This window comes from Haliotis rubra, unplaced genomic scaffold (genome assembly GCF_003918875.1).
Source record: "Haliotis rubra isolate DU_JTF1 unplaced genomic scaffold, ASM391887v1 Scf187, whole genome shotgun sequence".
NCBI classification, from domain to species: Eukaryota; Metazoa; Mollusca; class Gastropoda; order Lepetellida; family Haliotidae; genus Haliotis; species Haliotis rubra.
The window spans coordinates 922769-1033331 of record NW_025765858.1 but is presented as its reverse complement, the minus strand read 5'-3'; the positions used below and the strand labels follow the sequence as shown (position 1 = coordinate 1033331).

At 39.0% G+C, this 110563-nt stretch overlaps 1 protein-coding gene across 1 annotated transcript; it reads left to right on the top strand.

The window, feature by feature from the left end:
• Positions 1–14534: 14534 nt before the first annotated feature.
• On the top strand, positions 14535–78773 carry LOC124274005. Its single transcript, XM_046709337.1, has 5 exons — positions 14535–14833; positions 16863–17180; positions 18813–19148; positions 77892–78221; positions 78700–78773. Exons 1-5 carry the CDS (start codon positions 14788–14790, stop codon positions 78771–78773), a joined length of 1104 nt encoding a protein of 367 aa, XP_046565293.1. The 5' UTR covers positions 14535–14787.
• Positions 78774–110563: the final 31790 nt, after the last annotated feature.

Genomic DNA, 110563 nt, shown 5'->3' with positions numbered 1-110563 from the left:
TGGTGTTATTTAAACAGCAAGCATGCTTATTTCACTGATAATAGAAGAAGGGTTGTGATTGGAGCGAATAAGTGGATAATAGAATGGCTAAACCCTAAGCTCACAATGTGGTCTCCTTCAGTATCACAAAAAAGGGTTCCATACCCTTATCACCCCGGCAACTATTGATTATAAGTACTATAACGTTCTACTGACAACGTGACAATACGGTCTCACGGTCACTTCAGCTGGTATAAATGTTTTTGCTCATGTAAGTGAGTGAGTTAAGATTTACAGTCACATAGGTAATATTTCAGCCATATCGTGACTAAAACATGTTTCAAACTGACCATAAATACACGTAAATTGTCAAGAAGGACAGTAAAACCAGAAAAAAACAAGAATATCACAGTATCAAGAATTAAAACTAGCATCTCTCTCTAAAATTGGATTTCAAATCAGCACAAGGGAGAATAAACATGGGCTATAGATCGCCAACAACTGAAGGTAAATCACCATACCAGGGACGATGAGAAGAGCATCTCCCTCAGACTACTCTGTGTAAAGATTTTGACATGCATATAACTGAAAATGTATGTATGTAAATATTAGGGAGCGGGTATTTTAAGTTGGATAACTTGTTCCCAATCCCTTTCACATTTGTGAATAAAATATGTTTAAACCAAATCAATCAAGAATTTGACTAAAGACATATATAAATGACTCAAGGTTTCAGTATCTAACAGCATATTTAATCTGTGATGATAAACCATGTCTCTACAGCGAATCTGGAAGTTATTCACCTCATGTATAAAGTATTTGTTTCGATATTTCACATGGAGTGACGGTCACAGAAGGAAGCAAATTGTGGCCAAACTGCTTTGTTTCCTATTGATGTAGTTTTGTCCACCTAATGTAGAAACTAATGATCATCGCTTGTTGCGACAGGCTGCTTAGGAAGTTATCTTGGGCTGAACTTATTATTTCCACAAGATGTCCTCCAATGAATGAATAGTGAAGGGAATAAATGTGGAAACTGATACAAGATGTTGTGTCACTGTATTCCGCAACCTGTGAGATGACAAGACATAACGAGCCATTGCATATGTTTATGTTTCAGAATACGCTCACGTTTCTGGTATCATCGTTAACATCGATTTCATGTAAATTGGCACGAGTGGTTTATGGCTGTGGAAATGCCTGGCACCCGAAGTAAACAGAATTTTGCGTTCCGTCAGTGATACAAATAGGAAACACTAAATGTACGTGAATCAATTCTCCAAGGCCAAAATGATCAAACATGAATTGGAAACGGTTTATAAAAAATCTAATTCATATAAAATTGATTCAAAATGTTTATCTGATTTTTCTTGTCAATATCAATAATGAAAATAGATCAGATATTGTAGTTTCCTGTGAAGCCTAATCGTCAAAGGTGCGGCATTTAGCTGCCACAACCTCCGTTTCAGACGCTGGCCAGAATTCGTTCGTTGCGGGTCCGAGTCCCGGATTTGCCCTGATTATGGTCATAGTTTGTGAGACCTAGGCCCAGGCTTTATTTCCAGTAACGAAGGTCCACTATAAAAGTACTATCGGAAATAGGCTGTTACTCTTTATCCTTAAAATTTACGCAATTGGATAACCCACATCGGCCTAACTGGGCGCTCAGTGGGATGTGTAATAGGAAATCCAGAAAAAGCATGTTTACTCGTAAAATCGGGCAAAACTTAGAAAAAGTACGAATAGCTGCTGAAAACAATAGATCAGACTATAGATGGCAATTAGGTCGCTCAGCCAGGTATGACGACGGACCGTCAACTCACTTGGCATGGAATGCACGTGCTACCCACAGACACAAGGGGTCATCTCAAATATATTTTATGCGTTTTCATGTGTATTGAATATGTCTCGACTGATTTTCTAATCTTAGCTAATATCTCTATCCCCAAAGCCCGACCCCAACTACCGTCAACAACACACATCTTAGTCTTGCTGTTGAGACGACCCCTCCTACCTGTTTCTTTTTATAGTGATAGTGAGACTCAATGATATCTATATCCTTAATAGTTTCAGTATTAAAGTTGTTATTTTTTACGTCTGCTGTCGTTTATTATGAAGCTAAGTCTAATTTCAAAATGGACATTCAAAAAGTGTCATTTGTTATACAATATCATCGCACACTAATTTGCATAAAGCCATGGTCTACTTCAAATACGTCTCTTCGGACTCTTTCTGCACTAATATTTCCCTTGTAAAATCCTTTTTTAACGTTTCCTATCTTCCTACCACTGAGACTGCAACTAGGCCAAACTTAGTTCAACAGATATTTCACACTTTCAGATACTAACTACTTAGCTTGTAGATATAAATGTGAAAAAACAGTTTTTTTCCTATTTCCGACAGTACTTTAGTTTCATACACCGGTAATTGCTGTCAGGCTGTGACCTTAAAAATATTTCCCTTTACATTTCTACAAACTTGCGAGTGCTAGATACTGTTGCGTTATCTTTCATTTAAAACTGTCAAATATTTCCTGTTTATAATTTCCCAAGTGCAAATATGTTTTAAATTAGCTCACAGCCATCTTTGTACAATGCTAAATGAACTGTTTTTTTCATAATGTGACTTCATTAATTTTCCGCTGACGTTTATATTGTCAGAATATGTATTCAATACAATATGTTGCTTCATTGTATCGATGTGTTGGTCTAGACGTCACAAAAACAAAGCGACTGTCACAAGTCTACATACTTCAGATGTTCTGGTTCTCCGCCACACTTTTCTAAGCATGTTCATGACAAATATGACGATGTATTTCATTATTCTAATTTCTCATAATTCAGATATGTCCTGGTAATTTGTTTCACTCATAGATAGCAGCGAATTCCATTTACATTCACGATGACATGTGTCAACCAAGTCAACCCTGCCTACGCGATCTTGTTCGTCTCTTCTTACAAGCATGGGTTACTGAAGACCAATTCTAATCTAGAGGCACCCGTGAAGAGCCACCTCCTGGTGGTGGGTGCTGGGCAACGCTAAGCGCTCTTCAACCCCCGTTGTGGACCCGGGGGCATATTTGGTCCACCAACCTGTTTACCGTGGGTTGCGCCCCTGTGTTGTTGGAGGACGGGCGTCTGGTGGTTGAGGGCACTGGTTCCAGGAACAGTGTTCCTTTGCCAAACACACCACGTCGCCCCTTACTTCACCTAGACCGGTTGTTGAATGGGCCTCACTTCGACCAATCGGCTGATCATGCCAAGCCCTGTGCATGAATTGTATGCATATACATTTTTTGAATCAGTAATATGTTTTGATTGGTCTTGGCCAACATATTTACGTTGTCAAAATGAAATCTGCCTAGAGTCTCATGCCAGAAGGCGGTGGTTCATGGGCCAATTCGGTGATGTTGTCCTTCGAAATCTGCATGTTTTCAATTTTTTGTTTTGGGCAAACCAACCAACTATTTACTTTGGTAAACTAACGCAGCTTTTCGCGTCATACTTGCTGAAGTATACCATCCCTGTATCCCCGGTGTTTGCATGTTGGAGATCAGATGCTATTAAACACCACTCATTTTGGCACTCCAAGGCTGGTGGGGAGCAGGGAATGCTGAATCACATTATTTCCACTATATCTCAACAAAACACTAGTTCAAACAGATCTAAACGTAGACATGTAGAAACTGATGACACTGGTCACAATGTAAATGTCTGTCCTGTACCTGATTCATGGGCTCGATTTGTTGTTATCGAGGCAGCAGATAAACGACCAATTAAACTTAATCCATTCGCCATTTCAAAAGCTGTTTCAGGAATTTGTGGCTAAGTGAAGAACGTAACACGTCTTCGAAGTGGATCACTGCTTATGGAGTGTTCAAGGAGACAACAATCTGTGAACTTGTTATCACTGAAAACATTTGCGAACATTGAAGTTGTTGTGTCTACGCACAAAACCTTGAATTCTTGCCGTGGCATTGTTCGTGACAGAGCACGTTACCTGTCCGACATGTCTGAAGAGGAAATCGCAACTGAACTGAAAAACCAAGGTGTGACCACAGTCAAACGTTTCACAATGAAAACACGAGACGGCGACATCGTTCCGTCTAGTATGTTTTTATTCACCTTTTCAGCGTCGGTCCTGCCGAAATCAATAAAAGCTGGTTATGTCAACATCGGAGTGGTAGTGTATGTCCCCAATCCGCTCCGATGTTTTAAGTGTCAGATATTTGGACATGGCTCCAAATCTTGCAATAGATCTGCTGTCTGTCACCGCTGTGGAGATGGACAAGAGAACACTGACTGCTCAGCTGAAATACAGTGTGCACTCTGGAAAGGTCAACATGTAGCTTCCTCAAGGTTATGTCCTGTGTCGCAAAACCAGTCAAAAATGCTAAAGTCTTCAACTCAAATTGTGAATCATTCTCAAAGTGCTGACGATGTACCTGATGCCCCTTGTATATCAGTCACAGCAGAACCAGTTGTACAACCTTTGACCAGAAATGAACGAAAAAAATTAAATAGAAAACAGGCAACCAAAAAACCTTCATCTTCAGAGATAGTCATCCATAACTCCTTTGCAGCTCTTGATATGGACATAGGGGCGGTGGGGTAGCCTAGTGGTTAAAGCGTTGGCTCGTCACGCCGAAGACCCGGCTTCGAATCCCCACATGGGTACATTGTGTGAAGCCTATTTCTGGTGTTCCCCGCCGTGATGTTGCTGGAATATTGCTAAAAGCGGCGTAAAACTAAACTCAGTCAGTCAGTGATATGGACATAACCCCTCCGTCACAGAGCGGTAGGAGTCCCCCTCAGGACGAAAACGTTCACCCATTGAGCCACCATGACTCAATCGTCCAACATAATCCAATTGAATTGTAGAGGATTTAGGAATAACTTAAACGATTTACAGATTTTAATACAGGATTTTACACCATCAGCAATGTGTCTACAAGAAACATATCTTCGAGACACAGATTAATACCGGACAATTTTTAAAATGTACCAGATCCTATAGAGTTGTTTTCATCTCTGTTGTATGACATTGCTGACCAGTCAATTCCTAAGTCCTCTGCAACTCCTCATATTCGTAAGCCATGGTTTAATAATGAACAAGCAAGAAAGTGTAGGAAGAAAGCAGGAAAGTACTTCCGCAGAAATCTTACAGTTCATAACTGAAATAATGTTAAAATTACAAATGCCAAGGCACGACGTGCTTATCACAAAACAACCGCCCGTCATGGAGGAAATATGTCACCAACTTTTATTCGCGCACATCCATGTCTAAGGTGTGGAATATGATTCAGAGAATAAAAGGAAAAGGTTGTAAATCTTCTGTTCATCATCTTAAAGATGGTGACAAATTGATAACTGGTAAGTGTGATAATGCCAATAAACTTGGTGAGACTCTTTCCAGAAATTCTTCATTATCAAATTATCTCCCTGAATTTCAGAACTATAAAAATCGACAAGAAAAGCAAAAAAAAAATGTTTTATTCTAATAACGGTGAAGATTATCATGACGTTTTTTTCATTACATGAGCTACATACCGTTCTCGAGCAAGCTCATGATACTGCAGTTGGTGATGATAACATTCATTACCAGTTAATGAAGCATTTGCCTGAATTATGTCTTTTGACACTTTTAGAAATATTTGACCCTATTTAGATTTCAAGGACTTTTCCTCCTTCATGGCACAATGCAATGGTGAGTGAGTGACTGAGTGAGTTTAGTTTTACGCCGCACTCAGCAATATTCCAGCTATATGGCGGCGGTCTGTAAATAATCGAGTCTGGACCAGACAATCCAGTGATCAACAGCATAAGCATCGATCTGCGCAATTGGGAACCGATGACATGTGTCAACCAAGTCAGCGAAACTGACCACCCGATCTCGTTAGTCGCCTCTTACGACAAGATAGTCGCCTTTTTATGGCAAGCACATGGGTTGCTGAAGACCTATTTTACCCCGGATCTTCACGGGTCCAATGCAATGGTAATCCCCATACCAAAGCCTGGCCGGGATCATACAGACCCCTCAAATTATCTGCCCTATATCGTTAACCAGTTGCGTTTGTAAAACCATGGAACGCATAGTTAACAATAAATTAGTTTGGTATTTGGAAACCGACAATCTTATTAAAGATAATGTGGTTTACGGAAAAACCTAAGTACTATTGATCATTTAGTACGATTAGAATCCTATGTTAAGAATGCTATTGTAAATGAACAACACGTAGTATCAATTTTCTTCGATCTGGAAAAAGCATATGATACTACTTGGAAGTACGGCATTTTAAAGGATTTACATGATTTCGGTTTGAGAGGTCGTTTACCTCATTTTATCTCACAATTTTTAACAAACAGACAATTTCAAGTCTGAGCGGGTTCAACCCTGTCTGACCATTACAATCAGGACCAGGGTGTCCCACAAGGGAGTATTTTGTCTGTAACATTATTTAGCATTAAAATAAACAGTCTGCCAAGGGTTCAAAATGATTCAGTTGATGGATCACTTTTGGTAGATGATTTTAATTTTCTTGTCGTGGTAAAAATATGCATACAATAGAGAGGCAACTACAACTATGTCTCAATAAAATTCATAAATGGTCAGTTGAAAACGGTTCTAAATTTTCTAAATCCAAAACAAATTGTTTTAAACCGCATAAAGACCTAAAACTATTTTTCAACGGCACACCAATCAAGGTTGTCAAAGAGGCGAAGTGCTTGGGACTTTTTACTCTCATCAGACTTTCTTACCACATATTAAATATTTAAAAACTAAATGCCCGAAGGCACTCGACTTGTTGAAAGTTGTGTCAAATTCAAAGTGGGGAGGGGATCAAGCTTCCCTCTTACATCTATATTGATCACTGGTCCGTTCCAAACTTGATTATGGCTCCATCGTGTATGGTGGAGCCTGTAAAAGCAACCTTCTTGATTCTGTCCACCGCCAAAGTCTAAGACTTTGTCTTGGATCCTTTAGACCTTCTCCCATTGCCAGTCTCTACGTTGAGGCAGATGAGCCATCTCTTGCGCAACGCCGTATAATACTATCTTTACAATATATTTCAAAACTGTACTCTAACAAATCTAACCCTGCTTATAATTGTGCCTTCACTCCCCTCTATGAGGATTTATACAACAAGAATTCTTCTCTTGTTCCACCTTTTGGGCTCAGAATTAAACTATTCATTTCTGCTGCGGGCATTGTTATTGAAAATATATCTTCTTTCCGTTTTCTTTCTTCTCCTCCTTGGCAACTGGTGAGGCCTGAAGTTGACCTCACTCTGACAAAGTTTAAAAAATCTGAAACAAATGAATTACAATATAAACAAGAATTAACCAACTATTTAAATTAATATAATACATACAAGTCCTTATTTACAGATGGGTCCAAAGATGGTGGCGCGGGGGGCATGTGCCTCTGTCTTTGGATCCAGAACAATATCTTCTCGACTACCAAATAATAGCTCTATTTTCACAGCAGAAGCTAACGCTAAATTAACAGCTCTTTAATATATTAATAAACACCGTAAATATAAACAAAACATCATCTTTTCCGATTCTCTTTCGTGCCTTCAGGCTGTTACAAATCTTTCTTGTAAACATCCAATTTTATTAGAAACTGTTGAATTGTATATGTTTGCTACTGGCCAATGCAACATCGTCTTTTGTTGGTTACCCAGCCACGTTGGCATTTCTGGGAATACAATGGCTGATCTTGCAGCCAAGGCCGCACTTAACAAGTCTGTGACACCACTTCTCATTCCATACTCAGATTACAAAGTTGGCATTAGAACTTACATCCGTTATCTAATGCAAAAAGAAGTGGGACACTAAAATAGGTATCAACAAACTACACGCAATAAAACCCTATATTGGCTATACCTACTTGGGTTGTCAGTCCAGGTTTGCTGAAGGGATGGTGTAAATCCAACTGGGGTCCATGTAGGTAGCAAAGGTACTGTAAGTCCCCATGGTCCCTAGTATGGTGATCTACCTTCTGTTGTTGGCGATCTATAGCCTGTTTTATATTATACTGTCCAAATAGTGCTATTAGTTTAACTTTCAGAGCTAGTTTTAATTTTAACTGTGATATTATAGTTGTTTTACTGTCCTTCGTCGACAGATCTTTCTAATATACATGTATTCCATTTCAGTGTCAAATATGTTCTCGTCACGATATTGCTGCAATATTGCCGATGTGACGTTAAATAATAACTCACTCACTCTAATCTAGCTCTTAACAAATACTAACACATCCGCAGTATATTGTGTTTAGTTTTAGTATGTATACAGGAATAAAACGAATCTAGTATATTCTTATACCTGTTTCATGTCTTTTAAAGTTGAACATCTAGCACAAATACTAATGCAAATCTGAGTTAAGTGTCCCTGTTAAAGAGAGAGTGACACCATTTTATTGAAAGCCCCCTACTTTTCATGATATGTTGTCAACTTTGAAGGACATGGAAAACAATTATATATTATATGCGTGTACCTACATATAGCTGTAGAACCGAATTCAACGTTTGTGTAAAGTATTGAGTCACATACAAATTCAGTGTGCGTTGAGTGCCACAGCAGACTTTGACATCATCATTAAAGGGCTGTGTGTGTACATCTATAGTTTGATACATTCACGTTTTATATCCTAGACCCTTGCATTCACCCGAATACATGGTATCTAATATGTACAACCACGTGATTATCACACTCAAAGCGACACAAGAACACCCCACGTCTACTGTGAAACATGTCGGTATTTTGGTCAACAAGAAAAAATAACTATGCTTCAGACGGGGGGAGATATAAATATCTCTCCTACAAAAGTTAAAATGTTACAAGGCACGATATAAAAGAACTGAAACTACTTCCGAATTTATAGACGGGAAGTGTTTCAATGATCTCACTTTATTATTCTGTTATTTTATAACATTGTTCGCCCGTGTCATTTCACAGAGACGACGAGATGGGGCACTGCAGGTGGTGTATTTGGATTGGGTACATATATATGCTGATTCTAGCTGGAGACACGCAGGGTAAGTTTCTATAAGATGAACATTGACATTCACTATATGTAAGTTGAATGAGAATACTAACGCAAAAGTTGGTTTTTGTAACACAGAGATGACGGCATTCTAAAGGTCACCTTCCGTGATTATAGCATCACTATTTCCAAAGGCTAAAACTAAAGAAATATGCTTTGTCCTGACTAGTATTTTATAATTAACCAGTTTTCGGGACATAATTGTCTGCTTCGCTTATATTATCTCTGCTCGATCGTATGGCTGGGATATTGTATGGAGACATGATAATTTGTTGATGAAAACTGGGACTCTTTTTTATGTCGGCAAAATACTATTCCTTGTAACATTGTAACATTTGTAGGAGGTATATTTATATCTTCCCCCGTCTGAAGCATAGTTATTTTAAAAACATTTTCACGGACAATCGATTTGTTTTGTTTCTTTTCTTTTCTTTTCAAAAACCAAATATATAGATAAATCCCAGACTCTTGTAGTCTCCCATTTCACACAAAAAGAACTACAATCACACATTTCAAAAACATATTTTCTTGGGGATTGGTAATCAATTATAGGTGTAAGTGGGCTGGTTCGAACTGTATCACATTTTGCTCACAAGTAGCATTCCTGGTAAATTATATCGTCATTTGGAAACATATTTTGAGATCAAGTAGTCCCTCCTTCCCGCATGATTCTTCATCATTTTCACCGGAAACCTGCCTTCCGAGATGTAAAATCGGCTTTCCTTGATACGGTCTGACATCCATGTCAAAAAATACATCAGAAACATCATTTGCTGCTTCAGAATCCAAGGTCTCTGTCAAGTTGAGAAGTAAAATCAAAGTCGAAGACATCAGAAATGGACACACATGGCGTCATGTCACGCGATATCCGCTTCAGCTAAACCGTCGGGTGTTTCCGTAATAAGCAGAAATACGAGTACTTTTTTTGTGTGTTTATTGCGATTTAGAAACTGTTTTTCAATAATAATCATGGAATGGGACTTTTAGATTAACCTTCCCCTTTTGATAAAACCCCTTTGATGAGCGTAGTATAACCTTCATCCATTTTGTTACTATATACATAGGAAATTATTTCACAAGTGTATATGCTCCCTTGTTATCACTTTTTACCTTCACTGAAGGTTTATCTGCTGTAGGGGCCTCCACTGTATATGCTCCTCTCGGAGACACCGCCACGTTGTCATGGGTCCTGCCCAGTACTGGGGTTGAGACGTTCAGAGTCTCAGTCACAGAATATTATTGGTATAGGTTTATATTGCTTGTCACCAACTATAACAGTGTTACAGTTATGAACAATGAACCAATATCGAAAATGGAATTTGTGGGCAACATAACGCCTTCGGGAACAGGAGAGTTCAGTTCGATGTGACCTTGAGAGATGGCGGACAATACCGATTTTACAACATATCACGTAACTCTGAAATTGCTGAAATTCATGGATGTGGTCAGACGCTTGTCGTATTTGGTGTGTTGAGGTAATCAGAAAATTATTTGTAGTAATGGTAATAAATAGAAAGATTATCTTGTGAACATTTATTGTGCAATAGTCAATGAAGTAGCATATGCATTCAGGGGCGTATCTACCTAATAGAAAATAAGCCCGGGCTTACTCATGACTGTTGCTAAAAATGTCGGGCAAGCCCGCAGTACTATCTAAACATACAGCCTTACAACCTATCAGGCTTACACGAAAATAATAGCTTGCTACGCGCCTGGTATTCAATCATTTAATACCGATATCACTGCCGGACCCTAGTGTATGTCTGACTCACAGACACTGGCCAAGACAACTCAGTAAACATTATATTTAGAACCTTTGGTGTTTTCTACACAAATAGCCAAGAAGGAAATGCAAAGATAGCACCACAACTCATCAAAATATCGTTAGACTATTTTCACGATTGCCATTGGTTATATGAACTTCTTTTTGAGCCTTCAAAGTGCAACATTGGGTGAGACGAATATTGTCACAAATATATGTCAGCACACACAGGCATATATACATTGTTGAAAAACTCAATTCCGGTTGACTAATATATTTGTAATATCTAGCAAAGGACGTAATGTATTACATTGCTTCTTTGTAGTAAAACATATCTAGAGAGAGACATGGGCATCAGCTAATCTGCAAAATGGACAGGCGACACATAGTAAAGTTCATGTTCTATTTCTTGCTTGCATAACTGACAAACTCGTCTCGATTATCTCATGATGGTCATTGATATATCAGCCCATATCTACACTCGTAGGTTTCACATACTCTGAGCATCACAAGCACTAATCTGCCATGCTGTTACAGATCAGAAACACTTATTGAAACACCAAATATATGGAATATACACCAGTGGTTAATTTTTACTGACCACGTGATCGGAATTAGGAAGGCTAGAGCAAGGTTGGACAGTCCTGTTAACGACATCATTACGATTTCTAAATTGTGTTTCGTTGTGAGAATGTTTAAGGGAAATAAGTCAATTCATGATATAGCTGAGTAAACACTTTGTCACATATTTGGGAAAAGTATTTTGGTGCTCAGCATGGACTTTGTGTACCCTCTGACGAGTGTACATTTTGAATCTCAGTACACAATATCATTTAGAAAGTGGTCCCTAAATTCGAATCATGGATGGGGCTCAGCCTAACAAAAAAGTACAAGAATTCTGCACTTCCCTGAGGAAGTGTAATCCCAAACATAACATGGCTTTTGAACGTTTTCGTAACCTGGGCGGAGCATGAATAATCAAAAGCCTGAAACTGCTTTTAAATGATTCTTAGACGGAAATGTCTCTGAAAAACTTCTTTGCTATTTTAATTAGGCTTTCAAAAGGATCATTGGAGCACGTCTTTTCACAGAGACGACGGGATGGGGCACGACAGGTGGTGTGCTTGGATTGGGTACATACATTTGCTGATTCTAGTTGCAGACACGCAAGGTAAGTTTCAATAAGATGATTTGTTTGTTTTTTTGTTTAACGCCGCACTCAGCAATATTCCAGCTATATGGAGGTAACCTCCTCGTGGTGGGTGCTGGATAACGCCTGGCGTGACGTGGCCTGGCGTAGTGTCGAGTAGTGTGGCGTGGCTTGGCGTGGCGTGATGAGGAGAGTTGTTTTGCGTTGCGTTGCGTTGCGTTGCGTTGCGTTGCGGTGAGGTGCGTTGCGTTGCGGTGAATTGTAATCTTGTGCAATGCTGTAATATTTACCAAATATATACTCTGGTTGAGTCTTTTGGTGAATGTAATGTCATCTTCAAACATATTGTTTCTATATTCATATCATCTATCTTACATATGTAAGCACTCTTGATATCACTTTTAATGTACTCTGTATATCCACTGTGTATGGTCGTTACGGAAAAACTGCCACGTTGTTATGGGACCTGCCCACACCTGGACTTGAGACGTTCATAGTACACAATACAGACATAAATCAGGACATATTTATCACCAACTGTAACACACTGACCGTGATAAACAATGAACCAGTATCGAAAATGGACTTTGTGGGAAACATAACCTCGTCGGGAACAGGAATGTTCAGCTTCATGCTGCACGATGTAACCTGGTTAGATGGCGGGCACTACCGATGTTACAGGAACTCTGAAATTCCGGAAATTCCTGGATGTGGTCAGATGCTTGTGGTATTTGGTGGGTTGATGGAATCAGAAGTTAATAGCAGTAATGGTATCAAAGAGACCGGCCTATAGTACAATACAAGTGTGTAAACTCACATAATATTTTAAAAAGATTTTCTATTGTTGAATCCATTGTAGATGTACGCTGATAGATTTTTTAACAATTCATAACTCTGTTGCTTTCAACAATAATTTTCATTTATATTCACAATGATTGATACGGTAAAATGGAGATATATGTCCATGTGTGTATGTAAAAGCAGGATGTATGTCAACTTCTTCTTGTGAATAACACGACGTCTCGGAATGTTTGCTTGCTCCTTCATCCCCTGATGGATTATTGATCTTTAAACCGAGTATAAACAAATGCTTTAAATTTTGTTTCTCCGTGACACTCAGTGTTAAATCCACAATGAGCAGGAGATGTGATGATTCTTTGCGTGAATATACATCAACGTTTCTACAAGAGGAAATTATGGAGGGGAGCACATAACATAATGAATTAGACTGGCCGATTATGCCCACTGAAAGTATAATCACCTAGACCTTGGCCACCACCACATCTACCGTTCATTATATGAATATTTCACATTGAACGCATGTTCAACACGCATTCACCAAAAATATTCCCATAGGTATCAACTGAATATCTCTTCAGAGAGAAGTTATCAATAAGAAAATTCCAATGACAACCTTTATCATTCTCGACATATTCAATAATATCATCGTCTGTAAAATCGAAAAGGCTTTTGTCAATTGACAACACAACACGGGTTACTGAACTGAATAGTAGGGGAACTGACCTCCATGTGCCTCCTGCCGTTTGGACGAAGTCTGTAGTCTCGTCCTGTAGCACCCCTTGTGTCCTGGCTCACGTTAGTAGATCTCACACCACTCTGCCTATTCCTATCCTGTCTCGAACTCTCACACATCTTCCCTCACGTCTCACACTTTCCATTATTCAAAATGTCCATCTGGTGTTAGATTTTGCTTACAATCGTTACAATAACGGTGTGCATTGTATGTTGGTCGCGTTTTACATCATACATGCACACAACACTGACCTGAAGCCTCAAACATGCTTGCTGTTTATTCTCACCCCAATGTACGTACGTGAAGCTGAATTCCTTAACTTATTAGTACTTACATTTTAAGCACATTGTGTTAATGTCAGGTACTTAAGATTTGTGGGGGAAGTTTAAGTGAACACCTTGTACTTACATTTTCAGTGGTCCATTAATATGTTTTTCACAGCTATATTTCCCTTTACACAAATCAGTTTCGGTGGAAATCCGAAACAGACGTTATACATGAACAGTAAATGTTATTTGTCAAAATCAAAATACCACTACACAATTTGCCGCTTAAATAATACATAAAACAATGGAACATTTCCTATGTTTTGAAATAGCATATTCAAATGAAAAAGGCGGTTTGTTGAAATATGACACAAGTGAAGAAAACAAGTCCGCTAGAATTGCTGATACTGTACTGAACTTATTAGGTTAGTGCATGTTCCGAATCAGTGACAAAATCTAGATAAACTCAAAGATATTTTCTTCATAATTCTTAAACACATGTTTTAAAGTCAGTGGTTTAGACATAATACGTGTAATCTAAGTTAAGAAGATGTCCAAGACTGACAATCTGACAAAATCATTAAGGATCATGTTCATTAATGTCTGCCTTCGTCCGACATTTTCCTGAAATGAATAATGGAGTGTCAAAGTTGAGTATATTTCGCTATTTAGTAATAGCGTGATGGTTTTGTGATAGACAGCCACCTATTGGTGCTTGTCTGAAATGTGCATGTTCTCGACACCTATTAAGTCAGACAACACAATTTTGTTCCATAACAGATTTCCAACAGCCGTACATCGCTGCACCAGACACAGCTCACGTTGACAGGAGTGTAACGCTGTCCTGCTACAGTATCATCCGTGGTTTTCCGGTTGTTGATGTAAACGAGTCCGTTAAGTGGCGCAGGCACGGTTTGCTACTAGACGCGAGCTCTGAATACATAAGACAGGAGAGTCATACAAAGACCTGGTGGAGAAGATACTACAGAAGTACCCTCACAGTCAGTGACGTAAGCACAGCCAGTGTCAAGTTGTATCAAGACCGATGTTGGTGTCAGGATGGAGTGAAGTGTATGCACTGGTAAAACAATGTGAGTGAACTTTTCTTTATGATTCAGCAGCTGCCAAAGGGTTTTAACTTATCAACGTGGTCAGAAATGCTTCAAACTTGCCTACGATATTGGATTCGGACTTAAGATTGTGTTCAGATAGGTATTTCGCGCGTCAGTTATAACTTAGACATGGCAATTATATCATCATGACAGAACCGTCCATTCACAAGAAAGTGGCAAGGAGTTGAGTCCTGATTTGTTCAATTATCTGAACAAGACAAGTTAATTTCTAAAAAAAAAACACACACGGTGGTACAAGAGAATTAAGTTATACATATACTACATAAACAGACAAGAATGGTGGTATCAGTAGGATAGGTTATATTAACTTTTCAAAAACAATATTTTGAATATTTCGACAGATTGTTCAATTCTGACTTTTTTCTTGTGCAGATTAAACTTTAATTTGTACATACTTGGCCATTTAAAGTAAAACTCATTAATATAAAGACGACGTTCTGTTTCAAAGGCTCTACATCTAAATAAATAGTGTATTTCATCTGCATTGGCTGGAGAATCGCACAGAGGACATGTTCTGTCCTCACAGGATAGGCCACGCCATCAGCTTCTTTCTACTGGAAAAAAGTGGTTACAATGTGTGGAGAAGTAAAAATTGCTTGAAAGACGGGATTTCTTTAATTAGTTTATAATTATTTCCTTTAGATCTGTTCATAACGGAACTTCGCCAGGATTGATCTCTTAAAGTCATTTCTACTTGTGATGAAACCCATTTGGGGGAATAATTATATGGATTTCTGAACACATCTGTCAGTCCACATCTATTCAATAGATCCTCCACATTTTTAAGCCAAACATTCTCTTTACCATTTTTGTTATTTTATCATCCATCAAATAAACAAGGATTGTTTTTATATCTTACTTTTATTACTGCTCAAAGTGTTATGTCAAAACATGATAGTTCTCTTCGCTATTTTAATGTTCACTGGTTCTCTTCCTAGCTCGCCATATATAAAGGAGTTTGCTGTAGAGTTTCTTAAACCGGTTGAGAGTTTTAGAAATTTAAGAGGGAGTTTTTCAATAATTTCTATAATTTCATAGCCCCTGATTCCACATCCATACAATGAAATGGGGGCAATCACGACATCAAATGCCTTAAAAAGGGTATCTAAGGGTAAATTAATAATTGCTTTACGCAGAAGACACCACATGGCTTTAGATGCATTTTGTGTCAACTCTTTAATTGCAAAATTGAATTTACTGTTTCTATGAACTATTAACTATAAAGGTTCCTCCTCCGAGTATCGCGACCTTGGTTTTTGATACTATATTAACTCCCAGCTTCGAGCGCTTACAGTATTCGTTAAAGAGGTTGAATACCTTTGTTTGGGCGCATACCGTATGAGACGGGATGTGACAGTAGGAGAGTGTATCTGTTAGTTATAATGGTACGCAGTTATTTCACTTTATCGCGCCATCGCTTATCTCCCCTGAAAAAAACATATTGCCTATGTAATTTCAATTTAATGAAAAGGTAATATATTGCACAGAATAATTTATTTTAAAAGAAACACAGCAGTTTCCATGATATTTTGTTTATTGAACACTAACAAAGAAAGGCCACACAAGCATGTATCCTCAGGTAGACCTGGGCAAGAGTTATCTTCAAATTTAATTTGGGTATGCTCTTATAATTGGAGATGATTTGATACCCTCTGGTAACATTTTTAAAAAATTTTTTATTTTAATTTAGTGTGAATTTACTGTATAAAAATTCATTATCTAAAAAAATCTTATAAAAACATCTTTTTTTCATTGATGAATCAATATATTTTCAGAAGTTAATTAATGCTTTAAATCTTACATACTGCTTTGAAAATTAATTTTCCTTTTATTTCATATCAATAGGGAATAGTTTGTCATTTTCTGATAACTGAAATGAATTTCGAATGTGTAATAGTGTACTTATGTACAACATACAGACTTGGCCAACTTTCACTAGACCAACGTAATGTCTACGGATATTTATGCTGTACTTGTGTTATTTCAGGTGGGTCTAATGAAAACTACACAGTAGTTCGTGAAGGACACAGCGCTTTGATTATTTGGCAGATGCCGTTGGTTGGTGAGGGTTTCTTTGTAGGGGCCCCTGCAAATACATTACTCTTTAATGTAGACGCATCTAGGGTCTACATCTATGATTCCTACCAAACGAGAGTCAATATAATGCAGTTAACAACGACAGCTGATTCTGTCATCATCCGGTTCTGGCTACACAATGCAACATACGGGGATGCGGGAAAATACCAATGTTCCACACGGCTTGTTAAACCCATTCCCAATTGCCATCACATGTTGTATGTACAAGGTAGGTACACTAGTTCAAAAACATTACCAATGACGTATGTGTCTGTGACATAACATTTTGAAACTATTTAAGTGTCATCTCAATAGTATAATATCAAAAAAAAGAAACGCATAGGCATTTTGAATTTTTTAAAAATCTATTAATTACCTCTTGTGTTCAAACAATCATCAAAATATGTAACAACAGTGTTCATAACATGATTTTATACATTTGCACTAGTGAAAAATTTACTTTACCTGAAAATGTTGATTTTGGTAATACTTCTTACAAGGATTAAAAAGCCATATCCACACCGGAACAGAAATCACCTTCAGCTGAAATTGTGCAGCAAAGAGCATGCACTGTCTGGCTATAAAAATCCAGATTAATTCGGAAATCGGCATTCGTTTTGATGGAGTTTCAAGATCAAATCACTACCCCATGTCTTGACGCTGCGACTGCGAACATCACCATTGAAGGAATGCACACTGAAGATTACCAATATTCTGTTGCCAGGAGTCTGAATGTTAGTCTGAGCACGATATCACTGCTTGCAGCTCGTTACAACCAAACAGGTATAACAAATGACCGTCCCCGTACGGACCGTCACCACTGCAGCCCAAGATCGGTACATCCGGGTACTACATTTGCGTGATAGTACTGCCACGAGTGAGAACACAGCAGCCAGGATGCCTGGGCCCCGATTTTCGAAGCTCTCTTAGCGCTAAGATAGCCGTAAGTTAATGTTAATGTATAGCACTTACGACTATCTTAGCGATAAGAGAGCTTCGAAAATCCAGGACCTGGACTTCGGAGGATATCCGGTCAAACTGTACGGAACGGGTTGAGAGAGTTTCTTTGAGTGTCATTTTAGAAGTTGGGAAGTACAATATAGAACACACTTTATGGATAACAACTTCTTTTGGATACAGATTCTTGTACCGTTGTCAAGCATTGTGGAACATGAAGAAGGGGGAAGTAAATATATGCTGGATGTAACAATATAACAAAGAAAACAACATAATTAACATAATTGGCTAGGCAGAAAGCTGATGAAGCCAGAGAATAGACATTAGGTTGAGAGAGATTGGACTGAGAGCCAGGAGATCCGACGTCGGACCCGTGTACGTCGTCACCATGGCGCTCAACGTCTCCCTTATCTAAATTTTCCGCTTGGTTGTATAGCGGTTTCCTTCTTCTAAACTGATGCAAACATTCATGTACTAAAGTCTATTCGTGGACGAGTTATGCATGTTTGAAAATACAACATTTTCGTAATAGATTTCTGGGTTATACGTTTCTTTTTCTTTAATAGTTTATATTTAATTAGGGTTAAGTCACTATCGAAAGTATTGCTGACAATCTCTGTACTCCTGTACAGCAGTCGTGACTGAGGTTCTCTGACTAGACTTTCCGGTCCATCAATTCCTTGGTTGTCTGGTTTACGGGCCGCCGTGGCATGGCTATAGTTCTCCTGTGCAGCGTCAGGCAAACCAAACAGTTGAAATCGGTCAGACTGTCAGGCTATTATTACGTTTGTTTGGTAATGGCATGATGTGCATGTTTGCATAATAGACAACCACACATTGGAAATTTCATACATTAGCATGTCCATGACACCTCTAGTTAAGTCAAACCTTTATGTTATACCAGATTTCCAACAGCCGTACATCGCTGCACCAGACACAGCACACGTGGACAGGAGTGTAACGCTGTCTTGCTTCAGCGTCTTCAAACTTCACGGTCCAGATGATGTAAAGTTGATGGTGTCCATTAACTGGAGAAGGAACGGTTTACTTGTAAATGACAGAATAGAATACAACGTAACTCGGGGGAACCATGCGTGGGGCTGGGGAATGACATACTACAGAAGTATCCTCACTGTCAGTGACGTCAGCACAGCTAAGGGAGATAACTTCCAGTGTCAGGCTGTATTAGGACCGAGGGCAGTGTCAGGATGGAGTGAAGTGTATGCACTGGTTAAACAATGTGAGTCAAACTTGCCTTACACTTTGAAATGTAGACGTACGATAATGTTGCAAATACTTTTGGCGTGTTCGTTATCTGTATATACCAATTAAGTATTCCTGGCAAAACCGCCCATTCACAAAAAAGTGACAGAATGGAGATCTGATTTTGATGGGTCCACCTCTGTCACCTAAAGAGGAAAATGCTGAGTTGCCCAGAACTATTTCGTTATTCACTGATAAATGAAATGAATTTCGATTGTGTAACATTTCACTTATGTACAACATACAGACTTGGCCATCTTTAACGAGATCAACGTAATGTATATATTAATGATATACTTATGCTATTGCAGCTGGGTCTAATGAAAACTACACAGTAGTCCGTGAAGGACACAGTGCATTCATTACTTGGCAGATGACGTTGGTTGATGAGGAGTTCCTTGTAAGGACACCTAAAGATACATGGCTCTTTGATGTAAACTCACCTAGGTTCTACATCTATAATCACTACCGAACGAGAGTCAATATAACGAAGATAACAACGTCAGCCGATTCTGGCATCATTCAGTTCTGGCTGCACAATGCAACATCCGAGGATGCGGGGAAATACCAATGTTCCACACGGCATGTTGACCCCATTCCCAATTGCTATCACATGTTGTATGTACAAGGTAGGTACACTAGTTCAAAAGCATTACCAGTGACGTATGTGTCTGCGACATAACATTTTGCAACTATTTAAATGTCATCTCGATGATATAGTAATTCGTGTTAAGCCATGATCACTATCGAATGTATTGCTGATAATCTGTGTGCTTCTGTACAGCAGTTGTTATTCGAGGTTGTCTGACTGGACGTGCCGGACCATCAATCACTTGATTGTCTGGTTAGTTTACCGGCCGCCGTTGCATGGCTACAGAATTGATGTCAGGAAAACATATGTGTTTGACACGGTTTGTGTTTGACTTTTTATATTTAGCAGTGTAATTTGATATTATGTGTTGTTAAGGAAAACCCGCTCACTCATACATCAGCATCGTTGTCAACACCAACAACATCGTTTTGACATGCGAAACCAAGTCTTCCATTGTACCTCTGGACCATGATCTTAGAATGATATACACGTGGCAGAGAAACGGACACGAGGTTGAGATTGGTAGGAGGTTCCATACTTCAGGACAATCCCTTGCTGTGACTGATGTAAAGAAAGAGGACCAGGGTAACTATTCATGTCAAGCTACAGAGGAAGGTCTTGCATCCAACTGGAGTGATGAAGTCGATCTCCATATACTAGCAAGTAAGTGTTGTATGCAAGAACCAGGCAGATCGTAGAACTGGCTTGCAGTTGATATCATAAATATTCCATCATGTCCTCATCAGCGTAGATCCTCATTGATCAATATTATGTTCAGTTATATCAAGATTCTTTGAACCTCACGCATGGTGCAATAGGGTGTCAAAAGAATTCAGTATAAAGGCAGTCCAATTCAGATTGAACAAGCTCAAATATCTTGACGTGAGCCAACCCATTGCAGTTGGACAAGTAAGCATCTATGGTGTTTAAAGTGTACAAAGTCACATAATACTTTTTTGACAGTATGCTTATTTGAACAAGTAACCATGATTCATATAGAGGTCATTGGAAACATATTAATTCTGAAATGCATCTCTCAATAATATGCACGAGGCGTTAACGACTTATGTCGTTATTTACAATTCCCACGTGCACTTTAATGTAAACAGCACACAGTGATTGGTTAGCTACCCGTTCCTCATAACAGCACTGTCCTCCTGAGAGGGTACGTAAATCCCAAAAATGTATAAGTAAATGTATACTTACCAGGATTTATTCAACGTAGTATTTTTTGTGATGTTAATTTTAGGTAAATGTTCCTACAGTCGTCAGCGACTGAAGGGAAGGTGTAAATCCAACTAGGGACCAGGTAGCAAGTAGGAAAGGTACTATAAGTCCCCGTGGTCCCTAGTATGGTGATCTACCTTCAGTTATTGGCGATCTATAGCCTGGTTTTATATTGTAGCGTTCTCTATAGTTAAACTGTTTGATATTTAATTACTAGTTTTAAGTATATATCTGTATCAGACTAGTTATATTTTACTGTTCTTTGCAGTAAGGTGAGTATATAAGTTTGCTTTTTTCATGTACAAATTTACAACTTTCAGTCACGATATGGCTGAAATACTGCCAATGGGACTTTAAATTTTAACCCGCTCACTCGCTCAAAACAACACTTTGTTTAAAGGTATTGCCACATCGTCAACATAAACGTCTACGCGTCGTGGCTGTAAGCATGTCGCATGATGAATTCCCTAATGGTTACTGCTCACGATGTCCTACAACTCAAAACAAATTGACATCACAAAATTAATGGTTGTTTCATATTGAGAACCTTAGGAATTATGGAACACATATGGCATCTTCAAATCAACAATGAAACATGAACGTGTCTTACCATCTATGGGACAACTTGTTTCAAACTGGCCACATGTTGTGAGGCATCAACAATGCACCAATAAAACACCAAGGACCTAAATATGTATGTTTTAATTAGCATGGAAATGCTAATTCTCACCAGTAAGGGAAACGTACAATCTAATTGGACTCAAACATTAATCTGAATCAATTGTAAGTGGAAGTATTGACACCAACAACTTCTAACCATACGTCAAAGTATACCTCCACCAAATGCATAAATTCAGCTACAATAAATACTGAATTAACCTTTCAACAATTAAACATATTTTTGTACTTTTCCCTTTTTATATTAAACCAAGTGTAACTAACCTGTAAGTCACCAAAGTCAAAATCCTCCATCCATGACTTTCCATCCACCTTGCCAGGTTGGGAGAAAGGCAGCAAGTGAACAAACTTCACACTTTCCAAATGCAACTAAATTCAACATCCAGTCAAGATGCAGTACATCTTCAGCCAATAAAAAAAAGGACAAGACAACAGACCTGACCTCCTTAAGACTTGGCTACTTTGCATAGGAACGAATTTTGACCCATGACCCAGTGGTGACTATGAATAAATTATGGACTTGGATACTCTCGCGTAATAGTCATAAACACATGCTTATGGCATAGTCAACCCAGTACACTCGACTCTGCCATTGGTAGATATTGCACATGAAGTTTGAAAAGGCTTCGTTGTATTTAGTAACGGAAACGGATCATGAATGACTATATATGCATTCCTAGTCTACTTTAGCCACATTACATTTTGTCACAAGGGGGAACGCCATGGATTGCTTTATTTGCTTTGTCGTGGCACATCACAGTTAAAGCTGTATCATTCAGCTTTGGCAAATTCTATAGTCGGCGAACTGTACATGTCAGATCCACATGTCAGATCCACATTTAGTCCACATTTAGTATACATACATGCATGCATGCATGCATGCATGCATGCATGCATCCATCCATCCATCCATCCATCCATCCATCCATCCATCCATCCATCCATCCATCCATCCATCCATCCATCCATCCATCCATCCATCCATACATCCATACATACATACATACACGGCTACATACATACACGGCTACATACATATATACATGCATACATACATATATACGTACATACATACATACATACATACATACATACATACATACATACGTACGTACGCAGAGATATTCATAAAATTATACACAAAACAATACCCTCACACAAACATACTATCATGATAAATCGGCGATAAACTAAATCCACGGACTCATCGTGGCTACATGAATGTTGTGATTTTGTCATTCGTAACACTATTCCAATACAACAAATATGTTTCTTTGTGTCAAGGGGCGTCTGTTTCTTGGTGATATTGTTTCTCTAATGTATTTGCATATACGTATGTTAAGAAAGTCATGACGTATGTGCCTATTAAGTTACAAATGTAAGAAGATTACATGGTTATGACTCTTGTTCATAGGTTTCTTAAGGTACTACACCTTTTGCTTCAAGAATGCATTTATTTACATTTTGCTGAACCACTTTCTTTGTTGTATAACAAAAGAAACTGTGTATTTCCTACAATATGGGAAAACTCAAAATGTTAATCCTATTTTCAAAAATGGAGATAAATCTCACCCAACTAATTTCAATTTCCATGAACATAGCATTTTAGGTAAATTCCAGTCGGGTTTTACTGCCAGTCATTCTACAGCATCTCAACTCATAGAAACTGAGCATAATATATACTAAGCCCTGAGCACAAATCCCACTCTGGCTATATGGGATACCTGTTTTGACAGAATCTGGCTAAGTGAGAGGACACCATGGAAATAAGGATGTTGCAGGTGTTTCCACTTGCATGTGCATCGTGTTTTAATGTTGATTTAGTGCACTCGTGTAAACCACCATATGCAGATATGGGATTGTTTGCGTCGGTGAGAGTGAGAGAAGAAATGAGAATAAAATTTGTTTAGATTGGAACTCAAATCTCCGGTGTGACGGCAGAAGCGATGTCCTGAAGTGTCTGTATTAGATAACGTCAGTGATACCTGCGTAGCCGGGATATATAGGTCCTCGTGTTATAACTGTTTTAACGTCATACATAGTTATAACGTCATACATAATTAGAAATAGACATATGAATTCCACATGCAATATCAAAAACAATTTGACGATTTTATGAAATCTGCTGACTGTCATCAACTCTTATCCACCACGATGTTCTGAATGTTCTGTAAGTGCCATTTCCTTGATAACAATGCATTTTTCCACCAGGAAATGAAGTTGGAGAACTTACAGTGAATGGAACAGAGTACATAACTGTAAAAGAAAATCAAGTTGTCGTCTTCAGGTGTATGGTTGAGGATTATCTATCCCCAGATGTGTGTCTTATTCAGGAAAACAGCTTAGCAGCAGCGAATATGTCCAGGACACAACAGGATGTGTATGAACATGTTATGGTTGTTAGGAAGTGCTCTCAGCTTGGGCTGTATTCTTGTAGAGCCACGAATGTTGCTGGTACATCACAAGAGAAACAACATACATGTGTTTAGATCTTAAATTCATACTTTTTGGTAATTCAGTTCATCAGAGTGTAGAACAAACTCAAATGCTCGGTATCTCATGCTTCTATATTTATATTGCGTTGTCACTAAACAGTTTACTATTTTATATACTCCCTAACTAGTTTTAAATATGATGTTGTATTTGTTATACTGTCCTTTGGCGACAGGATTTTATAACCTCTAAATATATTTCAATTTTTTTATTGCTGTATATGGCTGAAATATTGCCGATGTGACGATACATTTTAACTCACTCACTCATACAGACGATGCATACATATGCGCTTATCACGCTGAAGCTAAATATTCGATCTATCACATGGGTGCAATATGTGAAGTACAATCGTGGTGTCATGGATGATAATATGAATGTACACATTTCCTTTCAGGAACGCCACGTGAACAAGCATCACATGTTCTTGTGACCAATGGAAAGACTCCTTCAATCGTCATCAATATTACTCTGTGTTCTTACCCAGCACCATCAAAAGCAAAATGGTGTTCTACACAGTCTGGGAAGTTGATGGGCATCACTGACATGAAGAAGTATCACCTGGCAACCAAGAATATGAATCACAATGTATTTGAATATTCGCTCATCGTCAATTATATCTCCGATGGTGACCTTGGAGTGTACATATTCAGTGTGGAATACAATAAACAAAAATAAAATTGATGATCCTTGCGTCGAAACCGGGTATTAATTACTTCAATTCATTTATGAAATTTTCAAGTATCCGAAATTTGGTGAATCGCTATGAAATACAAAGTTAACTATAAAGTTACATGAAGCATATTCCAGTGCAATGCTTGCATTTGTACGGCTGTGACATGTATTTTGGTGCACTTTCAGGTACTCCAGAATCAAGTCTTCCTCTGGTTGTTGGTTCTTCAGTCGCGGCTGTGATTGAAACTGTGGGCATAATTGCTGGTCTGATACTTTCACGACTCAACCAGCTCAGACGTGAGATAAATGCTGTTTGGAATAACTTTAACTATCGGTCCAAGTTATTCCAAACAGCATTTGCTTAAGTCTTAAGTTGTCATACATAATCTATCCCGAGAGTGAATGCACGTAGGCACGATTATAGGTTGACAGTTGCATTCTGCAAGTGAAACATTCTGTCTTCTTCGTGTGGTGAAATATTGAGATACGATATTTGTGATACTTCAAAGCATTACGCCGCGAGTACGGGTCTGTTACGTGATGAGAAAGATTTCCTGTTTACATTTACATTACATTTAGCTTTTGTTTCTGCTTGTTTTCAACTGCTTATTATGAATAAATACACTAAACGGCTTTTTGTTTGAGTTTGTGTGTCAAAGACATTAGATTTTGAATCTTGCTTGTCACAAGCATTTCAAAATGTGTATTTTTGTCAATTTAAAGATATCTACGACACTGCAGCAATATAAAACACGTGTACACTCAGGCTACTGACGTGTCCACTCAAGATACCCACGTGTACAGTGAAGCTACCCACGTGTACACTCAAGTTAGTCACGTGCACAGTGAAGCTACGTACGTCTACACTCCAGCAACCAACATGTATACTAAAATTAACTAATTTTACAATTACGCTACTCACGAGTATTCTCAAGCTTCCTACGTGTACCTTTAAGCTACACACATGTGCATTCAAACTGCTAAGTATACACACAAGCTACTCACGTTTATACTCCAGCTTCTCACGTTTACACTCAAGTTACTCACGTGTACACTCAAATTACTCACGTGTACACTCAAGTTACGTGTACCCTCAAACTTAACACGTGTACACTCATGCTATTTACGCATACATGTACACTCTAGTTACTCACGTGTACACTCAAGGTACTACATAGACCAGTAAGGGAGTTATGTTAACTTGACATGTCATATCCTCATTAAAGTAAACTTCATTCAGTTCATCTCCCTCACGTGGAAGACAAAATCTGAACATTTGACACAAGAACGGAATTATGAGATCAGCACATTGTCATTCAACATAAAGACGAACATTTAACACAAGGACGAAATTATTAGATAAGTTCATTGTCATTTAACACAAGGACGAAAATATGAGATCAGCTCATTGTCTGGGAAGTTTATATTAAAGGCGTGTAAGCAGAATAGTACACCAGTATTCTGACAGGCTAAAGACAATTTCACACATTTTCGACAATATTTTGGCCTATGTTGTATATATTTGAGCATATGCACTCACTTTAGCTTCCTAATTATGCAAGAAAAAACACATATTATCTCTTACGACATGCCTTATTTAGATAACTGAAACCTCGAGACAAACAGATTCCAAACAGGGAACACTTGCTAAATATAGAATGTAAACAATTGCTCCGTACATCAAAAAATCGCAAGGACAGTGTTTGCGGAACTGGTTTCAATCTTAAGTTGTTTTTGCCTAGGACTGAGTTCTGTTTCCAAAGGAGTCGTAGGATATACATAAAGAACGATCCAAGGGACATAACTCAATTGGCTAGAAATCCTGTATGAATGCCTAAGAAGAAAACCTCATACCTAAATGTATGCCCAAAACTGTTTTCTACATGGAATAAATATCGCAGCTTGGCATAGTGAATCGCGACACCTCAGACACGAACAATAACACATTATATTTACAGTGTTGCCCTCACATACGTTGGTACATCATCCACATTCAAATTATTTATGTTGTAAATAAGAAATGGTGTTTGTGTCCTTGCTTTCGTAATGAAGCACTAGGGCACCTGTCTGTGCGATACGTTTAAAGACACATAATGTTACCTTTTATATGTATTATGTGAGTATGGTTTGGAAGGTCCAGTTTGAGCAAGATGTCAGTTACATCTCTGCATATCAGCTTACGGAAAGAGTTCCTTCCGTTCCCCAACCCTAAACCTCACCCTAAACCTAACCCTAACTTAAATACTTGACTTAGAGTCATGTTGTGAGTTCTCTAGTAATTGTTGTGTTAAGTTTTGTTTATAATTTTAGTATATTTATAAATATTATTTTGGATGGGGGAACGGAAGGAGCTCTTACCCAGCTCACTTCACGGCATATGAGCTTATATCACTGCACATCAGCTTACACCACTGCATATCAGCTTTTATCACTGCACATCAGCTTACATCGCTGTATAACAGCTTATACCACTGCACATCAGCTTGTATCACTGCACATCAGCTTAAATCGCTGTATAACAGCTTATACCACTGCATATCAGCTTGTATCACTGCACATCAGCTTACATCGCTGTATAACAGCTTATACCACTGCATATATCAGCTTGTGTGACTGCACATCAGCTTACATCACTGTATGTCAGCTTATACCACTGCATATCAGCTTGTATCACTGCACATCAGCTTACATCGCTGTATAACAGCTTATACCACTGCATATCAGCTTGTATCACTTCACATCAGCTTACATCGCTGTATAACAGCTTATACCACTGCATATCAGCTTGTATCACTGCACATCAGCTTACATCGCTGTATAACAGCTTATACCACTGCATATCAGCTTGTATCACTGCACATCAGCTTACATCACTGTACGTCAGCTTGTATCACTGCACATCAGCTTACATCACTGTACGTCAGCTTGTATCACTGCATATCAGCTTACATCGCTGTATATCACCTTATACCACTGCTTATCAGCTTGTATCAGTGCACATCAGCTTACATCGCTGTATAACAGCTTATACCACTGCATATCAGCTTGTATCACTGCACATCAGCTTACATCACTGTACGTCAGCTTGTATCATTGTACATCAGCTTACATCACTGTACGTCAGCTTGTATCAATTCACATCAGCTTACATCACTCTATATCAGCTTATACCACTGCATATCAGCTTATATCACTATATGTCAGGTTATATCACTGTATGTCATATTATATCACTATATGTCAGCTTATACCACTGCATATCAGCTTATATCACTGTATGTCAGCTTATATCACTGTATGTCATATTATATCACTGTATGTCAGCTTATACAACTCTATGTCAAACTGTCCCGTAAACATCATACAGATGTTTTTATTATTGCATGTAGACTGTCCTCAACAAATGTACTACACTCTGTTTATTGTGATGCTCTTAATGAGATTTTAGACATTTATGATAACCTCTGTCAGCTTGGTACTACTATTATCATGGGTGATCTCAATGCAGATATATGTAAACACCCCCTATCTACACGGGCCAAGCTTCTCAATAACATGGTACTTGATAGATACCTTTCACATGTTGTTGATGCAGAACGATCCAGAGGACCCGGATTTACATGTCGATCCAAAGATAACCTCTCTCAAAGCCTAATCGATTATTTTCTTGTTCCATCTTGGGTTCAGGGCTATGTTACAAATTGTGAAGTGATAGACTCATGCCCTTATTCAGTATCCGATCACTTTCCTTGTCTTATGTCCCTTTCAGAACACGTCCTACGCCGTGATGATTTTAACCAAAACCCTAAAGTCCCAAAGTGGAACAAAGCTAACAGGGACAACTTAGATATGTTTGAGTATGAAGTAGAAATATATCTCAGTTTTATATATCACCAAGGCACACAATCTACAACTGATCATTGTCAAGTTATAGAAAACCATTGTCACATTATTACTAACGGCCTTATACAGGCCAGCTGTAAATGTATCCCACAAAGTACATTCAAGCCTTATCTAAAGCCATACTGGAAACAGGGTGGTTTAGATAATGCACACTACCGTATGAGAGTTGCTCGTAGAGCATGGGTTAACAGTGGTAAGCCCAGAGGTGACGACTCGGATGTATTATTATCATATAAAACTGAAAAGTCAAACTTTAGACGTCTGCATCGAAAATCTAAACGATCTAAAAAGCATGGGATTTTGACTGAAATTGAACATGCAGCTGAATTTGATATTAATACCTTTTACAAAACTGTCAGAACAAAGATCCACAACTGATGTTATAACCACACTTAACTATGATAATGAAAATGAATCAACACCTGCTGGTATATGTAGATTGTGGGGTAAATATTACTCGGACCTAGCTCAGTCACACACCTCACAGATGTTTGATGATGAATTTAAAGATGAAATATGTCAGAGGGTTGAATCTATTGAAGCATTAGATGACTATTTAATCGATGAAGGACTGGAAAGGGATTTTACAGATAACGAGATACGAGAGACTGTCAAATCTCTCTGCAAAAACAAATCTCCAGGCCCAGATAACATTACAAATGAGCACATTATCTACGGGGGGCAGGGTCTCATTACACACCTTTGTGACCTGTTTAACAAAATAATTAAATTTCGCTATGTGCCTTTTAACTATAGACTTGGTATGGTCATTCCAATCTATAAAGGTAAAAAGGAAAAATCCGATCCCCGAAACTATAGGGGTATTACTCTAACGTCATGCCTTGGAAAACTTTTTGAGACGCTATTACTTAAACGAATAGAAACTAAATTACTTGAAAATAATCCTTACTTCCCTGATATACTCCAGTTTGGATTTAGAAAGGAACATGGCGCAGTTATGAGCGTTTTTGCTCTATTGAAAGTATCAGATATTACATTGAGAGCAACTCTACAGTATATGCTGCCTTTTTAGATAATGAAAAAGCATTTGACAGAATATGGCACGATGGTCTATTTTACAAGTTACATCAACTAGGCATCCAGGGAAACATCTGGAAACTACTGCACTACAGCTATACAAATAGTTATGCTTTTGTAAGATATAAGGGTGAAAACTCTGAGAGGTATCCTATTAAGCAAGGTGTTGGCCAAGGCAGAGTCATGTCGTCCTGGTTCTTCCTAGTGTTTATCAATGATTTAATTTCTTCTCTAAGACAGGCTAGTAATGGCCTAAGTGTGTATGGTGTGAATGTTCCGACTATATTGCTTGCTGACGACACAACACTTGTTAGTACTTCACCATAGGGACTTCAAATTGCTCTCGACACTGTACATACATATGCTAATAAATGGCGCTTAACATACAATCCTGCAAAAAGCACAGTAATCATTTTCAATAAACGTAAACGTAAAGTTAAACCTGTAAACTACACTCTTGGCAATGAGAACATCGCACCAGCAGATTCCACTACTTACGGCGGTATACTTCTAACGTCTGATTTAACATGTAAATTTAGAATCGAAAAGTGCTGTCAGAAAGCAAGACAGAGTGTTAATTCCCTTAAATGCTTGGGGCTAAATAACACTGACCTACATCCAGCTACCAGTGTTAAGATATGGCAAAGAATGATTCTGAAAACAAAATTTTATGGCTGTGAACTATTGTTTGACATTAAAGGGCAGCAACTTTGGCTGCTAGAAAACACACAGCGGTACTTTGCCCGCACTGTCCACGGACTAGATAAGAGATCTCCGTCTGAATCCACTATTGCAAACTACATTGATAAAACTCCAGTTCTTTGGCTCTTTATGCAACGTTAGTTGTGACAATCTCATAAAACAATATTCTCTGCTTCCATGGCTAATACACCCCGAAAATCAACTATTTGTGGAGATCTTCAGTCTGTTTTGTGCAAATACAACCTTATAAACTACTTACATACGTACTTATACAGTGGTTCATTTCCCCCCCCAAACCAGTGGAGACGAATTACAAACAAACACGTACAAGAATATGAAGAACACATCTGGCGTAACAAAGTATCACTTAATGCAGGCCTGTCTCGTTACATGCGAGCTCATACATCACTGACATATCACATACTTTTGAACTTAGCATTTTTATAGCCTGAACACAGAGCAGCCTTGCAATTATGTTTGACACTTTCATCATTGAAAAAATGTAACAAGCACGCTTATGACTATGACAACCATGTGATACTACACTGTGAAAAATTATTAGGTCTCCGAAATAACTTTTTCTCATCTCTGATTGATCTACTTGATGTTGAAACCTATGTAAATTTTTAAATGTTGGAAGACGACGAAATGTTGTCAACTCTCCAAGGTGCATATACACAGTTCACACGATCCCTAGTGCGGGACACATACCATGCAAAGTATGTCTATCATTTGAAACAATATCTTGAGTTTGTATTTTAATGGAGGCACAAGTGACGCCATCCCTTTGTGAATGTTTCTGTACATATCAATTGTAAACTATGAATAACATTGTCCTGTATGTAAATATTAATGTGTTGTGTGTTTGATTGAATGCATGTATCAATAATCTTCGGATTGATTTCTGGAGGAAATAAAGAATATCTCTCTCTCTCTCTCTCTCTCTCTCTCTCTCTCTCTCTCTCTCTCTCTCTCTCTCTCTCTCTCTCTCTCTCTCTCTCTCTCTCTCTCTCTCTCTCTCTCTCTCTCTCTCTCTCCACTGCATACCAGCTTGTATCACTGCACATCAGCTTATATCACTCTATGTCAGCTTATATCACTGTATGTCATACTATATCACTGTATGTCAGCTTATACAACTCTGTGTCAGCTTATATCACTCGATGTCAGCTTATATCACTATATGTCAGCTCATACCACTCTGTATCAGCTTATACCACTCTATATCAGCTTATGTCATTGCATATCTGCTTATTTCACTGTATATCAACTTATATCACTATATGTCAGCTTATACCACTGTATGTCATAGTATATCACTGTATGTCATATAATATCACTCTATGTCAGCTTATATCACTGTATGTCATATTATATCACTGTATGTCAGCTTATACAACTCTGTGTCAGTTTATATCACTCTATGTCAGCTTATATCACTATATCTCAGCTCATACCACTCTGTATCAGCTTATACCACTCTATATCAGCTTATGTCACTGCATATCTGCTTATTTCACTGTATATCAACTTATATCACTATATGTCAGCTTATATCACTGTATGTCATAGTATATCACTGTATGTCATATCATATCACTATATGTCAGCTTATACCACTGCATATCAGCTTATATCACTGCATATCAGCTTATGTCACTGTATGTCAGCTTATACAACTGTATGTCAGCTTATATAACTCTATGTCAGCTTATATAACTCTATGTCAGCTTATGTCACTATATGTCAGCTTATATCACTATATGTCAGCTACTACCAATCTATATCAGCGTATATCACTGAATATCAGCTTATACCACTGCATATCAGCTTATATCACTGTATGTCAGCTTATACTACTGTATGTCAGCTTATATTACTCTATGTCAGCGTATATCACTATATGTCAGCTTATACCACTCTATATCAGCTTATGTCACTGCATATCTGCTTATATCACTGAACATCAGCTTATACCACTGCATATCAACTTATATCACTGTATGTCAGCTTATGTCACCGTATGTCATATTATATCACTATATGTCAGCTTATACCACTGCATATCAACTTATATCACTGTATGTCAGCTTATGTCACTGTATGTCATATGATGTCACTATATGTCAGCTTGAACCACTCTATATCAGCTTATATCACTGTATATCGGATAATATCACTGTATATCAGTTATTATAACTGTCAGCTTATATCTCCTCATGTAAGCTTAGTTATATGTCTGCATGTCAGCGAAGCGTATTTTTAATGACACGAGTGTTACATAGAAAACGGTTCATATTATGACTTGAGCACCAAGCATGCACATGTCACTGGTAATAGGTAACAGATTAGATGTTATTGGGGCGAATAGATTGCTGAAAGAATGACTAAGCTTAAGCCCACAATGTGTTCTCTTTAAGTATCGGTTGAAACGTCCACACTCTTGTGACCAAGACAACGGATAGTTATGTAGTATAACATTAATTCTGTTGACAAAGTGCATGCGGTCTCATGGTCACTTTCAACTAGTATAATTGAGAAGACCATCGCCACCGGAATACAATGAAAAAACATTTTGACTGAAGAAAGATAGAAATGAGTCCAGGTTTCAGTATCTGACAGTGTACTTAATCTGTAATGATGTCCTGTTTCTACAGGGAAGCTGGAAGGTATGCACCTCATGTATAAAGTATTTGCTTCGCTATTTTACATGGGTCAGATGAGGGGGAAAATCATTCTTCCTGTCTGTTTGTTTCCTGTTAACGTAGCCTTTTCCCACAAAATGTAAAAATCATTTGCTTGTTACGACGTACTTTAGAGGACGTTATCTTGGTATAAACGTATGTACACAAACTCCAATGAAGCAAGAGTGAAATGCATGTAGAAACTAAACCACGGTGCTCTGAGTTGTACAAGTCGAGGTAGTCCGCAACCTGTGAGTTTGGATAAGCAAGACATGTGCACGACTAGGCTTTGCATACACTTATGTGCTAATAGTAGGGCAGGATACGCCCATATGTTTCTGGTATCATGACTAACTGTTTCGGGGTGATTGATAACCACAGTCATATTGCACTAGGAGTATAGCTGAAATTGTTAATCGGGAAGATATTTTGTGGGAGCTGAAAGGGTTTCTGCCGCTTTCATTTACAAATAATAGTGAACAATTGATTGGGAGTGGTTTCACTCCCCGTCAGAAGGGAACACTTCTGAAAGGCTTCCCCGGCACCCGAAGTAAACAGAAGTTTGCATTTCACGTTTCATAAATAACACCGTAGAGCCTTGTGTAGGCAAATCGTCAAAAGTGCTGCCCTAACTGTGACATGCAATGTCCCTGACGCTGGCTAGAATTCGTTTGTTGTAGTTCCGTCCCGTATCTGCCCTGATTATGGTCGTAGTTTGTGGGAACCATACCCAGGCTTTATTTCAATGTGACAATAGTCCATTAGTTTCATACACTTAAGAGTAATTACTGTCAGGTTGTGAGCTTAAACTTGACAAATATTTCCCTTTGCTATTCTATAAACTTGTGAGTGGTGAATACTGTTGGGTTATCGTTTGAATGAAACATTGTCAATATTTCCTGTTCATACTTTCACATGTGAATAATATGCTTCACTCACAGCCATCTTTGTACAATACCGAATTAAATCTTTTTCCTAATGTGACCTCAAGAGTTTTCCGTTTCAGTTGTCAGAATTTGTGATCAATACCACACTGCTATACCCGTCAATGATTCTGCAGTTGGTGTATGTAAGTATTACTTTTGTATCGATGTGTTGGTCTAGACGTCACGGAGAACAAAGAGACTGTCACAAGTCTAGATATTTGAAATGCACTGACTTCCCGGCACACTCTTGTATGCATGTTCGCGTCAAATATGGCAATGCATTTGATTATTCAAATTTGCACTTCTCATAATTCCACAATGTCCTGGTCATTCGTTTCACACAGAGATAGCAATACATTTTATTTACGTTAATTTATTTTTTGGGAAATTAATTTTGAAAGAACTAGACAATCCAGTGACTGACATCATGAGCATCGATGTACGAATTTGGGATACGATAACATGTGTCACCCAAGTAAGCAAGCCTGACTACGCGATCTTGTTCGACTCCTCTTATTACAAGCATGAATTGCTGAAAACCATTTCAAACGGATCTTAACGGATAATACACACAACTTCAGTACATTGGATATTGTACTGTGTACATTGTCTCTTCCCTGTTGTCATACAAAATGTACTTGTGCTGTATGTTCAAATTTGAAGGACAAAAAAGGCAAATCAAGAAAACGGATACCTGCATTACCTTTGTTCACACGAATATAACATGAGTGTTCAGGGTCAAATGTTGTGCGTTGAACCTCAGAGATCAGATATTTGTACATACATTTTTGAAACATTATTTTATGTATGCAGACTCTGTGAGTTGTAGGTGCTCCCGGTAGAGCAGGTCATGTGATCCTCCCTGACGAACACCCGGTGTCCCTTTCCACTACTGATTTACCTTTGCTCCAGTGTAAACTTGGCGGATGAATAGTTCACACCGGATGACTTGTCTCTGAAGCACTCAACACATATGGACGTACATTAAGTTAATTTTGAATCTAAGTAGAACTTGTGTTGCAACAGAAGCAATAATTGTTTCAGCCTTGTATGGATTATCAGGTTGAGCCAAATGTAATGCTTTGCAGTCTCTAGTACATATCAAACAAGATTTGAAATATATCGCAACGCCCCTTTCGCTGTGTGTACTACAATTAGAGGTAAATGTAACGATCAACAATGAATTGATTAAAACATTCATATCAAGACTTATTTCCGAGAGAACGGCTAGTGTGTGTGCTTTGTGCATCTTCATATTAGGGCTGCCCATGTCTTTTCAAACCGGATAAATTTCTTATACCAGGAAACCAAAACAAGGTTATTTTAATCACATCGGGTCAGAGAGAATTTCTGGTCCTTGTTTGTAAGAAATGCAAGCTGTTTCCTGTCACCGTGGCGGCCTGCACATGCAGATCAAGGATTTTGAAACGATGTGTGCACTGATGATACTCACTTGACAGAGAGGAAAGCAGTTCACATACACGACAAACGTTAATAAACATAGGTATTATTTGATGAATTTAACATGGAATATCAAAATATTGCGGACATGGAAAACATATAGCGCTGAGAGTCCCTCTACCGGGTTTCAATATTATAACAAAAGAATAGCAGCAGCCGCTGCACGAATACATGTGCGTGTGTGCGTGTGTGCGTGTGTGTGAGTGAACATGCCTTTGTACGTGCAAGTATACATACGTGTGTTTGTTCACATGCTTATATTTGTGTGCTGAGGAGAATGTGTGTATATGTGTGAATGTGAGTTTGTTTTTATGTGTATGTGCGTGCGTGTGCGTGCGTGCATGTGTGTGCATGTGTGTGTGTGTGTGTGTGTGTGTGTGCAGGTCAGTGGCTGCGAATAAGCGATAGTGAATCAGTGGTTCTGATGCCGGTTTTTCACAGGTTACGTGTAAGTGTGAATGCATGTTACTCCTTGTGAATGGAGTACTGGAGTATGTGAGTTCATCGTTATGCGAGTGAATGTAGGAGTGTGCATGAGCACATCCGCGCTCGTGTGTTATTGTATGTGTATGTACGTACATTCTATTGTGAGGATCCGTTTCTAATAATCCTTAACTTAAAAGCCGACAGCGTGAATATGGACGACACCGAAACACTTTCAGTGGGACGGATTTCATGTGTTTGATTCTGTTCTATTTGACGTGTCAGTTCATGTGGGAATCTGGGTTCAGTTGCCAGTTCCGTAGTTGTAAGGTTCATACGCAACACAGGCTATGTTTGGGATTTCAAATTTAAAACTGCTTTGTGTGTTCATAGTTGTTAAGTAGTTGGTTCGATTTCGACGTTCTACTATTAACATCATTTGTGTGTCGAGCGGTGGGGTAGCCTAGTAATTAAAGCCTTCGCTCGTCACGCTGAAGATCCGGGTTCGATTCCCCACATCGGTACAATGTGTGAAGCCCATTTCTGGTGTCACCCGTCGTGATATTACTGAAATATTGCCAAAAGTAGCGTAAAAGGTAACTCACTCACTCACTCACTCACTCACTCACTCATTTGTGTGTCGGCACCATGTTGACACGTGTTGACCTGACGTGGTGTCATAGACCTGAAACATTTGTCAGTCTCTCCAGCACAGAACGGTGGATAAATATTCTGTGGTTTGTTATTACTGACCAAACGTTTGTTTGTTTCTTTGCTTGTTTGTATTGCCGAACTCAGCAATATTACAGGTATATGACAGTAGATAATCTTGTCTGGGCCACACTATCAAGTGATTGATATTATGAGCATCGACCTATGCAGTTGGGATACGAAGACATGTGTCAACCAAGTCTGCGAGCCTGACCGACCGATCCCGGTATTCGCCTCTTTCGACGAGCATATGTTGCTAAAGACGAATTTCTCACCCATGTCTTCACGTTCTACTGACAAAACGCTCGGGAATAGGATACAAGGGCAGGATTGGTAAACATTTCTTTGTCACCTAGGAAACAAAAGTGTGCTGATTGTCACCAACATCATTATGATTTGCTCATTGAAGGAAAAGTTAGTTATTTATACTAGAGCTTAGTTAGGCGCGTTTTGTACAGCAGGTGCCCCATGCACAAACGGATGAATCCATTTCCAGACAGACAGACAGGTTTATTCGGTAATTTAGGCCCAAGGCCCATAATACATACATTTGGCAAAAGTAAATACATACTGAGTAAAGCTAAGTAAAGTTTGTTTTACAGATAATCATTCCTTCTACGGCGAACTTGTGAAAGATATTTACTCAATGATATGTATATTGTCTGATGACAACAATCGGATGAAGGTTACAATTGTCGTTGGTTGAGTCAGATGTATTGAAAAACAATCAGATCTTTGTTGGGAATATTTTGGACATCTTAATAGAATATGGAGTTCATCTTCAATGTAATCAAGGCCAGCAGCATGACAGATGAGGCAGAGACGTTCATTATACGGGGTGTTTGTATGACGACCACATTCCACTGCGAGTCTGAAGTTACAGCACCGAAACTGAGTTATGATTTTACGTTGATTTGGTAGCAATTCACTGGTTAAATATGGTTCGACGCTTAAAGATGATTTAAATTGTGAATAGTATTTACATTTAGGTGACGAAAATAGTGATGCATGCAAGTTTTGAGTGAAGCAGTCATAGAATGTCTGTTTAAAAACTACCATGAATGTGGATATACAGCCTATGTCTTGAGATATCCATAAGAAACCAAATCCATATTGGAATAATATCAGCCTAATATGAGAAACCCATGTTGTTTTACCATTATCATCGAGAGTTTTCATCATAAGATATGCCTGATAAGGAAGTCTGTTTCGTGGAAGCTGTATCAGTCTGCACCAGTACTTGACTGCTCTTGAGATATATTGATACTGGAGGGGAGCTCTCCCACACTCTCCCAGATCCATGTTGTTGTTGGTAGTTTTACTAACTTTAAGAAATGACTTGCAAAATCTGGTGTGCACAGTTTCAATAATTTTACAGTAGCTTGTTCCCCATATTTCAGATCCGTAACAGAGTATTGGTGCAATCATAGAGTCAAATATCTTAAACAATTCATGATGGTTAATATATCCAAAACATTTTTGATAATGGTTGATAGAAAATATGGCCTTCCTCGCTTGAGACGATAAACAGGTTTTCGCTTTTGTCCATGATAATCTTGGAGTAAACACAATACCTAAGTATCTATACATATTAACACCCTCAATTTGTGTTCCATTTAAAAACCTCTTCTCATAATCCCTGAGTGAACCTCCATTGCGAAATACCATTATTTTAGTCTTTTCAGGTTCACCTTCATTCCAGTCTCTGCACAAAACCTTTCAACAACATTAATTTTCTTTTGGAGCTGCATAGCACTGTCAGATAGAGATGAGACATCATCAGCAAATAGGAGAGAATAAACATCCTTGGCATGTGAAGATATAAAAATACCTCTTCCACCATCATTCTCCAGCATTTGTGATAGTTGATTTATAAACATAATGAAAATTTGAGAACTTAAAATACATCCTTGCCTTGTGCCAACATTACAGTTGAAATAAGATGATAATCCAGTATCAGTTCTGACACAAGCACATAATGATGAGTACATCTTGATGATAAATTTCATAAATTTCCCCTTCACACCAATGCTCACAAGACTCTTAAACAATATTTGATGATTAATGCAGTCAAAACTTTGGTAAAGTCTATGAACAAACAATAAAATCACCCCTTCTTTTTTGATAAATACTTGGTTGCCATAGCTTGTAAGGTGAATATATGGTCAGTGGTTGAATAACCATGTCTAAAGCCAGCTTGACACTCTGATATTATGTTGTTGTCCTCACACCATTGTTGTAATCTGTTATTGATTATGGAAGTAAGAATTTTACACATTGAGTTGATCAAAGAAATACTTCTGAAATTGTTTGGGTCCAGTTTTCTTCCAGATTTATGCAAGGGGCAGATGATACACTTTTCCCAAGTCTCAGGGAAAATGCCATCTTCAAATAACTTATTGAAAAGTTTAGTTAATAACGGTGCAATATAACTTTTAGAAGCCTTGAAAAAGTCACCGGCTATGCCATCTGGTCCTGCTGATTTGCCACTCTTTATGTTTTGAAGACTAGAAAACACTTCATGTTCTGAAAAGGGATCATTCAACTGTGATGCCATGTTGTCTTTTATATCCTCGCATAAAATCTCTTTGATAACATTATTGGCAGATTCACAATATAAAAGGTTCCGAAAGTGATCATGCCATTCATTTACAGGAATATTAGGAGTCTCTGAACGAGAAACTGAATTTGATTTTAATACACTCCAGAATTGTTTAGGATCATTTCTTGAGTGACTAAGTTTTCTCCTTTGATCTTGAAAATATAAGTCTTTCTTCAGTTGAAACGCAGATTTGAAAAGTTTCTTTTGACATATATATGAATCAATGTTTTCACCTCTTGATCTGTGTGCTCTAAGAGCTGAGTATTTCTTTTGTTTGATATGCTCTAATTCGGAGTTGTTACGACGTAAATTGTAATAAAAACGCAAATTGTAATACTTGCAGTAAATTGTAATAAACTTGACGTAAATTGTAATAGAAACGTAAATTGTAATAAAAATTGTCGTAAATTGTAATGCGCAAATTGTAATAAAAATTGACGTAAATTGTAATACTTTTTGTTGCGGTAAAATGTAATAAATATTTACGTAAATTGTAATAATAGTTTTAATCACTCGTAAATACGCGGGTGTTTGTTTTTCGTTGCATTTCATACATCAAATAAGCTTGTTAGGGCGATAACTCAAGAAAGAAATGATGGATTTTGTTCAAACTTGGTACCAAGGTATATTGGTGAGATTCACCGACACAAGTGAAATGGAGTGACCTTGAGATAATTTTCAAGGTCACAGCAAAAATCTGAGGGTTTTGCAAACATAAAGATTGTTAGCTCGATAACCCAAGAATGACTTGACAAATCTTAGCTATATGACGAAAATGATATTCGTCCTGATATATAATCGATATAAACTGTCCTCTGTATCATGTCTTTTCGCAAATATCTTTTGAGGTTTTGATATGTATACATATAAAGTGGGGGTGGGTCGGAGAGGTGGGTGGGTGTTCTAACGGGTATAACTACGAGGGGCGTTCAAATAGTAGTCAGCCTCACCTAGAATGTGATATAAATGCAGCTGTTTTTATGTTTTATTTTTCTACATATTATCTGTCAGCCTAAGCAAATTGGTTTTGCTATGTTTCAGCCTCACGATCCCATTTTGTGAGACTTTGTATCTTGGCTTGGTACTCCCCAAAAACGTAAAATCTGCAATAAAATGCATCACAAACTTCAGGAAACAAAATATGCTATGTTTGAGATTGGTGAAAGTTGTCTAGAATCAAACTTATATATCAAACTGCACAAAAAAGCAATTTGAAACTACAATCGCTTGTTCAAATGACTCCCCATTCTGTTTACTGAAAGAACTCGAGAAAGAAATGATGGATTTTGTTCAAATTTGGTACCAAGGTTTATTGACTGGAGATTGGAGATTTACCGACACCACTTGAATATTGTGACCTTGAGGTCATTTTAAAGGTCACAGCGAAGGTGTAACAGTTTTGCACATGCCAAGCTTAGTAGCCGCGAACTCAGGAAAGTATTAATAGATTTTGATCCAATTTTATATCAATGTGTATTGGCGGGATTCCCCCAACACCAATTGATTGGGAAACTTGTGTTCATTTTAAGTTCACAGTGAAAAGTGTTTTTTTCACATGTCTAACTTTTTAGTGCGAAAATACAAGACAGAATTAATATGTTTTGCTTAAAGGTAGTACCAAGATGCGTTGGGAGTATCGTCTAACGCCAGTCGAATTCAGTGACCTTCGGATTATTTTCAAGGTCACAGCGAGTATTCTTGGATATCTCCAAATCTAATGGATGGAATTTGTTCGCATTTTGTATCAAGGCATCAGATGACAGTTTCGGTAACGTTTACATAATTTTCAGTATCAGACAGAGGATAATTGCGACATTCAGATATCGATATGTGGCGGGGGTAATAGCTATATGTCTGTGACAAACGCTTTGTCATTACTAATTTTCAAATTTTTGTTAGCATATGGTTTCTATAATTTCATGTTAATTTTACCAGCTGTGAAATTTTTCGTGACACGTCTTAAAAAAGCCAGAGATTATTTGTGTATGTTTCGAAAATTAGAGTTAATTGTTTTTCATTATGGAGTTATTATCGATGTTGACGCAAGGACATATTTTACGAGCAATAGTTTTCAATAATTTAGTTTTATTTCTATTACATTTTGAAGTTCTTCATAGCATACCCCAAAATAACAGGATATTATTTGTTTATGCATTGAAATGTACGTTTCTTTTTCTTCATTTTCGAATTATTTTCAATGTTGACGCAATGCCATATTTGAAGTTAATTTAATGTTTTAATCATATGTGATTTATTATGATTTATGTTTCGATCATACATTCATATATTGTGTTGTCATAGTTTAACCTGCTTCGTATTACTTTCTTCATCATATTACTACATATTATTGTGTTTTTATGAGAGGGAATTTTAAGTTACATTGGCTTAGGATATCATAAATCGCTGGTGCCTGGTTATTCCTTGCCACATAGCAGTCAACCTGTCTCCTCATTTGTTGTATTTGATTGATGCATTTAAAATAAAATGTAGAAATGATATTGAATTGCATCATTTGCTTCAAGGAATCGATCAGATGTGCTCGTTATCAAAGTAAAGTCACAACTTCTTTCTGTAAGGTATACAGTGGAAGCTGACACCTTAATTGTTATGGGTAGACCAAAGAAATCATTTATTTAGTTTCACCGATCAAAATACAACAAAGAATTCAACGGGTGGCGTTAACCTCAAAGAATGATAATAACAGTGCTCATAACATACAAGGGCAAATTTATCGGGGATAATTTGTTTTCATGCGATATGCACTGGGTAAAATATCACTTTGTCATGGTGACATGACATCATGAACAATATTATGACGTCTCGTTGCTTCTAAGCCGCCTTCTAAATACAACGATGACGGGAAGCCTGCCTTTGTTGGAAAGTAGATTATCGCGTAATTTCCACAATTAAAGACTTCGTTAATAAATAGAAAATTATATTCGTGACCATAATATGCTAGGTTAACGAGCTAAATATCGGCATACCCTTTCTCTGATTTCGAAAATACCAAGATTTAGGCAGTTGTGTTGTAAACTGATATTTATCTTCTATAAAGTCGGCTATATTCAAACCATGAGAAATGTCGTCAAATAATGTCTGATGACAGTTACCAACGTCCCAATAGTGTGCATATATTTTAGAAATCTATAACAATAAAGCACAACCTCACTACTTTTTTTGAGAAATGACAAAGGATTAATCAACCATATTGAAAGGTTTCCAGGGTTGAAGAACGAAGCTCATTAAAATCTATTGCCAGCTCCCTTTTAGAGACTGATAAAAGTTTCGAAAATGTGGGTCATAAATGCATGAAAGTTTTTATTGTTGTCCATACCCGTTAGGCCTCCTTCTCTACATGCATTTGAGATATAACCGTTAGAACCACCACCACCCCCTCTATGTCTTAAAGTATGCTAGATATACCGTTAGAACACACCACACCACTTTTCTGCCCATTTATTCAATTGGGCTAAATCATAGTTGAGAGTTGCTTCTATGGATTTTACATATTTTCCCGCAACACCGATTGATGTGTCATCGGCCAACATTATTGTGATATTTTGTAAATTTCCAGGTAAATCATTGATATATACAAGAAACACAAATTAACCAAGGGCAGATCCTTGAGGAACCCCTGCAGTAACATTTAGTTTTTCATAATGTTCCTTTATCAGAGACACACTGTCGTCTATCAGGGCCCGGTTGTTCAAAACTCGGTTATCTTTTAACCAGACGTTAAGTACATTTAACCGACTGTTAACTAATAACAGAGGGTTATCTTGTTGTTCAAAACTCTGTTCACTTTTAACAGGCTGTTAACGTGACGTTAAGTTAATACACCTAAGGACCGCCGCTAACTTTTTAACAGTGTGGTTAACTCGCAAATGGTGTTCATGGCTAACACTGCTTTCATGATGCCAGTTCAGCAAAGAAAGGAAAGGGTGTATCGTGGACTGGACTTCGATATTGGAAATTATTCTGACGAAGATTTACATACGAAACTGTATCTATGCACATCATAGGAACTAAAATACGTGTTGTACAAGTACATGATGCCTACGTTTCATCTTTTAACACTTATGGAAAGGTTTATACATGTATATGCTTTACTACACTAAATGTGTGAATTTCTTCTGTAAATATTTTTCAAACAAACACTTTCAAAGAATATAACACGTACACCCTATACCCACGTATGATATGATATTGAACAAGGCTACATGTAGATAATTAAATTAGTTTCATTAAAAAATATCCGAACGATTACATTATGATACTGAAAGTGTAATCGGCGGGATATGGTGATTGTGTATACTCCTATTCTACCGACCTTCACCTCAGAGAAATTGCCAAATACACTCCCCTTTTAAGATAGAGAAGAAGCCAGAAATGCCGATTATTACCGTTGTCGTTCTGCGTGATTTTGCGTCAGTCAGGGCGTCACGCAGCACAGAAACTTGATAGTTTCGTGTAAACACATCACATTCCCGTATTGTATCTATTTTTAATTTCCTATTTCTTGCTACTATGCTCTTTCCATGCAAATGGGTGTCTGAAAATTTGAGAAAATCCTACACAGTGTAAAGTCTGAAATTTTCTTTGTTTACATTTCAAACAGGTGTTGTCTTTCGAGCACAGCAGTTGTTTCCACCCCCAATATCTTTCGTTTCACTTTATCTAGACACTTGGTATTGGTGCCAAAAAGACCAGTTGTAATTAGATTCTAAATGTATGAGGAATTCAGTAGGGCTGGGACGAGTAGGAAACAATGGAATCGAGTACCCGCATGTACGTACCCGAATCGGAATCGAGTACCCGGAAATGTAAGAAATACATTCGGGTCAACTTTCTGAATATTCAATCACGATTTGACAGGGATTATTGTAGAAAACTTGAACAGTTGGTAATAAGACATTAAAACTGACCCCAAGCTATTTAATTTACGTCTGTTTAACCAATATAGAGAGTAACACCATTGCTTACACTCCTCGTTATAACAACAAACGTTTTGTTCCTGCTGCTACTGTAACTTAACTCCTCACTGCTCATGCACAGATAAATTACAGTCATTAAAACTATGCTCCATTAATTGGGCAATACCAATGATCTACAAACCCGTGAATTTCCGGGTTAAAATGGGGATCGTCAGTAACCCATGCTTGTCGTATGAGGCGACTAAAGGGATCGGGTGGTCAGGCTCGCTGACTTGGTTGACATATGTCATCGGTTCCCAATTGCGCACATCGATGCTCATGCTGTTGATCAGTGGATTGTCTAGTCCAGACTCGATTATTTACAGACCGCCGCCATATAGCTGGAATATTGCTGAGTGCGGCGTAAAACTAAACTCACTCACTCACTCACTCAATGATGTAAATGTGTGTTACGTCAAAAATGAAAAAGACAAGCTATTGTCTGCCCTTGTCATTACAGAGCTCTCGCCCTTTCCGGATACTCGATTCCGAGAAATAGGACTCGATTCCAGCTGTACCAGACCCGGATTCGAACACCCGAGTACCCGTCCCAGCCTTATAATGCAGTGATTCGTGAATATGAAATACAAGTGATGTAATTGGCGTTTCAATACCGGCCTTCGCGAAACGTGATTTTGTAAACACTATCCAATAGGGCGTAAAGTGCACTTGGGCGTTCGTGTGAGTGTATTTATGAAAACATCTGAACACGATTCCAGGCTTATCGGCAACGTTTCAGAATTATCAGTGATTTTATTAAAAACTGATATCATTGTTAATTAATATGCTACTTTTGAAAGTCTATACTCCAAGTAATTATCCGATTTTGTTTTAATATGTCCGTCTGGCATCCCTTCCCATAGATGGATTTTAATTATATTTTTACTAATCATTTCAGCAATAGGCCTAATTTCTTTTTCATTCTTCGAATGTTTTAATTGAAGCAAATCATCTTTTAAAAATGCTGTATTAATTGATGAAAACTTAGTTAGCATAAACATTGCTCTCGCAACTGATGTGTAGGAAAATAAACATAACCTTATTATGTATCTATTTCTGTTGTGAGTGATATGCAGGCCTACTTTGTAGTCACTCTGATTAAATGTTATATTTGAATATCGAAACCTTTTTGTCACAGCGAACACAACACTATCTCTTGTCATATTACACGATAATATTTGGAATTTTTAACTTATTTTATAACAATATCTGAATGCTAATGTTATATACTGATAGGACCATATAAGGAATACTATGGCACAATAGTATTTCTGTGCCGAATTGTTGCAGCGTTCTATAATACACTTATGAAATATAATATATGTAGGTCATTAACAAGAATTATGCATTTTCTGCAGTCACTTGTGAATTGAACTAAAGGAAGGTTCATCTGATTAATGAGTATCGAGGAAATTATGTTCATCTATAAATTAGAGGCAGCTTCATGTTTTTCAAGACATCTTTCCGGAATATGCGACTGTGAAGGCGTTCAGATAATGACGATTTTGCACAGTATTATTCATGAGATTCTTGTCAAAAGTAAGGTCGGACAATAGATCGATTTTATTCAGCAGTGTTGGCCCTGGGGCCTATAGTACGATTACAGTTTGATTAATTGCACGTGGTGCTAGTAACATATTAAGTTTCTATTGGTATTGAATGCATATTTCAGATAAAAGCTATGGTATTAATTACACAACATGTATATTGTTTGATGTTACAAGATTTGGCAATGTGCGTTCATACATTACAATTTTTGACAGACTTGGCCAATAATTAAGAATGATATAGATAGCATCTTCACGACTTGGCCATACAGTCATGACAATTTAAAGAGTGAAAAGTGAGCGATAGGTCTTGTGGGAATTCAAAGATTCATTAAGACTGTAGACGTCTAAGCGTAACTCTGTGTGTAATATGTATACGTTTTCTATCCACTGACAACATGCTTCTAATATTAATATTATTTTCATCGATTCATCATATTTTATCTATAGCTGTGCTATAGTTTTTCATTAAAATGTCTTTTCTGTTGCTGGAATTGAATTGTCCCACACAGAGCTGGGATCATATGTCTTTGAAATATAAATTATGCAAACGGCAGGAACCTTGTGTTCCAATACAAAACGTTCGTAACGCTACGACATTCGCAAGCCTATGATAAACTATAGAGTTAGCTTAAACCATTGACTGGATTACATTCTTTTCGTCAGCTGAGAAATTTCGACTTCTCTTTTTCCTTGGGGTGCAGGCGACAGTATGCGTTTCCATTTTTGGTAAACCGGAAGTAAACAGAAAACGGAACTATGGGATATATGGAAGCTAACCAGTGACGTTAACCACACTGTTAAACTTTGACGGCGACGTTAGCTAACGGCATGACTAACCATGTTCTGAACAACGCATATTTAACGTTCGGTTAGGTATATTAAACTGATAGGTCTGTAATTAGTTGGGAGGGATGCATTTCCTTCTTTCAAAATAGGAGTAACATTACCCGTTTTCTACAATGTAGGAAATACAGTCACTCGGTGATATATTACACAACAAACAAAGAGGTTCATCTATAGATGTACAAATTCGTTTTAACACTCTCATGTTAATGCCATCAGGTCCACTAGATTTGTTTGCTGGTAAGAACTTATCAGATACCTCCTTTTCGGTTACAATGACATTTGTTATACATTATATATACAAAATATTCATTTAATGTTTGAGCTTTATCCAAATCTGTAAAACCTGAAGGTATCCCAGAATCATCAGTGACAAGAAGGGGAATGGGTCCCGATGAAGTAGTAACAACCTGATTGAGTAGACTGAAGTGATAAATAGTTATCAAAAATAGATTAAAAGTTTCCCTTGGCTATTCTTTTCAGATTATTTACTTTATTCCTTTGTTTTTTTTATTTAAATAGCTCAGACATATTCAGAGATCGAAATGCTTTTTCCTGAGACGTTCCCATTTCTTTTAAGTATGTTACGAGGGGCGTTGAAAAAGTAGTCAAACTAACTATATTCTCGATGGCCAATATTTGAAAAACAGTTTCCATTTTATTTTGAAGGAATGATTAGCAAAGTCATATCCAAAATTTCACGTGGGTAATGTGGTTAACGAGATATTAGTCATCACAACATTGGGGTATTATGTTTCTTGCAAATTTGCAGAAAATGGAAGACGATCTCCCATTTGGTATCTAGTAATGGTAATAGTCCGCTTATATGGCGCTCACATCCAGGCCCATTGCCTGCTCGCAGCGCTACGTACATTACTATCCCTGATCAGAGAGTGTCTCCAACACAAGCCCTTTCAGTAAACATGAAGGGGGAGTCACTTGAACAAGCGATTATAGTTTACAATTGCTTTTTTGTGCAGTTTAATATCTAAGTTTGACTTTTACCAACATACAACATGTTTTTTGCATATTTTGTTTCAATTGCTGTAGGGGGATTCCCGCCAATACACCTTGATAAAAAAATCTATTAATTCTTTCCTGAGTTCGCGGCTACCAAGCTTGGCATGCGCAAAACTGTTACACCTTCACTGTGACCTTTAAAATGACCTCAAGGTCACAAAATTCAAGTGGTGTCGGTAAATCTCGCCAATAAACCTTGGCACCAAATTTGAACAAAATCCATAATTTCTTTCAGTAAACCGAAGGGGGAGTCATTTGAAAAAGCGATTGTAGTTTCAAATTGCCTTTTTGTGCAGTTTAATATCTAAGTATGATTCTAACCGACCTCTACCAATCTCAAACATATAACAATGTTTCTTGCATATTTTGTTTCCTGAAGTTTAATTTGTGATGCATTTCATTGCTAGTCAGCTAGGCTATTCCGTTTGTCCGAACCACAACATACGGAGACAGATCATTTAGCAGACCGGGTGCTGTACGCTGGAATTGATTACCTGAAAATGTCAGAAAATCGGAAAATATCAACAGTTTCCGATCGTGTCTCAAAACCATCCTCTTCAAACGAGCATTCCACTAAGCGCACATGAGCAGGACTCTGGATATGTAACGCTATACAGTGTCTAATTTGATTTCATTTGATTTGATGTACCCGTTAGAAACCCATCCCCACCCAACCCTACTTTATATTTATACATATCAAAACCTCAAAAGATATTTGCGAAAAGACATGATACAGAGGACAGTTTATAAGGATTATATATCAAGACGAATATTATTTTCGTCATTTCGTCGCCTGAAAACCAGAGTGTTCTAAGTCCACTTTTGACAAAATTAGAGTTAGTATGCTCAGGGTAGGTTTTAGAGCATAATCTATCACTCTAGCAACGTTTTACAGTGCTATCCAGCTTTGAAAGTGTTTTCTCGAAACAGAAACTTTGTTCTATCTCCATGAAAATCACATGTTGTTAATTTTCGAGTGTTCTAAGGTGTCAATTGACCAATGGGCAAGCACAATTTGATCACGTGACATTGAAATTTACCAATTTTGAAGTGATTGTCATCATGGAAATGGAACATTTTAACTCTGTTCTTATTTCTGCTTTATCTAATTAGATATTGTCCTTATGAAAGAAAAAAAGGTTTAAACGACAAAAATACAACCTTGTAAAAAAGGAAATAACAATCAAATATCGATATAATAATAATAAAGCTGAGTTTTAGCTGTGTTTTTTTACACTTAGAACACTTTGGTTTTGAGAAAAATCACGATTTTCTTTGGTCAAGTGTTCTATCTCCAATCATTTTTCGTGAATTTCTTATTTATTTCAATAGATTGAGCATATAATTTGATATCTTCTGATCCTGTTTAACATGTCACATGCATGTGCAAAATTTGAAAGAATTCGATTGAAAAGTGAAGAAGATATTGTTGTCCTAAACTTCAAGATCGAATTTCTCGAAAATAGTTTTTTGTGACTTAGTACACTCTGGTTTTCAGGCGACGATTTGGTTCAGATTTGTCAATTCTTTCTTGGGTTATCGCGCTGACAATCTTTATATTGGCAAAACCCTCAGATTTTTGCTGTGACCTTGAAAATTATCTCAAGGTCACTCCATTTCACTTGTGTCGGTGAATCTCGCCAATATACCTTGGTACCAAGTTTGAACAAAATCCATCATTTCTTTCTTGAGTTATCGCCCTAACAAGCTTATTTGATGTATGAAATGCAACGAAAAACAAACACCCGCGTATTTACGAGTGATTAAAACTATTATTACAATTTACGTAAATATTTATTACATTTTACCGCAACGAAAAGTATTACAATTTACGTCAATTTTTATTACAATTTGCGCATTACAATTTACGTCAATTTTTATTACAATTTACGTTTTTATTACAATTTACGTCAAGTTTATTACAATTTGCTGCAAGTATTACAATTTGCGTTTTTATTACAATTTACGTCGTAACAGGAGTCCCACCAAGGGGGCTGCTTGGAATACATGGAAAGAGAATTATTGTAAACTTTCTTATATTTATCTACTGCAGCCTGGTAGAGATCAGTTAAAGCTTTGCCGCTTTCTTCCACATTCTCTTCAATCTGTTTATGTATTGTGTCATACTGCATCATAAACAATTCATGGAAATCAACTAAAAATATGTTGTACATTTCAGGGGACCAGTTGTATTTTATCCATGCCTCTTGATCCATAACACATGACTGATTGTAATTGTTATCTTTACACCTTTGAGTTGAAGCTGCACCAGGAAGATCAATAGAACAATATAGAGGGAAATGGTTTGACTCATCTCTTTCATGAATACCAAAAGAGCTGAAATAGGGGAATAGATCAGTACTTGCTAGGAAGTAATCCACAACACTAGCACAATTATGGGTCACACAGGTGAAGTTGCCTTCCTTATCATTAAACAACCTTCCATTCAAAGCATGTAGACCATGTGTACAACACATTTCTGCAAGCGATACTCCATAGTTGTTATATCTGATATTGTCTTTCGTATTGCGCAGAGTTTGGAAGTTATCACTTGGGTAGTCCTCACTGTTGTTTTCGACATAGTAGAGATCATCACAGGGAATATATTCTAAAAATGTTTTCATTCTTGCATTAAAATCACCCACAATGAACAGAGGACTGCAGTGGTGTGTGACGGAATGCACGTGGAGATCATGCCCTGCTATTTTAGACAGTAAGACTGACTGAGTTTAGCTTTATGCCGCTTTTAGCAATATTCCAGCAGTATCACGGCGGTAGACAGTGAGAAAACACACAGTCTACTGGAAACATGTTATAGAGTAACTGGTCACATCTGCATTTAAATAACCTGGGGTATTTCCCGATTGTTAGGTAGGAACCATGTATTGGACATCTCTTGGTATTTTGTCTTAACCGATATTTTAATGCTAGTATGTGTTTGTCTTCTCTGACCTGTCCAAATCAATCACCAAAGTAGTGTTTTCGTGTACATGAATTAAACTGCCACAATATTTATTCCCACTCTGAAAAAAACCTTCCCGTTTCTGAAATATTACGTCCTTGTCAGTAGGGCTATTTCTGATTTTGAGTGTTATTTCCTTTTCCCTCTCACTGGACGTGTGTTCAATCCACCTTGTTTTGATATTACAACAGCTACATACACAGTCTTGAAAACGACAGTGTCTCAAGATCTTATGTGAAAGTCAAACAAGGACACGGTCAGCGCATGCACATATTGCTTCTTTCCAATATATGTGTAAAATATAAAGTCAAATACGAATTAGGGATGCGTTGTGTGCCACAACAGACTGTGACATAAGAAAATAGGACTAAGTATCCTTTGAGAGATACACTTTGGTATTATTCTGATATCAAATACGTGATATATAGCTACATGACTACGGCACTCAAAGCAGCAGAACTCCTGACTCGTGAAATGTGCCGATATTTTAACACGACACTGTAGCCTGATTTGAACTTTTATGCACTATGAAGTCTAAATTGAGATTAATTTCCCTATTTTGTTTTCGCATGTCCGCGTTGCTTTTTAGTTGAACGATATGTCATTATAATGATGGATATAACCTGTGAGTGATGAGTTTTGGTGATCCATTCATTACATGTTTCTTAGTGTTCACGGGAAGGATTCAGCTCCATTTGAAAAACTGTAATGCTTTTCTACCTGAGGTAGTGTTAATATACATGAACATGTTATTGAGAGAGAATATTGATGATCCCAGTAGGTGCTGAGGACAAAGCCCAGTTGTTGACCTGACGTCATCACTGACTGAACTGTTATTGACTTAGCTATGTAAGCTGACTGAGGACGATAGTGTATTAGATGGGTATTCCTACATTGTACACGGAAGGTTAGGAAGTAAAAAATTCACGTAAGCGTTTCATGTTTGGATCAGAATATACAATGTATTAAATGTAACATATGTTGTATTTTGGATTGCTAGTCCTCGGTAAAGTACAGAATGCTGATACTTTCTGTTAATTTGGATTCCATTCGGGATTCGAACCCACACTCTCAAACCCACATCGAATCTTCAGCACACAAAGTCAGCAATCTAGCCCACTCTGCCACCGTTCTTCCACTACAAAGGAGGTCTGGCAACTGGTAGTCTACATCACGTTCAGTGTACTCCACTGGCAAGGGTAAATTGGCACGACTCGCTCGGCCGGAAGCTATGGATAAACAACGCCATTTAGAAAGTGGTCCCTACTGATAAGTGTAAATTCGAATGGAACTCAACCTAACAAAAAGTACTAGAATTGTGAACTTCATTGAGAGAGTGTTATCCCAAATAAAACACGGCTTTTAAACATTCCCCATCTATACGTTTTCATAATCTGTGTGGAGCATGAATACTCAAATGTCTGAAACACTGATTTGGAGACGGAAATGTTTCTGACGATCTTTTTTGTATATGTTAATTTGGCTTTAAAAAGGCTCATCCACGAAATTCATTTCACAGAGACGACGGTATGGGGCACTGGAGGTGGTGTACTTGGATTGGGTACATACATCTGCTGATTCTAGCTGGAGGTACGCCAGGTAAGTTTCAATAAGAGGAACATTTCGAATTAACAATCACTATATTTGATGTGAGGTGATAAAGACATGAATGATATTGCGTCGAATATTTTTACTCAATATGGCAACGTGCCATGCCATATATTATCGCATTCTAAAGACGTGCACATTTGAAATAACAGGTTTCAACAATGCCACAGTCCTTCTATGTACATATGCCAAGGTTTGTAATGTAACATAGTGTACGTAATAGCATGGATTGGCCGGTGGTTATGAGTCCTAGAATAACCTCTTGTGAGCTCGGACTGCGTTGTCACCATGCGTATGACCAGAAAATGCGTATCATAATTTCTTCCCTGGGATAAATAGCAAACTGTTGTAAACGGGGTGAAATGAAATAGCTCAGAGTGTTATATATCACAGTCGTTAACATTTTCTGACTTAAGTCAGGAATCCACAATGCCATTTAGAAAGTGGTCAAATGTAGCATATTTTATATTTGGGGTTACACTTTCTTAGATATTCTAGTACTTTTGTTGGGTTCGAACCCACATCCTCAGAGGCAGGCACCTAATCGCCGGCACACAAAGTCAAACACCTAACCCGCTCAGCCACTGCGACTTCGACAAAAATGGAAGTCGGACAACTGTTGATTGAGAATTTCAATACTTGGTTTGGTGCAAGGAGAGATATCAAGTGTTTAACGGTATCTTGTGTGTTTATTTTTTAATTTTTTAGCGATTGTCTTCGTGTGTTAGAGGCTGTGTATACATGCATGCGTGCGTGTGTTTGTGTGTATGTGTGTGGTTACGTCACGGAGTCGCTCCAAATATAGAATCACAGTCAAAAGTTAGGTGCTGAGCTGGTTAGGAGCCTGACTTTGTGTGCTGGCGATTAGGTGTCTGAGTTCGAATGCTGGATGGGACTCAACGCAACAAAAGTTCTAGAATCTGTACTTCACTAAGAAAGTGTAATCCCAAATGTAACATATGTTATATTTGACCACTTTCTAAATGGCATGGTGTAATCATACCTTACGACCTTGGGAGCCGTGCCAGTTTACACTTATCAGAGGGGTACACAAAGTCCTCAGTCTAGACTACCAGTTATCTGACTTTCATTTTTGAGGAAGTCCCGGTGGCTTATCGGGTTAGGCGGTTAGACTTTGTGTGCTGGCGATTAGGTGCCTGAATCTGAGGGTGTGGGTTCGAATCCCGGATGGGACTGAACCCAATAAAAGTACTAGAATCTGTCTCACCTGCTGAGGTTCCTGTATGTGGTCAGACGCTTGTCGTATTTGGTGAGTTGAGGGAATCAGAATGTTAATAGTTCTACTGGTAATACGTAGATGAATTATGTTATGAACATCTATTGTGCAACAGTCAAAGAGGTAACGCATGTAATATAAGACTGATATCACCGTATGCCGGAATTGCTATATGTCTGATTCACAGACACTGTGCCACGGTAGTTGCTTTTTACTATCAAATGACCCGTAAGGAACTACAAAGATCTTACCATACCTAAACAACATATTGTTAGACGATTTTCGCCAGTTTGTGGTTCTCTCATGATCATTTTCCAGTGATACTTTTGTGAGCCAACAAAGTACGAACTTGGGTTAGACGCAGAATATTGTCACCAAAATATATCAACGTGTTTTCACGTGATTCCTGGGCATTTAGCCCCTGCACATTTGTATTCTTTCCAGATTGACGTCGAAACTGCATTATCATAATATGACTGATCGATCAGTAGTTCGAGTTTCCAAGGGACTTAACTCTAGATACAGACTGGAGGTATGCTGATTAGTTTCGTATATCCGAAAACGCATGACGCTGAAAAGCGATAAACTGTGTCCTCATTTACTTATGGTGGCTGATTAGGGTAAAATAAAGCCTTAAAATTCGGAGGCAAAAAAGCGAGAAAGCAATATCAAGAGACGAGAAAGCGATAACACGAGATGAGAAAGCGATAACATGATATGAGAAAGCGATAGCACGAGACGAGAAAGCGATAACGTGAGATGAGAAAGGGATAGCACTAGAAGGGAAGGTGATAGCACGAGACGAGAAAGCGATAACACGAGACGAGAAAGCGATAGCACTACACGAGAAAGCGATAATGTGAGATGAGAAAGAAATAGCACAAGATGAGAAAGTGATAGCACGAGACCAGAAAGTGATATCATTGTGCGAGAAAGCGATAGAGTGAGAAAGTGAAATAAGATGGCGAGAAAGTGATAACGCAAGAAAGCGATTGAGCGATAGAGTGAGAAAGCGATAGAGCGAGAAAGCAAGAAACCAATATAACAGGGCGAGAAAGCAATAGAGCATGAAAGCGATAGAGCGAGAAAGCGAAATAACAGGGCGAGAAAGTGATAGAGCAAGAAAGTGATTTAGGGATAGAGTGAGGGAGCGATAGAGCGAGAAAGCAAGAAACTAATATAACAGGTCGAGAAAGCAATAGAGCGAGAAAGCAAAATAACAGGGCGAGAAAGTGATAGAACAAGAAAGCAATAGAGTGAGAAAGCGAGAAAGCGAGAAAGCGAGAAAGCAATATTTCACATAATCTTGCCCTGTCTGCACATGACGTCTTTCCTGCATATGATTTAGTCCAACACATGGCTTTATCGCCATTTGTTTAGTCGTATAGAAACAAAATGAACATGCATGCTTTCAAATTTTGTGGCATTTTTGTAATTAATCCTTTAACTTGTCCAAACAATAACCCAACAATAACTCCAGAAACCGAGTCTGATTTTGTTGAAATAAATGAGTGCTTTTAAAAAGTCTGTAAAAAGGATACCAATCATTATTGTTACATCACTAATTAGGCCTGGATAAATTCCCGGCTTACATTTCTTTATTGTCATTTCCCTTGTTAAATGCCACCATTGTTATCTCATCATTCATGCCGGGATTAACAATCCCTGGCTTCCATTTTGTCCATCCACCCTACCAATTTAGCAATAATTACCAACTTGCTTTCCTTGTTATCTTATCACTGTTGTTTCAAATGTACGCTTTCTGTTTCCTAGTTTCTTCATCCACCTGATGAAGGAATAAGAATATACTCCGTAACATCGTGTTCCACAAATACAGAAGCTGACATCTATAAATTCTTTTAGGTATTTTACAAGTAATGTTTTTTCTAAAGCTACATATTTCCCTACTCCCCATGTTACCCGTGAAGATCCGGGTTAGATTGATCTTCAGCAACTCGTGCTTGTCGTAAAAGGTGACTAACGGGATCGGGTGGTCAGGCTCGCTGACTTGGTTGACACATGTCATCGTAACCTAACTGCGTAGATAAATGTTCGTGATGTTGATCACTGGCTTGTCTGGACCAGACTCGATTATTTACAGACCACCGTCATATAGCTGGTACAGTGCCGAGTGCGCCGTTAAACAATAAACCAAACCAACTCCCCGTGTGATTTAACGTTGCCAAAATCCTATATTGTATTCTCTCTCGATGTCGGACTTCATTGTATCAGTGATAGAATTTTATACACCCTGTGCCTTTCATCTGGTCTAATTGTGTGTGAATATTTCAAACATGTATATTTCTACTACTATGTGAAAACGGTATTGTTCTGAATTGTATGTGCCATAGTCTCCCATACTTCTACAAGAATGGCTTGTGTACATACCTATATGTCTGTCTGTCCCCATATCCCAACTATCGACTTGAGACGGTGCCACAATTCATCGACCGACGTGATAGGTGTGTTTAACAAAAACGTAATAAAATTATTACTTAAGGAATAAAGCACTATATCATAAAACACCTGTATACATTTAGTTTAGATGGGGAGTTTGAGAAGTTGGACGTAAGAGGGTTGGGAAGTTGATTGTGTATAAGTTCAACTAAGTAAGTAGTGTAAAGTATATTGTGACTTATTGTGCAGAACAGTTAAACTGTTGCTGATAAGCTAATAAGGAGTCTATCAAATAGATGAAAAGGGGTTAAATGCTAAAAAGTAGGGCTGGGGAGACAGGGTACGGTGTTTATGTTTTGGTTGTGAAACGTGCGGTGTGTGACCTTGACATTGTGAGTTAGTCTGGATAATCGAGCATACACTGCAATGTGTGGCTTGATAGAATTGTTTTAAAGGGTTTATTCTGAATTTGAGGGTCCCTTTTTGTTGGGTGTTTTGTCTGGTAGTATAGCGTAATTTGCTTTCTTCTACTAACTGCTAGGTAGTAGGTACTAGTCTTTAGTGTAAACATATTTCATTCAAAATAAATTGAACTAGGATTGGTAAACAAGCCGTAATGGCTTATTTGAGTACCTCTCCATTTCATTGATACATGAATAAAACAAATATTAAATAATATGCAGCATGATAGGAAAGCCAGTAACCCGCGTATTAAACATTATTGATCATTTATCAAACCTATGCGATTTTATTATAAAAGTACGGACAGACTGTAGTATGAAAGAATTTACAAGTACATTTTTGTTTGGATTACCATTTAGGACAGAATGTAAATTATATCCATGTTCGTAAAAACACATGCGATATCTGATGTTAGAATAATTAGGACAAGTAAAGAAGTAATGTAAAGTATCCTCGTAGGGGTGACCACAGGAACAGAATGGATCAACTGAAATGTGCCGTTCAAACATGTGCGCTTTCAAATTACTGCACCCAAGTCTGAGGCGTGACTGGATAATTTGGCAGAAACGTGTACCAAAGTTTTTATCAAATATATTAAAATTGGGTGGTTTTGACGATTGGAATGCATTTTTGAATTGGCCTATGGTTTCAGTATCGTACATATTACTAGTCAAGTCAAAGTCAAAAGAGTTTATTGTATTTAAGGCCTCCGGCCCACATACAAATATACATTTGCAAATAATATACAGTATACAATATATAATAGTGGAGAGAACAAGATGACAATCTATTGTGAAATTTCGTTCTTGCGTTTTAAACTGTTTAACAGTACATTTCTTAGTCTCATACTATGTTTGATAAATAATGACATATTAAGAATAACATTATCATTTTGAGAAGACATCAAGGATGAGAAAGCTAGAGCAGGAGATTTTGACAAAAGCGGGTGTGGAATATATTTGCTTCTGAGAATGGAGTAGGATGGACAGACTAGCATAAAGTGGATTTCATTCTCAACTGCGGATTTACATAGCGGACAAATTCTCCTGTTCTTATCTATGGACATTTTCCTGCCTTCATTTATCATTAAATCTAACAAACCAAGTCTAAATTTGATAAAAATATTTCTTAAATCTTTAGAATATAAAACAGACAAATATTTTTGAGGCTGGAGTAAACTTTTAAATGTCCTGTAGCAGTCATACCTTCAGCTGTCATGAAGGGTAGAATGCCAATTCTGATAGAACATATCAATGGCTTGGTGTTTAAAATTGTATAAAAAGAGACTGACATTCCCAGTAGTTTGGTTCATCCAAATAAAACAAAAACCATGAGAGAACAAAATGTTTCTTACATGGGATGCCCATGTAATTTTACCGATATTGTCTAAATGTAAAAGCATATTATAAGCCAGCTTTGGAATTCTATTTTCATGCATACGAATAAGTTTTATCCAATATTTCAAGCATCTAATCTGAGAATTGATATATATTGGGTGTCTTCCACATTCGCCGTAAATCATACAGTTTGGTGTAGATAATCCAACGGATAAATATCTTTTGCATGCTAAAAGGTGAAGTTTTCTAAACAATCGTATCTTTGATAACCCCAAATATCAGATCCATATAACATTATTGGTTGTATCTGCGAATCAAAGAGTTTAAAAAATATATTAGGTGAGGTAATTCCAATTTTATATGAAACAGACATAACGTTGAACAGGGCTTTCTTTGCTCTTGATACTAAATCTTCTATGCTTTTAGAAAAGTTCATTGTATGGGTAAACAGAAGACCAAGATATTTATAATGACTATTAATCTTAAGGTGTATCCCATTTAGTACCCACGTTTCATTTACGGATAACGAACCACCCCTTCTGAAAATGACAATATTTGTTTTGTCGTAATTAACCGATAACTTCCATTCTTTTGTGTAACGTCCCAAGATATTAAGTTGATTTTGTAGTCCTACAATAGTGTCTGAAACTAAAATGACATCATCAGCAAAAAGTAACATTAGTATTTCAATCATATCTCGGAACATCTGAATACCATGTTCTCCATTTTTAGCAATATCATTATACAATTCAGTAATGAAAAATGAAAATAACATTGGGCTTAAAATACATCCTTGTCTTAATCCGACTGGACAATCAAAATAATCTGTAAAATCATGACCACATCGCAGGCATGATTTTATATTAGAATACATAGACTTTAAAACAGAATACATTTTCCCTCGTAATCTGGTCTTTAGCAGACAATACCATAATTTAGAACGATCAACAGATACGAAGGCTTTTTTTAAAATCGACGAACGCTACATACAATTTGTGTTTTCGGCGTGAAAGACGTTTTTGAATTATTGCATGTAATGTAAAGATGTCATCTGAAGGAGAATAGTTTTTTCGAAAACCGGCCTGAGTTTCTGGGATTAAATCCCGCATATTTGCCCAATTTGTTATTCTATTATTTAATAAAGTTGTGAATATTTTGCCCAGAATACTCATAAGTGAGATGCCTCTGTAGTTGTCAGGATCATCAAATTTCCCCTTCTTATGAAGAGGAACAATAATTGAAGAAGACCAGCTAGTTGGAAACATACCATTATCAAATAGTCTATTGAAACATTTTATCAGAAATGGCATGATTACGAATTCCGAACATTTTATCATTTCTTTGATGATATGATCAGGACCCGCCGTTTTCCCGTTTTTTAAATGTGATATAGCATTGGATATTTCATTTTCTGATATTGGTGATTCTAGAATACATTTATCCACATCCATGTAACATTCTGATGGTGAACTAACCATGTCATTTAAAACATCGTTATCTTGATCGATATCAAATACAGACTCGTTTGAGAATATTTTTATAAAATGCATTAGCCATTCAGTTTTGGGAATAGAAATTTGATGGTGCGGTCGGTTTTGTAAGAAGCGTATTTCTCTTCAGAAGTTAGAAGGACATTTGATCCAACTGTTGAGTCTGTTTTGCTTTTGTTTGCAAAAAATAGATTTAAATCTCCTACAGCAATTTTTAAACTTATTTCTCATTTTGCAATATTGCGTTCTATTCGAAACTGTGAGTTTACACCGAAATGCTCTGAGGGCCTTACGGGCATCACACCTCGCTGATTTGCATTCCGCATTCAGTTGGGGCGTTCTATTACTGTTGGCATGTTTAACATTAACCTTTTTCTTCATACACTCGGACGAGATTAAAATCATATGTACAAATTCATCAATAGCACCATCAATGTCAATATCAAGCATTGTATGTAAATGTTGACAACAGGACAACATTTAATCAGATAAATTATCGACAAAGTATCATTCCAAACAATTTTTTCTTTATCATAACAACCATCGGTCAGTTCATTTTCATTGTGTACATGTGGAAATTTACAAGTCAACTCCAGTGGGAAATGGTCTGAGTCAATGCGAGCTCCAATGTTAAACATCTCAATATACTAGAAAAAAAACTGTGAACAGATGATATAATCGTTCACGCTCGAGCCCTGATGATTACAAAAAGTATATTCTCCAAGCCTATCTCCAAAAGCTCTGCCATTGACAATAAACAGTTGAAGTGCATAACACATATCTAATAAAACACGACCAAAACTATTTACAACTTTATCATGCGATTTGCGGTCATCGAGTGGGGTATCCCCTTCTTCACTATATTTTAGATACTCATTTCCGATGTCATCATCAAAACTAACGTAATGGTTATTTCGCTCGCCTGTTCGAGCATTCATATCTCCACAGAGTATTGTGAATGAATCACTGATTTCTGGAAGGGTTTCTATAAGAAACTGTTCGATTTGTTCAATGTTACATTTATAATCTCTGTTAGAATAGCACGGGGAACCCAGGGGTGGGATATAAGTGCATAGTAAGTTGATATCTTTTGCAACTGAAAATAACTTTTTAGGCAGTTTCAAGAAGATCAAATTGTCAACTACTGGGGATAGTAAGGTGCACACTTTGCTTATAGAATGGTGGATACAAACATATACACCACCAGAAAGTTTTACTGCTGGGCAATAGAAAACGTCATAACCGTCCAACCAATTCATATTTGACATGTCGATAACAAACGTCTCAACAAGGCATATTATTTTGAATTTCCGAAGATGTAGTAAAAAATTCACAGTCGTTTATTTTGTCCCTCAAACCGTTAACGTTCCACACAAAAGGGAAAGAGTGGTATTGTCAGTCACGAGATCACTCTCGGAGTTAGTACTTGCGGTGTCATCGTCGATAGGTCCTTGTGAGATAATAACCAGGCCTTGGCCGCTGCCCTATGGGCGTGCCAAACGAGAAGGCGTCTTGCTTCTGTTGCGTGAGGATTCAGTCGCTGGTTACCGATTGCGTTGACGTGTTTGAATCTGACTACTTGTGGACTCACTGGAATCTTCACGATCTACCGTTATGAGTTTGCCGTCTTTAAAGTATCCGAATTTACCGGTTTCCTTAAGGGCTTGTAACTGTTTTCTCTGTCGTGTCGTCAGGTCGCTGGAAATTCCAAGTCCATTCTCCTTGAGGACTGGTCTCGATTTCAGAGCTCGGACCTTATCATCTGATAGGGCGAGTCTCACAATGATGGGACGTGGTTTAGTTGCTTGTTGACGTTTAGCGCCAAGGCGGTGTGCACGAATCACGTCAGACGATTGCCATGTCTTAAAAGTCAAGTATTGGTCAAATGTAGACAATACAGTTTCTTTACATGCCATCGACTTCTCACCGTCAACTTCCGGAATACCATGTAGGAGGATGTTGTCACGTCGACTAAATGCCACCAACTTCACCAAATGGTCATACGTTCGTCAATGTAGTCAACCTTTTCCGAAATGGCGTTAAAACCCTCATACATAGCCTCGCTAGTTTGTTTCAGGTTCTCTATATCCGACTTGATAAGGTTAACTGTTTTATAAAGTTTATCACACCTAGAAGAAATCGACTTCATATCTTCTTTCAACGATGTGATTTGATCACTCAGCTTGGACTTGTTGTCTCCTAATTTAGCCATAATGGAATCATGAACTTCTTCAAGAGTAAGGGGTCCCGGGTTTAACTCGACATCATTAGAGCACAATAAGATCTGTCTCACAACACTTGCTGGTTGCACGTTACCTTCGGCAAAACACATCTCACGTGCAATGCGGGGCTGGTTCATAGACAAAAGTGGGTCAATTTCAAATGATGCGACGTGACATGATGCACAGAAGAAAACAGTTTCTTTTGGCAGATAATGATCAAAATTCAGATTTTCGACATAACTGATCAAGGCGAATGACGCAGAGAGATGTATAGAACAGATAAAGGCACAGATGAGAAGTTTATACTGTACATCAGTCCCAGAAACGAATGGCGAGTACTCACTCTCTGTTTGCAGCGTCACTTGTCTTGTGCCTCTCGGGTGGGTGAATGAGCCGATCCTCGCTCTATAGACATCGATCGACACCATAATGGTAGTCAAAAGTGTTCCCTGTTCGTTCATGAAGATTGCCCGAGCAAAAAGAGATGTATATTTTCTGCAGTTTATTTTAAAAAATGGGGAAAATGCTCTCATTGATATGGATCGTGCTGTCATCACGAGGGGACGTAACTCTAGTCTTTGCACCTATGATGTTTTTTGTTATTTTGGGGGTGGGGGTGGGTGGGGGTGAGCTTTATATTGTTATATTGTAAAGAGTTTATCATAATTGGTAGGGGATAGAGAAGGGCGGGGGCGACACAGTGTCAACATGATAAATGTTTTGTAAATGTGCAGGAGGGTTTATTTGTCTGCAACCCAGTGAATGTCACCTATTGCTCTCATTCGATTTGAATCGTTTTGACATGAGTTGACCAAATTATAAACAAGATAATACAGGTAGATGAATCCATATATTGAACGAGTTTCAACTCCTACCCTGGAAACGAAAATGTTACGAAAGGTTAAATGGATACACGTGTCACCAATCAGCTTATCAAAACCTATGCGACGACGTCCAGCTGTAGCCTTTACTTTACTTGTATTCTCAATAGACCACCGATGGTGGTATAAGAGTACATACCACACACATCAATTATTACATACAGTCAAACTGGCGGCAGAGTATAACAATATATTGTAGAAAATCAGTTGTTGATATAACATGTCTTTTATCTAACTTTTGTTAGAAGAAAACTTGGCAGATAAGATGGATATTGATAGATATTTTGATGGCAGAACGAGTTTGAAATTGGCGGACCAAAATGTCGATTACATTGTTAATAAAGAAGTTGGAAATCCACAGAACTTTCCCCGTTGTTCGGCACATCAACTTCACCAAGCTCTCTATATATGGCTAGACCAGCGTTTAACTGCATACTATTTTCAGCTTTGATTACACGAACGTTTGACTGCATCCTTTTATATGCCTAGATTACACCATTGACTGTGGAATGGTTCTGTTACTACATTGAGGTACCAAGGTGCTTTACTGTCACGTGCGTCTCCTCTATTTTGGGTAGGAGCGATTTGGGTTCATGTAGGTGAAGACCTTCAGTTAATAGATTGCATCGTCTTTATTAATTCAAAGAAACTACAGCTGTATTTTGATCACCCTGAAATACAATAAAGTGACATAAACAGAAATGGTTGAGTTCCCATGCCTCATTTCTAATTCCTCTACATATAACCAAACAGCGAGAACTGATAATTATTATAGAATTGTCTACATACGGATCATTTATAGGTCACACACTTCAAAACTCTCTGAATGTGATGATGTATATGTAATAAACTGAGCTGCAAAAGAAACGCAAGTTCCAATTTGTTTGAAATCTAAGTGTAACTCACCATTCCATTAAGTAGGAATTGAACTGATGGCGTACAATATGGCGTCACAAAACCATCAACAATGAACCTAAAACATGAATATTACTCTTGGGTGACATATATTTCAATTCACACACTCACTCAGTGATTTTATTTTAGGATGATAGTTTGGATGTGGTTGATTGTGTTAGTGCTGGGCACTCATGGTGGAAATCACCATGAAAAGATACTCGTCATATTGCCTTATTTGTCATAGGTCCCTCCCTTTCATCTGGCACTTCCGACACATTTGTCACACAATATCATAATTCAAAGAAAACCATAGAAAAGAACCAGACATACTACACAATTTGTAAGCTTTTGGAAGCAGTACAAATCAAGAAGACAAGATCCGCCTCAACAGAGATGAAGGATAGTACATTCCCAATGCCTACCATCACTTGATAAAGTAATCAATACTATACTCTCCCAAAAAAGAAACGCATAAAGGAATTTCAACTGTATTTGTATGTTTATTTTGAAACCTCTTGTAGGCTTTATGAGTCAATGAAATATAGCGAAATTGCACACTGGGAATGCAGACTTATCCGTCTTTGGCACCAACTCGAGGAAAGTCAGTTTGAGTGTCACATGGAGACGTGCAGTGGTGCTGAAGTCAATACCTTGTGTGACCACCGTGGGCATCCAGAAATGCATGGCATCGCCTCGGCATCGAACGAATAAGTCTCAGAATCTCGTGTTGCCCAATCGCAGCCCACTCTGCCTGTAGTGCCTATGCGAGTTGCTTAAGTGTCTAGGGCTGAGGGTTACGGCGTCGCACCCGTCTGTCCAGGGCATCCCACAGATGTTCCATCTGGTTTAAATCCGGTGATCTTAAGGGTCAGGGGAGTACATTGATGGTCTGGTTCTGGAGGAAGTCTCTAGTGTGACGTGCTGTGTGGGGCCTGGCATTGTCCTGTTGAAACAACTCCCTCTGGCGATCAATCATTGGAAGGAGGTGTGGGCGTAGGATTTGTCACATTACCGTTGAGCTGTCAGGTTGCCCTGGATCATCACCAAATCACTTCTCCTACTGCAGGTAATCGATCCCCACATCATAACATTGCCCTGGCCGAATCTGTCCACATGGGGAATGCAAGTGTCGGCAAAACGTTCACGTCGACGTCTGTACACCCGCATTCTTCAATCGCGTCGTTCCAATAGAAATCGTGATTCATCACTCAACCAAATTCTACGCCAATTCGGTAGGTTCCAGGCCTGAACGTTGGTGCACCATTGAACTCGATGTCGACGATGTTGTTGTCGAAGCACAGGGCCAAAATAAGGTCTTCTGGCAAGTAAACCAGCTTCTCTCAACCTGTTCCTGACGGTCTGTGCAGAAAGCCTCCTCAATCCGGGTATTTGTCGAGCGGTACTGGCCTCCGTAGCTGTTCGATGACGCAAGTGATGTACCCGGATGTAACGATCCTGCGCCACAGTGGTCGCTCGAGGTCGCCCAATGCGAGGGGCATCTGCTACCGAATTCTGCCGGCGATATCTCCCCCAGAGCCGAAAAATGATGCTTTGGTGAACATTCATGCGTCGGGCAACTGCACGTTGAGACTGGTTAGCTTCAAGCAAACCAATGGCGATATCACGGTTGGCTTCACTTAGACGTGGGATTTTGCGTTCGTCAACAATAATCCAAATACAATGAATAATCGACAGACAGCGATTAACCTTTTATACCCAGGATTGAGACTATCTGATCCCCAACTTTCACGTGCATTGCTCGTGAATTGTGTATTCTGTGACACTACACGCCGAAATTGGAAATCATGCTGTTAAATACGGGTATTTTACGAATGGTGCGTTTTGTTGTGATGTTTCAAAACATAAACACCATAGGACTCATAAACAGAGCAAAACATTTTGTAAAATGAATCACGTTTTAATTCATTGCTACATGAAATTGCTATTTTCAAGATGCGTTTCTTTTTTTGGGAGACATAATTTCTTGTGTACATTATCTGTTTCAATTCAACTATGTACATCAACCCCATCCATTCTATATACATCCACCTGGCTTCCTATCAGTTCTAATTTAGTCCTTGTATATCACCCTTCTGGCTTCCAATCAACTTACTCAATCTCTTATACAAACGTTGTACATCAACCTCATTTATTGTATAAACAACTGATTCCCTATTTACTGTAATAACAACTCATGTATATATTCTCTCAATTTGTTACTCATGTATCACTTGCTTGACAACGACATTATAATCTATGTCGAAACGTCGCCTTCACAGAATAAAAGAAGTTGTATATCCATAATCATTGTCATACTCAACTTCTAAAATGCCCATCAAAGAAGTAATTCAATTGGTTGGTGTGATTAGGTTGGTTAAGACAATTCGAATCCAGTCATTTCATAAAATATGAAATTCCCTTAGTCACATCACAAAATTTACGTTTGCGTTATTTCACGAAATGACTATTACATAGGTGCAAATTGCATGCCAAAGGAAAGTCTACATTTGTATTAGATATTCTCTAAACGTCAAGTCATACAACGCCATTCATGGGCTAAAAACCATTTAAAACTATCCAGAAATTCTCGACTCTATCGCTTTCACGTTCGCTCTATCGCTTTCTCGCGCAATGATATCTCTTTCTCGTCTCGTGCTATCGCTTATACCACCATTGGTGGTCTATTGAGAATAAAAGTAAAGTAAAGAAAAGGCTACAGCTGGACGTCGTCGCATAGGTTTTGAAAAGCCGATTGGTAACACGTGTATCCAATTGACCTTTCGTAACATTTTCCAGGGTAGGACTTGAAACTCGTTCAATATATGAATTTATCTACCTGTATTATCTGGTGGTCATCTCATTTCAAAACGATTCAAATCGAATGAGAGCAATGGGTGACATTCACTGGGATGCAGACAAATAAACACATCTACAAAACATTTATCATGTTCACACTGGAGTGAGTCGCTCCCGTCCTTCTCTATCCCCTACCAATTATGATAAACTAAATTCCTTACAATTATAAAAGCCCCCACCCATCCCACACCAAAAGTCATAGGTGCAAAGACTAGTACCTACTACCTAGTAATTACTAGAAGAAACAAAATTACTCTTAACTACCAGGTGAACAAAAAGGCACCCTAAAATTCAGAATAAACCCTTTAAAGATCTCTATCCAGCCACACATTACAGTGTATGCTCGATTATCCAGACTCACTCACAATGTCAAGGCCAAACACCGCATGGTCCACAACCAAAAAGCCTCCCCAGCCCTACTTTTTTAACATTTAACCCCTTTTCATCTACTTACTGGACTCCTTATTAGCTTATCAGCAACAGTTTAACTGTTCTGCACAATAAATCACAAAATACCTTACACTACTTACATAGTTGAACTTATACGCAACGAACTTCCCAACCCTCTTACGTCCAACTTCTCAACTCCCAATGTAAACTAAATTTATACAGGTGTTTTATGATATAGTGCTTTATTCCCCAAGTAATAATTTTATTACGTTTTTGTTAAACACACCTACCACGTCGGTCGATGAATTGTGGCACCGTCTCAAGTCGATAGTTCGGATATGGGGACAGACAGACATATAGGTATGTACACAAGCCATTCTTGTAGAAGTATGGGAGACTATGGCACATACAATTCAGAACAATACCTTTTCACATAGTAGTAGAAATATACATGTTTGAAATATTCACACACAATTAGACCAGATGAAAGGCACAGGGTGTATAAAATTCTATCACTGATACAATGAAGTCCGACATCGAGAGAGAATACAATATAGGATTTTGGCAACGTTAAATCACACGGGAAGTTGGTTTGGTTGTTCTGTTGCTTAACACCGCACCCGGCGTTGTTCCAGCTATATGACGGAGGTCTGTAAATAATCGAGTCTGGCCCAGACAAGCCAGTGATCAACATCATGAACATTTATCTACGCAGTTAGGTTACGATGACATGTGTCAACCAAGTCAGCGAGCCTGACCACCCGATCCCGTTAGTCACCTTTTACGTGTGAGATGTAAACATGAGGTGGATGGTCCCTTTAAGTATTGCGATACTCGTGCATCACACACGTGACACGGTGAGTCAATCACATCTGAGTATTGTTAGCGGGTCGTCCGTGCTGCATGTGTGCACCAGTCTCGTCTTGTCTGCTGTCCTGTCCAGTCGTCGTGAATAAATGTTTTGTGTGGCGGCCGGCCGCCTTGATTGTTATCCCTTACATTTGGTGGGAGCGGTAAAGAAAATTGAAGTTACAACAGATTTAAACCTGTGTGAGTGAAAAACTGACTTTATTTGTTATTATCGTCGCAGTTTTTTGTTGAGTAGTGTGCCACCCGGAGTGAGGTCAGCATGACCTTCCCTGAAGGAGAGAATGCTGTTGGCTCCCAGAACGCTGACCAGTCGTATACTTTCGGAGGAGGTTTTAAAATGCCAGTTTATGACCCTAAGCAAATGACTTTTTCTGCATATATTGATAATATCTACTAAATAAAAGCCTGGGGATTTGGTTGGAGTTTAAGACAAAAACTTCGGGGGCTTGCACTTGTTTTACCCCCGGGTCATTGTGCTAGAGTGTTTGGTCTCTGCCCCACTGAATCAAAATCTGACTATGAAACTTTCAGAAGTATTTAATAAAAGAAATTGACAGAACTGTTGAATGTAAACAAAACTAGTGATTTTCATACTTTGCAACAAAAGGTTTCTGAAACCATTGATGAATTTGCGCATCGTTTTCTTTAAAAGCAGACGAGGCTTATCCTTCATTTGCTAAATCAAATAAGGAAGAACTATGTTCTCAGCGTTTCTATGATGGTCTGTATTCCAAATCTGTTAAGGATCATTTACAGGTCATTATTAGTCAGCAAGCAAAACTGCCCAAATTTGAAAGTCTTGTAGACATGACGCATTGCCTGAGTCCCAAAACAATTCTGATAATTCTGCAGTTTTGCGTATAAAGTGTTCGTTTTGCAAAAAAACTTGGTCATAAGGAGAAAAAGTGTCGTACTGAATTACACTTAGCCTCTAGTCAGGTGGGTACACATTTTGGTGTTATGTCAGTCCTCTGGGTCACGTGGTGCAGCGAGTTCCACTTAAACCGAACGCAGATTTGAGTAAGGTTACGCAGCGTCGCAAGCGTTTTGGTCCTCATGTAGATACGATTGTTGATGAACAAATGAAATAAATGGTGGTATAGTGGAAACTAGTACATCAACGTCTTTTCACCAATTGTTTTGGTTAAGAAGGCTAATAAAAGCTTAAGATTTTGTTTGGACCTGAGAAATTTGAATGATCAGTTGCTTGACGAACGTTTCCCTTTAATGACTCCTAATAAGGCACTGATGAGATTCTTGACATGAACTCTACTTATAATCAGATTGTTTTGGATGAAACTTCTAGGTCCTTGACTGCATTTGAGGCTTCGTCTGGTATCTGGCAGTTCTCGCGTATATGTTTTGGCTTAGAAACTGCTCCTTTAGCATTCCAACGTACTATGCATCTTGTCCTAAGTGGGTTGTCGAAAGATAACGTTTTGGTGTATCTGGACTATGTGTGTGTCCATTCGTCCACGGCCGATGAACATTTGTCAATGTTGCGTGAGGTGTTTGAGCGAATGACGTCTGTTGGTTTGACTTGAAAACCTTCCAAATGTCATTTCTTTATAGATACTATAGAATATCTTGATTTCTCAATTTCTTATGATGGAGTTGGTCCTGGTGTAAAAGGTATTGAGGCGGTTCGGAATTATCCGGTTCCTTGTACATGGGAGCAAGTGAGGTCATTTCTTGGTTTGGCTACATACTTTGTTAGATTTATTCCCAACTTTTCCGATCTCGTGTTGCCACTCAGTCGCATGGTAGAATATCGTACGTATGTTTGGCATGAAAGTGAGAAGTGTGCGTTTGACAGAGTTAAGGCTGTTAATACTAAGGCACCAGTGTGAGCACATCCTGACTTTAGTCCTAATGCTTCTGCATTTGTTGTTCAGACAAACGCCAGTAAAACGGGTTTATCAGGGGTACTTCTGCAGAATGATCATCCTATTTGTTATACTTAAAAAAATGTTGTCAAAAACTGAACGGAATTATTCCACTGTACATAGGGAAGCTTTGGCACTTATCTGGGTAGTACGGAGGTTTAGAGAATATATTTATGGTAGAAAGTTTGACATTTATTATGTCATCCAAATCTGATAAATGCGCGAGATGGTATTTAGAACTTTCAGATGATCAATTTGATGTGGAATATATACCTGGGAAAGATAACATTCCAAGTGACATTCTGTCAAGATTTCCCGTGGAAGAATTAGAGGAATTGCCTATCTGTGCTTTATCAACAGATAAACAGTATGCTGTTATCAAGCGTGCTCATGATCTTGCTCATTTTGGTGCAATACGTACATGGAATTTAGCAAGGATGACTGACAAGTTCGAGAATACGCCAGTCAGTGTTCAGCATGTATAGAAGGCCCTCGTGCTGTGCCCCAGAGTCCCATTGGTGTAACTCAGACAGCTTCAGCACCATGGCAAACTATCCACTGTGACTATGTCTGACCGCTTCCTACGTCATCGAAAAGTTATGAGTACTTGTTGACATCTTTGGATGATCTGACACGTATGGTGTTTGCGTTTCCCGTACGATCAGCTACCTCTGCATTAGCGATGTATGCGTTTGAAAAACTGTTTTCCATCTTTGGACCGCCACATACTTTACACACTGGTAATTGTTCAACTTTCATGTCCGCTGAAGTCAAGGATTTCATGGATCGTCCTCAAGCAAATCCAGTGGAAATGGCACATAGAACCTTGAAATCATCTATGGTGAAAGCTGCAGCCAGTGAAAAGAATTGGGACAAAGTGTTACCCGAAATCGTGTTGGCTCATAACTCATGTCCAAATATACTGAGTGAAAAAAGAAACTTCACAAAATGTAATTTGAAAAATAATGAATACTTTTTCTCTGATGATACATCTATGTATCCAAAATGGGATCCCTATCTTTCGACTCTAGAAAAACGTTAGCAAACCCCTCTCAAACCCATCCGTTCCTCGTGCAAATGACGTTAGTGCCAAATCAGGTTTTGCACGTGCAGTCGATAACATGATCTTCGCATCAAAGTTTTCTTCATATGCACGTGTTTGCATTGGCCTCAAGAATCGAAAAAACACTTTTAAACCACAGTTCTAACAGTACTTGAAATGCCACGATTGTCAAATGTGCAACGTGAACGTGCTGTTGGCATGTTGCAAGCAGAAAGATCAGTTATTGACGTAGCAAGAGCAATGGGATGCAGCCATCATACTGTGTATGACTTGCGAGATCGTCTACAACAAACTGGCACAACTTCTGATCGCCCAAGGTCGGGTCGTCCACATGTGACGTCACGAGCAGAAGACCGTCAATACACGAACCAGGGCTGAGATGTTTAGAGGTCGACTGTCCTCACAGACCATTTGAAATCGGTTGCGGGCTACCAATCTCCATTCTCGACGTCCATATCGTGGGCCAATATTGACGTCAACGTCAACGTCATCAACGTCAATGTCTGCTGTGGGCCCAACGTCACCTCCGATGGACCCAGAGAGACTGGAATCGAGTCATCTTTAGCGATGAATCCAGAGTTACCCTCAGATTCGCGGACGGCAGGCATAGAGTCTGGAGACGACGCCGTGAACAGTATGCCGAATGTTGTGTACAGGAAGTCGAAAGATTCGGGGGCGGAAGTTGCATGGTGTGGGGTGCTTTCTGTGGGAACAACCGTTCCCGACTTCTGCTCATCGTTGGAAAGCTCACAGCTGCTGCTTACCCCGACCAGGTGCTCACCCCTGAACTCGTTCCTTTCATGGTGGCTCATAGCCCAGGTTTACAGTTCCAGCATGATAATGCTCGGCCGCATACCGCGATGTTCACACGAAATTTCCTTCAAAACGCTGGAATGGACTCGCCATCGAGGTCCCCTGACCTTAATCCAATAGAGCACGTTTGGGATGCACTTGGGAGAAGGCTTCGTGGTCTTAAGAACCAACCTCAGAATTTGCAGGAACTTGGCGCTGCCTTGCAAAAGCAATGGCGCAGAACTGAGAAATTTCGCATTTTTATTCTTGGGACTTGACATTCTGTATACACATGTTTTGGAACGGCGGTGTAGCCTAATGGAACTGATTATGGCACTGTCAGTGTATCGAGTACATCATACAGATCTCAGCAATGAAATAATACCAATTTAACCATCTTACCATCTCTTGTTCTTTTATAGTGCCCTGATGGAAGAATGTGAAGTTTCTTTTTTGACTCAGTATAGAACAACTGGAGTATCACCTTATTTCGCCATGTTTGGCAGATCAAGTGACGTGTTGTCTCTAGAGCAGTGTTCCTTCTGGAGGGAAGGAAGTACCAGATATGAGTTGTCTGTGGGAACTGTGTTCAAATAAACATGCACATACACGACGTAGAAATATTTTGGTCAGTAAAGATCTTGTAATCTTAAATCCCACTGAGGCGAGGTGGATGGTCCCTTTAAGTATTGCAGATACTCGTGCATCACACACGTGACACGGTGAGCCAATCACGTCTGAGTGTTGTTAGCGGGTCGTCCATGCTGCATGTGTGCATCAGTCTCGTCTTGTCTTCTGTCCTATCCAGTCGTCGTGAATAAATGTTTTGTGTGGCTGCCGGCCAACTCGATTGTTATCCCTACAACGACAAGCATGAGTTGCTGAAGATCTAACCCGGATCTTCACGGGTAACATGGGGAGTAGGCACATATGTAGCTTTAGCCCAAGGTGAATGAAGAAACTCGGAAAGAGAAAGGGATATACGTACATTTGAAACAACAGTGATAAGATAACAAGGGAAAACAGTGATAAGGGGGCAAGCCAGTTGTTCATTATTGCTAAATTGGTAGGGTGGATGGACAAATCGAAGCCAGGAATTGTTAATCCAGGCATAAATGATGAGATAACAATGGTGGCATTTAACAAGGGAAATGACAATAAAAAAATGTAAGCCAGGATTTATTCCAAGCCTAATTAGTGATGTAACAATAATGATTGTTATCTTTTTTACAGACATTTTAAAAGCACTCATTTATTTCAACGAAAACCCAATCGGTTTCTGGAGTTATTGTTGGCTTATTGTTTGGACAAGTTAAAGGATTAATTACAAAAATGCCACAGAATTTGAAAACATGCATGTTCGTTTTGTTTCTATACGACTAAAACAAAAGGCGATACAGCCTTTTGTTGGATTAAATCATATGCAGGCAAGACGTCATGTGCAGACAGCTCAAGATTATGGGAAGTATCGCTTTCTCGAAGCTTTCTTGCTGTATCGCTTTCTCGCTTTCTTCTATCTCGCTATTCTCGCTTTCTCCCTCTATCGTTTTTGCTCCTTTATTGCTTTCTCGCTTTCTCGCTTTCTATCTCTACTTTCTCGCTCTATAGCTTTCTCTTTCGCTCTATCGCTTTCTCATCTATCGCTTTCTCTATCGCTTTCTCGCTTCTCTCGAGTTATCGCTTTCTCGTGCACAATGATATCGCTTTCTCGTCTCGTGATATCGCTTTCTCGACTCCGAATTTTAAGGTGAGAAAGCGATGGCACTGTTCAGCCACCATAGTTTAGTACATACGATATCAGTAACCAATCTGTATGCAATAAAGTGAAAACAGAAATGTAGGCCCAGTTATTTTTCTGTCTATAGAAACTTTTGTAAATGGGCCCATATTTTGAAAAAAATATGTAAAATTAAAAATATTAGCATCTAAAAATGTGTTTACTGTAGTTAAGCAACAGAACGAAAAACGACCTCACAAACAAAACTGTAGGCATCAAAGTAATCAGAAATGTGGGCCCACTTTTTAAAATTTATTTCGAGTGGGCCCACCTTTTAGAATTAGACTGGTTAAATATACTCGTCTTATCTTTTAAAAATTACATTTGAAAAACATTGTAAGTGATAAAAAACGAAGACATGCGTAAAGATTGTATTCATTCAAAACAAAAAGACGTTGCATTTTATTTTACCCAAACATGTGCAATGCCCAGAGCAGCTGTCACTTGCTGAGTGACAGCAGTAGCAATTATATATATATCGTCTCATGTGTTTCAGTTTTTTCGGTGAAATCATTCACTTATCGTCATTGATAAAAATGCAGTTTAATCGAAATTCTGTTTTAATTTGAAAGCAACAAAGAGTCAACCGTCTGTCGTGATAAGATTATCATTATAATTGAGTGTAATTGTATTGATGGGAAGTTTAACATATTTCACGCCGAAGCTGACAAGACTCTTCACCCATATATACACGTTCAGTTAACGCAATATTCTCGAAACCCTTCCACGTCCCATTATGATTACGACACGATAATATTGCCGTAGAAAGCTCCAAGTAGAAATTCGGTGATTAGCATATGACGCCTATCGATGACATCAAATGTCAAACTGTCAACCAATGACGTGAACCGTTCCACGAAAGGATTACACACACGAATATTAATGACTTCATGACCAAGTTTCGCGGCACAAGTACTGGTGTCGTTTGCTATTGTTTTACTGTGTAGTAACTATTTCATGCATTTTGTATCAACAAGTGAAACTTAGATTGTATTTATGAGTATTGATTTCGTCAGATATCTGTCATATCTTGTCGACAACGTTTCAAATGTTGTTTAGTTTCGAATGTGGGCCCACATTCGCATGTCCCATGTAGTGAGAGAGAGTAACTTCCCTTGAACCACGGATAATGGGGTTTCGCATAATAGAGTGGGTACGGCTTGAACGATGCCACTGATTTCGTATGTTTTGCATTATTTCCAGTTGGTACTGTGTACAGGAGTCAGTGAGCAATCTTGGGGGTGGGTGGGTTTGTTGGGGTTGTGGGTTATTTTTCCTTACTTAGGTATTGATATACACTTGCATCATTGTATTTATGGAGTTATATTGACTGTTGTGGAGGATCTCGCCTTGACAAACACTACCAAACCAGGTGTCGTTCAAGTCCCAAAGAACGTCGGTATCCCTCATAATTACATTGTCAAACGAGTGAAGAGTTACTGAACTATGGGGAATTCCTTAATTTCCAAACATGATAAAACTTATCTTCCCTTTTCGACGGTTCCATCATATGGCATTTGAGAAAAATAATGTGACGAATCACCAACACGAACCATTACATGTGTAGTTACATACGGGCGGTTATGTAACATTGTGGTTATAGCGTTTGCTTGTGACCCTGAGGACACGTGTGAAGCCCATTTCCGGTGTCGCACGCTGCGATATTGCTAGAGTAGTGCTAAAAGCGCCATAAAACTAAATTCACTCACTCACTCGTTGTCGTTACATAGATTGCTCTATTTACCAAAATATATCACACAGCTAGAAACTGCCGTGTGTGCCATCGTGAAATGAAACTGCATCGCCTCAAGAGGTAATTCCCTTCTTTGCAGGCTCATCTAGTCCCCTTAACATCCAAACACTCACCAACAGTTCACATCACGTTCATATTAAACAATTTCTTCTATCACCCAAGTCAGAGTTTCATTTTAGTTCCATTTTTACTTGTGGTACATTTTGTCGCGTTTGCAAAACCAAGGGACGTAACCCCAAATGATGCTTGGGACGGATGACGTCGGTACTTGGGACTATGTAGTCTGAATGGATTGTTTTGTTAAGATTCATGTAGCTGAAGTTATGTTTGTATCAACAAATATAACTACAATCCTAAGATGAACGGAAAGGTCGATGTGTACAGGATCTTGTTTACTTTATTCTTCCATACATGCTAAAAACTTGAAACTTGGAGCCAATGCAAGGACGTAAAGATGAGTCATTAATTCTGCAAGGATTCTGGAAACTAAAACAGTCAACCTGAATCTGTTTAGTTCATTAGTATCGGTACATGTTTACCTTTTTAGTTAACACCGGGTGTCATCGGTTGTACACACTTACCCATTTTGTAAAAAGACCTGGTGTTTTCACCGACCTTCACTCGAAACAAAATCGGTTTCTGTGGAAAGTCAAGTTTTCCTATGTACATCATAAATTCAAAGATCGGTTTCTTGTGGAAAGTCAAATACATCAGTCTTGTCTCTTACATAATATAACCCCAAACTGGAATATCATTTTATATTCACAAATGACATGGATGTTATTGTCGTAAATCCAAATGTTGCAACCTGGGATTTACCCTCTAGTCGGTGAGAATCTTCGGGTGTGATGTCACCCTGAGGATTCAATATCAGTTGAATCATCCTGTACTTTGTTATCATAAGTTTTCTGTGATTTAAAATACAAGCGTACATATTACATCACACTATATTACATAACATCAATAAGCATATGTTTACAGGTACATTACTATCTGTAATAATGCATACATCATGTGCTCATACCATTAGAAGTACATGACACATGACAATAATACAATATATGCAACAATAAGCAAACACATCACTTATGCATAAAGAACGAAATAGATTATAACCTGCGTACCCTGTGAGTGACACGTTAGTGTTGTTACCGGCGGTCAACCCTCCTCATACTACAGGACTGTGATACCTGAGCCAAGCAAATATAACACATGAAAATATATATATATGTCACGTGATTGAGAATAGTTCAGACACAACAATTAACTTGTACAATACACATATCTACAAGGAAAGGTTTACTTTATTGTGTGATTTATATATAATATGCATAATCCAATCACACTGATAATACAAAGTTATATATAAAATCATCACTCATACACACATTATTGCATAAGAGTATTAATTACACTATCAAATACTGTACTGAAAATGCTTACTAATGATACTTATTTATGTCATTTATTCATTAATAAAAGCATATAGCAATAGTGTTCTATAATTACTAACCTTGGAAGTAGCTTATTTAGTATGTTGATTTGCTGTGCACATCAAGTATGTGACAAGTGCTGAGCACATCAGGTGAGGGTGACAAGTGCTGTGTGAGTGAAAATGGCTGATGACCTATGATTTAAAATAAGTCAATCCCAATCAACCAGGTGATCATTACAAATCACATACCTGACAGAGAGGAGTAACTTAATTACCCTATGACCTTGTAATGGAATGATCCAAAGCAATCAGAGACCTGCATTAAGCACTTAAAACACTATTTGGCGACAACTGCTCATTGTGAACACAATGAACCTCTATTGAACCCAAAACATCACAGATGTATATACATTTTGATAAAAAATAACGCAACACATGAAGTTAATGTAAGCTTTTATTTCACCCTGTTACATATGATACACAATAAGTGCAATGTAGGAAGGAGAACCAAGTTCTATGGATATTCAACTTCTTTATTGCAATGCGTGCGACGATTTGGTGTAGGTACTAACACCGTTATCAAGCAAGTTGTAACATGGAGAATATATACATGTCTGCATAACTGCAATTGACAAGGTTGATATCCATTGGATTACTAATTAGTGATTTGAGCAGAGTAGGTTGATGTCCAGAGTGATAGTGATTAAAACAATATGCAGAATGAGTTTATACAGTAGATGAGTTGATGTACACTGAGATGGTAATGGTGAGTTGAGGAGGGTAGGTGGATGTACACATTGATTGGTTGTTTTTACAATACACAAAAGGGAGCATAGAAACCAATTGGACGAGGTATGGGCGGATTACTGGTGATCTTTAATTAGGTGGTGATAGGCTGAGGAGATAAAATAACCTTGATCATGGTGGGCTGGAAGGGTTGGATTTTTATGTTTTCGAGAAGTTTCCTAATCTTGTAGTCTGATCGGTTAGTTTCTAGGATGTGGATGTTGTCCAAAAGTTGGGGATGAGTTGCTGGTCTTCTTAAATGCCTCTCAAAGAAGTGCAATGTAGGATGTTGATTAATACCCACCTTCGACTGACAATATCTAAATACTAAAGAATAATGCAAGGCAAGATCAGAAGTGTCAAGCTCTTATTTAACAATAGAATTGTGCATGTGTAATGGACAACCATGATGTGTTTGTCCACGACACCTATTATGTCATAGCTGAACTCACAATTTGTTATTACAGATTTCCAACAGCCGTACATCGCTGCACCAGACACAGCTCACGTGGACAGGAGTGTGACGTTGTCCTGCTACAGTGCCTACAAGTATCGTGGTGATGATGTAAACGCGTCCATTAATTGGACGAGGAACAGTTTGCCGCTAGACGAAAGCTCTGAATACAGCATAACACAGAGTCATTACTGGGCCCGGTGGCTCAAGGTACCAGGCCGCATCTACAGAAGTACCCTCACTGTCAGTGACGTGAACACAGTGAAGGGAGATAACTTCCAGTGTCAGGTTGTGATAGGACCGAGAGCAGTGTCAGGATGGAGTGAAGTGTATGTACTGGTTAAACAATGTAAGTGAATGATTTTGAAATTCGGACGTACGAAGTATTAAAACATGTATTTGGCGTATAAGTTATAACATGGATATGGCAATTAAATAGTTATGATAAAACCGCCCATTCACAAGGAAGTGACCTGAATTGTTCTCTCCTGTACTGTCACCACAAAGAGGAAAATGTTGAGTTGCCCTGAAAAGTTTGGTATTCATTGATATTTGAAAAGTATGTCGAATGTGTAACATTGTACCGATGCACAACATACAGACATCTCCAGTTTTCACGGGAGCAAGGCAATGTAGATAATATGTTATACTTGTGTTATTTCAGCTGGGTCTTATGAAAACTACACAGTAGTTCGTGAAGGACACAGTTGTTTGATTACTTTGAAGATGCCGTGGAATAAGTATTTCAAAGTGATGGGCCCTGGAAATAAAAGACTCTTTGAAGTAGACACTCCTCGGGTACACTCTGATAAGGTCTACATCTGGAATTCCTACCGAACGAGAGTCAATATAACGAAGATAACAAGGTCAGTTGATGCAGTCATCCTCCAGTTCTCGCTTCACAATGCAACATCAGAGGATGCGGGAAGATACCACTGTTCCACATGGAGTGATGGCCCCATTCCCAATTGTCAGCACATGTTGTATGTACAAGGTAGGTACACTAGTTCAAAAGCATCACCAGTGACGTATATTTATGTGATATAACATGTTGACAGTTTACAGTGTCATCTCAGTAATATAGTATCGGAGGTCTTGTTGATAATCTCTGTGCTTCTGTTCAGCAGTCGTTATTCGAGGTTGTCCAACAGAATATTCCTGTCCATCATTCACTTGCTTGTTTGGTTTACAGGCTTCCGTGTCACGGCTATAGTATTGATGTCAAGCAAACATAGATCCAGTTTAGGCATATCTTATGAATGACGGCTGCTACCGGTAGGGCAGGACATGCTTACACTTCTTTGTGAACACCTGGTGTCATCACTGATTTTCAGAGGTCCGTTCATACAACTTTCGGAGCTATTTTCCCTTTACACTAAACTGAATGTCTTTCTGAAGATAGTCAGGACACGATATTTATTTGGCGTTATGATCGTATTGAGCAATTTAATTTGATATCATGTTTTATTAAGGAAAACCCGCTCACTCATACATCAGCGTCGTTGTCAACACCACCATCATGGGTATCATCGTGGACAAGTTGTGAAGTGGATTTACAATCTGGGTGCCGTTGTACAAAACGATCTTAGCGCTAAGGTGACCGTAACTCCCATACCCTAACATAGACTTAAGGTAGCCTTAGGGCTAAGGTTGTTTTGTACAACGGCAACCAGGATTGTAAGCATGATGAAATACATGAGTGTTTTTAAAAAGTCTGTAAAAAGGATAACAATCATTATTGTTACATCACTTTAGACTAATTAGGCTTGGATATATTCCAGGCTTACATTTCTTTACTGTCATTTCCCTTGTTAAATGTCACCATCGTTATCTCATCAGTCATGCCGGGATTAACAATCCCTGGCTTCCATTTTGTCCATCCACCCTACCAATTTAGCAATAATTAACAACTTGCTTCCCTTGTTATCTTGTCACTGTTGTTTCAAATGTACGTATGTAGCTTTCTGTTTCCTAGTTTCTTCATTCACCTGATGAAGGAATAAGAATATACTCCGTAACATCGTGTTCCACAAATACAGAAATTGACACCCATAAATTCCTTTAGGTATTTTAAGAGTAATGTTTTTTCTTTGGCTAAAGCTACATATTTGCCTACTCCCCATGTTACCCGTGAAGATCCGGGTTAGATTGGTCTTCAGCAACTCGTGCTTGTCGTAAAAGATGACTAACGGGATCGGGTGGTTAGGCTCGTTGACTTTGTTGACACATGTCATCGTAACCTAACTGCGTAGATCGATGGTCATGGTGTTGATCACTGGCTTGTCTGGTCCACACTCGATTATTTACAGACCACCGTCATATAGCCGGTACAGTGCCGAGTGCGGTGTTAAACAATAAACCAAACCAACTCCCCATGTGATTTAACGTTGCCAAAATCCTATATTGTATTCTCTCTCGACGTCGGGCTTTATTGTATCAGTGATAGAATTGTATACACCCTGTGCCTTCGTCTGGTCTTTATATATGTGAATATTTCAAACATATATATTTCTACTTCTATGTGAAGAAGGTATTGTTCTAAATGTATGTGCCATAGTCTCCGATACTTCTACAAGAATGGTTTGTGTACATACGTATATGTCTGTCTGCCCCCATATCCCAACTATCGACTTGTGACAGTGCCACAATTCATCGACCGACGTGGAAGGTGTTTTTAACAAAAACGTAATAAAATGATTACTTGGGGAATAAAGCACTATATCATAAAACACCTGTACAAATTTAGTTTAGATGGGGAGTAAGTTTGGACGTAAGAGGGCTGGGAAGTTGATTGTGTATAAGTTCAACTAAGTAAGTAGTGTAAAGTATTTTGTGACTTATTGTGCAGAACAGTTAAACTGTTGCTGATAAGCTAGTAAGGAGTCTACTAAATAGATGAAAAGGGGTTAAATGCTAAAAAGTAGGGCTGGGGAGGCAGGGAACGGTGTTTATGTTTTGTTTGTGAAACGTGCGGTGTGTGACCTTGACATTGTGAGTTAGTCTGGATAATCGAGCATACACTGTAATTTGTGGCTGAATAGGGATGTTTTAAAGGGTTTATTCTGAATTTGAGGGTGCCTTTTTGTTCACCTGGTAGTTTAGAGTAATTTGGTTTCGTCTAGTAACTACTAGGGAGTAGGTACTAGTCTTTGCGCCTTGGAAGGGTTTTTTGGTGTGTTTTTTATATTATTATATTGTAAGGAGTCTAGTTTATCATAATTGGTAGGGGATAGACAAGGACGGGAGCGACAAAGTGTGAACATGATACATGTTTTGTAGATGTGTATGAGGGTCTATTTGTCTGCATCCCAGAGAATGTCACCTATTGCTCTCATTCGATTTGAATCGTTTTGACATGAGTTGACCAAATTATAAACAAGATAATACAGGTAGATGAATCCATAGATTGAACGAGTTTCAACTCCTACCCTGGAAACGAAAATGTTACGAAAGGTCAATTGGATACACGTGTCACCAATCAGCTTATCAAAACCTATGCGACCACGTCCGGCTGTAGCCTTTACTTTACTTTTATTCTCAATAGACCACCAATGGTGGTATCAGAGTACATATCACAGACATCAATTATTAGCTACAGTCAAAATGGCGTCGGGATGTATGAATATATTGTAGAAAATCAGTTGTTGGTATAACATGTCTATTATCTAACTTTGTTAGGAGAAAACTTTGGGGAAAAGATTGGTTCTGATAGATATTTTGATGTCAGAACGGGATTGAAATTGGCGGACCAAAACGTCACTTACATTATAATAAAGAAGTTGTATATCCATATAACTTTCCCCGTTGTTCAGCACACCAACTTCTAAATGCCACTCAGCGAAGTTCACTATATATGGTTAGACCAGCGTTTAACTGCGTACTATTTTCAGCTTTGATTACTCAAAGATACTAAGATACTCGTCACAATGCCTTATTTGTCATATGTCCCTCCCTTTCATCTGGCACTTCCGACACATTTGTCACACAATATCATAATTAAAAAGAAAACCATAGAAAAGAACCAGTCAGACTACAAAATTCGTAAACTTTTGGAAACAGTTTCAATTCAACTATGTACATCAACCCCATCAATTGTATATACATCCACCAGGCTTCCTATCAGTCGTTTAAGTTTTAATTCAGTCCTTGTATATCACCCTTCTGGCTTCGTATCAACTTACTCAATCTCTCATGCAAGCGTTGTACATCAATCTCATTTATTGTATAAACAACTCATTCCCTATCTACTGTAATGACAACTCATGCATATATTCTCTCAATTTGTTAGTTTCGGTATCACTTGCTTGACAACGACATTATAGTCTATGTCGCCTCCACAGAATAAAAGAAGTTGTATATCCATAATCATTTTCATTATTCATCATTAACTCAACTTCTAAAATGCCCATCAAAGTAATAACTCAATTGCATGGTGTGATTTAGTTGGTTAAGACAATTCGAATCTAGTCATGTCATCAATTCCCTTTCTCGCACAATGATATTGCTTTACCGTCTAGTGCTATCGCTTTCTCATCTCGTGCTATCGCTTTCTCGTCTCGCGTTATCGCTTTCTCGTCTCTCGTTATCGCTTTCTCGTCTCGCGTTATCGCTTTCTCGTCTCTCGTTATCGCTTTCTCATATCGTGTTATCGCTTTCTCGTGTCATGATATCGCTTTCTCGGCTCCGAATTTTAAGACGAGAAAGGGATGGCCCTAATCAGCCACCATAAGTAAAGAAGGACACAGTTTATCGCTTTCTCATCGTCATGCGTTTTCGGATACGAAACTAATTTGCATACTACCAGTCTGTATCTAGAGTTAGGTCCATTTGAAACTCGAACCACTGATCGATCATTGCTATCTGTCATATTATGATAATGCAGTTTCAACGTCAGTCTGGAAAGAATACTAATGTGCGAGGGCTAAATGCCCCGGAATCACGTGAATCGCTTTCTCGCCTCCGAATTCTAAGGCGAGAAAGCGATGGCCCTAATCAGCCACCATATTTACTCGAATTATCATTAAAAACTATACAATTTAACGAGTCATTTCCATCCCTAATGAACAGCAGCATTTCGCTTTACAATTGTTAAACATGTTTATCAATATTACTGAATTGTGGATCACTTACTAGCTGGTTGTTAGAGGGTGTCGGACGTGGGCCCACATTTTATTCGAATGTTACTGAACCCAATAGTATCATCTGATGTTGAAGTGGGAACAGGTCAAAAGGCCCAAAGGACAAAGGGCCAATATTGAAAATGTCAAAAGGGACAAAGAAAAGTAAAAAAAGGCCGTAGACTTAAGTGAAAAAGGGCCAAAGTTTTAAAAAATGGTATGATTAGAAGAAGTTCATTACATGCTATTGCAGTAGTTGTACTCCTACACATCCAAAAGATATCAGAGTGTCTCAGTGTTGTTTATTTAAACATATCAGAGTGGTTAAGTGTTCATAGTCAACCATACAACAAATTACAAGAAGTTTAAGCAGTCACTGGTGACAATTACACTACTCAGTAATCTAAACACGATTAACAGTAGTGGTTAAGTGTTTATGTTATGATTATAGTCAACCATACAACTGTTTGTGTAACGATTACAAGAGTTTTAAACAGTCACTGGTGACAATTACACTAGACAGTAATCTAAACACGATTAACAGACGGACAGACATACAGGCACACAGACAGACACACACACACAGACACAGACAGACACAAAGACAGACACACAGACAGACAGACAGACAGACAGACAGACAGACAGACAAACACACAGACTTAGTATAGGGGCCTCAGGCCCAAAATACAAACATCATTGAATTTAAAGTTACTTAGAGTATTTTATGTTGATCCTCTTCTCTGCATGATAGAGGAAATTTCCAACATTATATAGAGTACTTGTGTTTGAATCTTTTAAAATATTAACAACAGACATATGGTTATATGTTTTTTACAGTGGCTACACAGCCTTAGATGTCTATCACTGTTAGAGTATCTTCCTGTTTCTGTTTCAATTTTCTGTGTCAATTTTAAAATTTGAACATCTAAATCTGGAGATAGCAGTTCTTACATGTAAAAGTAAATAACAACATAAGTACTTTTCAACATTCAACAAGGATTTATTGGCTTTGTAGAGATAACACTTAGGCGAAGATTTCACGGAGGAGTACCATGACTGCTGTAAATGCTCTCATAACCTCTGTTTGAACATAGATATGAAAACCTTCGAATCTCCAACATAAGCCAAGCATAACCCAAACCAAATTGAAATAGTATATGTTTAAACTTACTAGACCATGTAATTCTCCCACACTCATCAACTGCCTTAACCATCATGTAAGACTGGTATGGTAATCTATCTTTGGGTAACTGCAATGACACCAGTACTTAATAACCTTTGTTGTATACACACGCTGTAGTGGATACCTACCACATTGATGAAGTAGATTTGTTGACTTTAGGACATATTTGCAAAAAGCAAGATGAACTGATTCGATAGTTTTACAATAAGATAATCCCCAGACTTCTGAACCATAGCATAGAATAGGAGTAACCATTGAATCAAATATCTTGAAGAGGTCTGAACAGGAAATATTACCAACTTTCCTCTGGAAACCGTTAATTGCTAGTATGGCCTTGTTTGCCTTGGATGCAAGTACAGTTTAAACCTTACTCCAGGAAAGCTTAGGAGTAAATGTTAAACCTAACTAACGATAAGATGAAACTACTTCAGTAGGATCTCCCTTATAGTACCATTGCTCATAGGACCTAAGCGGACCCCCTGTCTAATAGAACAACCTCATTTTTATTCAAATTTATACTCATAACAGTATTATTGCCAAATAGTTCTAAGGCGTTTATCTTCAACTGTAACTGGTTGCAGTTATCTGCCAGACCAGAAACATCATCTGCAAACATTAAGGCATACAAGTCGTTTACATTGTATGAAATAAACACACCTCTACCACCTACATCCTCCAATAATGTATATAAATGATTGATGAATATAATTAACATTTGAGGACTTAATATACAACCCCGACGGGTACCGATATTGCACGCAAAGGATTGAGACAGACCCCTACTAGTTCTCACACAAGCTGACAGATTGCTGTACATGGATTATATGATGCTGAAATATTTACCCAATACGCCAACATGTTTCAAAGCATTTATAGGGAATATGGTGTTTCAAAGTGTCAAAAACTTTAGAAAAATCAATATATAAACAGTAAAACCTCCCATTGTTGCAATAGCATGAAGAGTAAATATGTGGTCTATTGTAGAAAAGCCAGGTCTAAAACCTGCTTTAAAATCACCTAGTACATTATTTTCATCACACCATGTCTGCAGTCTAGTGTTCAGTATTGAAGTCAATACTTTGCATAGTGAATCAATGAGTGAGATGCCCCTGTCATTGTTTGTATCTGATTTGTTACCTGATTATAATAATCTGCATATAATGCTTTTTCCCCAGGCAGTTTGAAAATGACCAGTATCGAGAATGCGGTTATATAATCTTCTAAGAATGGGTGTTATATAATCTTTAGAAACTTTAAGAAATTCGTTTCAATACCACCTGATCCGGGTGGCTTATTGTTAGCTAGCTGTTTAATGTGAGACATAACTTCCTGTTGTGTTATAGGCTGGTTGAGTGTACCTGTAAGGGATTGAGTGTCAGACCGTTGACTGTGTTGGGGTTGACTATTTTTGTCTGCAGTGAATAGTGTCTGGAAGTGATCATACCATTGTTTACAAGTTATTTGTTTGGAAATACAACTTAACATTCTATTTAGTTTGATAAGTTTCCAAAATATTCTAGGGTCTGATCTAACTGCAGTTAATTCATCTTTGTGTGTTATTGCCTTTTCTTTTCCTTAAAGAGTTGCTTGAAAGTGTGTCGGTATTGTTTGTAAACATTGATATCATGGTTATGGTCCCTGTGTGCACGTAATGCTGCATATTTATCATGCTTAACTCACCATCCCACCATGGTGGTTGTGTAATATATATCTTTGTGAATACACCTTTATAAAGTTTCTTTGTACGATCTGCTGCATTATGTATAACATTTACTGGGGAAGATATGGTCTGTGTTAGTGGCTATAAGATCAAATAGTGTATTAAGAGATGTCTGGAGATTACTTGACAATCTATGTTAAAAAAATAGTATCTCTGTGCCATGAGTGTTTGTACCAATTTACACTATCATCATTTGGGGTGTCATTCTGTAGTGCAGACTGCTCCTTAACTGGTTCAGACAAAAAGCCTATATGAGTGAGTGAGTGGGTGAGAGAGAGTGAGTGAGTGACTGAGTGACTGAGTGAGAGAGAGATGAGTGAGTGAGAGGACAGTGAGTGAGTGAGTGAGTGAGTTCGAGAGAGAGAGAGAGAGAGTGAGTGAGTGAGTGAGTGAGTGAGTGAGTGAGAGAGAGATGAGTGAGTGAGTGAGTGAGAGGAGAGTGACTGAGTGAGAGAGATATGAGTGAGTGGTGAGTGAAGGTGAAAGAAGTGAGAGGAGAGTGGTGAGGTGGTGAGTGAATGTGTAATGAGTGAGTGAGTGGTGTGAGTGAGTGAGTGAGTGAGAGTGAGGGTGAGTGAGTGAGTGGTGGGGAGAGATGGAGTGAGGAGTGTGAGTGAGTGTTGGTGAGTGAGTGAGTGAGTGAGTGAAGTCAGTCAGTCAGTCTAGTGTAAGTGAGTGAGTAAGTGACTGAGTGAGAGAAGTGACTGAGTGTACTGAAGTAGGTAAGTGAGAGAGTAGAGATGAGTGAAGTGAGAGAGAAGAGTGTGAGTGGGTGAAAGTGAGTGATGTGAGTGAGAGTGAGGAAAGAAAGGTGAGTGAGTGAGTGACTGAAGTGAGTGTGAGTGAGTGAGTGAGTGAGTTAGTGAGAGTGAGAGAGAGATGAGTGAGTGAGTGAGTGAGGAAGGAGAGTGAGTGAGTGACTGAGTGAGAGATAGAGTGAGTGAGTAAGTGAGAGAAAGGAGGGTGAGAGAGTGGGTGAGTGAGTGAGTGAGTGTGTGTGATGAGTGAGTGAGTGAGTGAGAGTGAGTGAGAGTGAGAGAAGAGTGAGAGAAGGACGGTTAGTGAGTGAGTGAGTGTGTTCGAGAGAGAGTGAGTGAGTGAGTGAGTGACTGAGTGACTGGAGTGAGAGAGAAGAGTGAGTGAGGAGAGAAGGAGAGTGAGGAAGTGAGAGTGAGTGATGAGTGAGTGAAAGTGAGACAAAGAGATGAGTGGAGTAAGTGAGAGAGTGAGAGAAGGAGAGTGTGGAGTGAGTGAGGTGTGAGTGAGTGAGTGAGTGAGTGAGTGAGTGAATGAGTGAGTGAGTGAGTGAGAGAGAGAGTGAGTGAGTGAGTGACTGAGTGACTGAGTGAGAGTGAGACAAAGAGAGTGAGTGAGTGAGTGAGTGTGAGAGAAGGAGTGTGTGAGTGAGTGAGTGAGTGAGAAGGAGTGAGTGAAGTGAGTGAGGAGAGTGAGTGAGGGTGGTGAGTGAGTGAGTGTGAGAGAGAGACTGGAGTGAGTGAGTGAGTGAGTGAGTGAGAGAAATGAGTGAGTAGTGAGTGAGTGAGTGACTGAGTGAGTGAGACAGAGATGAGTGAGTGAGTGGAGTGAAGTGAGTGTGAAGTGAGTGAGTGGAGTGAACCTGAGTGAGTGAGAGAGTAGTGTGAGAGTGAGTGAGGGAGTCAGTGAGTGAGAGGAGAGTGTGAGGAGTGAGTGAAGTAGTGAGAAATGAGTGAGACAGAGAGTGAGTGAGTGAGTGAGTGAGAAGAGGAGGAGGTGGTGAGTGAGTGAATGAGAGTAAAGTGAGGAGAGAGGTGAGTGAGTGAGTGGAGACAGTGGAATGAGTGGTGAGTGAGAGAATGAGAGGTGGAGTGAGTGAAGTGAGAGAAGTGAGTGAGTGAGTGTGTAGTGAAATGGTGTGGTGAGAGAAGATAGATGAGTGAGTGAGTGGAGAGAAAGAGAGAGAGTGAGTGAGTGAGTGAGAGAAGTGAGTGTGTGAGTGAGAGTGAGAGTGAGTGAGAAGAGAGAGAGTGAGTGAGTGAGTGAAGAGAGAAGTGAGTGAGAGAGTGAGTGAGTGGAGTGGAGTGAGTGACTGAGTGACTGAGAGTGACTGGTGACTGAGTGAGAGAGAAAGATGAGTGAGTGAGAGAGGAGAGTGAGTTAGTGGGTGAGTGAGTGAGTGAGTGTCTGACTGTGTGAGTGAGTGAGTGAGTGAGAGAGAGTGAGTGACTGACTGAGTGACTGAGTGAGAGAGAGATGAGTGAGTGAGAGGACAGTGAGTGAGTTTGTGAGTGAGTGAGTGAGTTCGGAGAGAGAGAGAGTGGAGGTGAGTGAGTGAGTGAGTGAGAGAGAGTGACTGAGTGACTGACTGAGTGACTGAGTGAGTGAGAGAGAGAGAGATGAGTGAGTGAGAGGACAGTGAGTGAGTTTGTGAGTGAGTGAGTGAGAGAGAGATGAGTGAGTGAGTGAGTGAGAGGAGAGTGTCTGAGTGAGAGAGAGATGAGTGAGTGAGTGAGTGAGTGAGTGAGTGAGTCAGTCAGTCAGTGAGTGAATGAGTGAGTGAGTGACTGAGTGAGACAGAGAGATGAGTGAGTGAGTTAGAGAATGAGAGTGAGTGAGTGAGTTCGCGAGTGAGTGAATGTGTGAGAGAGAGGGTGAGTGAGTGAGTGAGAGAGAGTGAGTGAGTGAGTGAGTGAGTGACAGAAGGAGAGTAAGTGTGAGAGAGGGTGAGAGTGAGTGTGTGAGAGTGAGTGAGAGCGAGAGAGATTGAGTGAGTGAGTGAGAGAGTGAGTGAGTGAGTGTGTGAGTGAGTGAGTGAGTGACTGAGTGACTGAGTGAGTGACTGAGTGAGAGAGAGATGAGTGAGTGAGTAAGTGAGAGAAGGAGAGTGAGTGAGTGGCCGAGTGAGTGAATGATTGAGTGTCTGACTGTGTGTGTGAGTGAGTGAGTGAGTGAGGGAGTGAGAGAGAGAGAGAGTGAGTGAGTGACTGAGTGACTGAGTGAGAGAGAGATGAGTGAGTGAGAGGACAGTTTGTGAGTGAGTGAGTGAGTGAGTGAGTGAGTTCGAGAGAGTGAGTGAGTGACTGACTGAGTGACTGAATGAGAGAGAGATATGAGTGAGTGAGTGAGTGAGAGAAGGAGAGTGAGTGAATGAGTGCTTTACGTCCTTTTGCATCCAGCGACAATGTGGATGGCCCTTTATACCCAGGACCACAAACAGGGCGAGTTTTTCTTTCCTCTACAGCAACAGGATTCTACATCTTCTTGGCGCCAACATTTTTCGACTCAGATAACTTTAATCCCCATGCTCCAGTATCTCCCATATCAAGACCCGCATTTAAGAGAAAATGATATTATCAATATATATATATATATATAACTTTGAGCTGCCAAACTCGTTCTCAACGAAAGAGTGATTGAGTTTAGTTTTTAGCGATATTCGAGCAATATCATGGCGGGGGACACCAGAAATGGGCTTCACACATTGTACCCATGTGGGGAATCGAACACGGGTCTTCGGCGTGACGAGTAAACTCTTTAACCACTAGGCTACCCCACGGTCCCTGTTCTAAACGAGAACCTTTTCCTAAACCACAGTAATCGTCCCTGTTGCAGGTGTTGACCAACGTAGAACCCCTTCGACATCTACGACATCGAACATCGTTCAACGTCAACGTTATGATGTTATCGAATGTTCACCTGTTGGTGGCGCTGAAAACAGTCAGCTGTATGCGGAAAACAGTTTAGGATACCACACACTTAACTTCAAACGTTTCAACCGGGTGAATGAGGTCGACCCTACAGATGCCAATACCACCAGGAACAGATTAGTACCACTGGACCAAGACTATGAACCTGTCACCCTCATGGACCATGGACCTGTCCTGGACTGTACTCAACAATACTCAGATCATGAAGAAGAGAATAATGATTCTGTATCTTTGTGTAGCTCGTATGATAATGGTCGTTCCGGATATGCACGGTGCATAGTTGTCGCTGGTAACGTACCAACGATTTCCTTTGAATAAACCATCCAGAAAATATTTCTAGTTCAGTCCGGTGGCATTTGCCTGACCTAAGATACTGACTGGGCTTTTGTTTGCAAAATATAAGATACATCCTTCTCAAAGACTATGTAATACAAGCAATGCAATATGAAGTGGAAGGCTAATATCAATTAGAAAATACGTACCGTAAAGGGGTGCGTGAGTGGGTTCAAATTTAACGTCCATTTGGGGATATTTCCGACGCGTATTGCAACAAAAATATCAGTTGATCGATAAATATTCCACTCAAGTCGTGAGATATATTTGTAATATAACAAATGATAAATTTGCTATGTTCTGGTTCCTTTGAAACAGTAATAACCAGTGCGGTTTCACATCTTTTTAAATTAATTGTGAAAATTTCAATGCATCATTGTGAGTTTCGCTTCCCTTACAGTTGGCTATAAATACAGCTTTGTTGTCTGATTATTGTTTGACGCGTCTTATGACCAAGCCATGTAGTTTTGATTTGGATAAGTCACAGAGGATTTACAATCCTATTTCTTAACCGAAACGGTTACTTGTTGTTATTAATTTTATATGTTTGTAAAATCGGTTACATTGTACAGTGTTCTCATTAAAATTGTCTTTCTTTTTGTTAAATCGCGATAAAAAATGCATGCATCGATCCATCTATTCATCCATCCATCCATCCATCTATTCATCCATTCATCAATCCATCATTCCATGCATATAGACAGACATACACTGACGATTTCAAATCGGAAGAATTTCTTACAGCAGGAAACAAATCGCTGACTAATTTGTTTGAGGTTATTTGTGGAATAAATGTTTTGACGTTTGCCCTGGTGTAATTGTTTTCCAACATCACAGCTAGCAAAGGGGCGGTGGGTAGCCTAGTGGTTAAAAGCGTTTGCCCGGCCCGTGCTCAACTCCCCACATGGGTGCAATGTGTGAAGCCCATTTCTGGTGTAGTACAGGCGAACGCCTCGGAACATTTCATTTCCATTTGAAACGGTGTCTCCCCAACTGACACGGATGGCGGAAGTTTAAAATTACAAAAACACATATGTGATACACTCAGCTATCATCACGTAGGTGATTGATTAGATTCAATTCAGCCGCACTTTTTAACCATAGCAAGCCCTCGCAACAGTTCCTTGGTTTGGTCTGTTCCGAAGTTATATATATTCATGCATTGTGAGTGAGTGACTTTGTTTTTACGCCGCTTTTAGCAATGTTCCAGAAATATCACGTTGAGGACATTAGAAATGGGCTTTGTACCCATTTGGGGAAGCGAATCAGAGTCTTCAGCGTGACAAGAAGACGCTTTAACTGTGAGGCTACCCCACCGCCTCGCGTTGTTTAAAAACGAAATTTGGACATGAAGATGCAGTTCTGTTGTAAAAACGTTTATACCAGTTTCCTCTATTAAGCCGCTTTGCAAGACATCGCAATACTACGCGTGACCCTTGAGTTTTACACTGACTGACTGACTGAGTTTAGTTTTACGCCGCTTTTAGCAATATTTCAGCAATATCACGGCGGGGGACACCAGAAATGGGCTTAATGAGTTTTACAAACCTCCATGTCATTATAACGCGCAAGCGCCCGGTTGTGAGGAGAAATTTGTTGGGGGATTTGTGAACTGACACAACGCCGGCCCAGCACTTGGTGACACCAACCGCTCAATGAAGATCTTGTTTCGACTACCCTGTTTTGAAAGCATTGAATTTATTTGAAATCTTTTAATTGAAAGAATCCTATCGATCAGAATGTTTATACAATCAGTAAAACACTGTCGAATAAACACAAACACAGCACCAAAAACCGGATAGTAAACCATTGAAATATACGTAAATACAGTAGGAAATACATGCCATGACCGGGTTTACGTATGTTTTCAGATATTTCCTAACTTCGGGCATATATTTCATATGAATCTATACCTTTGAAACATATGCTCATCGTACATTTTCGTATGCACAAGCACCTCGTTCATGTATGCCCTGACCGGATTGTAGGGGATTTCCAAATATGAATTGCAAAACAGATACCCCGGTAAATACATGATCATACAGTATTTCCAATGCATTCCTTTGAATATCAGTGGGTGCTAAAATTTCCGATTTCGTTCTAAGTTTACTCGGGTTGGAAACATGTGAATTTACTTAGGTGGGGAAACACAAGTAAATTTTCAAATTTGCAAATGTTTACACACCTTAGATATTTATGTATCATACCGGATTTCAGGGGTATGTATATGAACGGTTCATACACCATCATGTTACCTGTATTCAAGCAAGATGATCAAATGTTTCCATCATGTGAATTACTTGGCTCATGTAATTTCACTTTCACACATTTTAGTACGTTTGAAATCAACGTTCACATGACCTCAATATTCTTATCACCAAAGAGCCTGACAAAGAAAGCGGTATTACGCAAGTTAACACGCCTTATTAAGCTGCCCTCGCTCTTGCTACCAGTATCAGTTACGCCTTGTCTGTGGTGTTGGCAAATCTTGTGAGGTGCATGTTTCGAGGGATTGAAAGGTTCAGTTGTGAACAAAGGGCGATGCATTGCCCCTTTGTCCTAGCAAGTGTCCCTAGTTGCCCCAAAAGAATAGCACTTTGTCTCTCTTGGAGCACAGTCAAATATGCTACGCGAACCAACTCGTAATTTCTTAAGTCTGTTCAGCTCGCGCATCACTACTGTACAATAATTGTGGCAGTACATAATTGGAATATTATTGCACTTGCTGTAATAAACGCCATACATAAACTATAAAGTTTGTTTCACTAACGCAAAAGTATACAATAAGAAACAATGCCATATCAAATTATATATTCTGTGAGACATGAAATGAAAAATTGTTTTTATCGAGTAGCGATTATGACCGGATAGCACAGGCGGGTGCGTTCTCTGAGTATATCATAGACATGTTGGATCTCCGTGCCTTTTGGGAAATTCGTTTATATTGTCCTGTTTAAACTGACGATCCATAACTCTGATTGCGAGTAAATATCACGTAATTAATTGTGATGTCGCATTGCTGTAAATTTCCCTGTCGAAGAAGTCATTCTCACAAGATGTATATTCCCTTGTTTGGAGAAGATCTATGGCTATTACGCCCCAGTGTTGCTAAACATCTTACAGGCCTTTAGTCTGACACAGACGCGGAGTGAGTAAGTGAGTTGAGTTTTACGCCGCACTCAGCAATATTCTAGCTATATGGCGGCGGTCTGTAAATAATCAAGTCTGGACCAGACAATCCAGTGATCAATATCATGAGCATCGATATGCGCAATTGGGAACCGATGACATATGTCAACCAAGTCAGCGAGCCTGACCACCCGATCCCGTTAGTCGCCTTTTACGACAAGCATCGTCACCTTTTATAGCAAGCATGGGTTGCTGAAGGGCTATTCTACCCCGGACCTTCACGGGTCCACAGACGCGGACATCGCATGTTCAGGTTCTGATCTGACAGGGGTTGAAAATATCATTCCGACATGAATACAATATCTCAGTGTTTTCCTAAGTGGAGATCTTTCTACAACATTGGAAATAACTCCATCGTTGTCCTTCTGATATTCCCCCGAACGAAAGCTCTACCCATTTAGGGTACAATATGTAAGTTACAGAATTGTAGGGAATAGTCTTAAGACTTTTCTACTTTGACCAAGATTCTTCGAACTTGTAACAGTCGTTTGAGAAGATCAAAAGAGAAAAGGGTAGTGCGCGATGTATGTGACGGACGTATATGGAGAACGTTCGAAGAACTTTATAAATACAATAATAGAAATACCGGTTATGTTTAAAACGCACCTTCAATCTGATAGCCAGAGGGATTATTGTGAAAGATCGCAGTATGTATCATCATAAACGGGCCAAGATAAAAGTACATGTCATTCATGTCCACATTATATCTCTTTTATAGACACGGGACATCGTTGTTACAGGTAGGGCAAACACTTTATTCTAAAGTATCTGCCGGTTTCACTCTACATACATGTGTTCAGATTATCGAGAAAACTAGCGACGCAAGTTCTCCTCCATCACACCAGAGACCACATAATCTATCATATGGCCTTTGATCACACATATAATTGTATAGATACCCAGTGTTTATTGATAGCGATGAAGCAACTTATCAAAATTTACAGCCGACAGTATCATCTGCATTACTCTCTTACATAAGTTGAAATATCACAGGGTTGTCATGGTAACGATAATTTGGCATACTATTCATTGTGTTGTTCTTTAATCTGTGATTAGAATTTAAATCAGTTTTGACGTGAGCATGTTAAGAAAAGAGAAGCTGTAAAACGCAATGTATTGTGATCGAACCTATAGGCCTTTGTAAAAGCGAGTTTCAAGTCACCTACATAAAAACCTGTTTTCATGATAAGTATCTGCTAATCCGTGGCACGATTCCGACCATATCGTGGGCATGTGTTTGTGAATCATAATCAAATAGTGATGTTACAAGCAGTCCATGCCGCGTCAACAACACATGCAAACAGGGGCGTAGCTACCATTATAAAAACAGCTCGAGCTTAAACTTGATCTTTGCTAAGAATAATTTACAGTAAATTACAGTAAACAGGTTATTCTTCATATCATAACTTTCAGTGATGATTGTGTTTCCATCGACATGTATGAGGATGTTTTGTTACAGTCATGATTATATGTGAATCATCACTGAAATGCAGTTGTTTATTTATCATTTGTTTATCAATTATTTTAGAAAAAACACCAAATACTCGATGTATGGTATTGTATCAATGCAGTTGACATGTATAAAATATGTCCAAACATATTTGTATATGAGGAAATCACACTTGAATTTCCATAGTGGTAAGACTTCCGTCAGTAACCCCCAAACCTCCCCACCCCTCCCCCTTCAATTTTAACGATGAGGAAAACTTTCTTTGAGTGGCATTTATATGTCTTTCAATATGTTCAGATTAAATAAACAAAACACGTTAAAACCCATCCTTATCGGATGAGGAATATATATTCAGGTGATATGATTTGACTAGAATGAAATTTAAAGGGGGATACAAGCGGAAGTCTTTCCACCATATTTTGAAGCTATTGAATTCACCAAACGTCAAACGATAACTCTTCAAGTCTCACAAAAAATGAAAGTTGGACAAGCCCTCAATACCACCTAAATATAAGGCTTTGCAGCTCATATTGCTTACACGAAAAACATGGCTTGCTACGTGCCTGGCAAACGCACGAGAATTGTAATACGGGCCCCTAACCACTGATTCTCCGTGACCTGGAGACACATGTGATTGAGCGTGTGTTGGGACGTCGTCTGTCATACAGACCCTGAAGCAAATATATCCAAGCCCACGCAAGTCTACAAAATGTGGCAAGTCTAGATTTTCACAGCTTTAGGAGAAAGTCTCAGGGCTCCTTTTCCTTATATAATATTCTTTTTTTACTATCAACTTTTTTTCTGTAAAATATGTTCATATCAGAGACTAGTTGTTAATCTAGTTCTGACGGGTAGAAGACAAAAGACAAAATGGATACTAGTGCCGTTACATTTTTTAATTATATATAAACATTCGTCCTTGTCTCGGGATAAATGTATATTTTCCACCAAATGTACATTCGGAGGATATCGAAATCTAGGTTAAGCTAGTTGAATCATATTTACAATTAAAAGACCCAAACAATGGTGTGTTGTCCACATTTTTGGTTTTCCATAGTCACAGAACGATATTTTCTCCCCTTCCATCTCTAGGAAAACTGACTGCAGGAATCGGGTAGAGACCATATATGGTCTCTGGTTCGGGTTATGGAGAGCCATACCGAACACCCACAGCTGGCGGGACCAACATCTCCAGTAACATTTACATCTGCCAACGCTTAATTCGCAAGTGGTGAGGCAATAAGCTAATGAGGCTAAGGGTCCTGTACCATGTTTGTGAAATATCTGTGATGCCTTATATGAAGTCTATCATCTAAGCAAGTCTAGCTATGTATGGCGTTAAGTCACTGCTTTAAGAAAGCCTCCTTTAGAATTTTATCTGGTCAATATTAGTATTTCCATCATATCGGAAAATACATAGACTAACGCTTAGTGTCTGAATATATATGATTTTGATAGTAACAAACAAGCCCATTTAAATTGAGCCCCAGGGAGACACGAGATTCAGTCCGGCTAGCCATGGCTGCAGTTAGCTATAGATATGTTTACTTTGTAACCCGACCCCCAAAGTGAGTTAGGGTTCTTGCAGATGTTAACAGACCCTGGACCTGAGGAGATCTAGACTTGCTTCATTTAAGGCTTTAGCATTGCACAGAGGTCTTGGCAGTAGGGGAAATAATGTGGTTCAGGGACTGTGAGACAGACTAAACAGTAAGGAAAATAATGTGGTTCAGGGACTGTGAGACAGACTATAAAATGCATGGCAGCCTACACTTCATTGTGCCTATCACTTTAAAACACAAGGGTTATTTCCTTTGGGTTAACTGACAGGCTTTCGGTGTCCAATTATTTGGAACTCCAGCCAAAGGTGATGTTATGCTGTCTGGAAATATGGCCTTTTTGTAATGCCATAATGATAAGTGATTGCTGTACATATGATGTTTTTGGAGGATAATATCAGCGTACTAATACTTTGCACGTGTCTCCTCCCCACCCCCACCCCCCACCCCGTAAAAGTTAACTTTCCAATATATGCCTGTAAGAAAATACTGTAAAGTAATGGGATTGCTGAATTTGGCCACCGGAGGTAGTGACCACGGCACTCTGGTTATACTGCATTGAGAGAGGACAGAGCTTGGCAAGATACCAATAAATATGCTTGTCATTTAAACCTTTATCTGATATTTGTGGAATGTAATTTTATAATTGAAGATGCTTCCTGCACCTGTAGCCCCAATATAGATGTTGTTAGTCCAAATTACTTCGTCTCTTTTTTTCAATTGAAATTAAGATCTTTGCCTTTTATCAAAATAATATATTTTCAGTCTTAATGTGCCTTTGTCGGGAATCAAACACCGGTTTTTAACCTGACAAGCGAACGCTTGAGCCACGAGCGTATCCCATCATTCCTTGATACTGTTGGTACATTTATTATACATTCAAGATTGAACCCAGTTTTGTCACCATATATCCTTCAGTTTTTATGTTAGTGACATGATCTGCACACTGATAATTTAAAAAATGGAATATAAATAATGATTGTTTGCGATCTTTATCCAATTTAGTTTTCCATTGATCTAGTAATTTTCATTTTTTGTTTCCACGAAATTCTGTACGAAGGTAATTTTAACAGTTTCACCCAATAACAGTAAAGCATACAGATAATACGTTTCGGTACTTTGATAGATTAATAAGTACATGTTATATTCCATGATATTGAGATACCAAAATGATTAACATGATTATATAATGTATAACAAATTAGACAGCAAAAAGCAAAAGCAAAAAAGAAAACGCATGAGCAACATAATGCTGTCAGGTAGTAAGCTTTCAACAATTATCGAAACTGCTTAGTTAAGAGCTAATTGCAATCACTACAATTTCCTATACTCTGCCCAACACATGGAAACAAAATAGGTCTAATATGAAAATTATGAGCTAATTGCAATCACTACAATTTTCTTTAGTCTACCCAAGAGGTGGAAACAAAATATGTCTACAGTATATTCCGTCGGGTAACTGAAATTTGAGAAAACGTCCGTATGGAATAATACCTGTATTCCGAATCAAAAAGAGGTCACACCAAGTATGTGCATGTTCACACATTTACAAAAGTAATTTACACCGGGAATCATTAATACATTGTAATATTCTTTTATGAAAGTATAGATAATGAAATTTGTTCAGTTATGATCAGTCGGATAACTCATACAAGTGAGCACTAAAATTAGGGACCTACCGGTTCATGTCTGTGTGAACACATTCGTCTAGATCTGTGTTTTATTGTAATTAGCAGTGTCTCCTAGTATAGCATATATAAGAAGTGTACCTAAGGTCAGTTATTTAAACTGTTATGTAATTTCCATTACAAAAAGTATAAATGATATTACCTATTGGTCAGAAAGACTTATCAGTACCCCAACACCGACCACCGCCACCACCCCACCCTAGGCCTACCCCATGCCACACCCTCTCCCTCGTACACACACACACACCCTAACATACATATCGCTCTGGCCCATAGACCCGATATTTGAACCTTTTAAACAGAAACAATGTGTATGTCAAGAAAGACACGTACGTTATTAGTGGTGCTCAGTCATGGGTATCACTTCACCATGTGTTACTAATTATCTCAGTACATTATGGCGTGGTCGGACGCGCTAACGAACCCTATGTGACAGTTACATTACAGCTCCATTGAAATACATGTTAAAGTAGTGCTAATCTTGTAACACTATACTTACTCATTTCCAACCATTTACGCATGTACAAAATATATGACAAACATAACCCTGGTCATACGAGATTTCAAGGGTATTGAAATGCATGTCCTACAATCACAGCATTTACATATGTTACACATGTTAGGAAACACATGGAAACAATGGCCAGATTTACACACCTGTGAAATACATGTAAATGCAGAGTCAAATGTTCGTTTATTTTAACACCCTTTTAAACGTGTGTAAATCTGACGGCCAGATGATACGTAGATTTCAAACGTTGTTCATATGGCCGCCGGATGAAACGAGTATTTCCTGACGTTAGTAAATTTGGGTAATACAGTCATTTTGTGTGGTGAAACACGTATCATCTTTTACCTTGCAATGATATAAGGCAACATAGATACGAACATTGTACAGGGATGTTATTACCAGACCCGTATCACAGAATTTGCTCACACAGCTTGTCCGTGTGTTTTAATTGTGGCTCAACTTTTACCCGTGGTTAAATTGGAGTTACCTCCCTTAGTGTGTCGTCTGCTAGGATAGTTTTCTAACCTCAATGTCTCCCAAACAAGGTGAGAATGTATTGCAATCCAGGTTTATATTACGACATGTTATTGTTTACAATGGATAGGTCGGTATATCTTGGGTTTCATATCATATTTTACATCAAGACTTGCCCCGCTAACCAGCCTCGGGCAAAGGGCCAAAGGCTTGAAGACGGGCTACTCAGGGTCCAGAGTTGATGTAGGGTAAGATATGAAAACTGCCTGGACCTCAACAACCGACATTGACAGGAGTATACAACAATTTGTCTTTACATGATGAACCCTTTCGGTTCTCAGTGTGACGGATTACGGCGCCATATTTGTAATATGGGCGAAAGAGTAGAAGTGTGTGAGCGTTTCATAGCAGTTTTTCGCTTGTCTTTTAAAACAACGTGTCAACATTTGGAACAAAAAGACTTTCAGCGTAGAACGCCGAGGTTGACGCCGGTCGTATCTCAAGATGATCCCATGCTTGTCGTAAGAGGCGACTAATAGGATCCCAATTGCGTAGATCGATGCTCATTATGTCAATCACTGGAAAGTCTGATCAGGACTGGAATATTTACTGGTATTTAGCTGATTGCGGCGTTGAACAAACACACAAATAAGCTGTACACGGTACACCACTAACAGTGAAGCAAACACAACGCAGACATCTGCACCTCTGGGTACTCTGTAACTATAACAAACGTATCTGCACTGCCTGTACTTTATCACTACGTTTCTGGTGATGTAATCCTTTAAAACATTATGTCATAGTTTCATATCGTACAAGCGACAACGAAGCCTTCGTAATGCTTTCTAAACCAATGTGAGACCCGTGAAGATCCGGGTTCGAATTGATCTTCAGTAATCCATGATTGTAAAAAGGCGACTAATGGGATCGGGTGGTCAGGCTCGCTGACTGGGTTGACACATGTCATCGTATCCCAATTGCGTAGATCGATGTTCATGCTGTTGATCCCTGGATTGTCTGGTCCAGGCTCGATTATTTACAGACCGCCGTCATATAGCTGGAATATTGCTGAGTGCGGCGTAAAACTAAATTCACTCACCCACTCGCTGAACCATTGTCGCTGATAACACGTCATATAATTACAAGATATACCTACACATTGGTTTGAGCCACGCTGGGGACACCCTTTGGAATTACCCATCATTACTTTATTATTAATAGTTCCAAGTGTAGGTTAATTAAAACGAGGTTATACTGTACAATGAAGTCATGAATAACTCTCACCCAACAGTCCATTCATGAAAATGTGATGATCTTGCGAAATGTAGAGTGAAAGTTTTACAAACTTGCGGGTTAACAGTTTGCACACGTGTTACGGGACGATTACCGCATTAGTGTCGTGTACGTCTCATTGCCTGTGTTGCCTGCTTGCATCTATAAGCGATAACGTCCATCTTCGGGCGATGTACCGTTATATAAGAACCATAACTGTTACATCTGATACATGGGTAATATGTCTGGTGTAACTTTGGGGCATAACTCAAGACACAGATACTGAATGGAATGACCACTGATCGCTTAAAGCTGTAACATGATGATGATAGTCGTTGTTGTTTAACGCCGCACTCAGCAATATTCCAGCCATATGACGGCGGTTTGTAAATAGTCGAGTGTGGACCAGACAATCCAGTGATCAACAGCATGAACATTCACATGTAAATGCAACATAATTACAAATAACATTTCCAGGTAATATATACTATATTTGTTCTGATTGTCATGTAAGCCCAAATATAAACGGAAAACGAAACAGCTTTTGTAATTTATTTCAACTTGTCAGTATGCATGTGGTCGGACTCCTTATGAAATCAATAACACGGGGTCTTTAAACTACGTAATAGACATTTTTGTTACTGAATAAAAACTTCGAAGATAGACTGACTGACTGAGTTTGGTTTTACGCCGTTTTTAGCAATATTCCAGCAAAATCACGGCGGGGGACACCAGAAATGGGCTTCACACATTGTGCCGAAGTGGGGATTCGAACCCGGGTCTTCGGCGTGACGAGCCAACGCTTTAACCATTAGGCTACCCAACCGCCCCCTTCGAAGATAGATGTTCATGCTGTCAGTCATTGGACTGTCTGGTGAGGATTCTATCATTTAAAGACCGGCATCATATAGCATCGGAATATTGCTGACAGCGACAACACAAAACATTTAGTAATTCTTTCATTCATTGAATACATCAGTTGTCAAGTTATTTTAGCCATAATTCGAATCCGATTTGGTATATTCAATATGTCAGTAATTCATTAATAAGACACTTAAACTGAGTATAAATAAAATACAAAGGGCTTTCCGGATGCTGGGTTACCCTCGTCTCCTCGCTGAAGTATACATGTCCCTAAGTGAAACTATGTCGTTAAATACTATTTTTTGCAGGTCTCAATTAGTAAAACGTATCTAGTGTATATATGATATGGATATTTACAAGATCCACGGATCCTTCACATTGCATTTCTGATAATAGTTTGTTTTTTATGTATATTCAAACATTAAGGTGTGGCGAAGTGGTTAAAGCTTTAGCTCGTCAAACCCAGGTAAGATTGGTACATACCCAAATGGATACAATGTGTACAATCCATTTCTGGTTGCTAAAAGTGTCGTAACCACTTACTCACTCACTTTAGAACATTATCTTTTAGATCTCCCATCAAAATTTCTTATCTGCTTAACAAAATTAAGAACTTCTAATCATAGATTACCCATTGAATCGGGAAGGCGGTGTAATGGCGAAACGTCGTATCTACTGCAACAAAGAAGTTGTCTATCCATAAAAAGTGCTCCTCTTCATGGTTTAATATTAATCTGGAAAACAGAACATGTACAATTTGTAAAAATAATGCTATTTGTGACGAGTTTCGTGTTATTTTATCATGTACACATCTAAACGTTGAACGTAAGAAGATATTTCCCTCTTATTTTAGTAATAATCCACATATAGACAAATTTATCCCACTTATGAAATCAGACTGACTGACTGACTGAGTTTAGTTTTACACCGCTTTTAGCAATATTCCAGCAACATCACGGCGGTGGACACCAGAAATGGGCTTCACACATTGTGCCCATGTGGGGATTCGAACCCGGCTCTTCGGCGTGACGAGCCAACGCTTTAACCATTAGGCTACCCCACCGCCCCTTATGAAATCAGAATATACCCCACTCTTATTTATACTATCACTGTTAAAACTGTTCTTAGTCATTTCTAAACCAATGTTTCCACTTATATGTTATTGTATTATAAACGATTGTATGTTCTCTATATCATCTTGTATGATTTATGATAATAATATTCTGTGCTGTTCTATATCTTCACATCAACAGAACGTGATCATCCAAGAACCGGTAACATATGCCGATATGTCCCAACGACATGCGATGATAATCAGCTTCATCACCCACGGCAACATCGTCAACGGCTGATGACATAAGAACGCTGACGGCTATATTACTCTATGGTCATTCATACAGATACCAGATTTGTAGATAACGCCCGTTAACCACTCGTAGGTATATATACAGTTTACACACCACACTAGACATTGTAGTCACCGAGCGTATTACAGCAACACCTTGCCATCAGTTCCCCAACTTCACTGAAACCTCAGGTAAGTTGATTTCAGATGACTGTATCCTCACTTACTTACGTACATGTGTTCATAATCATTTACAGCTCTACAGTTTAAACATAACCAATAGTTTCTGACTATTTTAGTGAGTCAGCAAGTTAAGATTTTAAGTCACATCAGCAAGATTTCAGCCATATCGTGAGTAAAAACAAGTTAGATTTACATAATGAAAAAGGTAAATTATAAAACTATGTCAACGAATTCGACGGACAGTAAAACAACTAGTCTATCCCAGATTTCAACATATTGTGTCCACATAGGGAACAGAACCCACAAGGCCCATATGCACTTTTTCAGTGAGTGTGTGAGTTTGAACCCGGTGTGACGCTTTAACCACTAGGCTAATCCAAGGCCTCACAATGATTGTCAGATTGCCATGCAAGTTAAATGTGGTGCAGATGTAGTGCAATTGTATGAGAAATAGTGTGTACGTTTCTTCGGAATGTGATTAAAATACATATTTAGTTTCCAAGGACTCTTTCTGCTTCCTTACACATGGAATGACTATGTGTCTACGCAGTGACGTCACAACATAATTCTTTCGTTTCAGCCCCTTTCCACCGTCGGCAAGATGACACTCGAGAAGTTATGTTTTGCCGCAGCAGTGTTGCTTGTTGTCATGGTAACGCAGACCGAGGGTATGTATTTTAGGGAAACGTTTGTGTGAAACGATTTTCTAAAAGATTTTTGTGAAACACATAAACACACGTGAACAAGCAATTACCTTACTAGTCTTTGCATGTCAATTAAAAGTTATTTCTTACGACAAGCATGGATTGCTGAAGATCAATTCTAACCCGGATCTTCTCGGGTCTAAAACTGTAAGAAACAAGTTGATTAGTAACATTATATGAGCACATGGCTTTTAGTATGATGTGTGTAGTCAGTCATGTTCTGAACGTTTAAGGGGCGGTGGGGTAGTCTAGTGTTTAAAGCGTTCTCTCGTCACACTGAAAACCCGGGTTCGATTCCCTTCATGGGTACAATGTGTGAAGCCCATTTCTAGTGTCCCCCGCCGTGATATTGCTGGAATATTGTTAAAAGCGGCGTAAAACCAAACTCACTCACAGACCATTTACCTTGTAGGAATTTGTTTGTTGATTAAGCAGACGAAAGTGAAAGACGGTGTCTACAGCGCTTATACACTTCCCATCTCTCCCCCTTTCAGCTTTACCCTGCATGAACAGCACCGACTGCGGCGTCAACGCCAACTGCGCCAACTCTACCTGTGTGTGTGACCCTGGGTATCAGGGAGATGGCGCCACCTGTACCAGTAAGTTAAGACACCTCAGAATTGATCGCGCTCGCTAAACGTTTTACAACAAATAAATGCAATATTGACAAACGTTATGGATACCAACATCCCTTCATTCGTGAGTGCGACGTTTAAATACAGATTCCTGTACTGTTGTAGCAGGAATCTGTATCGAAACGTAGTCACGAATGAAAAAAAGGTGTTATCCAAAAGTTTGTCAACACTGTACCTCCCAACTTCTAAAATGCCACTCAAACAAGTTACAAATAGCTGGATTTTATTAATATATCTGAAACGAGTGATATCAGTAGATTTAGATTTTGCACTTGACAAAATTATTTATTTTGATATCCAATTGCTAATTTCCAATGGTTATTTACCTGATCTTTGACGTCCTTGACCTTCAGCTATATGCAGCATGCTGGACTATCTTCTCGGGATCCGGTTCCTGGCACTGCCAGGGGACTGCAGTCGCTTTGTCCAGTGTGACGTCACAGTACCCAAGGTGCAGTATTGTGGCTACGGAACAGTGTGGAATGACGTAGTGAAGACGTGTGTGAGACCGGCGAACGGCAACTGCAGTAAGTAGAAGAAATACCTCCCCCTCCACCACCCATTACCCACATGGATAAACTGGTGGAAACACATTTCTGGTGTTCCCGCGGTGCAAGAAGCTGAAATACCGACGGCGTAAAGCCCTTTAACGCGCACAATCTAACATATACGCATGTTCTGTTAAAATAATTTATGAACTCAAAGTCTAGGAGTGAGTACGAATCATTCGGGCCTACGTCTGGCCCCAGTACGTGCAATTGTTTATAAACTGTACTCTTGTTATGAAAGCGATATGCTTGCATCAGTATATTAACAAAATAGAACCTAAAATTAAGTCGAGACTAGAGTTAGTAACAAACGTATGGTGCTTTAAAAACGTTTGGTAAAACTCACCAACGTTGCTTTTACTAACGACTGCATGTCCTAAATGCGCCCCATCCTGAGAGTATAGAGTGATATAATTTTTACACATTTACACTGCAAGCTACATATATATGACGACGGTCTCCAAATACTCGAGCCTTCACGAGCATCGATCTACGTTCTTAATAATACGATAACTTGCTCAGTTGCTTGAACCTCTTCAGTCAGTGTGACCAACCAATCCCGTTACTCTACTCAACCACGGGTTGCTGAAGACCAAATCAACCCAGATTACAAACCTAGGACTATACAAACAACACTATTTATTTAAGTTCATGTTCGTGATCATCTGTTTCAGATAAGTGCAATGGACTGAGTAACGGTGCCGAGCTGCCCTACCCCCTCTTGTGCAACTCCTACTGGCAGTGTCAGGGTGGGGTGCCACGTGCTATGTGTTGCCCTGACAACAACACCTTCGTTGATGGAGTGGGATGTGTCAGTGGGTCATGTGCTGACACCTGTCCTCCTGCTGAGGCTAATTACACTGCAGGTAAAGTCACATCTATACACAACAGTCTTGGCTAATTACACTGCAGGTAAGTTAACATTTCTATACACGTGTCTTGGCTAATTCCTGTACAGGTAAATTCACATTTATATACACCTGTCTTGGATAATTACACTGTAGGTAAGATAACACTTATATACTCCTGTTCAGCCATATTACACATTGCGCAATGTCAAAGGTTTTGAAAATCACAACGTAAAGTTCATTTTCTTTTCCAAACAGATCCATGTGAATTTGCACCCTCCAACGACGGACCTGAGTTCTACATGGAGACAGTTCCAGGCTTTGGTCTCATCAGGAGGGACTGTCCCCTTGGAACCAACTTCAACAACGTCACCTGCGGCTGTCACGACGTCGTCAATCTTGCACCATCATCACGTAAGTGCCAAATACGATTTTCCGATCGTCTTGCTACAAACAATATACGTAAATACATATCTCTGTAAAACTTCCTCCCTCCAATTTCGTGAATTCCAGTGTGTCCCATGAAGGCTGACATCTACTACGACAACGCCACCACCGCATTCGTCGACAACTCCACCAACAACGCCTGGATCCAGGTCAACAACGTCGCCCTTGGCAACCAACCGGTATTTTCCGGTTCCAGCAGCCTGGTTGTTTTCGCTCTGGCTGGGGTCACCTATGGCTCCAATCTGGAAATCGACACCGTCTTTTCTGTCAACCCTTCCTCCCCCATCAACGACCAGATTGTCCTCCAGAACGGCAAGTGTGACGGGAACGGACCTTCCTTCATGGTCTACGTCAACGACGTTCCTGGCAACGCCTCCATCATGGATGTGACCTTCACCCTTCAAACTGGCAGCTCTGTCGTTGAGATTAACTCAACCCTGACCGTCGATGTAAGTGATGTTTATCAGAACTTAGAAATGCAAATACTGATGTTAAGTATTGCTGTTGGAATATCCAGACTGATTTCAATAATACATATGATCAATGATAATATGAATTGTACCAGTAATTAAAGAAATGTTTTCCTGATATAACAGAAAACCACCACAGTGAGAGTTGAAGTCATGTACCCATCTCGCAGCAACAGCAGCACCTACTCCTACACCCTGTTCGACGACGACACCGACATTTCTCTCACTTCCGTCACGGACGTCATGCCTGCCACAAGTGAGTTCCTGTTTGTTTGTTGCCGCAATATTCCAGCCATATGGCGGCGGTCTTAAACAATCGAATCTGGAGCAGACAATCCAGTCATCAACAGCATGAGCATCGATCTACGCAACTGGTATACGATGACATGTGTCAGCCAAGTCAGCGAGCCTGACCACCCGAATCCGTTTGTCGCCTCTTACGACAAGGATGGGTTGCTGAAGACCAATTTTAACCCGGATCTTCACGGCTGATAGGCAATCAACCAATTCAGCTAGACCACCGGGCTAGATTCCCTACAAGCGTAAAATATGTGAAGCCCATCTTTGGCATCATTCGACCTGACATTGGTGGAATAGTGATTAAATCGGCTTAAAACTATACTTCCTGACTTAGTAATACGTGTCTCGAATATTTGTTTGGTGACTTAATAGTACTGACAATATTTCAGCCACCATCCCGCGGAAGAACGCAGCTCTACAGATAGGGAGTGGAGACTGCACCAGTCAAGGATTCTCTGGATTTGTTGGATCCATCTTCAGGGTAAGGATCATACGACATCAATCCATATATGGTCTGATACCGACTTACAACATGTTTGAATCACACAAAAATACATTAACGTGCCTCATTAGATTATATTTAAAATATTGACATAATCAGATGTTCACGTTAAGTCACTTAATTCTTTTGAACAACATCATACTATGCCTTGTATATGTAAATATTTACGATTTAAACTTTGAAAGACAATGTACTTCATGTGCACATATTTAATATGGATACTCCAATTAAATGTTTTCGATTCTTTATCGATAATATTATGTTCTATCCGATGAGTCCACAACACGCTTTTGCGTTACTGGTTTACAATTACACTTAAGGTAAAATAACATGCACCTCATTTCTATAGCTCATTTAAAAACACCGTGCGGGAATAATATATTTATTGTTTATTTTATTTGTTTACAGACAGGAATACGAAGCTGCGGACATGGAATCTAGAAATACGCACCATAGCTTTACTTCGACAGTAATGGGCGCATGTTAATGAGGGAGCTCCTCTTCCTACGAAACTGGGTCTGCCAGTCTCCCACTTTAGTAGAGACTAGTTATGTCTCTTTGTTTCGTGTTCGTCAACAGTCCCAGTGACTTGATTTGATCATCAACATTCCATTTCTCAATTACGTTTTTAATTATTTTTAACTCTCTGTCTGACGATAATTATTTATGATTGTATTTTATAATGATATGATATTTATTTTGAATAAAATATAAGCAATCTGAAGATGTTTTATATCATATTGTGACTCAGTGTCAAAAGGGCTGCAATTTTAATCAGGGACTGAGAGAGTGAGATTAGTTTTGCAATATTGCTTTTAGCAATATTACAACAATATCACGGCGGGGGACACCAGAAATGGGCTTCACACATTGCATCCAGATGGGGAATCGAACCCGGGTCTTCGGCGTGACGAGCGAACGCCTTAACCATGAGCCTACCTCCATCACCCTGATCGAAACTCAGTACGGAATCTCACCTTGCAATTGATACGCACATTCTGCTAAAGGGAATTGACATGCTAGCACAACCTAGTCAATAGTCGGCAATACTACAGTTTGATGTTTGCAGAAAATATATTTCTTTTACATAATCAGGAAATAGATTGAAATGAATGTTACTAAAAGATCCTTTATGGAAGACGTTTTTAAACAGTCTTTAATAAACATTGTGAGTACAGAGTCACAATGCGTTTTAGTAGTAATAGTAGTAGTAGTAGTAGTAGTAATAGTAGTAGTAGTAGTAGTAGTAGTAGTGGGTGGTTGTGTGGTATGTTTCGGACACGATAATTGTACATGTTTCTATCAGTCGCTGGTTTCACTGTCACTATGAATGAATAGCAGACTCACATAAATGTACTAAACGCAGACTCGAATAAACTATTTTCACAAAAGAACACTGGGTACAATGTGTGAAGCCCATTTTGATGTCCCGCGCCTTGATATTGTTGGAATATTGCTAAAAGCGACGTGAAGCTAAACTCACTCACTCACAAAAGAACACAGTGACGCTTTCTGATATGTGTACCATTTGACAAGCTCGATTACCTAACGCTTAGCGACCCAACAACGTTCATTTCTTGCAGCTGTTCTCTGTACAATGCTAATCTTAATTCCACTGCCTGGGAATGCTTGAGTAACTCACGTCCAGCTAGGACACTGTTGCATAACACAGTCCGATGGGTCTGGGGCTCGGGGACGTCTCGCAGTGCTCCATTGTTTAAGACACTTGTGATTTGAGTTAAGGCTTGAACTTCACGAGGCTGCAGGACAGCACATAGTTTCAGCTGAATCGCCCGTGCTTATTGGGTTCAGGGGCGCAACTATTTAATTTTCGCGGTGTGGAGGGGTGGTGTCCTATTCAATAAAGCCTCTGTTTTACCGGAATATATATGTCTCTCATTCTTGCAGTCGGTATGTATCGAAACATTTAATATTACATTTTTGGGGTTTAATTTGGCAATAGACTGAGCTTTCGCATATGTAGGAAATGCTCATCTCAAACCACAATCAAGCTCCCCTCTTTTGAAGTGGTTTCTCCCTGATTTCGTACTATAAAACACGGATACATTCACGACTCTGTCACGTTTGTCGATTTATCGCATCGTATCCTAGCTATTCTACGCATTTTCAGCATTTTCATCATTTTCAGCAATGTTCAGTTTCTTTCGTTCTCGAACAGCTCAGGGACAGGGAGCCCAGACTACTCAAGGACAGGGAGCCCAGACTACCCAGACAGCACAGACCACTCAGGGACCACAGACAACCCAAGGACCCCAGGCAACTCCGACGTCGCAGGCCGGGACCCAGGGATCGAGGATGTCATCAACCTCATCGACCTCCTCTACTCCGTTTGCCACCCCGATGGCAACGGCACCCGCTCCCACAGCGGCACGTGGAGGAGGGGCAATGAATGTGAGTTAACACAATGTTTGTTAAGTGTTTCTGTATCAATCATTCAACTTGTTCAGGGGGGTTGGGTAGACTTGTTGTTCAGGCGTTCGCTCGTCACGCCAAAGACCCGGGTTCGATTTCCCACATGGGCGCAATGTGTGATGCCCATTTCTGGTGTCCCCCGCCGTGATATTGCTGGAATATTGCTAAAAGCGGCGTAAGACTGAACTCACTCACTCATTCAACTTGTTCTACTATATGCCTACAGGTTCTTTACACGCCTACTGTCTTATTCCTATGTAGTAGGTGTCTAAAATTGTTGTTTGCCTTACTCTAAGGTAGTGGGTGAGTGAGAAGCACTGACAAATCAGCATGTGTGAACGTGTGTAACCGATGATCGGTCAGCTTATTAGTCGGACACCTGAACCACCAGTCTATGCTTGATGGGGTTGTTACAAATATGCAGACTGATGGATGTGGCGTCAGTCACTGTACTGTTTTGTCCGGACTCATTTGCAGATGTGATGTGGCTTAGTTATTGCTGGGTACCCAGTTAATCTATAAACAAAGTGGTGTAATATAGTTATCATTTACATGAACACATACTTCTGATCATTACTGTTGTGTGACCCGTATTTGTTGTGTGACAGCTTGTTGAAGCCCGGCTCCAGCAGCTGGAAGACGAACTGAGAAGATCCCAGCAGGAGAACCGGCAGCTGGAAGACGAACTGAGAAGATCCCAGGAGGAGAATCGGCAGCTGAAGCAGGACCTGAGCCGACTGAAAGCAAACGTAAGCCAACCAAATTGATGTGAACAGGATAACAGTGATGTCGCCTAGATGTTAGCACAAGTCGGACATATGGTGTTAGCGATGTGTCTTCTCTCTGCATAATATGGTAATCGATTATAGAGCAGTTTGAAATACCTTTGCGCTATTGATATAACTTCACATATACGGTGACCGCCTCCGTGGTGTAGTAGTTAGAGCGTCCGCCCGGAGAGCGGAATGTCGCGGGTTCGATCCCCTACCGTGTCATACCAAAAGACGTTAAAATATGGTACTTGTTGGTCCCTGTCTGGCGTTCGGCATTAATGGGTACAACAAGGACTGGTCGGCTCGGAGTCAGTATAATGTGTCTGAGTGGGGTATTCATGCTTCACTGCGGCGTGGTATCTCAGTGGGCTAGCACTATAAAACCAGCTTAAGTCTGGGCTAGTACAAGCAGCCGCACATACACATACACACGCATGCACGTCGTCATATGAGCGAAATATTCTCAATCATGACGTTAAACCACCCAATTTCACCTCACCTCACATATACTGTGATCACTTCTTGGAGGTATGTCCTGATTACTTCATCAGCAATTTGTGGACACATCCATCTCGGGCACCTATTTCCGATCCAATCCGCCAAACAATGTACAAGAGATAAAAGTGCAGTGTTTTCGTGTGTGTGTGTGCGTGTGCGTGCATGAGCACAAGTGTACTATCGGTTCTCTATCCTTTTGGTTTTACTGCAGCCAGCAAGCACGGCAACATCAGCGGCAGCGACATCGACGTCAGTCAGCGTAGCCACTCAGACGGTGCCAATTGTAAGTATGATTAATTCTTATTCTGATTATGGCTAATGACTGATAAATAAGCAGCTTTATACCTGACAATTACAATCGGTTATATATTGCTAAATGTTATCGGGATGTTTCCTTTCTACAATTCATGCCCGTCTTGGACTTCATTCCAACATCTTATTGGAAAACATTCACTTCATTCATCTAGAAGTTCTCCCTAATTGAATGTACAAACTGAACTAAAGTACTGTCGGAAATATACTGGAAAAAAAAATAGTTAGGAATACATGTAAATTTTGAAATTATGAATACTGACCTTTTTATTCATTTACACGCTTATAA

Coding starts and splice junctions, on each gene's coding strand:
- LOC124274005 (XM_046709337.1), top strand. CDS start 14,788: ATGTTGGTGTCAGGATGGAGTGAAGTGTATGCACTGGTAAAACAAT. Junction 17,181..18,812: donor TCACATGTTGTATGTACAAG/GTAGGTACACTA, acceptor ATGTTATACCAG/ATTTCCAACAGCCGTACATC. Junction 19,149..77,891: donor GTATGCACTGGTTAAACAAT/GTGAGTCAAACT, acceptor GTGTTATTTCAG/CTGGGTCTTATGAAAACTAC.